Below are 115,481 nucleotides of genomic sequence, written 5' to 3' on the forward strand. Positions count from 1 at the left end.
ATTTGAAAAAATAACTTTTTTAATACAACCAAATACAAAAATATATTCCAAATGAAGTGACTAATCTTCTCTATGCTAGTCACAACTCACAAGGTGAAAGAAATGAATTTTCAACATTCTAAGAAAACTCTCTATAAAAGTTAAGATATGTTGTTTCTATTAATTAGCATTTCAATTTTTTTCATCATGTAGCAAAAATTTTAAAATAGTAGCGATAACACAAGAACCAACTACAACTAAACATAACGAAATACGCGTGTGTTTATATATATATATATATATATATAAGAAAAGAAAATAAAAAATAAGAGAATGTCTCATTATCAAGTTTCTCTTTCCCAGCCTTCTGATTTGCCTTTCCTGTCCTCTAATCCCATTACGTTTTCAAAATACAACTTTAAGAAAAAGAGGAAGCAGGTAGGTGTAATTAAAAAAATTTAAAAAAGCATTTTTTAAGTTCTTCAATAGAGTACGTAAATAGAGAAACTAAGGAAGAGGGACGGGAAGCCAAAGAGAAAAAATTACTGTAATAATAATTTAATCATAGACTCTACACCATCTTCTTTTGAATTTGCTCAATTTTCTCTACCTTTCTATCTTCCTCTATCTTAGCTTTCTTCTTCATCCCTACAAGTACAATCAGGAATATACTTATAAGAAGTTGTTGCTTACTTTTGAAAGCTTAAATGGATTTTTCACCTTAAACACTTAATATCAGATTTTGTAACTTTAAAGTGACCCAAGAAAATGAGAAAATATTTTTACAGTTTAAGTAATCATATCTCGGCATTGTGACTTTTTTGGTCGTGATAGGTTGCAAAAGCACAAACAACTCTTCATAAATTGAAAACAAATAAATTTTGCTGAGTATATCAGATCAAGGACATCTACTTTTTCAGTCTCAATTTATGTGACACTTTTCCCTTTTCGAGTTTCAATCTATGTATTTCGATCAACATTTTAAAATGTACTTTTTCATTGTATTGACATGAGAAGAAATGCAACTTGTAGTACTTCTTGTATAGTTTTTGAATATATAAATTTTAATTTTTAAAATATTGAATTAATCTAGTACAAGTTAGCTTCAAAGTCAAATTGACTTTCGGAAGACCAAAAAATGCCACACAAACATTTTAAACTATGTAAACTTCTATCAACATTTTAATATTAATATGTATTTTTTCATCGTATTAACATGAAAAGAAATGCAACTTGTAGTACTTTCCGTATAATTTTTTAGTTAGAACAATACAATTTAGCTACAAAGATTACTAAAATAATTGACTCTCGAAAAAAATTAAAAAAACCACATAAATTAAAACGAAAGGAGTATAATTTAGAAAATTAAAAGAAACATTCCTACCCTTAGATTCTTTGCAGCTTTGCCAACCATGATTCTTATCCGTGAAAGCAACCATATGATGCGTTGATTAACCTTTTCTTCATTTTCTTTCTCACCCTTCGTACGCTAAAATGACAAAAGCTTCAAATGATAGGGATTAGTATAAGTAAATGGAAGATGTTTAGGGACCATTAATTATTGGGGAATAGGGAGAGAATCAGTTATATGAAACATTAGAATGGAATAATAAATAGGAAATGAAATCCGTTCAAGAAATGAAATAATAATGGAATAAAACTTATGCATCAGTGTGTCTGTTGGGTGTGCGAACAAAGTATCACATTTGTAGCTGGAAAAAAAAAGGATCTAACATAAGGAGTTGGATACTCTTAATGATGTAAGGCCTTTTGGGAAAAATCGTTCGGGTTTGGCCCAAAGCGGACAATATCACATCATGTTAAGAGTATCTTTGGGCCGTTTTAGCCCAACAACTGGTATTAGAGCCAATGGTTTGGCGGGACGAGTCTAAAGATGGCGGAGTGTGGCGTGGGGCCCTACTTAGTGCCTTTTCCCGTCTATGGGCCGGTTTCCGACCTTTACCCGTAGCTTAGAAGATGCATTCACAGCCTTTGGGATTTGGTGACCGTAAATACTCTGACGATGTGTGTGGCACACAGACATGTTGAATCTCTAACCCGTGGTATGAAAATGAGCCACGTGAAACTTAATTCGAGGGGGAGATTGTTGGGTGTGCGAACAAAGTGCGCATTGGTAGCTCGAAAAAAAAATGAAATACTTATAAAGAGTTGGATCTGCTTAATGATGTGAGCGCCTTTGGAAAAACGAGTACGGGCTTGCCCCAAAGGACAATATCACATCACAAGTAAGAGATCTTTGGTAGGTTTTAATACAACACTGTCGTGATCACATATTAGCTCGATTTTATTAATGGCTTGAAGGCGAAATCGTCTATTTCTTAAGGCAAAGGACTCTCCATCCCCTTAACTCCTTCCACTTCTCCTAGGAAAAGGCATTGCGTACGAATTGACTTTAGCAAAAAAAATTGTGGGACCCCTCCTTCCAGGACGGCTAGATAGTGAAGGTTATTCCTTTGCAGCGTTGAAAGCGCAAATTCAAAAGCTGGCTGAATAAGAAAAACTACATAAAATGATCTCTGAAATTATCCTAAAATGTCTTTTATAAACTTATAAAGTTGCAGTCTACCCTTTACCCTCTTATTCTTGTTTGAGGTGGAACTAACAACTCTTTAGCGATGATTTAATTAAAAACGCATGAAAGATTGGAAAATCGTAAAAACTAATTGAATTGTCCAAGTAATTTTCAATTGCTTGTTAACAACTAATTATAAGACTTAACTTAATTTCAAGAGAACATATTTCAAGAGAACATAAGACTAACTTTAAACTAGAAGATCACTAATATAAATATTTTTTTGGGGACAAATTTGAGATGTAAAATATGTATTTTTAATTTCCCTTGATATAATTTTGGGGAAAGAACACGAGTATTCCTGAAAGCAAATTATTTACACACTCATACCCTCGATACTTTGGTGTCTCAATATATTTACCCTTGTGCCCCCCATTTCCCATTTTCTTCTTCGCACTGACAACATCGTGATGTCATCGTTGCAGTGTACCATGTTGGTCTCTCCTTACGCAGTACTTTGTTTGCTTTTTGTCCTTTTCATCCCAGTTCTTCCAAAGAAATAGGATACATATTTTTTAGAGTAATTTACTCAATTATTAAAAGAGTGAATATTTGATACAGTTCACGCGTAGAAAATAATGTTATCAGGTGTGGTACAGTGGTAGACAAACAAATTGCTGAATTTATAGTTATTTATTTCGCTGCCTTCCATGACTTTTTCCAAAAATTGTTCTTTCTTTTTTGTTACTTTAAATTTTTGTTAATTTTACCTTTCTTTTTGGTCTTTTTGTTTTACTTTTTAAAAATTAAAATTAAAGATAAAAATAAATATAGTATCTTAATATTTTTAGATTAATAAAAATATTTAAAAAATTTAATAATTAGACTACAACAAGAAGTAATTAAGAAAAATACTAAAACCGCTAGATTATTTATTAAAACCTAAATTAATAGAAAATATATTTTTATAGATCAAAATTTTCTTTTTTCTCCTTTTCTCATTTCATTTGTTTTCCAAATTTTTTATGTTTTTTTTTTTCATAATTTAATTCTACATACCTTTTGGCTTTTTTATTTTCGTTCTTTTTTCTCTTTTTTTTCTATTTAAAAAGATAATTGATCTAGTACTTTTTTTTTTCTATATCTCAAAAAAAAAAAAAACTTATTCTAGCATATAGTATACCAAATCAATAGCAGTTGAAGTATACTGTTGCAGTATATTATGATACTCACATGATATATATCATATAAGGAATGAATTGTTAGTCCTTTATGATACCTTATATACTATATGAGTAGCATAGAGGATTGAGTAGTCTATGATGCCTACACGGTATACCATATACTGGCAAGGTATCATAGAGGACTGGTTCATTTCTTCAACAAAAACACTCTTCAATCCTCTTTCATTCCCACATGGCATATATCATATATTATATACTTATAGAGTGTCATAGCGAACTGGTCCATTCCTTCAAGAGAAACATAACTCAATCATTTATGATATCCACATGGTATATATCATATAAGGAATGAACTGCTAGTCTTTCATGATACCCTATATACTATATGAGTATCATAGAGGATTGAGTAGTCTATGATGCCTACATGGTATACCATATACTGACAAGCTATCATAGAGGACTGGTTCATTTTTTTCAACAAAAACACTCTTATTCCTCTTTGATACCCACATGGTATATATCATATACTATATGCTGATAGAGTGTCATAGCGGACTGGTTCATTCCTTTAAGAAAAACATAACTCAATCCTCTATGATGCCCACATGATATATATCGTATATACTGACAGGGATCATGAATGATTGACCCATGATATATCATATACTCAACATATATCATAGAGGATTGAGTATTATTCTCGAAGAAATGAACTGTTAGTCCTTTATGTAACTTAAATACCATATGAGTACCATGGAAGATTGAGTAATCTATGATATCCACGTGGTATATATCGTATACTAACATAGGATCATAGAAGATTAGATCATTCATTCAAAAAAATCTACTCGGTCCTCTATGATACCCACATGGTATATCATATACTGAAAGGGTATCATAGAGGACTGATAGTTCATTCCTTCAAGAAAAGCACTCAGTTCTCTATGATACCAACTTGGTATGTACCATATACTGAAAGGGTATCATAGATAGCAAATTCATTCTAACATTACTTAGCCCTCTATGATGCCCGCATGGTATATGCTTCAAATTTTTAAGAAAAATACAACTCAATCCTCTATGATGCCCACATGTTTATCATATACTAACAGGGTATCATAGAAGACTGATTTGTTCCTTCAAAAGAACTGGAGTCTTCTATGATACCCACATAGTATATAAAAGATTAATTCATCCCTTAAGAAAACACTCAGTCTTTTATGATACCAACCTGGTATACCATATACCGACAGGGTATCATGGAGGACTAGTAGTTCATTCCTTCAAGAAAAGCACTCAGTTCTATATGATACCAATCTGGTATATATCATATATTAACAGGGTACCATAGAGATTGGTTCATTACTTCAAAAAAAAAAAAAACACTCCTCGATCCTCTATGATACTCACATGGTATATTCATATGCTGACTGGGTTTCATAAAAGACTTGCTCATTCGTTCTAAAAGAAAGCTCAGTCCTCTATGATACCAAGTCGGGTATATGTTATATACTTATAAGGATCATAGGATTGATTCATTCCTTGGGAAAAAAAGTTCAGTGCTCTATGATACCAACTTGGTATATGTTATATACTTATAAGGTATCATAGATGATTGGTTTATTCCTTCAAAAAAAGCTCAGTCCTCTAGATACCAACGTGGTATATGTTATATACTTATAAGGTATCATAGATCATTGGTTCATTCCGCAAAAAAAGTTCGTCCTCTAGATACCAACCTGGTATATGCTATATACTTACAAGGTATCTGATGTGCCGCGGATTTGTGGCACATTCGACGCCTTTTTACTATGAATTTTGATTGTTTTCAAGTAAGTCTGGTTCATGTTAATATGTTTTTGTTGTGTTTTAGAAAGACGATGGCCCAAAAGCAAAAACAAAGAACAAAGGAAAAAGTGGCCAGGAATGAAGAATCGACGGTCTCCTTTGAAGCGTCGATAAGCTCGATTTTCCAGTGATGGCTTTAGTTGAAGACAATAAAAGACGGAGCTATCGACGAAGCGTCGAACTGATCGACGCTTCGTCGTTTGTGTCGTCGACCAAGATTTGTCAACAAGAAGAGAGAAAGAAGGAATATTCAACGGAGCGTCGAACTGATCGACGTCACCGTCGAATGGATCACATCGCTGAAGAAATAAAGGACGGAGGAATCGATGGATCGTCGAACGATTGACGGATCGTCGAACAATCGACGGTTCGTCGATCTCGCTACCAGGGGCAATTTTGTCAGTCGTTGTTGTGCGTTTTTGGAGCCTATTTAAAGAACATTTTAGGTTATTTTTTGCATCCAGATTTTATTGTGCACGTGAACAAAGTTCCATTGGTGGGTGAGCATTGATTACTCCACTTTTGGAGCTTAGTGAAGACAATCCATTTTCCATCATCTTTATCACACTTTGTAAGCTTTATGTCTCATTTATTGCTTACTACTTTTGAGACCATTATGTGTGAGTAGTTTATTTAATCAAAGTTGTGGACCCAAATGATAGGTGTTATGTAATGGGTGTCTAACATTATATATATATATATATATATATAATGGGTTGTGATGTGTTTTATTATTTCTCATATCCATTGTTAGTTAGTAGTTGCAAACATTTGCTTATGGAGAAACCCTAGTTTGTTTGGAAAGATGAACTAGGGTATGAGTTGAAATAATATAACAAGGACTCGGGGCGCTAACCCTCATTTAATGAACTCACTTAGGGATAAGATGAGTTCTACTTAGCAATAGCATATTTAATCTATCTTACTTGCAACTTTTCTACATTTGGGAAAATCATGAAAAGAAATGCTTTCTAACTATTGGAAAATATTAGGAAGTGCATTAGAGATTAAGTGCATACAAAACCCCGACCCATTAGAAATATATCATATTGATACCCATAGCATAACATCTAATCACAGCGGGGACGCAACTTTGGTTCTTTCAATCCAAACAAATTTCAAATACTTCAAAATAGCAAATACAAACCAAACCTCTCCTCTATACTATTCGGAATAAAATTAAAGTTTCTAGAGATTAGTTACATATATAATTAGTATATTTTTCTCTCCATATTTCCTGTAGGATTCGACCCCAACCTTGTTTGGGTTACTATATTTGACAACGTCCGCTTTACGCCAATAATATGTGTAATTTGAGTATATCACTATCATAGATGATTGGTTCATTCCTTCAAAGAAAGCTCAGTCCTCTAGATACCAACCTGATATTATCATATACTAACAGGGTATCATAGGAAACAAGTTCATTTGATATTTAACTTTTATATTATTTTTAGCAAGTTTTAATTGTGAAAAAAAAGAGTCATATTTTAGATATACGTTTTATTTGCATTTTTAAAATAAAATAAAATTATAAAAATATGTTTCTATCAACTTAGATTTTAATGAATTAGCTAGTGACATTAGTCTAATTATTTTTCTTAATTACTTCTTGTTGTGAATTAATTATTTAATTTTTAAATATTTTCTTAGTCTATAAATAATTATCTTTTCACTGGGTGTGTTTTTGTTGTATAAATAATAAGTTAATAGTTATATTATTATATTTTTTTTCAACCTCGAAAAGAAAGACAAAAAATAAAAGGAAAAAGATCAAATGGAAACAGCCAAAAACATCTAAAAAAATATTAGTAGGCATTTGGCCATAAGAATTATTCACTTTATTTCGGAATTTTTTTTTCACTTTTTTCAATTTTCAGCGTTTGGCCATAAGAATTCCGAATACAACTTGAAGTTGTATTCCGGAATACCAAAAACTTGTTTTTCAAAAAAATTCACTTTTTTCACTTTTTTACAACTACATTTCACCAAAAACTATAATTTCAAAAACTATGACCAAACACAACTCCAACTCCAACTCCAAAATTCAAAAAAAAGTGATTTTTTTTAATTTCTATGGACAAAAGGGGCCTTAGAAAGAGACAAAAAACATATAAAAAAGGAAGGGAAATCTACCTGGTGTGACAAACACTAGTACTAATTATATTTAGTAGCTATATTTTACTTTAATTACATCTCATAGCTAAATTTTGTATATCAATTGCACAATATAACTATTCTCCTCTTATTTTATTGTATCAATATTTTTCCCTCAAACCCCCCCCCCCCCCCCCCCCCCTCTCTCTTTCTCTCTCTTCCCTCAACTCTCTCTCTCTTTCACTCTCTCTTCTCGCCGCCGGAATCGCCATCTCTTCTCCGGCGAAACCCGATGCTTTTCTCTTCACCTTGCTGTTGTTGTTGCTGTTGGTTGTGGTTCTCTCTCTCTGATGTTGTTGGCTGCTGTTGTTTTTATTCCTAAAAATCTATATTTTAAGCTTTTCTAGGAAGAAATTGCTGTTTGCATTTTACTATTTTTTAACGCTACATTTTGGTTTTGGTTTAATAGGACTATGAAAAAAGAGCAGTTACCAAGCTCTGAAAACTCAACAATGGCAGCTAGGTATGTGCGATAATCTCAGCCGTTAGTTTTTGGTTCCAAAAGGATTCATTAAGTATCAGCCGTTGGATTTCCTTAATAGAGTGACTGTTCCGATCCAAGTATCTGGTAGAAAAATCAATCTCAGTCGTTGAGATCCTTTATTCCCATGATTTGAACCGTTTAATCTGTTAGTTTAACTTTCATTCCTATTGGATTCCTCTACTCTGCAGATCTGACCAGAGCTAGCAGATCTGATCGGAGCTAGTGGTTGGTGTTGTTGTATTCATGAATACGACGATTGTATTTATTTTTTTGAGCTTTTTTTTTGGTTAAATGTTTAGATTGTATTCATTTTTTAGGGTGTATTTGTTAATTTTTGGTGTATCTATGTTTTTATGTATTCAGTTTTTACTCATTGTATTCATCAATACAGCGAGCCCATTTATGAATACAGATAGTTATTTCATGAATACAGCGAAAAAGTAGCTACAAATGAATACAGTTGAGTTGAATATATTTGATTTGAATACAACTTTATTACAAACAAAAAAAAAATTTGAATACAACTTAGTTAAATACATCTGACTTGAATACATCGAAATCTGACTTGAATACAACGAAATTTGAACTTGAATACAGTGAAATCTGATTCAACCGAATTTTGAATACAATTTACTGTAGCACGTATTTACTGTAGCTACAAAATGTAATTAGCTAAAGTGTAGCTATGCTAAATTTTTAACCCTCAAAATATAATCACTTTTGTAAGTTTCCCAAAAAAAAACATACAGAGACCATATGGGTATTTTCTCCACGTGTTAGTATAAGGAAGGAAAGGCCTCATCAGTCAGTTGGGTAGCGTAAGGCTGGGTAATAATGAGGGAAAATGGTCAAATTTACCCTCCAACTATTATTTATAATATTTACCTCTTTCGTTAAGAAACTTATTACATTTGCCTTTATAACTAATAAATTGTTGACTAGGAGACCTTATTTATCCACATAGACACCATATGTGTATATAATTTTTATTTTTATTTTATATCATACAAATTAAATTTTACCATGTAATTTTTTTTAATAAAAAAATACAATATCTAATCTTCTTCTCTATTAAACCACCACTTCCCCTTCTTCCTTTCCGCTACTATCCCGCTGTCCACCACCCTCCACCGCCGCTGGTTAATTTATTAAAAATTAACCGACTACTTCTTCACTTTGTTACCCAAACCCAATCTAGGTTTATCAAGTAATCTTCCTTTTCCCATCGTTCATTTTCACTGAAATACACACACAACACATACAGATACACACACCACTGCTACATAAAAGAAAAACACCATTAACCGTCCGACCCATCATAAGGAATTCAATACCCGACTTACCGTCAAGTCCAATTCTAATTCCAAGAGAAGTCATAGCTGGAAGAAAAATTGATGAACTTGGAATAGAGAAAAGATGAAATGACTATCTTAGGAATCTGAGTTAGGAAAATGAGAAATTGTATTTAAATAGCTATTTGATTGGAGTTTTCTAGTTGTAATTTAAGAGGAGATCAAGAGGGAGAGAGACAAGGGAAAGGAGAAACGTTTTTTTATTATATATACACACACCATTAACCAGCGGCGGTGGAGGGTGGTGGACGCCGGTGACAGTAGCGGAGGGGAAGTGGTGTTTTGATGGAGAAGACGATTAGGTATTGTATTTATTTTATATAAAAAAAGAAAAGAAAATTACATGACAAAATTCAATTTGTATGATATAAAATAATGCAAAAGTCGTACGGAGATGGACCGAAAATCTCCATATAAATCAAGATACTGTAACATTTTCTATCTAGACCCCCAATTGAAACGTTGACCATCCGAACCCCCGAACATAAGATAAAGCATGCCATTTGAACCCCCTCGTGCCTCATAAGGCGGCACACGCGTGAAAAAAAAAACTCACCGCTTATAAATAGAGCGTGAGAGACCAATTTTTTTCTTTTTTTTTGAATTTTTAATCATTAAAAATTAATTTTAACAAAAACTCTATTTTAAAATCTATATATAAATAATTAAAAAAAAATTGAAAAACCCAACCCATCCTCTCCGATAGCCCACTTCAAGGTGAGATCAGCCGCCATCGCCGCCACCCATCGCATTCCGCCGCCGCCGCGCATGTCGCTTTGTTTCTTTTTTAAAATTTTTAATCATTAAAAATTAATTTTAACAAAAACGCTATTTAAATAGATTTTGAAGAGGCGGTGGCGCTATTAGATTCGCATGCGCGGTGGAAGGATGGGCTCATAATCTACGGAGAGGATGGGTTGGGTTTTTAAGTCAATTTTTTTTTAATTATTTAAATAGATTTTAAAATAGAGTTTTTGTTAAAATTAATTTTTAATGATTAAAAATTTTTAAAAAGAAATGATACCAAAGCATACACTTAAGTATCTGGCGATATCTCCAATCTTGCGTCCCAGGCGACACAATATTATAATCGTAACTATGGCGGCGGCGGAGGTGGGCTATCGGAGAGGATGGGTTGGGTTTTTCAATTTTTTTTAATTATTTAAATAGATTTTAAAATAGAGTTTTTGTTAAAATTAATTATTTCGCTTTGTTGACATGGCTTTATTTGCATTATTTTAAAAAAAAAAAAAAAACTCAGGAGTAACGTGACATGGCTCCATGTCACTTGTCCTTTGAGCTTATGTGACTATTTTTCCATGTCATATAAAAAAAGAAAATTAAGGCAAAATGATGATATAAAATAAAAATAAAAATTATATACACGCGTGTCTTGGATAAATAAAGACTCCTAGGGTTCAAATGACACATTTTATCTTATGTTCGGGGGTTCGGATGGTCAACATTTCGGTTGGGCATTTTATGTTGTTTTCCCTATAATTTTGGCAAAAATCGGGATAAGTTATAGGAGTAGGTCTAAAATGATCATAACCATCTAACTATTCACTTATCAAATTTGGCCTATAAAATAAAAATAAAAATTATATACACACATGATGTTTTCGTGGATATATAAGGACTCTTAGTCAGCAATTCGTTAATAGTGAGGGCAAATATAACAAGTTTTTTAACGGAAGGATTAATATGAACTAAAGCTCTAACGGAGTGCAAGTCTAAACTATAAACAATAGTTCGAGGTTAAATTTGACACTTTCCGTAATGATTAGCCGAAGGAGCAGGTAACGTAATTAGTTTACTCGAGGGCAAATACGGGTAATTTTTTTGATATCTATGGGTATTTTATGTTGTTTTCCCTATAATTTTGGCATAACAAATGCCCAAAGTAGCACAGTTTTCTTTTGTTCCTTTTTCATCCGAAGAGTAAAGTGGATTTACCCAATTTTTTCACCTCGACTCAGCTTAACTCTTGTCGCCATCGACTAGGAAACATGTTCCATCTCCGGCAATTCATTTGCTCCATCTTACTTGCTTTCGTACTCTACTCTTCTCTTCAGGTAAAACTTGAACAATAAAGTCTTGCTTATTCTTGTAGTGGTAATGTTAAACCCTAACTTATACTCATTTGATAACTTTCATTGCAGGCACAGGCAAATTCCTCTATCTCTTCAAGACCCACTTCCCGTTTCTCAATCGCTCTCCAAACCCTTCAAAGTCGAATCCAGTAAATTTCTCTCACTGTATTAATATCTATTACTCTCTCTATTTCAATTTATCTGTCTTATTACTTGCCTTTTTAGTATTTTTTTCAAAAAAAAAAAAAAAAAATGTCACTTTCTATATCCAGTACTTCCTCTGTTCTAATTTATGTGGCACGATTCGAATTTCATGAGTCAAAACAGTTTAATTTTGATCGTGAATTCGAGCATGACATCTTTTAAGTTTCTTAAAAATAAAATTTACATATTTAGAAACTACTGTAGAAAGTATTATAAGTCACGATAATTGACAATTCAAATGTTTAAAAGATATATGAAAAAATTATGGTCAAAAGAAAGACTTGTTTGAATCTTGAAATCTGAAAGGTGCCACGTAAATTGGGACAGAGGGAGTAACTCCTTAGCTTATTCTTAGTTTTCTATTACTACTTGCTGTCTCTATTGCTACAGTTTTCTTACTATCCCATTGTGTTACTGCATATGTTTTATAATTGTTGTGTTTCTGCTTTACTTGAGCCAAGGGTCTATCAGAAACAACCTCTCTTTCTACCAAGATAGGGGTAAGGTCTGCATACACTCTACCCTCTCCAGGCCCCCACTTGTGGGATTACACCGAGTATGTTGTTGTTAGGGAGTAACCAGGCCCCACTTGTGGGATTACACCGAGTATGTTGTTGTTAGGGAGTAACTCCTTACACCTATCGTACATGACATATTCAAGACCACAAGATTCAAAAGTGTTTTTTATTTTCTTAAACTCCATGACGAGTCAAACTAAGACAACAAATTGAAAAGGAGGGAATCGTAATTTTAATTTTTTTTAATTGCTCTGTTCAGTTAGCCATACCCTGGTTGAAAACTGAGTTCCTGTGTATGAATACTTTTGCATTAAGGTACACATTTCAGGATGTGGAGTTACTGCGACGTGCGATGACGCACGCATCATACTCTGGAGAGAACAATAGAGCTTTGAGCATTTTGGGAGAGAAGGTAATTGAGGGTTCAGTTTCTCTGCAATTGCTCAGCAAGAACATCGATATGTCACCCAAGGATCTCAACCGGGCTATTGTGGATCTATCTTCCAATGTGGTAACATCGTGTGTTGCTGACGGAGAGCGCCTAGATTTGCAGAAGATAATCAGGGTATCACGGAAGACCAATTCGTCGGCTCCTGCAGTGGTTTGTGGTGCTTTCCGGGCAATGTTTGGAGCAATTGCGATTGACAAGAGTAGCTTGGATAGTGCTGGAAAGGTATTCTTGAGCGTTCATGGGAAAGGCATGGAGAAAGCTGTGGCGATGTAAGTAAAGTGATGGTGATGTAGATGTTGATGTTGGCTGATATATTTCTAGTCAGAGGGAACTTTGTTTATTAGAATGTCTTAATGAGTTGCACTCTGTGTTTAGCTTAGTATGTGCTATGTAACTAGTTGACTTGGTAATAATTAAACTTATGCTGTGTATCTAAATTGTTTGTGTGCACTGCAAGTGGAGACCTTTTTTTATATAACGGAGAGATCGCTGCGCATCGTTCAAAACACTGGTTAGAAGTTAATATCTTTTGAGGCGTAAAACTAGTATACATATTGACATGAGCCATCTGTGATAATTGCATGCCCACTGTCTAGCAATCTTTTATTCAAACAAAATGTTATTTTTCACAGAGATCATCCGGGTTTTATAATTAAGATATTGAAGCAGGTATGCTTTTTTGAAGTGGAAAAGATTACATTCTTCTCTTTGGTAATAGTTAGAACATATTGGGGGCAAATTCCATTATTCCATATAATGGTAATGCCAGTAGCAGTTTGACATGATTTTTACTTGTGATCACAAGATTAGTCTGAGTAAATTTATCATCAAAAAGATTAGTCTGAGTAAACGAATACTGTCTTTCCTTGTAATTTTTTAATTTATCAGATTTTCTTGTGCATTTTCCCAACTAATCTGGTCAATCAATACGTGTATTTTGATCATTTCGTAGATCAGGCTTTTATTACTAGTTGAATCACTGAACATGACTGGAGGCGATAAGCAAGGGCTGAAATGCCCTACTCTATACATACATGAGTTGCCACTTTTCTATTATATTGCTTTTCAATATTTCCTAGCACTACTCTAGTACTCTGTACCAACCGGAGTTGTCTTGCCTTCTAATTAACAAAATCTACTAAGAAGGTCGTATTTTGAAAATAACATTTAAAAACATTCTAATTGTTATTATATATAGCAACATGTACAAAATGTATATGATGGAATTAAGTCTATGAGATGGAAAGCACTAATTTGTTCAAGCAGATTGTTCAGTTTATGGTTAGTCAATGGACAATCATTTTTCTGAGTAAGAATATGAGGGAAAATTAATATTTTGATTCTAGATTTTTTCTTTTAAATTATTTAATATCTTATATGTATACCTTATGTTGATATCCATCTCAATTAACTAAGCTCCTTTAGTATCCAAACATAAGAACCATTGTTGTATATATTGATTTTTTAAAAGCAAAACTAATAAAATATTTTTATTAAATTAATTAAAAAATATATTATAATTTTTTATATTAACAATTATAGATAAAAAAAATTGTTACAAAGAAATCGAAATTAGAAAGATATATGTTATATCGAAAATTACCAAATTTTAATTCCGAAATGAAATATAAAGTAATACATTTTATAAATGTAAAGAAACAATAATTAGAGATTGCAAAAGAGAATAAAATAAGTAAAGTATTGACAAAGAAGCCGTAACGGGCCATAAAAGTCACTCCCTCCCTTCACTTTTATTGTGGCTACACTTTAATATATCAAGAAAAAGAAACTTTTCTTTTTCTTATTTTATCTTTCCCATTAATTACTCATTTTCAAATCATTTTCTGAGGCTATTGAGACTATACACCAATAAATATGGATATTATGATAAAATATATACTTCATTTATTAATTCTTAAAGAACATGAAAAGTCAAAAGTGGACAAGTTATGTGTAGGAGAATTAAAATTGAAGTGCATACGCGTATACCGAGAAGAGAATAAATACTCGTGATCAATGACATATGTCCAAGTGGATAAAAAAGTAGCTGGTTAAAGTGTATAATTTATATAATTTTTGGTACAAATTTTCATTGCTATTGTTCGTTCTCTCTTCATGTTTAAAGTATTGACAAAGAAGAAAAATGGGGATAAAAGTCACTCCCTCCATTTAATTTTACTTGTCCACGTTAACATATCAAGAGAAGGAAATTTTGTTCTTATTATTAATTTTACCCTTCACATTAATTACCCATTTTCAAATTATTTTCGAAGGCTATTGAGACTCACACCAATAAATATGAATATTATGGTAAAATATCTATTCCCTCCGTTTCATATTACTTGTCACTTTCCCTTTTGCACGCCCCTTAAGAAATCACAAATAAAAGATGTATTTTACTATCTTACCCTATCTCTCTTCAATAAATACATTCTAATCAAAATTTACTATTTTCACGAACATTTATTAGTAAGGGTAAGATGGGAAAGAATTAATTAACTTCATCTTGATTTTGTAAATGAACAAGTAATTTGGACATATATTTTTAGTAATATGGCCAAGTAATATGGGACAAAGAGGGTAAGATGGGAAAGATTTAATTCATTTTATCTTGGTTTTGTAAATGAACAAGTAATTTGGACATATATTTTTAGAAATGTTGAGTACTTCATTTATGAACAATTAAAAGTGCATGGAGAAAATAAATATGTTCCAAATTTTTGTCAAGATAACCTATACGTCTAGGAGAGATTTTTCCCCTTTGACATTTGTGAAGGATAAAAAAGTAGTTTAGTAATGGTGCACGGCGGGAACAACGGAGGAGTATGGTCATTTATTCTCACATCCCAAGAACTCAAAAGTCAAAAGTCAACAAGTCCATAAATGTACGGAGGAAATAAATGTGTCGGATAATTAAATTTGAAGTGCATTTATACATTTAAATAAATATTCGCTATGACATTTCATGTGCAAAAAATTTTGGTTAAAATGTACAATTTATATAATAAAGGTACAAATTTGTATCCGTGTTAGTTCTCTCTTCACACTTATATATATTAGAAATATAAGCGTGGGGAGGGATGAACACCATCCCTCCAAATTTTATCTCTTGACAAAAAATTGTACACGTAATGATTTCTTGTACCATAAGCTATATAACAAATACACTTTATCCAACTTATTTTTGTATCTCAATAAAAGTGAAGTTAAAGAACTTTTCAATATTTATTCCATCCTCATATATAGACGTATGCATTTCAATTTTAATTCTCCGACATATTTATTTCCTCCGTGCATTTTAAATTGTTCACTTTTGACTTTTCGTGTTCTTACCGAATATTTATTCTTTTCGCATGTATAGACATATGCAGTTCAATTTTAATTCTCCTACACAAATTTATTTTCTTACGTGCACTTTTATTTGTTCACTTTTGACTTTTCACATTGTTTAAGTCAATTAATAAATCCTATGTGGATCTATGCCAGATGCCATATTTATTCTCTTAGATAATCGATCCCCGTTCAATTTTAATTCTCCGACACATATTTATTTCCTCCATGCACTTTTACTTGTCCACTTTTGACTTTTCACGTTTTTTAATATTTATTTTCTTCTCATGTATACATGTATGCACTTCAATTTTAATTATCCGATTCTCATATTTATTTTTTCCGTGCACTTTTGATCTTATTCAAGGTTTATTTATCCGTTATTTAAGGTTTGTTGAGAATAATTTTCCTTTTAAAATTTTTTGACCACATTATTACTTTTCACATTCTTCTAACTTAATAAATGATACTACAATTACTAATTCTTGCAAAATCCCCATTACCATACTTGACTTATTCCGTTCTTTAAAAATTAATAAAAATGAAGTACCCTTTCGTCCAAATATTGTGTCCATTACTAAAAATATATATTATTTTTCTATTCTATATATTTTTCTTCTTTTCTATTTCTAATATATGTAAGTGTGAAGAAAGAACTAACACAAGAATAGAAATTTGTATCACAAGCTATATAAATTGTATACTCTCTCTCTCTCTTTATCCTACAATTCCTAATTCCCCGAACCTAAATATTTATCTCTTCTCATGTATACACATATGCACTTCAAATTTAATTCTCCGACACATTTATCTCTTCCGTGCACTTATACTTGTTGACTTTTTGACTTTTCAAGTTCTTAAATATCGCGTAGAAATCCTCCATCCATATTACTTGGCCACATTACTAAACTACCTTTTTACTAAATATTTATTCTCTACTAATATATACAAGTCCTGCACTCATTTTTAATTCTCCGACACATATTTATTTTTTTCGTCCACTTTTACATCAGTTCAACCTAAACAAATCTTTGATTACGAAAAATATATGTCCAAATTACTTGTTCATTTACAGAACCAAGATAAAATTAATTAAAACTTTCACATCTTATCCTCTCTGTCCTGTATTACTTAGCCACATTACTAAAAGGATATGTCCAAATTACTTGTTCATTTACAAAACTAAGATAAAATTAATTAAATCTTTCCCATCTTACCCTTAGTAATAAATGTTCTTGAAAATAGTCAATTTTGATTAGAATGTATTTATTTGAGAGAGATAGAGAGAATAGTAAAATACATTCGTATTACTTTCGGCCTTGTTGTCAAACCTAAAAGTGACAAGTAATATGGCGTCATCGAGAGAAAGTATATATTTTACCATAATATTCATATTTATTGGTGTAAGTCTCATAATGCCTTCGAAAATAATTTGAAAATGAGAATTAAAGGAAAATTAATAATAAACACACACAAATATTCGGACGATTAATTCCATGGAAATTAATGGCCACCGCTTCGTACGATTCTCCCTCGAGCTTCTTGCGTTGCACAGCTTTAATTGGTCCCTACGATAAATAAAGGAATACTTCGTCGAAGGATGACATGTATACAAATATGTACGCTTATAATATATTCGACGTGGTCTCTTTATACACAATCAACATAATTGAAGTTTCATACTAATTAATAATTACTATATTGGTTTCTTTCTCTCTTCTATGTTAACGGTTTTCAATAAAAGACCTTGGGAATCTCGACTTTTTCCCCGTGTTTCCTTCTTTGTCAATTCTTTAAACGGACGAACTTTGTGCTCTCAATTTGTACCAAAAGTTATTTTAATTCTACTACACGAACTCGTTCACTTTTGACTTTTCACGTGCCAAAATTAATAAATAAAGTATATATATTATCATAATATCCATATTTATTGGTGTATAGTTTCAATAAGACGGAAAATGATTTCGCTATGTCGAATTAATGTGAAGCTCCAATAAGAAGATTTTTTTCTTGATATGTTAACGTTAATAAGTAAAAGTGAAGGGATGCAGCACTTTTATCCCCGTTTTCCTTCTTTGTCAATATTTTACTTATTTACTCTCCTAAACGATTATTATCATTTATAAAATGTACGACTTTATATTTTTATTTCGTAATTAAAATTTGGTGATTTATGATATAACATATATCTTTCTAATTTTTATTTCTTTGTAACAATTTGTTTTATCTATAATTGTTAATATAAAAAATTATAATATATTTTTTAATTAATTTAATAAAAATATTTTATTAGTTTTGCTTTCAAAAAATCTAATATATACAACAATGGTTCTTATGTTTGGATCCAATGGGCTACTTCTTAATATAAATGGATATCAACACTGCGGGTGCATACATATAAAATATTAAAGAAAAAAAAGAAAAATTTAGTCAAAATATTAATTTTCCCTCATATTCTTACTAATTTTCTTTTACATATGAACACATTAATGAGGTGGATTTCCAAAAAGTTCGACTTTTCCATCTCAAAGTTAATTCCATCAACTCCATCTTTTAATTATAACTAAAGTCATGGTACATAAAATACATTTTGTATATGTTGCTATATATAATAACAATTTGAATGTTTTTAAAAGTTATTGTTCAAAATACAAACCTTAAAACGCCTCGCTAATTAAAGGGGCAATAAACCACATTGGAGCATCATTATCTAGATGTATCGCTTTATCAATATTTCCTAGCACTTTCTATATTTATCCTTATGTCGTTTATGCTTATCTCTTCTAATTTATCCATTAAGATAGATTAGTCTCAGAAGAAAATCTTTTAGTTAGACATAGTATTCTCAATAGATGTTCTGCAAAGCACTGTATTTAAGCAGATCGTTCAGTTTAACATTCAATAATACACATCATTTTTCCATAGCAATTCAAGCTCTTATAACAAGGTGTAACATGTTACAACTAGCCTATTTGAGTTTGATAACACTTCCCATCTTTATGGGCAAAGTATGTCCAGATGATGAGACTTGATAGGTGCTTTTGCTAGCTCGGGAAGTAAGTTTGAGTCTATAGAAATATCTTGCTTCAAGACTTATCACCGGCAGCTTAAACATGTCTTTATGTATGAGAGAGATTAATCAAAATTCAGATTTAGGTCGCTTTCTTGACAAACAACCTACGTCGGATCTTTAGTAATCCTTATGAAACATTCTTGCGTTTATTTCAGATGTAGTTATATGTTTCTTTTCTCTCTGTTGACAATGATTAGACCTTTTTTGCTCGCTATGAATAGGCTGGATGCCATCTTACTCATTGCTTATTAGGTACATTAGAAATGTAATACAATTTGAGTATTTTCACTTGCAGCAGTCTTGTTATCATTTACCGTAAGCTTTTGCTAACTTTTCAAAAGCTTTCAAGTACTATCAAAATAAGCAAGAATCTGTGACTACTCTAAGCCTACTTGCCTTTGAAGTTTCAAGTTGATGATTGGTCTTTCAAGTACTGTATGGTTAATTTTATGCACCCCCAAAGTTGATAGTATTTGATGCTTAGGTGGCCGGCGCCATCCTTTAGCATCAATATGAGTTGGAAACTAAATCACATTTACAAGCTGATAAAGTAAAAAAGATTGATATCTTTGTCCTTGCTTTCTATGCCATTGGGAAAAAAGATTGATATCTTTGTCCTTGTTCTTTATGCCATTGGAATTTGACATCACCTGATACTTAGGTGGATGTCCATTTCACATTTCTCAACATGGTGTGCTTTTCTGTGTTGTTTTAGGCTTGTACTGACTCCAATAATGTCTCTGTTAAGGATGAAAAGCCACATTAGAAAATCATCTGAACGTCTTTATGGTTTAAAGCAGGCCCTTCTGTTGTTCGATCTTATCTGTTTGTCATCTGAACCTTAAGCAAACCTTGACTTCATTTGGTCGGGAATCTGACGAGTGGTTTCTTCTTTTCATTTTAGATTTTTTTTTTAATAAGGGTGGGGTCACCTTGTTCTTTTGATTTTACATTCTAATCAAAATCCAGTGAGGAGGATCCACAAAAAATAAATTAAAAAGCAGAGCAAAAAAAAGAGGCCCCTTCATCAGTTTGAAAAAGACGATTATCCATTGAAAAGTTTCTACAAAAACCCTTGATTCCTTTTGCATAATGCATAATTATGTGCTGGAGAAGCGTAGCAGAATATTATGTGGTGCTCAACCCATCTTCAATAACAAGGCTGGATATTTGTACAAAAGCCAGGATTGATATTTTAATAATGGAACAGCACTCCATCAATTTTTTTTTTTTAGGAGAAAAGAAAAAAAAAAGCGTTCCTAATCTTACACGTAGCCAGGGGCTGATGCCACCATTTGGCATAATAATGAGTTCCGTATTTTTTTATGCAAACATAAATTTATATGTGAAAATTTATTAATATATAATTTACTTATATCTATTAATGTTTAAAAAATTATATATTAACAAATATTAGATTTAAGCTTATAATTTATGAGTATAATAATATAATATTAAAGACTTTAAAGATAGAATTATCAAATTTAAAGTTTAGATTCGTATCTTTTCGAAACACTGGAGATTACATTATCGTTGTCGTGGTCTTTTGGCAACACGAAATACAATTTGAGGGAATAATGTGTGTTTGTCCCTAATTTTGCAAATAAAGCCACTGACAGATGGTGACAGCCGATTAGAGTAGCTGTACATACGTCTACTTGAGTGAAGTCCCCTTAAAAAAATCCACAGAGCCGGTCATATCTCCAAGAATATACTCAAAATAAGCAGTAAACCTGTATTATTTTAAACTGGCAATTCCCAGTGCCAGTCACCCCTTGACAGTTACAGCTTTACATAGGACTCCAGATAGGACAACCCTCCCACTATAAAACCCTGAATCCTATGCCGCTTTATATAATAAAAAATAAAATATTCCTACATTGAAAAAAATATTTAGCTATGGAGGGACGTGAATTTACACACGCATATGCAGAGCCAAGGGATGAGACAACATCAGAACAGCTATTCCAAAAACGGCGTTGCTGTTTTTTCTTCCCGTCAGTAAAAGAAGGTACTGTTTGGCTTAAAAGAATTAACGTTATAAAGAAGTTACGTGAGTGGTCGGAGATTGTAGCTGGTCCAAGATGGAAGACTTTTATACGGCGTTTTAATCGGAATAAAAATGGGACGCATGGGAAATATCAGTATGATCCTTTAAGTTATGCATTGAATTTTGATGAAGGGAATAATGGAGAGGAAGATGATGAGTATGGGCTTAGGGATTTTTCGACCAGGTATGCTTCTATTCCGGCGTCGGCTAGAGGGTCCATGGATTTGGGCAGAGATGGGCCTAATTTTGTCTGATTGGACCAATAGTTTCAGTGGTGGAGAATGTGTGGTGGTGAAACATCAGAGTCCACAGGTCATTATAGCTGGTCTTTTTTCGTAATTGAATTGTATAATCAATTGATATACTAGTATATTTTATTATTAGTTTTATACATTGTTAATGAGTTGGGTTATTTTGTGCATAAATAAAGATATTGAATGATACATGAGGGATTGGAGGAACATGCAAGTTTTGTACTTTATTATTGCGGTATTATTTATTTTTGGGAAATGGTTAGATTTGTCCCTGCACTATTTTAGATTAAGCAACTGTGTTCTTGGATATAGGTTAAACTTTTAGTCTAATATTACCCTCGACATTAGGAAATAATTTCATTTTTTTCGTTGACCCTTAATGCCTAATGGAATTCCATTTTGAAAGAATTTGTATATCATACTAGTAAGAAATTGAGGGGTAAAGTTTGGACCTCTTTCTTTTTAAGAATTTAATTAGACATGATCGTTCATGTTTGAGCTTCATTATGGTAAGGGGAAATATAAGATGATCTGATGACGGTAAGAGTATGAGGACAGCCCGGTGTACAAAGCATCTTGTGTTAGCGAGGTTGGACGAAGGATCACACCCCAAGGGTTTTGATCCAGACAACCTATCCTAAATGCAAGTATTAGTGGCTGCTCCCATGGTTCGAACTTATGACCTACAGGTCACGTGGATATAACTTTACGTTGTTCTTAGGCTCTCCTTCGACAATGAGGGTATGAATGAACAAAACATAAAACAAGGGTGAAACTGAATAATTTCGAATAGCACGACAAATTTGGATCTTTCAGCTTTATCATTCCTTTTTCGTTTGGAGATAAAGATTTAATGGATGAAAATGTAGTGTTGTTCATGGAGTTGTCAATTTTACATCAGTATGAATGGACAAAAGTGTAATAAAATCAAGTAATATTGACTGATTTCGACTAGACAACGATAAATTTGGATCTTTTCGTTTTATTGTTCCTTTTTGTTGGGAGATAAAGGTTTAATGGATGAAAAAAGAGTGCCATTCATGGAATTGTCAATTTTACAAAGTGGAGATAATCCACCTTATCCAAAAGAAAAAGAACACAAAGTGGAGATAAACCTTTGCCTTTCTACCCCTTCTAATTTCTATAATTTCATTTTGTGGTTTTTTCTCTACTCCACCAACTTGTCAAGCACTAGTATTGCGCAGTGTTTCCAGTTTTTTATTTCTAAAAAATTAAGTTCATTCGAAGAAGATAAGGAGTTCTTGGTAAGATAATTTAATTTAGAAACCTGGATAAATAGTGGTCCCTCAACAATAACATGAGACTTCCATTTGCTAATGAAAAAGGCACGCAATAGCTTAAACTATTGTTCTCTTGGAATAGTTTAAATGTGCTCAAGTTGATTCGAACATTACTGCTATTAGAAACATAAGAAAAAGAAGGCGAGCACGAGCTTCCTTATTGTTTAATTGGAACCTACACTTGAATTCAGAAACATTTCTGACATGTTTGACAAAAGAAGTAGCACGAATTTCCCTTCGAATGGATGGGTCTTTAATTGTGCCTGTCAATACTAGGCATGAGTTCTTTACGAGCAAAAGTCATGCGGGCATAATTTGTAGGATATTATGATGCGAAAATATAAAATTATGCGAAAAAGTTATTTGTTATGAGCGGAAAAAATTAAACATCAGCACAAAATAGGGGCATAAGTGCCACTGAACCCGTTTGACATCTATGAGCACAGAAATGTTGCATCTCGCTATCATGCTCGTGTTTGTTCCATTTCGAGGGTCTCCAGGAAATTAAGACCAATTTTGTATGAAGACTGCCGTGATTCCAAAGCAATTACACATCTAATTGTTAGGTACAGGTGCATGATTGCTTTTATAGTGATCAACAGCAGATTTGAGTTGATGGCACTTCTGTCAAGAGAGTCAAAAGTCTACATTAGGATTACACATTTTTCTTGATAAGGCAGGATACACAAAAGTTGGCCATCATGGTTGAAAACTAGAGGTTCATTTTGCGGGTATTACGCGACTTTATATCCAGCAAAATGTCACCAACTACCCAGGGAAAGCCCAGACAATTAGCACTTCCTTGGCAGTAATTAGGATGATAAGTAACATGATACCATGCTGATGCCAATTTCTGATGATCATCCTCCTTGCAGCAACCAGTGAACCATCCTTTGACCTCCTTCCGTAGGCTTTTGGCAGAAACCAAGATGCGATCTTTTAGCTCAAAATACCTCCTGTTGTCCCGCTTCAAATACTCAGACTTCTGGCGCAAGTTGCCTGTCAGTATCTCAACCTCCTTCTCTGCTCCATAGTAGTTGAGTAAGCTGCTCATTTTATCCAAGTACAGCTCTTTGTGATTTTTAGCATTTTCAAGGAAATCCTCATAACCTTCCACTAAAAGGTCATGATCATAAGCATCCTGGATAGTGCAAAGGTCATCTGCGTTCCTACGAACAAAAGACTTGACAATACCACGATAAAGCTTTCCTAGTACCCCTTCAGAAATATACATGGGTTTGTCCCACCTCTCCATGAAATCAGGAAACTCTCTTGGTTTTAAATACCTCGGCATCTCAGCTGCAGCTCCAGTTTTTGCAAAGTCCACAGCCATAGAGTGAAGGGTTGCTAATTGAAGGCATTTTGGATTCAGAGCTTTATCTGGTTCACGATCTGCATGAACCAAATGTGCGGTAGAGATCGCACCTAGAGTATCGCTAATCATGTAATCAACGAAAAATCTCTGAATTTCCTGCAAAAATCAGAGAGGTATTCAGAAATAAGGTTTCTTGACTATTTGAAGAAATAATGTTCAAGCTACCTCTAGAGTGACTTCGTGATCCATTATACGAGGTCTTCGCCCAGTGTAGTCCATGGGTGTCACAGTTTGTTTAGGAATGAGATTTTCATCCCAGCTTATGAAATAAAGATCCCCATCAAGATCACCACCAGAGCATTCATTTGGATGAGGCCTGTACATGACAATTCACTACTCTAAGTACTCTAAAAGAAAAAATGTCGAAAGCAGACCTCTGCTCCAAGACTAGCCAACTCTCTATTCATGCCTCTTTTCAACTCTTCACACATGCTAAAATTTCACAATGAAATATTTTATGACGAAAAAACATGAAAGACAGTCTTTGTGAAAGGGCAACGAAAACAAATGTTTCAGTGTTCAAGCAAGCCAGTTATCCCCCTAAAGGTATTAACAAAAATCTATCACGGAAGTGTGGCAGCTGCATATACACAATACGGTAAAGTTTGTGATATAGCTTCATGATACCTGAACACCTCCAAAAAAAACATTGTAAGTAATATCATAGAATACATGAACCTCTAGCAAAAAAAAAAAAAAAAAAAAAAAAAGATATTATATTCAGTGCAAATTTTTGAGGAAGATGTATTCAGTGCAATTACTAGAACCTATTAGTACTTACAACAAGTACTACACCTCAATCCCAAGGTAGTCAGGGTAGGCTACTAGAACTTATTTAAAAAGAATAATAGAACCTATTAGCACTAGCCACTTACTTTCTGTCCTAGTTTTAAAATTCCAAAACTTTGCAAAGAGACTGTGGAAAAGGGCAGGGTATGGTAGACGAATCAAATTATGTAAAATAGTTGGGATATGAAAGTTCCACTAAATATCGTGTACTGAACATTTTCTGCTCAAATATCATACATTGAGCATTTAAACCCTACCTTTCTCCTTTCTGAGGAAAAATAATGCAATCCGCCCAGGCCTTTTCCTCTAATGCCACCTCATACACAGCATCCAGTACTCTTATATCTCCTGGATGAAGACAAGGGTTTTTTGTTACTACAACCTTGCCTCTTACTACTGCAGTTTTTTCATCCACCTTCTCAAAGAAATTCTGGGGACCATTTTGTAGCTCGGCCTTATTCATGGTTATTCGTACATAAACCTGGCCATAATCCAATATACCTGTTTCATCTAGGCATCCTACTAGAACTCGCCCTTTTGGGATGAATATACGACACCTACTTCTTAGGTCAGAAAGCTGATTCTCAAAATGTGATTGAAGCATCATCGAAAGATAAGGCTCCAAATTGGGTGCGTATCCTTGAAGCAACATCCTCATTAAGATTTTTTTTACGTCTCCACCACCTATGCTCTCCAAAACATCTAAAGCTGCCTCGTTAGTGGTCAACATCTTGCCCAGAAGACGGAGATGATTATCTAGCAGGTCTTCTAAAGCTTTATCCTCAACTCCCAAAGTAGATAAAAGGATAACAATCTCCCGGTTCAGATAGCAAGGCATGGCGTCACTCCACTTGGTAATATTAAGCATCCTGTTCTTTGATTCAAATTTGAGCATACTGCCACGAAGTGACAGCTTGCGGAAGGAATTACGGTCAACAGCTATCACACCTTTATAACCACCATATCGTATTTGAAATGCTGATGGGATATCATCCAATCCACATTTTTCAGCAACTTGTCTGGCAAAAGCTTGGGAAATCTTTCCAATACCATCTGAGAAGCAATAAGTAACACCATCAGAGGTTACTTCAATATCTGGAAGAATCTCAACATGCTGCGGTTGGACCTCCATTGTTTGAAAAGAGGTGCTAAACAACTGACCCATCCTTGCAGCACATTTCGAGACACTACGAATCTTGTTGAAGCACCCCATCCACTCTCTGATATCTTCTGCCTTGACATATTCATTAGAAGCAAACATCCAAACTGAATTTGAGCGTAGCTGACTGGCCGAGAATGCCAGGAAAAAGAATCTTTTAGTTCCAATAACAATTCCTTCTCGAAGGATAGACAAAATCCGATGATAGATTTTTGTTCTGTAAGGTTTTGCAAAGATACCTTGTTCAACACTCATAGAAATGGCATTAGGAGAAAGTTTACTCCAATCCTCTTCTACAAAAGTTACTCTCAAGAAATCAGAAGCATGTGATGCAAAGTTCTTCACGATGTAATTGGAGGTTTCAAGCTCTGGACCCAAGCAGTAAATCTTTGATGGTGTTACCAAGACTCTGTGAACACTCATCATGTTATGATTCACTAACCTGCGGTAAGATGATGAAGGTTGGTTCTTACTGCTTTTACCCGAAACATGCAATCGTGTCTTGATGAATGTCACAGGCTCGAAGCAGGTTGACTGCAACTTCTGCATTTTTTGAAGGAACATCACTGCAGTATCCAATTCTAATTTGCTAAGAACTTCAATGAGATCAGTATCAACAGCACCAAGACTAATTTTTTGAGTGTGTACGAGGGAGTTAAGCTGGAAAAGGATCTCGTATGGTAGCTTCAGATCTGATCGGAAACTCACAAGGGGAACGAATTCAGAAGCAGAATAAATATCTCCAACTTTAACCAGAAATAGATGTATCACATTGTTGTTGCAATATGGCAAACTAGAAAGCAAATCTGAACTTAATAATCTGTCTTCAATTTCCCAACAAAGAGAAGATGAACATCCGATAGACTTTATGCCGGAAAAATCAGTTGTCCGAACCCAAAGGAACTCACAATCTTCCTTGCAGATATGATACCGGTCAGCACTGAATTTGGAAGCAACAGCGGTTCCAGAAACTCTTTGGTATAGCTTGGGTGCATGTTTTAGCTGAAAGCAAAACTACTGAAATGAAAATGACAAACTTGATTTGTTTCTTTTTTCTAATAGATTTTTATAGAAGATCGTAAGTCAATTCTAACCCATCAAGATACAATACATACTGGAAGGAAATAAGTGGTCCAATTTTTCAAAAAAAAAAAGGAAAAAAAAAAAAAGGGAAGGTACATATCGCCCAAAGAAATAGCTTTTGCCTCAGAAATAAAGGTTAAACGATCGAAAAATTCAGCAATGCCAAGATTTCATTTCAGCAAAATGTTACTCCATTTCCCGTCAGAGGATTTTCACTTTATCTTTTTGGTTTTCTTACGAAATTCTGTTTCTCTTTTCAAGGTTATGTCAGGGGTATTTTTACACAAAGTTCACTCAGGATAGGATATCATCTATCGTTGTATTTTATTGCATGTATCACATACATAAATTAAAAAAAAAAAAAAAGGGTTATCCCTTTGTTTTAATTGTTTATTGGAAAAAATTAAACTCAGACTTCTTTAGAAGTCGGAGACTAGTCAATACATAATAAAAATGTTCTTAGACCAAATAGTGACAGAAGCATCCATGACACATGCACAATCCCAGCTAATATAACATGCCATGACTATAGCCTTATTAGCCCGAGTTATTGTTAATACTTTTACTGATCCTTCCCTACCTTTTCAATTTAAAAAATGGCTTTTAGTGATCTAGCATCCAAGTACTTCAGAATCCTCCTGTTCATTAGTCAAAGCTGCCGCAGACTTTTGGTAGGATCATTTCGAAAACTATTCAGAAACCATGCAAATTGTGCAAACTGTGTAATCTATATACAAGTTTCATTTAAAAAAATCAAAAGGTAACAGGTTCCCTCAATTCAAAAGAGCAGAAGAATGCTCTGAACAGTATTGATTCCTCTTTCTAAGTTTTACCTCTGACTTTCTATATAATATAACTTTTCCTTCTCTTCACTATGTAATATCCTTGACATTGCAATGTAACTAAAGGTCTAAAAATGTCGTAACATCTAATTTTAGAGTGAAAGTGAAACACACTACAACATAATATGTTTTCCCGGAAAACACTTAAGTCACATCTTCCCCAAAGCATGTGCAGCTCACAATCTGCACAGATTTTGCAGCTTATTTTAACTTATGAATGACTATTAGAGGTCATTTGGTAGGATGCATTAGAGAAAATAATACATGCATTAGCTTTGTGTATTACTAATCCCTTGTTTGCAGGGCCAAATCTAGGATTTCTGGAACATGGGTTCACCACTTAAAAAGGAAAGGAGGAGAAAATGTATTAAGAGGGACTTGATCCGTAGTCCTTAGGTAAATAACCATTTAGCCTTTTAATAGTATGGGTTCCAGCAGATAGTATTATACTAATTTTAGAAAATATATACATAAAATATCTAGTTTTATGGAGAGACCATGTGTTCACGTGGCCCAAATATAGTACCTAAAATCGCCTCTGCTTGTTTGGTATACTTTTTCAACATATGTATAACTAAAGTATTAGTTACTTTAGTTATACACTCTATTTGGTACTATCCTATGTATAACTAATACATAGCAAACCATGATTTTAGCAGTACAAGGGTTTTTAATACATGCATAAACATGATTAAAGATGCAATTGCCCCTGAAGTCCCTCAAAACCTTTTCCAAATCCTTTCCACCGTATGATTGCAGCCGAATCATCTTCTTCTTCAGTTTCTACTTGGGCTTCCTCTTCAGAAATCAAATTCAGAAGGTCCGATTTACAAATTTAAAATAAAATTAAATGCAGAAGGAAATAGGGAAACTTATGAGGCAAATCTATACACCCACATAGTAAATCTAGTGTCTTACAAAACATAAATGAAGGCTCAAAAGAGAGAGAGGAGGGGGCGGGGGACAGAAGAGGTCACGGTCAAGGTGCGTGGAAAACGAATGCATTTTTTTAAAGCGTAGTTCATGCGAATTTGCACTTTGATAAGTTAAGAAATCAAGCAACTGTTTTGGAAACCTACTAGTTCAATTAATTAATTTACGGTCGTTCTAATATAACTGTTACAACAAAAATAGTAGTGGAAGAGAGAGTAAAACTGCTGCAATAAAAATAGTGTACAAAGCTAAAGAATGTGGAGGGTATTTTTGTAAACAAACATTTTTTTAAGAAACTATGCAAGTCTTTAATACACCAAACTAAACAGTAGATAAGAAATAATGCCGGCATAACTAACGCCACCATAACTAATCCCAACATTACTGATACACCCTATTCAACAGCTCTTCTACACCCTACCAAACGACCCCTTAATTGCATAGATAACCAATACTGTCCTTCTCCTTCAAGTTGGAGATTCTCCCAAAAGAAAATGTGCAACTGCAAGTGAGGAAGAAGAAAAACATTTTTTATGAGATATAACTTTATAGGCCACTCCATAAAGGTTATCCTTGCATCCTTACTAAATCATACAATGTGCTTTTGGGCTACTTGATACAAATAAAAAATGGAACTGGAAGTAGGAGGTTTGACTAGCGTGCAAGGGTGGTACGTTCATGTAGTTGTTGGGTTCATTAAGAAAACTCAGTTGGTTATACGTTTGGGGATTTAACCTAAGTTGCTCGGACTCGGGTGCGGGTGTCCGATACGGGTGAGGATCTAGAGGTCGGATCCTTCATGATCTAAATTTTAAGATTCCGGGATACGGAATCTTATGAGGCAAACCTACACACCCACATAGTAAATCTAGTGTCTTACAAAACATAAATGAAGGCTCAAAAGAGAGAGAGGCGGGGGGCAGCAGAGAGAACAGAAGAGGTCACGGTCAAGGTGCGTGGAAAATGAATGCATTTTTTTAAAGCGTAGTTCATGCGAATTTGCACTTTGATAAGTTAAGAAATCACGCAACTGTTTTGGAAACCTACTAGTTCAATTAATTAATTTACGGTCGTTCTAATATAACTGTTACAACAAAAATAGTAGTGGAAGAGAGAGTAAAACTGCTGCAATAAAAATAGTGTACAAAGCTAAAGAATGTGGAGGGTATTTTTGTAAACAAACATTTTTTTTTTAAGAAACTATGCAGGTCGTTAATACACCAAACTAAACAGTAGATAAGAAATAATGCCGGCATAACTAACGCCACCATAACTAATCCCAACATTACTGATACACCCTATTCAACGCTATTCTTCTACACCCTACCAAACGACCCCTTAATTGCATAGACAACCAATACTGTCCTTCTCCTTCAAGTTGGAGATTCTCCCAAAAGAAAATGTGCAACTACAAGTGAGGAAGAAGAAAAACATTTTTTATGAGATATAACTTTATAGGCCACTCCATAAAGGTTATCCTTGCATCCTTACTAAATCATACAATGTGCTTTTGGGCTACTTGATACAAATAAAAAATGGAACTGGAAGTAGGAGGTTTTGACTAGCGTGCAAGGGTGGTACGTTCATGTAGTTGTTGGGTTCATTAAGAAAACTCAGTTGGTTATACATTTGGGGATTTAACCTAAGTTGCTCGGACGCGGGTGCGGGTGTCCGATACGGGTGAGGATCTAGAGGTCAGATCCTTCATGATCTAAATTTTAAGATTCCGGGATACGGAATCTTATGAGGCAAACCTACACACCCACATAGTAAATCTAGTGTCTTACAAAACATAAATGAAGGCTCAAAAGAGAGAGAGGCGGGGGGCAGCAGAGAGAACAGAAGAGGTCACGGTCAAGGTGCGTGGAAAACGAATGCATTTTTTTAAAGCGTAGTTCATGCCAATTTGCACTTTGATAAGTTAAGAAATCACGCAACTGTTTTGGAAACCTACTAGTTCAATTAATTAATTTACGGTCGTTCTAATATAACCGTTACAACAAAAATAGTAGTGGAAGAGAGAGTAAAACTGCTGCAATAAAAATAGTGTACAAAGCTAAAGAAGTGGAGGGTATTTTTGTAAACAAACATTTTTTTTTAAGAATCTATGCAAGTCGTTAATACACCAAACTAAACAGTAGATAAGAAATAATGCCGGCATAACTAACGCCACCATAACTAATCCCAACATTACCGATACACCCTATTCAACGCTATTCTTCTACACCCTACCAAACGACCCCTTAATTGCATAGACAACCAATACATCGTCCTTCTCCTTCAAGTTGAGAGATTCTCCCAAAAGAAAATGTGCAACTACAAGTGAGGAAGAAGAAAAACATTTTTTATGAGATATAACTTTATAGGCCACTCCATAAAGGTTATCCTTGCATCCTTACTAAATCATACAATGTACTTTTGGGCTACTTGATACAAATAAAAAATGGAACTGGAAGTAGGAGGTTTTGACTAGCGTGCAAGGGTGGTACGTTCATGTAGTTGTTGGGATCATTAAGAAAACTCAGTTGGTTATACATTTGGGGATTTAAACCTAAGTTGCTCGGACTCAAAAAGGTGTGTCCGATACGGGTGAGGATCTAGAGGTCGGATCCTTCATGATCTAAATTTTAAGATTCGGGGATACGGATCCGGTTATGGATACAAAAAAAGCGGGAATCGGCTAAAACAAATTCAACCATCTAAAAATAGAGTTATAAAACCTAAATTATGAGATATTATGTCGAAACTTGAGGAAAAAAGGGGAGAATCCAGGAAGGAGATAAAAGGAAAAGGAGTGACATAGAAATTTCTAGATACAAGGTATCCATTTTCTTCAATTTCACCTTAGCTTTTGTTTTGATTAAAGAAATCATTGAATCTGTCCCCAATTTCGCCGAAGATTTTGGTCAAAGTATCCAAAATCGGTTGACCAGATCGGGTACGGATCCCACACCCATGTCGGCGGCACGGAAAGCGAAGAGTCCGAGTAACATAGGATTTAACACCTTAATCCCGGATACTTTCACATTAGTAGTTTCCATTAACCACTAATCTCAGTTGATTTTCTTTTATTGAGACTCCGTCCCTGTGATTTAGTGATTGTGTGTGTTCAGCTGAGCATGCTTTGAGCTCGTGCTACTCATCTATTTCTTCTTATTTAAAGCATTGTAAGTCAATTTGTAGAGCTATAAACAGCTCTTACCAATAGTTTCTACAGCTGATCTTATACTCTTCAATTTTTATTTTCTTCTTCAACCCTTGAGATTGTATCACTATTAATAGACAGATACACACACAAACAATCATACTATAAACAAAAATCACAATACTAAGAAAGCACTGAACTCCTAGCACTTGCCACATTAACTCTTGCCAAACCCTAAATGTGAAAAATAACTAAAAAATTCCAAAAATGGGTAACAGAAAAATCAAACCTTCAAAAGAAGTGCAGGTTTTTCATCTTCCAAAGAACACTCAGACGCCTCAGCAATGTCACTAAACTGTACTTCCAACCTATAACACTCCCCAGCATCACTAACCCAAAACTCAAGACTCTTTCTTTCAGGCATAATCAATGTCTTAACATCTCCCCACGTCTCCAAAACCTCCATTAAGTCCTTCTTCACCATTACCCCACTATGCAAGATTCCATTTTGAAACCTGTATTTAGGTTCAACAGGCCTGGAAATAATATCATCAAAAGAGGAAACAAGAACGAGTTTGTAACCTTTAAATACAAGCTTCCCTTGTTCTGATAGTAATAAAGATTGTAACTTTGCTTCCAATGTTTCAAATTGGACTCTACCATGACCTCTTGATTTCCAATTCTTGTGTTCTGAGAATATATCGCAAGCAAAGACTGATCCTTTACCAATTGAAGCATCGAAAAAATCGAAAAGATCTTTGGCTATGGCAGATTGAGGTATGTTTGTGACCTTTACAGTTGTTGTAGCTCTCTTCTCTATACCCATGGTTTGGGAATGGCGAGTTGGAAAGCTCAATGGGGTTTTTAAAGGGTTTCTCCTTTTTCTTTTCGTCCTTTTTCTTTTTGTTTCTGTCCAAACAAACATGTGTCAAAAAAGTAAGAAAGAAATATTACTCCCCATACTTTAATTTATCGATGTAATGTCACTTGTAGAATTTGTTTTCTTACTTTCAGAGTCATTTTTCTCATTTTTAGGGACTTATTTTCTTATAAAAAATGGTTTTCAAAATACTTTGATCAACCAAACATGAAAAAATTGAAATTAAATGTTTTCCTCCCAAACACACACTGTATGACTAAATTCACGATCAAAATACAAAAGTTTAACTCTCGAAATCTGAACTATATACTTAATCGTTATTTGCTAATATTTTTTTTGGTAAGTAAAGATTTTATTACCAAAAGTAAGGCACTTACAGCTCAAGGAAAAAACAAAATTGTAGAGGGAAATTGAAATGCACTGAGACTGGACATTGCACCCCAGCACTAAGCCTTCACTAGCTTTCACTGTTACTAACTCCTACCTCCTGCCATCTTAACTACAAAATTTTACGACATACTACTCTCAACTTGCTATTATAGGACAGTACCGTAGGGAAAGAAATTCAAATTGTGGAGTGTCTTCACTAGCTTCAAATTCTTCCTTCCTTTAGCACAGATCTCTTGGATTACCATTCTCACAATTTGATCACCTTGTTTCTGCTTTGCTGGGAATATCCTGAGATTTCTTTCTTGCCACACGTAGTAGACACACCCAACTAATGCCATTTTGTATATCTCCTCCCTTGTCCTTCTTCCTTTCACTTGGCAAGTAGCCCAAGCTAGCTCATAATTCCATTCATTGCTCTTCTTTGGATACCTTGCCATTGCAACAATTTTTCCCATACTCCAGCTGAATAGACACATTTAAAAAATAGGTGGTGAACAAATTCTTCCTTGTCATCACATAATGGGCATACCACCTCATTTGTTATCCGCCATCTCACTAATCTATCTCTCGTAGGTAGCCTTCCATGAACAGCAAGATAGAAGATAAACACCCATCTAGGCAAGCCTAGATTATGGCAAAACAGTGTCCACCAGTAGATTTTCTGAAATTTCCCTCTCATGTTCAAATATGTGCACTTGATAGAGTATGAAGGGATACTCAGGAACTGTTCAGTGCTAATTCCAGCATCCTGCAAGTACTTCTTTGCATGAAGGATTGTCCTAATCACCCATGATGCTTGTTTGACTTCATCCTCCCACAATTAAGTCCCTATTCTTCCCATAATAAGTGTGAACCCACAGCCACTGCACCCATAATTTGTCATTTTTCTGGTGCAAGTTCCATAGTAGTTTGGTTATTTGCTAATATTAAAACTGGCAATTACCTACTTCATCGAGATTTTTGCTCATTAGAAATATTGATAAACAGTGAGGTGAGGTCCGTGGTGGGGGGAGGGGGGTGTTGTTTTATTTTGCTTTTCTTATATTTGCGATACTTTGGACTATGCAAGCAAATCGACTTAAAAGTAAATCACCGAATAAAAGGAGAAACTATACTCAACGCAAATCTAAATTAATAAATTTTAAATATCGAATTGTTAATAAAATGTTGCAATTAGCTTTGTCCACAATCTAACTCCATTTGGTAGTTGTTGAAATTTGTGATATATCGTATCTTCACCACTGGTGATAGCATATTTAGCATGGACATCTCATGACATCATGTTGCACTTCATATGGCAGTGATTAATGTAGCAATTAGCTTTTGTCCACAATTTATATAGTGCTATGATATCCCTTAATTCCATGTTATTGGCATGACCACTCCTAAGCATGTTGGCATATGTAATTCATGATCTGTTGTTGGTTAGAGTTAAGTTAATTTCAAGAAAAGGGTGTCTCCATAAGTATATACTTATATATATATAGCTAGCGATGACAAAACTCACGTTTTCTTTTTGTTATTTTTTCTTAAAATAATTACTACAAGATAACACAACATTTTGCACCTAAGTAGTCATATTTTCAGTTTATATTCGCATAGCTAAAAAAATTCATAACAATGTTTATTTGTCCATATACATTTACATTAATATTTATATATTTCTTTAAACAATGAATTTACCTCGTACAAAAGTGTATATAATAGTGGGTTACCTTTCTAATATGATTTTATCACCAAGATCTTATAATATTGGTACTCCAACCACGACTTGAGCTCTTTTAAACACAATAACAAATTGAGTTTGTCAATAAGAGGCTGATGGTTTCGGTTAAAAATTAAAAGAGTAATAGAGAAAGTGACTTACCTTTCAAATTATATACAATCAGGGTCGGCTTAATATTTTTGGTGGCATAAAGTCAAACTTTAACGTAAAGCCTAATTTTTTTCGGCAAAATACATCAAATCAACCCTAAATTATACTCAAAATGTCGATGTCACACTTAAACAATACCGATGACCTAATACACACTCGAACATCTTAAAAGTGAATTATTTTACTCCCTGAACTGCTGATGTGGCACAAAATATCAAAATAAAAATAAAAAGGCGCGTTTTGTTTAGAATTTTTCATTTTTTTAATTTAAAGATTTAATTTTTTTTTAACCCCACCCCACCCCACCCCACGCTCACCCGCCCCTTTCTTCTTCATTTCCTCCCATCCCACACTTCTTCTTCTTCATCACGCCCCACCCCCCCCCCCCCCGTCCCTTTCTTCTTCCCCCTCCCCCGGGCCTTTTCTTCTTCACGCCCCATTTTCCATGTCTTCTACTTCATTTTTTTCTCATCACACTTCTCTACAAACTAATTTCTTCATCAATTCATTTTTTCTCATCAAACCCATCATAAATTTCACCACCCCTCTTCATCTTCAAACCCAATTTTTGTTCTCCATCTTGAACCACGCCCCCCACCCACCGCTTTCCTCTTCTTCTTCTTTTTTTGAAAACCCCTCATTTTAACTAACCTATAGGTAATATATTTTCAAAGAGGCGAGCTGCGATTTTGATGGCGGGTTTGGTGATGGGTGTAAAATTTTATAGTGGTTCTTGCAATTTTGGATGGTTTCAATGGTGGTGATTTGATTCCAGTGGTGAATTTTGAATTTATGGTGGTAAAATTATTTTCCTACGTATTAACTTTTAAATTAATGGTTAGGCACGGAATGCTTATGTCTTTTTCTCTTCGGTGCCTTGAGAATACAAAATGGCACGTGTCACAATTTTGTTCACTGTATTTGGATCAGGTCTCTGATGGTCCAATGGACTATCGCACTTCTTGGACAGTGGCCAAAGTTCACTGTATTTGGATCAGGTCTCCGATGGTTGATTTGGATCTATGGTGGTTTTGGTTACTGGGTGTTGGTCGGCAAGTTTGTTCACCGGCCACCATTTCTCCCGGCGAGGTTGGCTAGTTTTTTTTTTTTTTTTTGGCGGAGAAGATAAGTATGATACTTGGCATCGCGTGGAACGCAAAGAGTGACAAATTCATGAGAAATTTAGACTTTCGGAGAGCTACGATTGATTAAGCTGTGAATCTAGTAGTGGTGGTGGGATGAATTTGGTGGTGGGTGATTATACCCATGGTGGTTGAGTGGTTGCATTTTTTATGAATGTGAAGGAGAAGCAATTAAATGACATGGATTTAAAAAAAAACAAAAAACAAATTTGGCAGTTTATTGATGTGGCATTGACGTGGCACTGACATGGCGGGCGAGTGTATTACACCTCCCCATGTGCAGCTGTTTATAACTGTATGAGGGTTAAAATAATTCACTTTTAAGATGTTCGAGTGTATATTAGGTCACCGGTATAGTTTAAGTGTGACATCGACATTTTGGGTATAGTTTAGGGTTGATTTGATGTATTTTGCCAATTTTTTTCTAAAAGAAAAAAGGGAACTTCCATACATAGGATGGAGAGGAAACAAATGTTCAATATCACTTATGGAACTTATTTTTCTACTTCCACTTGGAAGTTATTTTCCTCATTTTAAGGAATTTATTTTCCTATAGAAAGCTATTTTCCAAAATTTGACCATCAAAATACGAGATTCAAAAAACATCTATGAGAAATGTTTTTCTCTATACAAAACACACCCTTAATCCTTTATTATTTGTTAAAATTATCAAGAGTTCATTTTTGAAATTGTATTGAAGATTCATTTTTTCTATTTGTTTGTTATTTTTAAATAACCGAATTCATATTTCTAGTTTTTAAACTGTAACAAATAATCCGTACCTATGTAATAAAAATATCAAGAAAAGCAAATTTTAGATGTAAAAAATATGATTTACACACCCTTAATCTTTTATTATTTGTTAAAATTATCAAGAGTTCATTTTTGAAATTGCATTGAAGATTCATTTTTTCTATTTGTTTGTTATTTTTAAATAACTGAATTCATATTTCTAGTTGAAATATTTAAACTGTAACAAATAATCCGTACCAACGTAATAAAAATATCAAGAAAAACAAATTTTAGATGTAAAAAATATGATTTACACTTGAAAGTATTTTATATTTTTCAAAAAAAATAAAAATCTTATGTTGGTAAAAAGTGTGGGTGCTGGAAATCTTAATAGTTCAGTTGGTTGACTATCTGAACTTTTATCTTGTTGACGAATGTTCGATTCTCTATCCGGTAATTCCTTCCTTTGTTTCCCCTTCCCCCACCCCCAATATTTTTTTTTTTTTTTTTTCGAAAAGGGCGGGGCCCCAAAAATTGGGGCCTAAAGCATGGACTCAGGTGGCTTTATCCGATAGCCGGCCCCGTATACAGTATTGGTCAATTCAAATAAGAACCGAAAAGTATGGGTCGTTTTTGTTATAAGCTTCAGCTGGGTGATTGAGTGTGTGTTAATCTCTTCTTCTTTTTTCTTGGTGGCATAAACTATTTTTCCATTTCTTGTGAAAAAAAAAACTGTTAATATAGAAATTTCCCATCCGACACATTAATTGAATTTAGTTAAAATATAAAGGCTTGAAAATGAAAAAGCGGGACGTGTAAAAATAACCTTTCCCTTTTGTTGATAAAAGGTGTGAAACGCAAAAAAATAAAAGTAAATACCTATCAAAAAGAAAAAGGAAAGTTAATTAACTTAGAGCCCAAGTGTAGCCGAACCGCCAAAATCAAGAATTCCCCTGTTTTTCCTAATTACCGAGTTTAATTGTAACCAACAATTTCCATACTTTCCATAAATGTTTCCTAAAATTAGTACTCCGCGTGAGTTGTTTTATGGAAACTTCACATCTTTATAAAGAACCTCAACAAACATTACTTGTTGTGCTTGTTCTTGATTAATTCTCTCTTCTTTGTAGCGTACTACTGTTCTTCATATTGCTTACTACTCTCTTTCTTTCTTCTCTGTTCTTTAACAGTGAGTCAATTTCTAATTCATTGATTAGAGAGTACTAGCGGATCATCGATTATTAAAGGATTTTCTCTTGTGATTCTTGACTCGTTCTTGTTTTACTTTTTTCAATGCGTAACATAAAATCAAAGACCATGTCACGGCTTCGTAAGGGTGTTCGATTTCACCCAACTGAAGTGGAGTTACTCAATTATCTCAAAAGGTTCTTGAGGGGTCAATCTTTACCGAGTCAATGCCCTATTCGGCTTGCGGATATCTATGGAGATCAACCTCCATCGATGATTCTTGGAGAAGAGAAAGTAGGCTACTTTATTTCACGGTTGAAGAAGCTGAAGAATTCAGATGAAAGGTTCCGTCGAACTTGCGCCAACGGGACTTGGACAGGCCAAACTAGTGGTATACCTATCGACAATCCCAAGGGAACTGTTATGGGCTTTAGAAGAAATTTAAAATATACTAGTAAGGAAAAAAAGCTAGACCGTACTACTAGTTGGTTGATGAGAGAGTACTTCGTGGGGGATGATTTCTTCAGGAAAAATGATATTCCTAAGCAAGATTTTGTAGTGTGCCGAATCAAGAAAATTATAAAAGAGAAAAAGGTAAAGGATGTTGCAGAATCAACAAGATGTTGCAGTTTTAATTATCGTTACGCCGCCTTATACTCGTAAGACCAAAGAAAAAGAACATAGTAGCAACCTAAGTGACTGCTTCGAGGAGATTGATTGGGCTGATGATCTGCTCATCAACATTGACGATTTTGGTGATATAATTTGTTGTTAATTCACAATTTTGAATTGTAAATCTGGGAAAGTAAAGATTGTTTTACAATTATTGTCTTATTGAATGAGAAAGATAGCTTTACAACTTTATTGTTTTGTTTTGCGTGTGTGTCTTGTAGAAATTATTCTTCTATATATTCTAATAGATTGATTAGTCTACTTCACTTAAGGTTTCTAGTCTTCAGAATTTTTGCAGATTAAGTATTCATTTTTTTTAACATTCACGTTGTCTTATTACCTACTGGGAGTGAATTAAGATATACAACGAAAAATCGTATCTTTACGCGACCACTAACTAACTTGCATCGACTAAAGTTTTTGAATAAGTCGAGCCAGTCCCTTGTCTTACCTAAGGCGTTATTAGTCTGTGTTACATTGCCTTGCATTAACTGCCTTGAAATACGATTGTTTATATATGCATCAGTGGATTGTTTCCTTTACTAACTAGCCTACTTCCAACAACTAGAAAGTGACTGTTGCTCTGCATCTGAAGCAGGACTAAACCAAGAATTCAGCTGAGATGATAGAATATAATATAGAAATTTTGAAATTGTCAACTAAGACTCAGATTAAAAGGTTTGAAAAAATAAAGGCATTAATAACCCACAACCAAAAGAAGGCATAGAGGTAGCAGCAGAAGGATGATTAACAAAATCCTAGCCCTCAATAGAAAGTGCATAATCTTAGCAGGTAATGAATAAGTGTAGCAGATCTTAAAAGCATGATGTTAGTTAGTATCAAATGTTTACTATCATGCCAAAAGCTATAGCTGATAGTAAGGGTATAACTCTATTTCTTAACCAAGCGCACCAAGCAAACACCATGTTCAATCATGACCACTCCGACCCAGGCTATCACCTTGCCATATCAGCAGGTATATAAGCTCAAAATGTGTCAAAAATGACATGATAGACGGTTAATTTTTAAAGGGTATAAATGGTCCATTTTTAAACTGGTAGGATATATTTCGTCCCATTTGCAAACAAAGGGTATAATTGCCCCCATTTTCAATAGTTGAGAGGCAAATTTAACCCTTTTCACTAAAATGTATGTGAATGGCGAAATAGTTTTAGACAAATGTAGGCACAAAGTATTTTTTATTTTATGTGAAATACATATTAGTTTCATTAATCTACTACAGAGGTAAAGAAATAGGTTAAAGTCTAACCCTCCCATATTTAAGTTGGTAAGTATACAGTTGGGGCTTTATTATTTTGGCCAAAAAATTATTTGGGTAAAAGATAATGGAGCTTTAATTAGTTATTTTTGAAAAATTTAGCCTGAAAAGGAAAAAAAATACACAATTGAAATAGATCGTTATATATTGTATCTAAAGAAGAAAAAAGTGCAAAGTTTCAACTTCATTAATTTGGCTATACCTTTTTCGGTATCTAAAAATAATGAAGCTATAGCCAAATATTTTTTACTAATTTGAACCGAAATAAAGATACAAAATCAAAATAAATAATCATTACATTTAAAGAGGAAATAACAAAAAGCACAGAGTTGGTACTCCATTATTTGAGCTAAAACGGTTTTCATTTTGCTAAAAGGATGGAGTTCCAACCATTTTTTCCAAGAAAAAAGAAAAATACATAGTTAAAGTAAATTGTCATTGCATCTAAAAAGAATCTGAATAAATGTGCATTGTATATTAAGATAAAAACAAAAATACGACACAATTAAAAAAGATAAACTACTGAATATGACAGTGTGACAATAAATGATAGGAAAATAACTACATGAGAGCTGGTTTTTCAATTTTTCTTCGTTCATATGCGCTTAAAATTGTGTTCATTCACTCTTTTCCCACATCAACATCAAGGAAATTAAAGACTATCAACAAATTCAGAAGAACAATTAAAATTGCACATAATTCAACGATGCAACTAATAATTCATATAAAGCACTGTTTTAAATGCACTTTTGGAGCGAGTTCCGTACAGGATATAGTAAAAACGCACTGCGGCAATTTAAGAGGGCGAGTCATTATTCTCGAGGTAAACTTAACTGTTGCAAGAGTTTTTATTTTGGGACGTAGAGGCCCAAAAATTCTCTCCTAATTAGAATCAAAATTGTTAAACAAGTCCATAATTTAATACCAAAAATACAAAAATCAGCTTATTATTAGATTCTAAGAAGTTAAAAAATAATTCAAAGGTATTTTTTACATAACAGTATCTTTATTTTTCCTCTTCGTCTTCTAGGGGTAGAGAGGAAAATGATCAATTTGCAAAGCACAAAGAAAAACGTGTCATTCTTCATCACTTGCTCCGGTTCGAGGCTTCTGATTGTAAGTTCCTTCTTGACTTATCTTTATTTTTCAGTTAGTCTATATTTATTTTTTTTCAAAGTATAATTAACCTTTTAGATGAAGCAGTTCTAATTATTATTTTTAGTTGATTGTTGATTTTGTTTTAGAGTTGTAAGATTAAATAGTATTATATACATTTTCACTTATTCAATATTTTCATAGAATTTCTACAACTTTACTCTTTGAATATTTATTTTCATTAGCGGTTCAAATTCAAGATATAAAAATAATAATTTTAAATAAAGAAAATAATTTGTATGGCACGTTAAATAAGTCTTGTTAATAAGACTTCATAATTATTGAAATTCTTAATTACAATTGGATAATTTTAAATTAAGAAATTATTTATGATGAAGGAATTTTGGTCAAGAATTTAAAAAATACCAAAAGACCGCAAGTAATTCTATATTTTATAAAATAATATGATTTAAATTTAACATTGGCATTTTTATGAATTTGTGAGCATGTAATAATTTTAGATAGAAATAAATCTATTTTGATATTTATTAAGTTTTAATTTCACTCATAATTTCATTGGCAAGAGCTATTGCAAAACTCATTTTTTCATCCGATACAACAACAGATTTAAATTTTTTATACGACAATATTTATAACCTTTGTTTAGGGACTTTGCTCAAATTTACCTATTAATGATATTATAAGGATATGAATTAATAATAATTAAAGTATATTAATAAAGTACCGCTTTCAATTCATTTTACTTTTATGCTTATTTTACAAAGAAAATTTCTCCATTCCATTTTAATTATTATTTGGTTTTTTCATGTGCATTAAAAAAAAATACAAAGTATTATTTATTGAGTTATGCTATTTATTAGATTCTTTTTAATTAAGCAATATTACCTCCTTATAGAGGTTGATTCATCCCGAGCGAGATGCCATTCACTTATACGCCCAATGCGGCATTTATACACCGTAAAAACCCATAAAAAAAACATTTATATTTCTTCATTGAACTTTTGTCAATAATCAGACACAGATAGTCATGATCTCGAGTATTAGATTAGCTTTAGTTAAACCATAATAATGGTAGTAATAGTAATTAGACTTTTAGCAAGCGATTACCAAAAGAACATATTAAAAATAAATAATCTTACCAAAATTGAATTAGATGAATAGAAAAAGTTTACATGCGTAAATGTGAAAATTGACAACTTAAGATAAGATATGATAGTGGGACCCATATATTTTACTTTTCCAAAACCAGCAAAATCCTTGGCAAAGCTGAGCTACAACAGGTGTCCAACTTCAGAGCATCCAAAAACAAAATTACCAAGTTGACCCTCTGAGGACGACAACACTTTGTGGTTCTCGTTTATATATAATAATAATATTAATTGATAGGATATTAAAAATTAATGATTCATCGAGCTTATGCCATCACCCAAGGTTTTGATTTAAATTATCCCGCATTATAATCCAAGTTAAGGTGAAATATCCTGTAATTAAGTTTTGGAAGCCTAAACTTAATTATGGTTCCATGTACCAAACGATCCCTAAGGCTTACTCATGCACCCTCAACTCAATAAGAAGCCTCACCTCGCGCTCTACTTTTAAAAAAACTGATATGAAGTGCAGTATAAAATGTATTTAGATATTATGCCAAAAAGACATGTAACCAAATGTGAAAAGACATCAAATGACATGAAGCTTGTCCGAGAAGCCATTCTCCTAATTGTCGTTTGATCAAGGCCATTGTTGCTCTTCTCTCTCTTTGTGCTCGACAACCGCTTTACAAGTATATATGTGATGGTAATTCCCATGTATCTTCAAATTTAATATCGCATCCATAATTTATATTAATCCGATAAGTACATCTATTATTAGTAATTAAATTATGTAGTTAGTTAACAATTTAATATACAGTTGATCTGACAGCGGGTAAAGGTTTTTAAGCAAAACCCTGATAAAATTCAGAATTCCTAGGTCCAACCATTGGTCAACTTAAGTAAAGGTTGTACTTAAGTTGAAGTAATGTACTATTTTGATTCAAGATGTAATTTCTTGGTGAACTTCACATTGAATAAATTGTGCTTACATGAAAATTGTTTTTTCGTTTGTAAATGTTATCACCTTTTGTAGTTCAATGGCTCTCTCATTATAGCATAGATTGTCAAGTGCCTTCGTATATAGATGTATTCTGGCTGTTTTCTCCTTTTCGAACTCCCAAGGGTTTGGCCTAGAGTTACAACAACAACATACCCACCAGTAGCTTCCACAAGCTGAGCTCCCCATAGGTAGAGCGTATGTAGACTTTACCCCTACCTTGGCAGGTAATTAAGAGGTTGTTTCCGATAGACCCTGCTCAAGTAAAGCAAAGGGTCTGGCCTAGGGAAAAAAAAAAGAACTAGGTGCCTCAAAGGTGCAGAGTCACATGTATTTATGTTGGTCGGAGGTCGAAGGTGTGCCCAAACTGGCCAGAGACACCACTTTTATCAGGGAAAAATTAAAGGAAGGGAAGGAAAGGGAAGGAAAAGCTGAATGGTAAATTTAGTTATTCTTTGTTTGGTTTGACAAAACAAATAAATGATGGTTCTGAAAATGGAACAATTAATTTTTTTATGAGAAGAGAATCTGGTGAGATTGTTGAACTATGGTAATTTTGTGTAGTTATCACTGCAAACTTCTATGAAATTATTTTTTTTGAGGTTTAAACAAGACAGAAGGAATTATTTTCGAAATTTTTTCCTTTGTTTTGTTTCTTACTTACCCTATTTTGAGATGGAAACATATCTTGTATTTTGTGATACTGATGGATTCTGGCAAATTAGGATCTCCAAGTTTTTTTTTTTTTTTTTTGGGGGGGGGGGGGGGGGGGGGGGTGGGGGGTCATTTGATTTATATATAAAGGTTTTCATTTTGAGTAAAATTAAGGTTAATGGTGCTTTGCCCATGAGGAGTTGTCAACATTAATATTCAACCCCCGATACTTTTATTTTAATAACTAGTAATATTACCCGCGCTTTGCGCGGCGTGAAAAACATCAATAAACTTTAAAATAACATTTTTATAAACTTTTGGTCTAGATAAAATTTTCAAACATAAAATATAAAATTTTGTAATATATTAATGAAATCACCAATATAAACAACTACATTTTTTGCTATCAAATTTTGTAGAAGAATTAATTTTTGAAGAAAATTTTCAATTTTATATATGTGTCTGATGGGGTTTAGCACATATTTATATTAATTAAATTATATAAATAAGTAATTTTTCTTGATATTTATTTTGATTCTTAGTAGATGTGTTTTTAAAAAGCTTTTACTATTCAAAGTAGCATTAATTTTGATGTGATGACAGGCTAAAAAATGTACATAGCTACCCCCTGGATCTTTACAGTTTGTTTTTGTGCTGAAGTTTTTTTTATTTTTTATAACACTGGTGTCTAAGCACTATTATCAACTACTTTAGCAGGCCCCTATTACTTCCTACTAACACAAATATTATACTTTGTTTTCAAGGCTTTTGCAGATGATCAGAATACATATGAGTTTGTAAAACTTTGCTTACCAAAGGTTTCGACATCCTCAAAGATGATTACTGAACCACTCGCATGGAAAAATTCTTACACTTACCATAACCCAAAGGAATGGATAAACGGTGTTGTTATAGAGAAGTTTGACTGTACTTTATAACTTTTGGACAATTTTATTAAAACTAAACAAATACGACCACGTGGAATTACTTATAATTTCAACACAAGGGAGTATTATTTATACACACAAAAGTAACTCCGACCACCCCCCCACCCCCCAAAACACCCGCCGCAAACCCAATTCCCAAATTAGACTTGTTCACTAGCTAACTTCACTAACTTTAACTAATTCCTAATTCCAGCTCATTGATCCATATGACTAGAATTAAATTGCATCAATTTCCCTTCTGGAAAAGATCATATAACTAAAGAGATGGTAAAAAGAGAACAACTGATAGTTGAGGTGTGTTTTAATACATAGATGTTGATAATTTAGGTAGGATTAGGGACCAACTGATAGTTGGGATGTGAAACTCTCGAAAAAGCGATAATGATCATGTGTGTTTTTGACCTTATGTTAACTCATAATTAAAAGAACATTTGTAACATACTACTACAAAACCAAATCTCCATCAAAAGATGAAATCAAGTCTTCAGGATTTATAAAACTCCCAAATAAAATCTATGGTGTGTTCGATATGGAGAAAATGTTGTCCAATTTTCTCATGTTCACCGGTCATAATTTTTGAAAAACATTTTCTCTAGGAAAATAAGTTTCTCAATTAGGGTATAATACCACTTTTAACAGAAGAATCTAAAAGACAGTTTTTTTTTTTTTTTTTTATTTTTTAACTTTTTTCATTTCAGAAGTTTTATTCATTACTATTGTTATTGGTTTTACCTTTTTAACTCTGGGATGAAAACACAATAGAAGAAGAGTGTCTAGTGAGTAGTAATGTTTTACCGAAAGAGGAATGTTACAACATTTGCTACCACAGTATTAAAAGTAAAGAACACAATTTTACTTTCATATTTTGTTCTCCGCTATTTATATATGCTGTTGTTTCAATTCTAGATTATGTACATTCACAAGAAGTGTTAGTTACTGTGAACAGTTATGCAACAATATTACTGTTTATTTTTACAATAAACATAATCAAAAAGTCTATAATAAGGATTTCATGAATCATTATTATTGGTGTATTCATAATGTTAGTAGAATCATTCGTAACACGATTTTACTCTCATAGCTTCGTTGTCCGAAATTTTTGTTATTCTTTTTTGGGAAAAGGTTTAAATTGCCCTTCTGGTTTGTGAATGGTCTTATTTTGGCTCTCTGTTTAAAGTTGGGGCCAGATTTGCCCTCACGAAGTTATTGCACATTTGATTTGCCAACTCAACTAACAGAATCATTATAAAATAATAATAAAAATTAAAAACTAGGAAAAAGTCCAACATTGCACTTGTGGTTTGCGAAATTGTCCAAAATTGCCCATTTACTTGTTTGGTTCACTAGTTGTTTTATGTTACTTGTAGTTATGAAAATTTGTTTAACGTGAGATATACACTCGCTTTGTAGTTAATTCAGTTTGGAAGATTGTAAATATATATTCCTCTATAGTGTAGATAAAAATGTCCGTATGTTGTTTAATTTTGATTAATAGGGTACTTATATATGTTTCTTAATAATGAATCGGGGACTCTTATGGAGGTTAATTAAATAAATATTTTTACGGCTCACGCGTGCTGAATTAGAAATTTCCTATTCGATGCATTAATTGAATTTAGTTAAAGTAGAGAATTTAAAATGAAAGAGAGGGAAGTAAAAAATTACCTCTTCCTTTTATTCTGTTATTTGAAAATACTGTAAACTAGAAATTTCCTATTAGATGAATAAAGTTAGTAAAATAAATACTAATAAAATGAAGTTTTTTTTTTTTTTTTTTAAAAAAAGAGATAAGGAAACGATCTTTTCAGAAGTAATACTTCAGTTAAAACGGTGGGGTACTATTAAGTTAGTTCAAGAGTATAAATATAGGGAATTGTAAAAGTATTCGGAAAGAAATAGTAACTTGAGTCCCAAGCTGAAGCTTCCTTAAAGATCTAAGTAACACTTATGTACCCTAGTACTAGTAAAATTTGTTGCATGTATTTTCTTCTGGAATTCCTTATCACATCTCTCTATATATAGTCCATAAAGCATCCACATTACTTATTAACTTCTACCATTCGTTTAGGTTTTCGTCTGATCATACTTAATTCACTTCCCATCTTTGTGTCTGAAGGGTTTTGTTTGTTTGCGGCAATTACTTTCTTGTCTCCTTCTTGTGTTTCTCTATACGCAAGAAAAAGAGACGATCATGTCGACGGTAATTGCTGCACGCCGGCATGTCAAGGGTGTACGTTTTCACCCTACTGACACGGAGCTAATCACCTATCTTAAAAAGTTCTTCAAGAGTGAACGTTTTTCGAGTCAGTGCCCTATCCAGTTTGCAGATATTTATGGAGATCAGCCGCCATGGGAGATATTTGGAACTTCTGAAGAGAAAGTCCGCTACTATATTACTCCGTTGAAGAAGCGGAAGAGTGAACATATAAGGTATTGTCGAACTTGCGCCAATGGGACATGGAAAGGCCAAACCAGTGAATATCCTATAAGGGACCGTAAGAGAACTGTGGTAGGGTTTGGAAGAAATTTCACGTTTCAAACTAAGGAACGGGAGCAAAACAAAACTTGGCTGATGAAAGAATATTTCGTCGCGGATGATTTCTTCAGCGAGAACAATATTCCTAAAGAAGATTATGTCATCAGCCGAATCAAGAAGAACATAAAAGATAAAAAGGTGAAGGATAATGAGGCAACTTATAACATGGAAGAACAATATGTTGCAGGAATTATCGAAGTTATGTTGCATGAACCAGCTGATGATCACTACTGCACAGCAAAACCAACGGAAGATCAAGTTATGGAGGAGACTGATCAATGGGACTCCATCATCGACGAGGTTTGTGATCAACAAGCTGATGAAGTTGAGAATACAACGTTCAACACTATCATGGAGAACCAAAATACAACATGGAGCAGTACCACCTTGGAACAAGAAGCATACGCACAACCTCTGATTAGGAATGAGCAAGTGCAAGGCGACAGAGCTAATCATGAGACTGACATTGGAAGCGGTGGATTCTGGGAAACGATAAGTGGAATATTGGAAGATGCTACTATTGATATTTCTGATTATTTGTAGCGGCTTGATGATGATCAGTTATCACTTCTAGATATGAATGGGACTATTGGAACATGAAAATCAGGATGCAATAGTATTATGCTTATACGCATTAATTCTAGTGTATGTTTATCAGCTGAAAAGCTCGCATAAATGTAAAGTTACAAGTATTTCATTCATCAGTTTTTTTTAATAGAATATTTAGTTTTGAGCTTGTATGGATTTATTAACTATAAATACTGAAAGTGAAAGGGAATAAATGGTTCATAGTATTGCCCAAAGAAATCAATGTCGAGGTTATTATTATCAGACAATAATGTTTCTTCGTTTCACTTCGTCACAGGATTTCGAATTCTTTTTTTTTTCTTTTCCGGACACATTGCAATGTTGTTTCATTCTTAGACCAAATGGTGGCCAACTCTTTCACGGATAGGATGTTGTCTAGTATGGCATGCAACATATTCATCACTAGAACTTTTTTATCCCTTTGTTCTGTTATCTTCTTTAGAAATAATGCGTACTAGTGGAAGAGAGTAAACTCAGCCTTTTTTAGTAGTAGTCAAACAATCAATATAGTTATTTCGTTCTTAGACCAAATGGTGGCAAAATCATCCCAGAAATACCATACAAAACCAATCTTAGAACCCGCTATGTCAACCGCCATAGGTATTTTCTAGAGAACAAATTCCAAATACTTCTTTTAAATTTTAACTTCAAATATATTTTTAAATTTTTTAACCAAATCATGTCCAAACATCTGCTAAATGTCACACCATCTTCTGATTTGGCAAAACACACCAGGCATATAGCTTGCCACAAAAGGGGCGGAAATTAATGCATCATCCACAATTCCTGAGAAATCTGTAGCTATATAGTTGAGCCAAAAAAAAAAGGGGAACAGAAGAGGATCATGTGGGAATTGACGTTGATCTCATAACTATGTTAAAGCAATTCAAATTTTGCACTACATGTTTACACAAATTGTGTTCTGTTAGTCATTGGAATATCAAGATTAAGAGATGGTCCCCCAATATATCTTTCTGAATAAGTTGAGAATTTGAGTTTCTTGGACCAAAGCCAAATCTTTGAAAGAGAGAAACTCTCTCCTTGGGTCCTAGCATTGATTCTTCTGTAGTATCCCCAAGAATTGTGTACTTCTCACACTTAGCTTTGAAAATCTTCACATTAGGCAAAGCTGTCTACAACTCTGGATCAGCAACCACATATTGAAATGAACCCATTGCGAAACATCTCCTTCCATCAAAATTGCAACTGTTGATTTCCCCTTGACTTTTGTGTTCATTATTTTCATTTCCTTCATTTAGGCTTTTGAACTTACCTAATCTAACTGAGAAAACTCTCATTGATCTCCAACATTGTCTGGCTTTTGTCTGTTTGCATTTCCATCTTCCAAATGGAAACTCCATTGTTCTCTTGTTTCAATAGGGCTAAATAAGGGATTTTTCATAGAAATACCAGTAGGTAATTATACCTCTACATAAAGGGCAAGTGAGTTTGATAGGAGCCATGTGTCTATACAATGGATGTGAAAAGCATGGTTACACAATGAAGCAATCTGAGCCTGTCATGTTCCGAAAATTCAACAGCACAATCAAATGGCTCCTTCAGACCCCTAATAAAAAAAAAAAAAAAAAAAAAAAAGGGCAGCCCGGTGCACTAAGCTCATATGCGCGGGAGATCCGATTGCATTGTAAATGACATTTATGAAGGGAATCAATGTATTGATATTAAATTACGATAGTGCCATGCTATGATTATGAGACTATTAATAATGACCACAAGAGTCTGTCACCGCTTGTACATGTCATATGGAGGCCTTAAACAAGGCCGGACGCTGAAATGCCGCCTTGCATTTTACCGGACGCGGGTTAACGACATGATGATATATGATTGGTATGATGATGCAAGTATAGTATGATGATGTATATGTGATATGATAAGCTCGCTAGATAATGCGCAAGAGGCTAGTCTTTACTTTCTTTCATACCTCGGTACAATATTCGAATCTTTTCTTTGGACGTTGTGTTCATGCTCGAACCCGTGACCTCCTAATATCCTTGTAAATAAACACAGGCAGAATATCAATAATAGTTTGGTTTAAACCAGAATCATGCTAGCGAAAGAGCTGCTGAATCTGCCTTCGGAGTGCTTAGGGACTAGCTAGATGATTCTGCGAATCTATTGCATTGACAAAGAGATGATAAAGGAGGCATCTTTATACAACACCTAATCAGAAGACACGAAGTAGAAGGCCACTGACATAGAACGCAATAGCCATAATCACTATTGCCAACAGCAGAATTGGACTGATTCTGCTCATGGATGGATGGTGATAAAGTTTGCTACTTTTCAGAATCCTGATATATATATATACAAGGCAACACAGAAGGTCACATAACTATGGGTAATGATCTCCTAAAGTCATGTTTCTTTATTTTGTAACAACAAAGTCACCCAAGTTTCCCTATATCACATCAAATGTTACCCAATAAATATTTAGCCAATAAAATATGATATGTCATTTAATTTACTCCACGTAGACTCTTTTTTCCCCTCAGTTGACATGACAAAAAGACCCGACGCGACCCAAACCCAAACCCAAAATAACCCTTATTAACCCTATTCTCTCTTAATTAAGATAGAGTTTCACTCTCTTAATTAGTTTTTGCAATCATCCGCACCGTAGCATTAATGTTCCCTGTAGGCTTTGTTGTAGTGAACTTAGAAGAAGTCGTATGGTTCACTCTCATACTAGTTCTAATGTAAATGTCATACTGATAGGGGCCTCTGGTTTTAAGTAAGTTTGCTTTAATATAAGTCCTTTTATTATCAAAAAAAAATAAAAAAAAATTGACAGTTGCTATGTAGAGAACAGTTGCAAACTGCGTGTTATTTTGTTATGGAAGGTATATTGAAAACCTTGTTTTGTTATTGGCATCTTTGTTTATATATTAATATATATATTTCCTAAATAGTTGTAGTCTGAAGCTAATATGGAAGTACAAACATATTACAAGGGACTTGAGTGAAGATTGAAAAAGGCCTAAATTTACTTAATGTCGTTAAAAAAATCCTTATGGACTTCGCCTGAGAGAAGGAAAAAGAAAACAATACGATTTTAGGAAAATGACGGGCCAATTTTTCTCAAGGAGCGTGAAACTCTATTTTAATTAAGAGAGAATAGAGTTAATAAGGGTGAATTTTAGTTTAGGTTGGGTCTTTTTGCCACGAGGACCGAGCAAAAAAAAAAAGTCCATGTGTAGTAAATTAAATGTCATTTCATATTGTATTGGTCAAATACCTGTTGGGTGACTTTTGATGTGATATAGAGAAAGTTGGGTGACCTTATTGTTACAAAACAAAAAAACATGATTTTGAGAGATCATTACCCATAGTTGGTGTTACACCCCGCACTTCAGTGTTACACCCCGTAACTCGAAGAAGCACTGGTTACATTTGAATGTAAGTATGTCGAGCTATGGCTAGGTAAAACAACTTTGGAGTGTGAGGAACGAAGCATTATTAAGTATATTGTTTAAGTAAAGGATGAATTATGATCTTGTAAGTCGTAATCGGGAAGCACAACCTTGGAACCAAAAGACATGACCATTATCAAGTATGATTAGTGATAAATATCATGTATGGAGAGTTTCGAAAGATTTAGGGATCAAGCAAATCGAAGAAAATAAGTTTGACAAAAAATTTGGGAAAAGTTAGCAGGATTTTGGGCAGATTTTTAGTCAACTTTGGAGGGGTATATCTCCTAGTATATTAGGAGTTTTAGGTGCCGTTTGGCCATAAATACCAAAAAATATTTCACTTTTTTGGGAATTTTGGAGTTGGAGTTGTGTTTGGCCATAGTTTTTGGTGAAATGTAGTGTAAAAAAGTGAAAAATTTTGAAAAACAAGTTTTTCTTGTTTTTGGTATTCCGGAATACAACTCCGGAAAAAAGTGAATAATTTTTATGGCCAAACGCTAAAAGTAAAAAAAGTGAAAAAAAATTCCGGAAAAAAGTGAATAATTTTTATGGCCGAACGCCCACTTAAGGTGTTTCAAAAGCCTAGAATAAAGTTCGTCGAGTCTAGTTTCCAACGCAATAAACCGCTCATCGATACGATATCAAAGTAGAGAATTATAGACGTTACAAGTTAGGCTGACAGAGCGAAAACGTGCGCTACAGTAACTGCTACAGTGCCACCGACTTACCCACCTATAAAAGGGTTAAATTACCTCTTTTTGGTCATAATAATCTCCCAAATATTCCAGAAAAATCAGCAAGGAAAAGAGAGCATATTTACCTCATAAAAGTGAGGATTTTGAGTAATTTCAAGTGACGGAATATTAATCGAAGTCCAGGTAATGTGTAGTCGCGATTATAGTTTTATCTTGCGTTGGAATTGGCTTGGATTCAAAGTAGATATTGAAGATATTTCTGCTCTAGCAAGAATAAGGTATGAATCTCTCCTTATTAATATTAATTTCAGTTTATTTACGGAGATAAAGTTATTAAATAGTCGTACAACAAGTTGGATAGTTGAGAAACTTGGAAAACATCGTGTGGGATGTTTTATGGAGCCTATGGGTGTTGATAATGTTGTTGTGATGTTGGTATTGCTGTTGTTGTTGTTGGTCATTAGATTGTGATTTCGGGCTAGGCATATAAACAGGGGAGATGCTGCCCGAATTTCGGCAGATTCTAAATGGATTTAAATTGAAGGCTTGAGATAAGCATGTGACAATGAGCCTAACAATAGTATGAATGGTTTACATGTAGATTCACGAGCTTGGAAGGATAAACGTTGAATAGTTAAGGAGACCAAAAGGTATGTTAAGGTTGTTCCTCTCTCTTTTAAAGGCATGATTCTTTTCCTACCAACCATACATGAATTCTATAAAAATCCTCATTTCCAAGAATGTTAGAGATTCATGACTCTTAAAGTTTTTATGGTGATAAAGATGAATAATTTTTTTTATGATAACCATGACGATGATTATGAGGGATTTATTTACTAAAGCTCCAAGGCATACGGATTTCATGTTATTATGAGATGATTTTATTCATAGAGATTTTCAAGTACATGAGCTTTATATTATTATGAGGTGATTGAGCTTACTTTGCAATTTCTTAATTTCCTTCATTGTTGGTAATCTCACCTTATGACCCTTGTTCCTTCAAGGTGGGATAAACGATGATGATTGATCCCTAATATAATCGGAGGCTACCGACCTTACGTCACTCCGATATAGTTTTGGCTTTTGATTGGGCTCTTATGCATGCTTTATATATATATATATGTATTTTCTCACACCGCGCCGCGTTATAGTCGGCCGGGCATGGCACGTAGATGTGCACACCACTGCAGTGGGCATGTTATGATATTGCCCCGGACGCGGGCTAATGATGATAACACCGAGCCTTAATGGCCGGACATGATACTATATATATATGACACCGAGCCTTAATGGCCGGGCATGGTACTATATATATGTATAAAAATATTTTTTTTAAAAGGCTAAGCATGCATGACACCGCCTTATGAGGCATCCAGATGTACAGGTTATCTCTCATATTCCATGTTACCTTTCATATCTATATTATGTTGTTATTCATGCCTTACATACTCAGTACATTATTCGTACCGACGTCCCTTCTGGACGCCGCGCTCGTGCCCGCGGGTAGGCGGGGAGACGGATCGACCCGTAGGTGTTCTATCACGACGAATTCTCGGGAGCGCTCCACTTACTTCGAAGCTGCGATCTATTTGGTATTGTTCTTATGATCATTTGTATTCTATGTGAGGCTCGTAGACACGTGTGTACGGTTAGATGTTTTATAGCTCCACCGGTTCATATAGTTGTATAATATATCGGTGGTCTTGTCGACCTTATTTTAAGCTTTTGATACTTTCTTGTGTTTAGCCTTGCTTTCGCTTTATGATATACGTTATGTTGTGGCGACCTTGTCGGTCTGCAAATGTACATATGTGCTGAATGAGCGGATATTCCTATGTTGGGCCTTTTCTACGTACAGGTGTTCTTTGAGTTATGGTTTATAATGTGCAAAGTAACGGATAAGTCAGGTGGTTCCCGGCCTACGGGTCGGAGCCCGTCATACTCCTCGTAGGGGTGTGACAGTTGGGTGACCTTCTGTGTTACTATCTCCTTCGAACACTGGTAAGTGAAAAATGGAGAGGAAGGATAACCGGGAATATGCGAGATTGACGAGTTAAAAAATGACAATTTTCACACTATTTGCGGTAAACTTGGATTTAAATGGATAAATCTGCAATCACAAAACAAATAAATAATAGAAATGATTTTATCAATCGGTTTGTGAGTACAACTCCATTGTTATCCCCTGATTCTAATATCTAAGTAGTTCTCCGTGATTCGAGGGCCTTAGTAGCATTTCTCTCGAACTAAAAGATGTTTGACCTCCTTGAGATGTGTTGATCTCCAAGAACGTCGAGTAGCCGTTGGATTGATCTCCGGGAAGGAACTCCGTTGACCGCTCCGAGTAGTAGAAGCCTTTGGAGAAGATGTTGTAGATGCTTTGTTGCTCTCCTCTTCCAATAGCCAAAAATGTCTTGAAATGGGATGTGTGACCTCCTTATATAGTTGTGAGCTAGAGCTTGGGGGTATTTTGGTCCCTAAGTAAATCTAGCGAACTTTGGGCTTGAAGAATCGTGGGTTGGGCTCATCTTCTCAATTTAATGCACTGACCCAAAATGCAGTTGGACTTCATTTAAGTCATATAATTTTAACGTAAATATTAATCCAAATTTATTAACCAAAATTTGATTTGGTTAACTTAGAATTTAATCCAAATTTCGTATGGATTAATTCAATTAAAATTTCGACGTCTGCACACACTTGAAAGTGTATAAGACTAAGTGGACATAAAGCTTAAAAAAGTGTCAAAAGAACATCATTATACTACTAATAATGTTTGCTGTTTTTTTTTTTTTTTTTTTTTTTTTTTAATTCCTTTATAAATCTTCCTTTTGTTTAATTTGCCTGTTACATGGAGAAATTTAATCGTCTATGCTAATAATAGATTGATTAGTCTACTAGACTTAAGGTTTCTAGTCTTCAATGTTGATTTTTGCGGAGATTCTTTTACATTCAGTTGATTAATATCTTCTTGCCTGCAGCTGAGAGTGAGTGAGTGACATACAATGACTCCGATAAGCATTACATTTAAAAGCATTCTCCTAGCCGACATGTTAGTATTTGATATTTATATGAATCCGAAACCTACCTTGAGGAATGAAAGAAAAGAAATAGATATACTTCACGCAGCTTGGTGCATCACAAGCCCATTCAGCAGTCTTTTAGGTTCATTAATTTGTTAATTACGGTCATTGCTGCTCTGGCTACATGAATTTAGTATGGCAATACTATTGCTGCTCTAATTATAGGTATGGCGTACTATTGCTGCTATAAATTTGGTCCCAACTACCATCAGTTATGAAAGAGAAGAGACTACAGAGTTACTGACCCATCACGTGGACCCTACGATATAATGCTTGTCCTAGTAGTCCTATTAATTAAATGTTCAATTGAAAGAGGATGAAAGGAAACAGAGATTGAAAGAACGATTCTCTTATTGCATATCACATCACAGAAAAAAGAAGCACTGTTAATACGTACAGAAATATAGTAGTAGTAAATTTATACAGCTTGCAAACCCAGCTAAATACAGGGACAAGGAGAAGAGAATCATCATACTACACTTCAATATGGGACTGGGCACGGGAGCAATTGTGGTGGTTCTGATGGTAGTGGCCATTGCATTTCCAGTTATAAATGCGTGTCATCCCGGGGACAGAGCAGCGTTACTCGACTTGAAGGCAGCTCTTAACGAGCCATACTTAGGCATCTTCAACACATGGACTGGCAACAACTGCTCTCAATCCTGGTACGGCATTAGTTCTGACCCAACTACTCAACGGGTCAATGACATAATCCTCCGAGGTGAGTCTGAGGACGCTATCATCGAGAATGCTGGTCGGTCTGGTTACATGACCGGTTCACTCTCTCCTTCCATCTGCAAACTCGACAAGCTAACCACCCTCGTCGTTGCTGACTGGAAAGCAATTGCTGGTGACATTCCAGCTTGTCTCACCTCCTTACCCAATCTCCGTATCCTTGACCTCATTGGAAACAAACTCACTGGCCCGATTCCAGCTAACATTGGTCAACTGAGCAAACTCACTGTCCTAAACCTTGCTGACAATCAGATATCCGGTTCGATTCCTCCGTCCCTTGTCAACCTTGGAAAGTTAATGCATCTTGACCTCAGCAACAACAAACTTACAGGCCAACTTCCGTCTGATCTTGGAAAACTTAGTATGATGAGTCGAGCATTATTGAACAGGAACCAACTGACAGGTTCAATCCCATGTTCGATAGCCAAAATAAACAGGTTAGCCGATCTAGATTTATCAATGAACCAAATAACCGGTTCAATCCCTGCTGAGCTTGGGTATATGCCTGTTCTTTCCACTCTTAATTTAGACAGTAACCAGATTTCAGGTTCAATCCCTAACAGTCTGCTTAGCAGCTCGGGTTTAAACATTCTCAACTTGAGTCGAAATTCATTAGAAGGATTAATACCGGATGTTTTTGGCCCAAAAACATATTTTACCCATCTTGATTTATCGTACAACAACCTTAGAGGTTCCATTCCAAAATCATTATCTTCAACTAAGTATATTGGCCATTTGGATTTGAGCAATAATCATCTTTGCGGTCCAATTCCAACAGGTTCTCCATTAGACCACCTCGGAGCTTCATCTTTCTCAAACAACGATTGTTTGTGTGGATTGCCACTACGTACTTGTTAATTTCTTTGTTTTTTCTGTCTAGATTTTATGGTTTGTAATTAACCGATAAGTAATAGGTTGATTACACATTATTATTTCGTGTATTATTAATGTAACGTTTAACCAGCCATACTTGGGCATCTTCTTTTTTTAATTTAGGCTTGTCGGTCGGTTTTTCTAATTTTTAGATTTTTACGCCAAATTTCTATTTCAGTACGTGCAAAATATGAATTGATGAAGCCTAAGCGGTCACTGACATCTTGTTGATATTAATTGAGTTGGAGAGACTTTCACTACAATTTCAAGTTAACATATGCACCTTTGTCTTTTTATAATTTCGACAAGCTGATAAGTTGTTAATATGAATATATGTGAATTTAGGGCTCAATTACACAAGGTAATCAAACTTACTGTATTATTGCAGAAAAGTTAGCAACCTATTTTTTCTAAGAGATAATTATACCATTAAAAAAAGACTTAAACTATCACCATTTTGCTAGTTTATATGTATCTAAATCCCCTAAATTATATTTTTTCTTGTATTATTATACTCCTGGAGGAAAATGATATGTTGCGTGAGTTTCACTCTCCAAAAGTGCCTTTTAAATCTGTCATGTGGCAGTACGCATGGAATTTCTTTTTCCTAGCACTTGGAATTAATTTTCACTACCCTAATTTTAGCTCCAAGATTTTAAAAAGAAAAAAAAAATCATAATTACACAAAACAAAATATTGTAAAATCAACGATCAAATCTAAATTTTATCTTTTGCCCTGATTTCAACTCAGAGTAAAAATCAAGAGTGATTCTTTTTCACATGTGTCCTACCAAAGATGCTTGATTTCACTGGTTCACTCACTTTAATTTCATTGTGAGGGATTGATTTCGACATATTCTTTTTCTCTCTTTATTGTTTTTTTTCCCTCAAAATTATGACTTAATTTCTCAATGATTGCCGGATTTGTGAAGAGAACTAAATGAACTTGAAGAAGCAAGTTAGTACTAAGCTAACGATGAAAAAAATGAAGAACAACGATGAATTCATCGAAATAAAAAAAAAATGAAAAAAGAAATAAAAAGAGAAGAGATTTATAAGAAATAAGAAATTTATAAGAAAAATACAATTAATAATAATGAATTATCAGAAAAATAATTTTTTAGACTATACAGGTTGGAAATATTAGAAAAATAATTTCTTAGTCTTCACACGTTTTTTAGATATTAAAATCACTTTATGCCCACATGACACTTGGGAAGTATTTTAATATGAGAACAATACAATTCAGAGGGTTTTGTGAATACCCAATATTTTAGGCAGGAAACTCGCAAATCGACAATAGTTTAGGGGGATTTTGGTATATTATCTCTTTTTCTAATCATAACATCACTTAATTTTCATAAAAAAGTCTTTTCGCCATTTTCCAGTGAAAACTGGCCAAAAATTCCCATTCTAATGTCAAAAATCATTTAAAACTTAAATAGACCTCACCCAAGTAAACTTATAAAAAATATTTTTTTCTAATGTGTCTAAACATTGTACTAATTTTGTGACCAAAACTAATAAAAATTCCAGTGCTTTGGCGCCCAAACAACCTTTTCTATTTTTCCTCAATAGAATAGAATACTTCAATATGGAAAGAGAAATGATCCCTAACGTAGCTCATTTAAAATATTACTGTACTCAAAATAAACCACCGCCAAAAAAGCAAATCTAACAACGTGATTATGCATGTGGTTGGTTATCATCAGATTCCTCATTTCCCTGTTCCCAGCGAATTTCCAAATATAACCTCCTATGAGCACGCAGACAACAGAAACAATAGCAAGGCCAAAACCGTCAATTCATATATTACAAGCGCGCCTCTCTAGAAAATAAGAAATCAAATTCCCGCTGTAGAATCTGAAATTCAAACTTTCAAAAACCCTCCAATGCCTTATTTCCACCCCGCCAAAGTCAACAACACCCCCTTTCTTAACGGCTCCTTCTTCTCTATTAGCCTCCAATTTCTCCCTTAAAACACACACACAACTTGGCTATACACGAAGACACACAAATTTGAATTTGCTTCGTCGAAGAAAAATAAATATGGCCTTAGCTTCAGATCCTTCTAAAGATTCTAGATCTACTTATTGTCGTAAACAGAAGTCTCTCGGTCTCCTATGCTCTAAGTATGTAATTTCTCTCCTTTTATGCATCTAAATTTGATGTTTGTGAATTTGATTTTGAGTATGAATTTGAAGATTGTCTATTGGAAACAACCTCTCTACCCCACTAAGGTAGGGTAAGGTCTGCGTACATCTTACTCTCCCCAGACTGCACTTGTGGGGTTATACTGGATATGTTGTTGTTGTATAAATCTGAAGATTTGCTAATTCTTTTCTTGTTTTTGTGAACTGGGTGCAGTTTTTTGAGCTTGTACAATCGGGATGATGTGGAAACTATAGGGCTTGATGATGCTGCTCGTAGATTGGGTGTGGATATGATCCTTATCTTTGTTTTTGAGTTATGAATTGTTTGATATTTTTCTTGATATTTACTTTATGGTTTTGTTTTGTATAGGGGTTGAAAGACGGCGGATCTATGATATTGTCAATGTACTGGAAAGCATTGGTGTAAGATCTATTAATTAGAACTTGTAATAATTTTCGATTCTTGAATTGAACATTCAATTTGTTTTTAATTTAAAATCTTATAGTTCTGTGTTTTTGTTAATTCAGGTTCTTGCTAGGAAGGCTAAGAATAGGTATTCATGGAAAGGGTTTGGAGCAATTCCAAGGACTTTGCAACAGCTGAAGGTAAACACACTAGTTTAAAGTTTAAACTTTTATCTTGTTTCTTTAATGCAGTGCCATTTTTCTTGGCTTGCTAATTTTTTCTCGTACCGATTAATAATTGGATAGGAAGAGGGTCTAAAGGAGAATGGCAGTGGGTTTGATGGATCTAGCTCTATCAAGGTAAGTTATTGACAGTTCTCATTTTTTGAATATTGTGCGTTTTAGCTCTATGTCTAGAGAGATGATATATTTTCCTTTCTTTTTGCTCCATGTAACCTCAGGGTTCAGATGATGATGAGGATGATAGAGACTCCAACCCAATTGCTTCATGTGAGACCGATAAACTAAACCCCAATTCTGGTTTCAACTCTGCAGCGCCTTGCAAATCTGGTATGTTTTTTTAAACATCTTTTAAGTGGTAATTGTAAATGCCATTCAATTATTTTGAATTGAATGGCATTTAAGAGCTTGACAACTTTTTTGGGATTATTTTCTGAGAGATTGGGCTACGTTTTAGCAGAAAATAGGAGAGAAAAATCATTGGGACTACTTACACAGAATTTTGTCAAGCTCTTCCTCTGCACCACTGTAAGCAAAAAGTTTCAACTATCGATTACCTGTTTCTGAATTTGCTTTCTACAGATCCTAATTCTTTTTGGTGATTCAATTCAGGTTGATATGATTTGCCTTGATGAGGCAGCAAAGATATTGTTAGGAGATGGAAGGCCTCCTGCAATGACAAGAAGTAAAAAGTCCTCACCTTTTTTTCTTGCTTAGTAGTAATCTGAACTACATAGGTGCACAAACTGTTAGTTTCTTTTTAACACCACTGTTTTGGCTACCTATGATCCTTCAATTAATGTTTTTTTCTTATCTGTGCAGCTAAAGTTAGGAGGTTGTATGATATTGCAAATGTTTTGTCTTCGATGAAATTTATCGAAAAGGTAATTAATTATCCTCGAGTGTTTATTCATCAGGAAGAAAAAAAAATATCTAAGCAGAAAAAATTCAAGTCTTATCCAGGTTAAGTTTTGTAAAAGAAACTCTAGTTACTAATATTGCTGCCCACATGACTTGTAGACCCATCACCCAGAGACAAGAAAACCTGCTTTTAGATGGTTGGGGCTGAGAGAAAGATCAGAAGATAAATCAGTTGATGGTCTTTGTGCTAATGAGTCCAAGAAGAGGGTCTTTGGGACTGAGCTTACTAATACAACTATTAAGAGGAGCAGAGTGGCTCTAACTATGGATGGTATTTCAGATGAAGCAACTAGGAAACAATTGCTAACTGAAGTGAAATGTGAGAACCTGGACAATGATATTCAAGTTCCTAAACAGGAACCTAGTTTAACAGCAAGCAAAAAGAGTTACCACTTTGGTCCATTTGCTCCTCCAACCGTATCTCAGTCTGAAGTTTCTGAGACTGACAGACTGAAACGGGTTCATGACTGGGAAAGTCTAGCCTCCACTTACCGTCCTCAATATCACAACCAAGGTATATGATCAGTTCCATTTTGCTTTAAATTTGACCCTCTCCATTTTATGATTTTAATTGATTATCATTTAGAAGATTTCAAATGTCGGAAGACAGACCAAATTAGAAATGAGAAGTCGTGTCTACTGATGGTCTACCCTCGTTAAGAAGTGTTTATAATTTACCTTGACTAAACCCTGTAGTGCCATTCTTATTTTGGGTGCTGAATGACCTTCCCTTTTCTTAGGAATGCCACATTAATAGTTTCTGAAGTTACTATGAGAAACAGTGTGTATAGGCCCTTGCTTGTGTGATCTACCAGGGTACTTGGATTATTATGCTTAATCGTTTTTTTTCTAGTGCACCGAAACAGCCAATTCAGTTATACTAATATATCTGGTTAGTCTCAAATCTGCTTATTGGTTACTTGCGCTGATGTAGACGCGTTTACTATATTCTTTAATCATCAGCTTTTGATATGACGTGAAACTAATTTTTTTAGTATGCAGTCAATATCTTGGCTCAGACAAATTATGATTTCCAGTTTATAACATTCTTATCCGTGCGGGCATATTATCAAATAGTAGAGACAAATTATTCTTGTTATCTCTGCTTATTTGATGTTCTTGAGCTTACTAGCAAGTTGGTTCGTTTGTTATGTTTCAGCACTGAAGGATCTCTTTGCACATTATGTGGAAGCATGGAAATCATGGTACTTGGAAGTTGCTGGGAAGAACCCAATTCAGCTGATGTCCTGATGTGCTCTTTCTTGATAAGAACAGAATATTTAAGATAACAGCCTTCATAAACTAGACATGGTTGAATGCAACGTTCTTGTTGCACCAACGCTACTTGATTGTACATTTTTCGTTATCATTTCGGTTAATAGTGATTCTTGAAAGGATTCAAATGCTACAATAACATTGGACACTACAATAACATGTTCTATGATAAAGAATCCATGTTGACGCAAATTGATTTTGGGTGATGTTGAAATGCGATTTCATGGAATGGTTACAGACCGCTATTTACGGAACAAACTGTAATTTATGAAGGATGCAAGGAAAGAATGGCAATGTTTTGACTTTGTCATTTGAAGATGAGTAAATAACATGTTCTATGATAAAGAAAGAGTTGAAGTGATGTTGAGCGTTCTGGAATGGTTACACTGCGGAGAATTTATGAAGGATGCAAGGAAAGAATGGCAAGATCATTTGAAGATGAGTAAAGGGTCAAAAATGTCACTCTACTTTGGGAAAAAGCTACACAATTACGGTAAAAAATATCCCATAATTAAAGTTTTCAAATATACCCTTGTCTTAACGGATATCCCCGAATCCTCAAAATAATCCAATTTCAATTTTTAACCCGATTCAACTACATAAAAAACTCATATGTGATTAACTTGTTCTTGAGTCCTACATTTGAAACCACTAGGCATAGAAGTGGGTAGCCCCCATATGCTCTTTTTATTTAATTAGATTGGGTTTAAATGAAGCGAGTTTTAAAATGAAATCGGGTTATTTTGGAAATTTCCGTTAAGACAAGTATATATATTTGAAAACTTTAATAATGGAAGGATTATTTTTTACTCAAATTATAATGAAAGATATTTTTAGCATTTTCCCAAAGTAGAAGCGTATTTTTGACCCTTTCCCTTTGAAGATTGCTATAATGCACAAATGAGGATAACGAACATTTTCGATTTTCACTCGAAGTGTACATCTTACCCTCCCAGACCACACTCTGAAGTGTGCATCATCAATCATGTCAGGAGGAACAGACCTAGAGAGCCATTTTTAACACCAATCTTAATGACCTGAACAGGAAAAGGAAACAAAAGACAATCTTCATCCGTAATAGAAGTAGAAGGAACAACTATGCAAATCAGCACAAAGATATTTACAAAGAGATCTAATCAGAAGGGGAAACAGGAAAAGAAAAGATCTAATTAGCTAGCTTCCTGTCGTGCACTGATGCATTTTTGCTAAGTTCAAAGAGATGGCAAGTCATGATGAAGATGCTGATTCTGCTAATTGTGGGACCAATCTATGAATTCTCCACACTCTTCTTTCATCAATCACCTCCGCATAGTACCGCAATCTGTTAATAACAGCACGCTTAAATGCATAAGTGAACAGCACTTAATATCAGGAATCGTTCCAGCTCCAATTATCAAGGTAAATCTGCTGAAAAATAACTTATAGTTCTCCTCCGTCGAGTTGGTAGGAAATATTATAGGGAATATTTTACTGGTAAAGGACTGTTCCATTTACACTCGTATGATTCTGTTCTCTTTTCATACTACTGATGCTGGAAATCTGTTCTTTTAATTCTCTGGACAGAGGTTTCAAACTAGCTTTAAAAACACTACAAATACCCATATATGAAACACTTAAAAGAGGTATGTCAAAGTGTTTTCCCATTCATGACCCAAATTTGACCCAAATCAATATTAGTCCAGGTTCCAGATTAATTGAATTTAACAGAGATCAATTTGATAGGTCCCGTGGAATCCATCATGATGGAATAAAAGAAAGATGGGTTTGGATATACTTGAGGTGCACTTGAGATTCCTCTCCCTGCCAAAACTCAAAAAACTCTGGAATAAGCCTGTAGCCACCCCAGTGCTTGGGTCTTGGTATTGAAGTCCTGCACGTAAGGGAAAAAGGATTGCTTTGAGGTTCACTTGAATCAAGACAACCGCAAATTACCTTTTTTTTTTTTTTTTGGAGAAAGGAAAAGGAAATATGATTAGGTTGTAATCAACAGGTCTTGCTCAGACATTTTTCCAAGAATGTACATGTTAACAAATGGATCATGGCCTAACTCAACCCAAAAGCTAGCTTACGAGGGGAGGATTGCCAAGTCCATACAATGAGTCCAAATGGTCCTCATCCCACCGATGTGGGACTTAACACCCTGTCTCACGCCTAGGGCTGGACATCTGGAGCATGGACAATTTAATATGAGAGACCAACATCGGTAAAATCATGAATTGGGATGGGCCTGGCTCTGATATCATGTTAAGAAATGGATAATGGACCTAACTCAACCCAAAAGCTAGCTTTTGAGGGGAGGATTGTCCAAGTCCATATAATGAGTCCAAATGGTCCTCATTCCACTGATGTGGGACTCAACAGTACACACAAAAGGTATGTCTTTTACATGTTCGGACACGGAGAATATTGCAACTTTTGAAGAATTTTATCTAAATACTGGAAATTCTGAAAAAATATCCACTAATTCTAGGCGTGGGATTGCAATCAGACAACTGATGCATTTTTAACAGTATCCCAATCAATAGAATATTTCCACTAGGCATAGATGGAACATTGAAACCAAAGCGACGTTACAGATTAGGGCAAGCAAAGAAAGAATGTCAGAAATATGTGAATTTACTGACCTGTCATGGTACTTCTCCTCTAATTCTTTATACTGTTGATGGAGACCCTCTCGTCCATGAATCAATGTGCTCTGAACTTGCAGAAGATATTGAAGACTAGCTATTGATGCACGTATACAGAAACACAAAAATATTGAAATCTAGAAAATCTGTTGCTGAAAATGCTAGACGAACCTGCTTGCTAACTATTGGTCTAATCTGCGTATCTCGAGGAAGACTAGAGAAGTATTGATCAGATTCCTCATCAGAAACTTGCTCCACAAATCCCTCCACTCTTACCTACAAATGAATTAGTACTGAAGCCAGTAAGAACAATTATCTAAACGTAAGTGCATTATGCAGTCAATTATTTAATTATATCTCAGAGTGAATGCAATTATGATTAAGAAACTGACTATTTGAGGTTTTAAGGGAGTACGCACAGTAATCATGATACTTCCTCTTTCTGTCTCTTCTTTACATTTTAGTTTTTATCACAGGGAAACTGAACCTTGGATTCTAACAAGGGACCTGTAAGTAGCAAATTTCTAGCAAAGAAATATTATCCAGCATCAATAGTAGTTCACAAAAGCTAAATGCATCTCTTCAGCAACTCATCTATCCTAACACAATCCTGCAGGTCACCCTCAAGTAATTGACTGCATATCCAGGACAGGATTGCTACAGCTGTCACTTGACATTTTCATCTACGCTAAATTGTTAATAGTCACACCAGTATAACACAATGTCACTAGATATAAGTGCTCTCTCAAAATGCAGGAATGTTCTAAAGGTGGAATCGTTTTTAACCTGGCACTTCAAAGGACCCCAGTAAAAGAGAAGTGACGCATGAGGATTTTCAGAAATTTCACGAGCCTTTCGACTCCCATAGTTGGTGTGCCTGCAGAAACATGAAGGATGTCATCAAATAGACTATATACACTGCAGAAATAGTTAAGGAGCTCACCAGAAAAAACCATCTTCCTTTACTCCTTCCAATGATATCATTCGCGATGAACTGGGAAGAAGAAATACCACATAGTCAACATCAGGCAAAAAATCACTGTTTATACTAACTTGCAGACCATTTAAAGATGAGAAAATTGAAGCTAGAAAGACTTACGGTTTTGCATCTTTACCAGATGTTGATAGGACCATATAATGGGGTTCTTTGACGCCAGCTGCCAATGCATCACCAAGCCACTTTTGAAACTACAATCACAATGGGGCTTTATTGACACAAATATAAATATACTGCATTGCTTTAAGAAAGGAAGTGTGCATACATTTCTGGATTATGTGATAAATTTGCGACAAAATCACCACAAGAGAGTCAAAGATCCAGATATAATAGATATTAAGCTTCTACTTTTCATACAAACTCAACCTGATCAATAGGATCTTCCTCCACCTCAAGAGATGCAGAAGCTGCAAATATTCCTTTCTGTGCTGATAAATTGGGAAGGTTTCCAATTCTAACACACATTGAAGTGCCGGGATATGATGGAAGTTTTAGCTTGAATTTGTCTATGATGGATTGTGGAACAAATCTTCCACCTAAAAAATGATGTGGGCCACAAAACATTTTGGCACACACTTTTGGAGCTGTCAAAGAGACCTACACAGTGAATGTCCAACATTTTCTTTAGGTATTTCACTTGATTCTCAAAGGAAAAGCAGAGGTGTCAATGAGACAGAGGTATCAATGAGACAAACGCATGATAACAATAGAATGTGAGTACTTAACAACTGCATACCAGCATATCAGGTTCAATGCCTTCACCACGGACGTCTCCCTCTTCCACATGCCAACCGGAAGGTATGTCTACAGATATAATAACAGCTGGTTTCTCATGTGTCTGTTGCTGGTTTCTTATGGAGACCAGCCTTCTAATGAGACTATCAAACGGTGGCCGTGGGTTGCCTGTACTGAGTACTCTATCTATGAAACAATCCTAAATAATTAAAGGAAAAGGAAAAAGAGAGGAAGCATACAAGGTTCCTAAGTATAGAAGAATCACACTATTAAGTGAGGATAATGGTCAAAGTCCTCAATAACAGCAAATTACATCCAATGCTGCATACACACACTTATGGTGGATAAAGAGTGATTAAAACCAACTTAAGCAAAGAATAAGACTAACAAGTTTGGCATACAACAATAGTTTATATAGCTTCCAATAGAAGTATTGGCCTTCAAATTCACCCCAGATTCAAATTCAACTTGTGTTTAGCTGCTCATCAAAGACTGACTACAGTAGATAGATTAAAGAATTTGGTATTGATGTTCCTATGGATTTGTGTTTTCTGTACAAGGGGTGTGGAAACTTTTGAACACCTGTTCTTATACCAACAACATATGGTCTAGACTGTTAATCTGACTTGGTTTTGGTAGAGCTGTTGGCACCTGGCAGAAGGAACTGGAATGGATATGCAAGATGACTAAAAGGAAAAATGGACTGGCCTCTATTACCAGCTGCACATTTGCTATGATGATATATTCTATTTGTCAGGAGAGGAACTCCATCGATTTCAGAATGGAAGATGTGATGCTGTGAAGATTTGTAGGGAGATTGCATTGCACATCCACATCAGAAGCAGGAATATAGCTTCTTGGCAGACTACTTTGCATAATTTCAATTGTTTTCCATAGATGTATTTACTGTTTTGTTGCTGTAGGAGTTGGTGTATAGATGATGTTTATAGGAACTAGCCCTCTTATATGTTATTAGTATAGGTTCCTAAATGTAGTTTTGAATTTGAGAGGCAACTGGTCTGCAGATGCCTGGTTTTGTAATGATTCACTTTGTGATTAATGGAAATGCTGTTCAATCAAAAACAAAAAAACTGATGTGAAGGTCTAATAGAAACTGAGGGAGGAAGTATTACCATGGAATGAGAATCCAAAAATTGCATCCACTATAATATCAAAGTCATTTGAAAGCTGCAAGGATAAATCTTCCACCGGCAAGAATGGAACTGAAAGTGATTCAAGCTACAAAAATTCTCACATCCATTAACATCTCAAATAAACTAGAAGTATTGAGGTTCAAGAATCTCATGTCATATCCTTTACCTGGGTAACCAAACTAACAAAAAGAAATTCATTGGACCGTTTTGGATAACAAATGGAGGGATTATAACCAAAGTGATGCAAGTGTCGAGCAGCTACAAGACCATCCCCGCCATTGTTTCCAGGACCACATATAACAAGCACGCGAGTATATTCACTTGAACTATAGACCTGGAGAGATGACATGCATTTAACCTTGTCAATGAAATAAAGAAGCTTAACATATTTGTTTATACACTCAACATATTTCTGCCTTTCTTGTCAAGGCTTCACTTATCGCCGATTCCAATTTCTCTCTAGATTACTCGCTTTGATGTCAATTTCTTCTTCAACTAACCCTCTCACAAACAAATAATCTTTAACCATGGCTTCTACAAGACTAGGCACCAGGGCAGTGGCGGAGCCAGAATTTCACAGGGGGGTTCAAAATATGAAAAAGTAAACACACAAAGAAGTCAAAGGGGGTTCAACATCTACTAATATACACAAAAAATAATTTTAATCATATATAAGCAATGTAATTTTTTGCCGGAGGGCGTTCGGAACCCCCTCGGTAGGGGCGGATTTATGTTGGCCCGAGAGATTTCACGTGACACTGCTTGTCGAATTTTTTTTAGTAGATATACATATACAAAATATAAATAGAACGAAATTAGAAGGTAAAAATAATAAAGTGACACTGCATCTACACAAAGTTGCACGCTGGCCTGTTGGTTAGACGCTCCCATTGCGCGGGCAAGTTCGTGATGTCAAACCCATGCAGCCTCACTTATTTTGTTACCTTTAAATCCTAAATAACTGGTAAAACCAGTAAAACACAACTGGCATGCATAATAACTTAAACAAAGGGCAGTGACTAGTGAGCATAATTCATTAGAAAGTTTTTGGCCTTAAATGTTAAAACCCTAAAAGAACTCATAAATCATACCCTTAAAAGTTCTTTTATCAATTAAAATTTTTATATGTTGGCTGCCTACTTTTCAAATTAGAATATAAGTTCTTCTCGTTCCTTATCCCGATTGTCGCATCAGGTTAGCTTCACTATAATATTTTACTACGTGCTTGCAATTTGTTTGTGACAATATTATTTCTTTCTACTTTCTACAATGAAATTATTTAGGGTTCATTATATTAATATTTAAATTTACCTATGTTTTATTGTTTCATTACTGTTTTTAATCCTCGTAAGAGCTATGGACATGGATTTTTTATTTTACATCTTGCTAATATCGAGATGGTTAAGGGACTTGGTAATTTTTTTGTTTTACGTCTTAAATTTTTTTGTCAATTAAAATTTTTCGATCTTAAGGGACTTGGTGATTTTTCCAACTAACTAATAGAGACAAAGAAGCATGTAATTTATCCTTTTGTGTTCCGACTACTGAAATTTGCTTTACTTCTTTCAGTTGTTACTGCTACAGTTGAAAGAGCTTTCTTTGCGATGAAGTTGATTAAGACTGACTTACGAAATAGAATGGATGATGAGCTTTTGAGTGGTTGTTTTGTGCCTTATATAGAAAAAGAAGTATTTAGTAATGTTTCTAATGAGGCTATTATGGACTATGTTGCTCGGACTCTCCAAAAATGATGCCGCACCCGTGTCGGATCCTTCAAAAATGCACTACTTTTAGAGGATCCGACACGCACCCGTGTCCATTTTTGAAGAGTCCGAGTAACATAGATTATGGATACCTTTCAAAAGATGAAATCTCGTCGAGAAGAATTGTAATAATGTACTTGAAATGAGTTTTATTAATATGATTTTAGTTGTCTTTTATAATAAGATATCATTATACTGATTTATTCAGTTGTTCACACTTTTATATTGTGAAATTGCTTATGAAAAATCCTGCGTACGCCACTGCCCTCGCTAGCTCCACCCCTGCACCACGGGCGGAGCTAGGTAGGGTTGAGGGATTCATCCGAAACCCTCGGTGAAAAATTACATTATATATACAAGGTCAAAATTATTTTTTATGTAAATAATAGATGTTGAACTCCCTTGGCTTCTTTGTATATTTACTTCTTCATTGAACCCCTTAATGAAAATCCTGGCTCCGCTATTGCTAGGCACACATATGATTTTCATTCAATTAGGTGATAAATGGATTAACATTTTAAAACGGTTAGGGTCATCTAGTTTTATTAAAAAGGTTGTAGAGTCAATGACTACATGAACTCTAGATGACAAATTATATTCACTATCCAACAAAGTCAATTTATCACAGGTAATAGCACGAGCAGAGGGTTTCCTATATCGATCAACCATGTAAAGAATGTTTCAATACTAAAATATTATCCCACTAGTGCCAGAGTTGAAAATTGATGGAGAGTTGGCATGGGGTCTAGTGATACAAGTGGAAGAATACGTTATACTCAGTATGCTACGAGAGCACTTACCTCTCCAATTGCAGAGGCAACACTCAAGCCTGCCAATTCCTGAACTCATAAACAAATAAACCCAATTTAGGGATAAGTAGTACAGAAATTTAACAAGTAATAAACCAAATTTTCAGAAGACAAACCATGAGCTGGTCCAGAGTAAAACCAAGAGGACCCATCAATACTTGATCAATTTCTATAGCTTCTTGCCGGCTCACATATGATATCTCCTCCATGCTTTTGGCTTCAGTGCGTTAAGAGACAAAGGGTCTTTTAAGCTCAAGAAAGCTGGTTTTGTTCCTTTAAACTCTCTGGAGGGTACCGAAATAATTGCCATGAAGCTCAGAAATTTAAAAAAGACACTTCCTCTTTATTACGTACTACTAGTGGGGTAGCCTGGCCTTCCCCAAAACCCAACATGAATAATGTTATTTTGTTTTATTATACATCAGATGATAAATTTGCAGTGACAAGATGTATATAAACCTCGGAAATTTTTATTAACAAAATATTTTACAACTGCATCCTATTTCTAACTCTTTTTAGTTACGCATTTTCATCCCATTTAGATGTTGGCACATCAAGCAAATATTTGAGGAACCCACCTTATCATGATGAACATGGGCTCTTCATTGAAATTTGTGATTTTAAAATAAGTTGGCAAAATACATCAAATGCATCCCAAATTATGTCTGAAAAGATGAGTTCACATTCCAACTATTCGAGCGACTTATTACCCCTTTAATTATATAAAAAGTGAATTTAATATCACCTTGATACACATATAACCACTTGCATAAAGGGAGGTGTGACACATTTGCTGCCATATCAGTGACACATCAACGACACGTTGGATATCTTTTAAATTTTAATTTTATGTTATTTTCCTTTTATTTATTTATTTAATTTTTTTATTAATTATATTTACATTAATTAATTCCTAATTAACCATAAAACCCTCCCATAATTACATCTTCTCCACCATTAAACCATCTCACCACCCCATTTCACTAGAACCACCATATTCGCCGCCACCAAATTTGCCACTACCCATTTCACCACTGCCACCATATCCGCCACTACCACCACAATCAATTTCTCCACCACCATATCCATCACCATGGTCAAACCTACCATCAAACCCACCACCACAAAATAAAAAAATCGGAAAAGGGCCAAATATACCCCTATGCTATTGAAAAAGGGTTAAATATACCCTTCGTTATACTTTAGGTTCAAATATACCCTTTGTTATACTTTCGATTAAATATACTACTTTCTCATTAAAATTATATAAAAATTATACAAAACGGACACCAAATGTGATGTGGCATGCCACCTCAACAGCCAACTCATTTACCCATCTCTTCTACTTCTTCACCCACCACTATCATCTTTTACCCCTTTACAACCACTGCCACCACCATGCCATCATCTCCACCTTCACTCCCTCTGCCTACGTCAACCTTAATTAATTTTCCGGCCGTGTTGAATCTACTTCCGCCTCCATTCTTCTCGAACTTGTTTCAGCCTACTTTTCAACTTTTTCCCCATAAATTCAAAATCTCATTTCCTGCACTTCTCAAAGTCATATTCTTAGCTATTTTTAATGTCAATTCCTACGGAACTAGTTATGTCATATTTACAGTTATCCCTCTGCCATTCTTTTCAGCCATAGCTCAAATCCATTTGATGAATAGGTCCACCCAACTCCGAAGAAGTAATTTGCTTTTTAGAATTTTATACGAAGAAATGTTTATGATGGTATAACGTTAACGTAGACTTGTTTTAAAGGCTTTGAACAATTTGTGTGATGAAGTATGATGGTATATATATGCTGCTTTTCTTTTTTGGTTGTTGAGGAGAGAGAAGTTGATTTCGTCGGAAACGATTTGCCGCCGATGAAATCGGATGTGGCGTTGTTGAAAACAGTTCAACAACAACCCACTTTCTTTTCAAAGTAAATTGTTCACATGGTGGAACCACTGGAACTAATTTAACAACATATATAGAATTTAAAAAATGTTCAAAAACATTTTTCCTTGTCTGGTCTCTGAAACTCTTCGCTGGAATCATTTTCCAGTTGAGATAGTGGTGTGGTGGTGCTAGTGGTGGAGTGGTTGTGTAAAGGGGTAGAAGATGGTATTGGTGGGTGAAGAAGTAGAAGAGGGGTAAATGAGTTGGCCGGTGAGGTGGCATGCCACGTCACATTTAGTGTCCACCTTGTATAATTTTAACGGAGTAAGGGTATATTTAGACCCAAAGTATAACGGTAGAGGTATATTTGAACCCAAAGTATAATAAAGGGTATATTTGACCATTTTCCAATAGTACAAGGGTATATTTGGCCCTTTTTCGTAAAAAAATTAACCACAAATTTCACCACCCACAACCAAATCAACCATTAAATCGCTTCACAACTACTGCCACTATAATAAATTGCAAACAATCACCATAAATTCAAGATCCGCAACTAAATTCACCACCAAAATCACATCACTACCATCCAAGATTCAATTTTGTTCCCCTTTTTTGCAATAAAATTCAGTTTTATTCACCACCGATTGTGCTTGTGGGTGGATTAGGTTCTAATGTGCATTGAAAATTGGCGTTTGGATAATTATTCCCCATTCCTCGGCGGCGCTCGACAGCTGATTCGATGGCAAGCTCTTTTTATTTCTTTATTTTTATGAACACTGCAAGCTCCATTATTCACCGTTATAAATACTACACCGATTATCTCTTAACTATAAATCTTCACTCTTTTAATCTTCCACATCGAGAAAAAGAATCTTCCTTGTATTTTCTCTGCCTCTTGTCTCATTTTAGGTAGGTAGACGAAGGTTTGATGGTGGGTTGAAGGTGGAGCGAGAGAGAGAGGGGGGTATAGTGGTGGGTAAATGATGAAGAAGAGGGGTTTGGGGCTGGGGGTTGGGTGTGGCGTGAAGGTGGATGAGAAGAGGGTTGGTGGTGATGAAATGGAGAAGGAGGACATGAAAATAAAATCAGTTTTTATTAAAAAAAATTTTAACTACTTCACTCTCCTATTATTTAAATATAATTTGTTTTTGTGTCACATCAGCTTCTAAGGTGGTTTGAAATTCATTTCTATGATGTTGGGGTGTGTAATAAGTCGCTTATATAATTTAAGTGTGATATCGACATTTTGGATATAATTTAAGGGTCATTTGATATATTTTGCCAAATAAGTTAGTATAAATTTATGTGATAGTAAAATAATTTTTATTGAGAGTAAAATGAATAATCGATAACTATTATTAATCCTAAATATCATATCTGCATAGTCACATAATCTGAAAAATTCCTGATTCCAATCACCCATATTTTCCATCATAACCCTATGTTTAGCCTTGTAACAAACAATCTGACCAACATAAAGACCCAACTTGTCTCTTACCAAATTTTGAATTTCCCAGATCCTTACGTAAGGTTGTGAAATAATTATATCCTTCAACTTTCTAGCTATTAACTTAGAATTACACATCTTGTTCTTGTTTAAGGGAATACACTTGTGAACAAGTTGGTAGTCCCTCCTCATAAAATCACTTGAATCTCTATCAAGTTTAGCATATAACAACCATTTACACTTGTTATTTTTACACTTAACCCTCACCCTATGGCTTTCATTAGGTCTAGCCTTCAAATGTCTCCTATACTCTACATCATAATCTCCTACAGCCTTCATAAACAGTTTTACACTCTCAAACACTATTCCAAGCTCAAATACAGACATCTCACAGTATTCATCATACCAAACGTTTTTGCTTTTTTCTTCTGGAAGGTATATCTACTCCCCTAACAACATCTACATCAAGCTCTTCATCACTGTTCTCAGTCCAACAATCACAGCTATCAATATATTCTTCATCTCCACCCAATTTCCCAACATATTTGTTAGCTTTGTTTCTCTGATATCCTCGAAACCTCCACATCATACCACCACCGTCCCCGGTATTTCTTCCCAAGTTGTAGGCTTCTTCATTTTTTTTTTTTTTTTTGTTCTTTCATTTTCTAAAAGCTCTCATAATCATGACATCCGACCCATTTTACGGTGGTATTTCTCTAGATCGAATCATTACTCATATAATCAGATATATTACCATCTACATCTATCTATTGGGTTAGATGTCTCACCATCTTCACCTAGGTTAACACCCTCTTCAGCTAGGTTTGCAGGATCATCATTCCCACCAATACTCTCTTTAGCTAGGTTAGCATCCTCATTGCCAGGCAAGGCAACCTTCGGTAGGTTAGTAGCCTCATCAACCACTACCCGACACCTGCTTTAGCTAAGTTAAGAGACTACCAAAGACAACACCCCCGTTTAAGGACCCGAGTTTGACTATCACTAACCACGGACCGATAAAAAACGAAGACCCTCATCACACTAAAAAGCTTCCAAATGAATAAAGGACAAATACTTCAAAGGTGTCCTCATGTTTTAAATCTTTTATTAGGTCCAGTAGATGTAGGTCAGTCTTAATCACATGGAATTGTTTAGTTTTTGCATCTTGGTAATAAAATCCATCGACTTGTAAACACTCAATTCTCTAGTATAATAAAGTAGCTCTATTAGTGAAAATAGTCCTTTTCGATATACCTGCGGGCTGGTACACACTCTCTAACATAAGTGGGGACAGGAATGCAGGAAAAGGTCCCCCCATGGTCAATGTTGATAATTATGGTCTCCTCCATGGTCAATTGTTAGTGTAACCCTGAAAATATAAAACAAAACATTATTATTTTACGGAATATACTTACACCACCCACCCACCAGCTCCAAAAAACTAAAAAGCAATACTTTAATGCTTAATCACCGAAATGGTAAGGAACTATTAGGAAAGGAACGGAATATTCTCGAACACACAACCCTAAATATAGAAATAAAAAAGCCCTAACCTTGTAAACACACTTTATGAAACGATTATGAAATGATTAAGCAATAATTAGACGGATAATCGAGTTTAAGAAACTTACACGAAGAAGATTCTTCAAAGTACACACAAACCAGTCGTTGCTTAGCCGTGAAATGAATTGTCGTCAGAGAGATTGGGTCGGGAAGAGATAAATGATTTGGGATTATGTTGAACGATTAGGATTTAGGATTTTAAATTGACCTTTTTATTAATTTACCACATGGATTGGCCTTTATTTTTTTTTACAAAAAAAAAAAAATCAATATACCATGTGGATTTAATATTTACACGTGGGAAGTAATAAATGGAAGTCTATTCCACATCAGTGGCACTTATATACACGCGCCTAGGTCTTAATACAAAATGGGAAAAAATTAGCTTAATTGGTACAAATCCATAGTCGTTAGGTGTTCAATTGGAAAAGATCTTAATTGAGGTGTCTAAATGGAATCTGCGAATAAGTTTAGGTTGCTGTCGATGACTTTGGCCTATTAAGAACAACAACAACATTACTTAAGTAGTGCAAATTTACTCACTAAATTAGAAAAAAGATAATATATCTAATCTTCTCCACTCGAAAAGCAGTATAATAAATACATATAAAAACACCGTAAATTCATTTTGTATTTCTTTTAATGGTGCCGCAATTAAAACCTCTTTCTAAGCTAGAAGAGATAATATTGGAATTGTTATCACCAAATGCAATGGCAACAGATAAGAAAATAGCACTATCCTTAATAAGCCTTAATAAGTAAAAGTGGAGTGCACTTTTACTTATTCACTTTTGACTTTTCACGTTCCTTAAGAAACTAAATATATTTTTTCCTATACGCACATGCACTTCAATTTTGATTCTCCGATACATTTATTTTCTTCCTACACTTTTACTTGTTCACTTTTGACTTTTCACGTTCTTTAAGAATTAATAAATAAAGTACTCCCCCCGTCCCATATTACTTGACCACATTATTAAAAATATATGTCCAAATTACTTGTCATTTACAAAATTAAGATAAAATTAATTAAATCTTCCCTATCTTACCCTCGCCGTCCCATATTACATGGCTACTGAATATATACTCTCTTCTCATGTATACACGTATCCACTTCAATTTTAATTTTCTGACACATTTATTTTCTCCGTACACTTTTACTTGTTCACTTTTGACTTTTCATATTTTTTAAGAATTAATAAATGAAGTACTCGCTCCGTCTCATATTACTTGGACATATTACTAAACTATTTTTTATCCCACATGGACATATGACATAGTACTAAATATTTATTCTCTTCTCATGTATACACGTATGCACTTCAATTTTAATTTTCCAACACATATTTATTTTCTCCCTGCACTTTTAATTGTTTACTTTTGACTTTTCACGTTTTAAGAATTAATATTAATAAATGAAGTACTCCCTCCATCCCATATTACTTGGCCACATTACTGAAAATATATGTCCAAATTACTTATTCATTTACAAAATCAAGATAAAATTAATTAAATCTTTCCCATCTTATCCTCTCCCTCCCATATTACTTGGACATATTACTAAAAATATATGTCCAAATTACTTGTTCATTTACAAAACCAAGATAAAATTAATTAAATCTTTCCCATCTTACCGTTAGTAATAAATGTTCTTGAAAATAGTCAATTTTGATTAGAATGTATTTATTGGAGAGAGATAGAGGTAAGATAGTAAAATAAATATTTTATTTATGATTTCTTAAGGGGGTGCAAAAAGGAAAGTAGCAAGTAATATGGGACGGAGGGAGCATATATTTTACAATAATATTCATATGTATTAGTGTAAGTCTCAACAGCCTTGGAAAATGATTTGAAAATGAGTAATTAATGTGAAGGGTAAAATTAAATAAGAAGAAAAATTTCTTTCTCTTTATATGTTAACGTGGACAAGTAAAAGTAAATAGAGGGAGTGACTTTTATCCCCGTTTTCCTTCTTTGTCAATAGTTTACTTATTTTACTCTCCTTTGCATTCTCTGAGTATTGTTTCTTTACATTTATAAAATGTATTACTTTATATTTTCATTTCGGAATTAAAATTTGGTGATTTACAATTGTCATGACCCAACCGGAGGGCCATGACGGGTACCCGGAGCTAACCTACTGAACACCTCTTAATCATACTTCTCATAATCACATCTAGGTGGACCACATGGCTGACTCATCAATATCATAATCTATAAGAGCATGAATTCAAAAACATATCTATATACATTACCAACTATGCCATATGTACGAGCCGATAAGGCTGCCAAAATAAAATACAAAAATATGAACCGATAAGGATACTGAACATCTAACTGTGTACATCTGTCTACGAGCCTCTACAAAGAGTACAAAACATCATAAGGACGGGACAGGACCCCGCCATGCCCATATGTACACAAAAGAATAGTACCAACTAAACTGTCCCGGATCAAATGGAACACCTCTATGCAATCACTGATGAAGCAGCCTAGGGGTCTGGTCGGTCTCCTTGTCTACCTGCGGGGATGAACGCAGCGTCCTCGAACAAAAGAACGTCAGTACAAACAATGTACTGAGTATGTAAGACATGAATAGCAACATGATGAAAGCATGAAGATAACATAAGATAAAGAGAACAAGTTATACCTCATAATACCTCTTAAGACGACTGTCATACATACTTAATCTTTCTCTAACGGAAATATTTCATACATATACATACAATGGTACTATACCTCACTATATAGGCTCGGTGTCTCCCGTGCCCGATCATAATAGGGCTCGGTGGTGTCCACACCCAGCCGTAACAAGGCTCGGTGTTGTCCATACCCAGCCGTAACAGGGCTTGGTGTTGTCCATACCCAACTGCAGTGGTGTGCATAATAGATATCATACCCGGCCATCTAAGCTCGATGTAAGAAATAGCTATATATATATATATATATATATATATATACACATATACATACACATATATGGCATACATGGTAATCAACTACTTAATGTTCTCCTCCCAAGCTCGTAAATCTACATTGAAGAGGATTCATGCTAAGGTTAGGTCTTGAAAACACTCTTAAGTTCAAACTAGTGTAACTAACGAGCTAGCGGAATTTGGGCAACATTTCCCCTATTTTATCTACTTCCACCAAATTACAAAACAACTCCCAATAACAAAAACAACATCAATAGTTTCCATATTTAGGATAATATATGCAATTTGCACCTAAAACAATCCAAAACTTCCTCCCAATTTTCATTCACAACCAACAACTCCAACACCACGTCCCATAACTTTTTCTACCACAATTTCCTTCACCTTAATGACTTATTAATCTCCAAATCAACTCAACAGAAGAAAGAAAGAGAGAACATACCTTAATCTTGAAGAACCCTAACTCCCCCAACCTTGTTTTGAACCAAGACCACCATAAAATTTAATTAAGAACAAATATCATCATCACTCAGGAGCTATATTAGGGTTAAGTTTGATTTTCACTTGAATTTGGCTTAGGAAGTGTATGGATGACTGGAGAGTGTAGATAGAACTTGAAGGATCTAGAAAGGTCTGATTTTTGGTAAAAATAAATGATCCAAATTGTGGGCCTTGTATTTATAGGTGGGAGAAAACTTTCCACCGCCTGCGGTTCGATGGCCGGGTTGACGAACCGTCGACCAATTGACGATTTATCGACTTGCGCCGTGGAACTGCGGCAGCCTCAGAATTTGGCAGAGTTTTTCGACGGTTTGTCGACCAGTCGACGATCCATCAACCTGACCGTCGCGTTGCTCTGCTGCACGGCTCAGATTTTTTCTGGTTTATTTCACCTCCAATCTTCTGATATTTGTTGTTCACAGCTTAAACTCCCGCATATGTGGAATAATCGTGTAGAATCTATTAAAACCTTGACAACAACCTCATTTGCTAACTTCACGTCAGCTATCTTACGGCGAAACTCAGTATGAGAAAATACAGGGTATAACAACGATATAACATATATCTTTCTAATTTTGATTTCTTTGTAACAATTCTTTTTATCTGTAATTGTTAATATAAAAAATTACAATGTAACTAATTTACCCCTTATTAACATATTTTTTTAATTAATTTAATAAAAATATGTTATTAGTTTTGCTTTTAAAAAAATCAATATATACAACAATGGTTCTTATGTTTGGATCTGAACAGGTAGTTAATTGAGATGAATATCAACCTGTCGGTATACATATAAGATATTAAGAATTTAAAAGAAAAAATCTAGAATCAAAATATTAATTTTTCCTCGTATTCTTACTAATTTTCTTTTTCACATCGATGAACAACTTTCATTGTCATGACAATGAGAAAAAAGGCCGACTCTTTCCATCTCAAAGACTTAATTCCATCATATGCTTTTAATTTTTAAACTCCATTTTTTAATTATAACTAAAGTGATGGTACATAAAATGCATTTTGTATATATAATAACAATTAAAATGTTTTTAAAGTTATTTACAAAATACAAAATCTTAAAGAGTGGCTAATTAAAGTGAATAAATATGCACGGGCATATTTTTCTAGTTATGTGTAAAGTTAAAAAATTAGTGGGCCCTTGTTTAGAGAACTGATGCTTTCATAATTGGTGCAAATGTAGCGCATGAATGTATTTTAAAGTGAGAGCTCGAACAAAGCATTTATGGAGGCTTTGGATCAATCCTATGGTGTCCGTCATTTATTCCTACACGATTGAAATCGTGGCTCAGCACATTTTTTATTTAATCCAGTTCCAAATTGAAGGAATCAACAAGCTTTGAGAAAGTGAAACAACCAGAGTTCTTGCCTCAATTAAAGGTAACTGAAAAAAAAAATTATGGTTTAATTAATTTATATAATTAATATTTGTATGCACATATATGAATATTTTGTCTAGATATCTACTAAATTTTGTCTCAGTTATTTTGTAAATTTATAGACAAGATGATGTGACATCTCTTTATGGCCAGCATTATTGTTTAGTTTTCTTTTTGCATTTTTCATTCATTCTTTCAATTAATTTTTTTGTTAAAAAAATTCATTATTAATAAAGAGACCATCGGTTACAGAATCCAAAAGTCATTATCAAAAGTTACAATTGTTACCTTTTAGGAATTGATTAACAATAAATCAAGTATCAACTTCTCCAAATTAAAGAGCATCCAATTTCTGTTCTGCAATGTTTCATTATTGAGCTTCTACGTGATAAGAGGACCTCTTACATCATATATGTTTCTCTCAGATTACTAAATGAAAATAACGGACAAACTCCTAAAATAAAATTAAGCCAAAAATAAGGAACTCTGACTTGAAACGAGTACAAGCAACCTCTAACATCTCATCATTGCTCCCTGCACGTTATTGTGCATCAAATTGATTGCAAGGAATGCCAATATTTCAAGGGCCTGACCTTTATACTTCTCATATAATTGGTTGAGTTTCGTGTGGTTAGAGAAAATGGAAAGTGGAACTATTGGTGGTGGTCCTTATATGAGTGCCCCTTGAGAGGATGTGTGTGAAATTAATCGTTTTATGAAAAAATAGCATATGTCTTGATGCATTTTTATTCTAATAGATCTCCAATATTTCTTCAATTTGTTTTAGGAGAAACATACATTTCCGCCGATATAAGTTAGTTTCATTTTGCCATTGTAATTCTTGTGGAATATTGATTTTCTTTGTTTTTTTACCCCCGATCTTTTCGGAGAAAGGTTTGTGGCTAACGAATATATGTTATGTTCTTATTCCACCCCCCCCCCCCCCCCCCTCTTTCTCTTTCTCTCAGTATTTATCTCTTACTTTTCAGTATTTCTACAATTTTTATGCTTTATAGCACGATAGTTTTATATTTTTGTGCATTTTTATATATCGTAAAGGTTCATTTTCTTGGTAGAAATATTACTCCACCTTTCTCAATACATGTGAATGGGTTAGGGGATAAAACATTTAATTTTGACTATGCACATAGATATATATTCTTAAAATAATTTAAAATAAAATTTACATGTTTAAAAAATACAAAAAAAAAAGAAGAAGAAGTCAACATAGCTAATGATTTATAATATTTAAAAATAATTGAGAAAATTATAGTTAAAAAACTATTTGACTTCCCAAACAATAATATCTTCACACAATGAAAAGAGGGAGTATTTTAGCTAATGATTTTTTATTTTATTTTTAATTTCCATTTTCTTCCTCAAATCTATGACTTTATATTGGTAAGAAAAATATTTTTTAGACAGTACACTAGTATTTATAATCAATCCAAATTTATGATGTCTAAGCTGATCTCCAAGAAAATGAATTGTACCATGCTGATGAGTTTTTAAAACAAAATAAATAAAGGTCAAAGGAATACTCAGTGGGGCCCATATTCAGAAAACTGGTACAATTGCAGAAGCAGCGCGTGGTACAAGATATTTAAGTGGGGCCTATCTTTTGTGAAGAGAAATAATACTGTGTCAGCGTGTTTCCTAATTGAGCACGTGAATTATTTTTCAAGTAGGGAATCAGAAGCTCCTCGATGAGCAATAAAGTAAAGAAAAGTAATAATAAGGGGTTAATATTACTTCACTCCCACTTTTGAAATAAAAAAATAATTGTTACGTTGCATTTTTCTTTTAAGAGAAGCAAAAAACGCTCATAAGATTAACATTTTTTTATTTAATTTACAACTCCCTCACTCTTATTATGGAAAACTGGATGGCGTATGCCCGTGCGTCTTTGAATTATATAGTATATATATATATATATATATATATATATATATATATATATATATATAGTTGTGCATAATTATAAAGATTTATGTATTGAGTAGTGATAGTATATATATTTTATATTGCTAATAAACATACCTAAATTTGCACTGTCGATGCATATATATAGATGAATATTAATACATATACACAAATGTTATTTGTTTATTAAGTGAAATTATGTGAGCATGATAATATAGTGAAAAGTAAAAGGAGTGTAAAAATGATACGTGACCAAATACGTTTCTTGACCGTTTATATTTCACCTTCTTGATGTTATTCCTCATTATTTGTGTGAGACATATGGGTCTAAACTTATACCCAAAGGTATAAGTTGTAAATCTGTTGGTTTTATGACTTCTTTAGCGGTTTTTGTGTTCAATTTAAATCGTTATTTCTTTTTTTTTTCTGAATTTCTCTTCTTTAAATTTTTCTAAGCGTACGTTTACCGTTTTCTGAACTTATTATCCTTATTTAAATGTCCTTTTTTTTTTCTTCTTCACGTGAACTCCACCTTAATTTTTTTTTTTTTTTTTTTTTTTTGCCTCCTAATTCTTTACGTGGATCCCACCTTAATTTTTTTTATCTCTACTATTATGGAAGAGCGATCCCCACCTTAATTTTTTTTTATTTGTACTATTACAAAAAAGTGAGCCCCAACTTAATTTATTTTAAAAAAATTTCTACTATTATAGAAGAGTGGGCCCCACCTTTTTAAAAAAAAAAAAATTACTATTATAGAAGATCGTTTATATTTCGTCTTCTTGATGTTATTCCTCATTATTGGTGTGAGACGTATGTGACTAAACTTATACCTAAAGGTATAAGTTTTAAATCTTTTGATTTTATGACTTCTTTAGCAGTTTTTGTATTCAATTTAAATCGCTATTGCTTTTTTCCCAAACTTTTCTTCTTTACATTTTCTCTAAGCGTACCTTTACCATTTTCTGAACTTATTATCATTATTTAATCCTATTTTTTTCTGTTGCAATTGTCTCCTACTTCTTCACGTGAACCCCACCTTAATTTTTTTTTTTGTTGCAATTATCTCCTAATTCTCCACGCGGACCCCACCTTAATTTTTTTTAATCTCCACTATTATAGAAGAGTGAGCCCCACCTTAAATTTGTTTTTTTTTCATTGCTACTATTATAGAAGATTGGGCCCCATCTTAATTTTTTTTCTACAATTTTTATAATATTAAAAAAGATTGAGGCCCACCTTTTTAAAAAAAAATAAAAAATTTAGTGACTGAAGACGAAATATATGGAAACTCATGTTTCTATATAGTACTAGATGGTATATGCCCGTGCTGTGCACGGGCCCAACACTTTGGATTATAGGGTATCTATGTGTATGTAGTTGTATTTGGGTAGTGATAATATATATATATATATACACACACTATGTTCAAAACACGATTAGTATAACATTATAATTTGTGCTCCGTATTCAAAACTTTATTATATTAGTGTTGATTTATTAATACTTTTTGCAAGAGAAGACTTGTTTAAAAGGAAACTATTTTCCTCTTTTTGAGACAAAATAATAGTAATATTTAAGCATCAGTTGATACTTTGGATTTTAATTCGATTAATTTAAAGGTGTAAAATATTCTATTGTTAATGTATGTAGATTCAATACTTATTATTTTTTATCAAATTTTGATTTGGATAATTCTAATTCAAATTATTAAATTAATTTCACATGTTTAAAACGAAACAAAGTAGAAATTTGATTTTCTATTTAAATGAAGAGCTACTATTTTTTTTATTTTGGTGAATATTCTTGGTTTAACTCATTTTACTTGTCATGTTGTCTTTTGCACATTTTTTTTAAGGAAACGTCAATTAGAATTATAATTTGACTAATTTACCTTATTTATTATTTGATCTCCATTTAATATTATTTTTTCTTTTACGACATTAATCTCTTTTCACATTTATTAGAGTAAGAATAAAAATAAAAAAGTAATTAAATTCTGCCTTATTTTAAAATATAAATATTTTAAGTATATTTATTTTAGTAAACATAACAAATAAATGACATGGCGAATAAAATCAATGCTTAAATATCTAGATTAGATCTCAGGCTAATATAAGAAAAGAAAGGAAATTGTATGGTTTAGCTACTTAAACTTTTGAAGAAAAGCAATAATATGGGGTCCACATTTTTTGCTGTACAATAATTTCATTTGCTCCCACTAATGGGTTGATATACATGTGACAATGAATCCACCATTATTGACTTAATGAGGATACTTTGGGAATTACATGAATATTATTTGATTTTTTTAATATGAGGTGCACTTTTTTTTTTTTTTTTTTTAATATGGGGTCTAATTCTATTTTTTTTTTATATTGTTTAATTTTTTTAATATGGGATCCACTTTTTTATTTTTTGGAGGTGGTGGAGCCCACTCTTTTTTTTTTTTTTTTACATGAGTTGGAGGTGGACGACGAAATCACCCCCAACTCATTCTTGTAATATAGTAAAAAGAAAAACCGTTTATATTTCGTCTTCTTAATGTTATTCCTCATTATTGGTGTGAGACGTATATGTCTAAATTTTTACCCAAAGGTATAAGTTTTAAATCTTTTGATTTTATGACTTCTTTAGCAATTTTTATGTTCAATTTAAATCGTTATTTTTTTTTCCCGAACTTCTCTTCTTTACATTTTCTCTTAGCTTACCTTTATCATTTTCTGAACTTATTATCATTATTTAAATATCTTTTTTTTTTCTAGCAATTGTCTCCTTCTTCTTCACGTGGATCCTATTTTAATTTTTTTTGTCTTCTAATTCTTTACGCGGACCCCGCCTTAATTTTTTTAATCTCTACTATTAAAGAAGAGTGGGCCCCACCTTAAATTTGGTTTTTTTTTTTTCATTGCTACTATTATAGAAGATTAGGCCCCACCTTAAGTTTTTTTTTTTTAAAAAAAATTTCTTCTACTATTATAGAAGAGTGGAACACACCTTAATTTTTTTTTTTTCAAATGAGTGACTGACGACCAAACTATATAGAAACTCAAGTTTCTATATAGTAGAAAAAAATAAAAAATGATCTGCAATACTTGACGTCACTCCAAATATTGACTTTCGTTCTCGACGCGAATTTTCTGGAAAAATCATTGTCGCCATTTAGAATCTAGTCCATTAAATTGAAGCAACTCTAAAAGAAAATATGCTTTTGAAAATTCTACGTAAGTCTTATTTAATCAGCTAAACAACTACAGTACTTTAAATGTTAAGTTTACCTGACGAAAAATGGCTTGATTCATAGTTCTCGTAAGGAAAGAGATTACTTATGCAATTATCATTTAAGACTCAATTACATCGGGCAATGTAATCAAATCAGGAAATTACATCACACAGCATTAACAGCTTGCACGACGATTCTATACCTTACTCTTGTTATATGCTACGGATTTTTTTCTTGTATGCAACTTAGAAGCTCAGTGGAACGAAGACATGCTCGTTCTTAATTTGACAAGTACAATAGTGGTTAATAGCATAAATACAGAATATAATGTCGTAAAATCGACAGTATTGGCCAGACTTGTGAGTTGTGACTGCACTACTCATAAATTGACGTTGCATAGCTTTTAGATCTTCCAATAAGTTGCAAAAAAGAAAAATAGAGAGGAGACCATACAGTAAGTTCTATGACTAACAGTAAAAAGATCTATCGAATCATGTCACTTAAAATGTAACTACATGTAGCTCTCTATTATAAACATTAAATAGTAACTAATCTGTTTTCATGGGTTAAGCCACACTGACCATATAAAATATCTTTAAACTTCCGTGCATGAAACTTAAATCTATCCCTAAAATTTTGCCATGATGAGAAGAATTTTATTGGTTTATGCAGTTGCCTCAACTCTCTGTAATATACACGCCCATGATCAAATACGCGGAAAGAAGAGAATATGAAAGGAAAGAACAACAATTGGCATCCTCATAATGAAGATGCCCTCAACACAAGTCATGGAGCCAATCGCTCAATCCTCCACGCCGTCTTTCCATCAACTGTTTCCGGGATATAACGCAACCTGTATTAGTATAAACCGAACTTAGCCATAAATTATATGGGAAGAAGAGCAACTTAAAGTTTTAAAGAGGCAGATATGCTGAGTTTAATCGGGAAATCTCACCAAAGTGCAGTTCACATATAGAAACAGAGTCTTGGATACTTGGTAGTTTTAAAACTCTAGACAGTATTCACACACCTAACATATTGAGAATTTTGAGAAACCATTTGCCTATGTCGGGTGATAAGTTGGAAAGTCGTTCACTACGGAGTGTTCAGTATATGAACTGCTAAAGTTCCCCAGGTCCTGGATAATTAAATTCTCCCAAGTCTATGCTATGGTATTCATTCAGATTTATCTAAATTGTTTTAGTGTATTGCTAAACATTACATATCTCGTTTCCACTCCATTCTTATAGTTCTATATCACATTCCTCTTCTGAATGATGAGCTACCTAGTGAATTGCATCCCTAACATTTCCGTTACAAATAACAAAGGAAATCCGCCAAAACTGTATTTCTTCTGAGTTGGATATATTCCTAGCACAATAATGGAAGTCTTCGGAACAGACATCCAGGAGTCAATACCTGTCATGCAAGCGAGATTTCTGTCCTTGCCAAAATTCAAACATTTCAGGTTTAAGCCGGTAGCCTCCCCAGTGCTTTGGTTTGGGAATCACACTTCTGCAGATGAGACAAAATAGATTCTCAAGTCTTTACAAGGATATGGGAGTCAAATTTACGAGCATAAATTGCGAGGAAGGGAAATAACAAATTACTAAAATGGTCACATTACAGGAGACAGATTTTTTTTAATCATTTAGGAGACCTAATTAGTTGGTTTTAATTATATAAGAACATGAAAATACTGAACTACATAATAGCACATACACCACAATAGGAACTGAACAATTGAACTAAGCTCATTAAGCACCATTTCTGAAGCCGAGCCTAAATTGAATCTGAGAGGGCTAAGTTTAAATTTGATGTCAGACCTCAGTAAAAGACAAGTCTGAGCTTTGTTAGGCTGGGACCCAAGTTGTTCCTACAGCTAAATACCAAAATGAAAAAAAAAAAAAATTGTTTTTTCTTTTAAACTGTTAAAGTTAAAAGGGGAAAAAAATATATATCGGTATTGCTCTTTAGTTCTTTTCCCCTCCCTTCACAATCAATCTATTGATTTACGATTTTCAAATTAAATGTGGCTTACAATTTCAGAATAAATGTCATTAATCTTTAACAATTTAGCGATATAAATTTTCATTCTCAAGGCTGAGTTTTGGTTGGACCTACTGATGAAATCTAATTCGAGCTGTGTCTGAGCTGAGGCAGGCATAGATAAAAGAATCAATTGACAACCTAACTGTTCACATGCATTTCTACTTCCCACTGCCAAACAAAAAAGATTTATCTGCAGTTGAGATGAAGACATTGTAAGGGTAAAACCTTACACCGTGACTGGGAAGTTTAGAACGGAACATTTGGGATTCAACTTCCGTTAATTTCCTGATGCAGAATAAGGAAACTTATAAATCTATAAAAGGGTATGAGAACTCAACTTATGGATTTTATTTTTTCTTAGTTCTCATTCCCACTTCTGAATTTCCATTCCCTCTTTATGAATACTTTTTTATGGGGGTATTATTTGTAACTCATTTCCTATTTAGGCAGTTTGACGAAAATTATTCCTCAATTTTCCTTTCAAAGGGATTGTGAATTTGAAGAGGAAATTTAATATATATCACATATTTCCTGAAGTACGGGAATGGATTACAAGAGGTAAATTTGAGCGGAAGTATGAGAACAGGATAAACCATGCAGATACAGAAACATCATAGCAATTAGCATTTGGATTCTTAACAATGGCATTCCGAGGCAGTTAATTAGTTAGACTAGAACTAACCCATCAGAGTATTTTGCCTCCAACTGTTTGTATTCGTCAAGGAGCACTTGCCTTCCCGGAATAACTGTGCTCTGAAGAAAAGAAGCAAGAGACAGATGCTTGCAAATTATATGGAAAAAAAGAAAGAAAGAAAGTTACATAAAAAACAAAGTTAAAGAAACAATTTCAAGAATTAGATTAAGAAACTGGCGGACCTGCTGGCTAACTATGGCACCAATCTGACTTCCTCGAGGACGACTGTGAAAATATTGGTCAGATTCTTCATCTGGAACTTTTTGCACAGGCCCTTCGATTCTTACCTAGAGACCACACTGTTGTTTTAAGATTCATTCAGAAAAAGAAAAAATGCCTTTTTTTATAATCCGTGCCAGTAATTCATTAGCAGCAGGAGATACAACCAACAACAACAATAACATACCCAGTGAAATCCCACAATGTGGGGTCTGGGGATGGTAAAGTGTATCAGACCTTACCCCTACCTTGGAAGGTAGGGAGGCTATTTCTGAAAGACCCTCGGCTCAAGAGAAAGCATGGCCAAAAAAAAAATGATTAGATAAGGACAAGCAATTCAAAGCAATATGAGAATGAAAATAACGAAAGCGAAAAAGCCATGATAAAGCAGAGTGAGTGCTTAATATAAACTCTAGAAATTACAAAAAACACTTTCTTTTAGTCAGGCAGCCAACTAAAAGTCCAGAAAAGAAGGAATATCATATACATTGCCATGTTCCCCCAAAATGCTGAGAGATATAAACACTTGAAATTTAGTCTATGCTAACAATAGTAAACACGGGACTGATAGCCTCCTCCTAGTTGACTGCTTAAATCTTTCTCCTTGAAGGATAAGATCAAGATCACTGACAGATCATCAATTAAGATAGCTTAAGTCAGGCTATACCTGGCGATTCAAATCATCCCAGTAAAACAGGAGTGCGGCATGAGGATTTTCAGCTATTTGTTTAGCCTTGCCACCTTCATAATTGGTGTACCTGCACAGGGAAGACTCGATCTAAGAACGAAAAAACAAAGTACTATCTTCTGAATGACATTTAGTATGCACTACCATAGGAGAGAGCAGAACTAACCAGACAAAACCATCCTTGTCAAAACCTTTCAGCAATACAATCCTTGATGAACTTCAGTTAAAAAACAGTCATAAAATGCCATAAGTTTATGGTCCAAGTAAGAGATAAAAGAACTTATCTAAGCATTTAAACGAGAACCAACATATAAACAATTTGAAATGCTAATCAGAGATTCAGAATGAACCAATAATCTTACCAAATATCCCAATGATCTAGCTTTTTATTATGGTTGCAACTTACAAGTATCACAAAGCTGGTTTATATAGTTAAGAAATGAGAAAATTAGAGTCACTTGCCATTCAATGCAAATGGACAATATTCTATTTCCTTGGCAAGCAAAGGGCATTGGAAGGACAAGTAAGCAGAACCATTGTACACAGAGACAACAATTTTCCTACCTTCCAAATTAAAAAAAACAGCGAGAGAGAGAGAGCGACAACAGTTTTCCTTAAACACCCTGCTAATTCTCATATCAAAACTGTTGCTAGTTTCACAATTGAGTGTGAACCAAAACTGTCATATGAAAGTTCTCTTGAAGATATAGCTCTTATAGCAATTTCTTAATGATTAGATAATGCAAAAGAGGGGCGAGGGAAGAGGTAAAGTCTTAGAGTCGCATATTATTCAGCAGGCGTTTAGAAAAAAAAAAAAATGAAATAATTTTGGCAAAAACTACATGAGACACTCACGGCTTGCCATCTTTGCCAGTAGTTGACAAGGCCATGGCATTTGGTTCCTTCAAGCCTGCTGCTATTGCATCATCAAACCACTTCTGGAACTGTGCAAAGACAAAATTGATCTAAGTATAAAGCAACAAGGGAATTTAGCAGTTAAACATAAAATCGCAGAGAAAATTCTAGAAACATGGGTTAGAATTAGTGACACCTGGAATATGGCAAACTATATATTAAGGTTACAAAGAAAAGAAAGAAAAAAAAAAAAGAAAAAAAAAAAGAAACAGAAAGAAGTTCTCAGTCATCATCCACTCTGCTTAACATCAATTCATACCTGATCAAAGGGGTCAGCGGTGACCTCCTCCTCAAGCAGCGCAGGAGAAATATAGTTCTCCCTCAGAGATGATATGTCAATTTTTGGAGGCTTTCCAATTCGGACACACATGGAAGTGCCGGGATATGCTGGTAATTGGAGATTAAATTTGTTTCTAATGGATGGTGGAACAAATCTGCCACCTAAAAAGTGGTGCGGGCCAGAAAACCTTTTGGCACACAACTTAGGGGCAGTTAGAGAAACCTAAATTCGAGAAAATTAACTTATTAGGTGGCTCAAAATTAAAGGAAAGTCAAAACAGCAAGGCTTTCCAGATATTAAATACAAACAAAAAACAGATACATACCAGCATGTCAGGTTTAATACCTTCACCACTTAGATCTCCTTCTTCGACGTGCCATCCAGACGGAATATCAATAGAGACGACGACAGGTGATTTCTGATGCGTATCGTTATTAATCTTTAGTGCCACCAGTCTCTGAATTAATTCGTCAAAAGGTGGCCTTGGACTACCTGGAAAAGATTTTAGTTTTTTTATGGATCAATAGAAAGGATTATTATATGGCTAATGATATAAGCAGTTTCACCAGAATTCTTTAGTGAAAAACCCCACTGCTCACATTCTTTTCCATGCTCAAAGGAATATAAAGTAAAGCAAGAGATACTTATCCATAAAACAAAGTAAATGACATGAACAAAAGAAATAGAAAGAAGATAAATGCAAGGCTTCCCAACCAAAAGATTCTAAAATTTGAGTAGTTACATGTTGAAGCTCAATGACAAAAAGATCTAAAGAAAAAACATACCATGGAACGAGAATCCAAACATTGCATCTACTAGAATGTCAAAGTCGTCAGACAAGTCCTTTGGCAAATCTTCCAATGACAAGAAAGGAACTGAGAGCGACTCGAGCTAGAAAAAAACATGTTGATGCATCAGATAGATGAATAAGTGAAACTTTTAATGGATATATGGACGATACATTGGCCATTCATAAAGTTGAACAAAAAATGATACCTGAGTTACCAAGCCACTATAAAGAGGCTTAGCAGTACGCTTAGGGTAACATATGAATGGCCTATAGCCAAAGTGATATAGATGACGAGCAGCTACAAGACCATCACCGCCATTGTTTCCAGGACCGCAAATAGTAAGAACACGACTGTACTCACTTGGTCGATAGACCTGTCAGAAGAATTAGAATCACTGGTGTAAAGCCTCAACGAGCTACCCCCAAAGGACCAAGATGGAAAAAGAGCAAAAGGCTGATAGTATTGGTCTATCAACCTATATTCCACTCAAAAATTGCTAAAATGGAAGAGAAATAAAGACAAAAGTTTTAATGTCTAATATGCAGGGGAAGAACAAATTATGAAAAATTCAAAAATACGACAAGCCAGTTAGGCAGATGCTACACAATTGCATTGTTTCCTTGCATCAAGATCTAACATAACCAAGATACTCAATCCAATACAACTGAAACAAACTGCTAGTCTATGAATCAAAATGCATCTTCAACCATATCAAAGTGTAATAATAGAAATAAAGGAGGTGATCAAATAAAGAATCTTTCTAGAAAAAATCTACAAAGCAATTCCAATTACTGACCTCTGCAATTGCAGTGGCAACACTCAAGCCAGCCAATTCCTGCAATCAAAACCACAGAATCAAACACCATACCAGAAAATATCCCCTAATGGAAGTTAAAAAAAATATTACTCCCTCTGTCCCAATTTATGTGATGCTTTTCGCTTCCCAAGATTCACGAGCGACAACATTTTAAGATATATTTTTTCACCAAAATCGATGTGAGAAAAGTTGAACTTATACTTTTCACGTAGTTTTCAAATATACAAATTTTAATCTGAAAATATTAAATTAATCTAATCCAGTTTAGCTTCAAATTTTAGTAAATTGACCGTCGAAAAGCGAAAAAGTATCATATAAATTGTGACAGAGGGAGTACTGCAATTCTAGGGAAAGAATTGAAAGAAAATGGAAAAAATTAAGAGGCTAACCATAAGTTGATCAACAGTAAAACCAAGAGGGCCCATGAGTATCTCATCAATTTCAGCAGCTTCTTGCTGGTTTAGGTACGAAATGGAGTCTGGGTTTTGCTGAATGCTATCCATTTTTGTTGCCATTCCTCTCACTAAACCCCAATATCTCCCACTGAATCCAATATTGGGTCTTAAGCCCAATAACCTCTATCATTCACAAGATTAAGCAAACTAAGTAATTCAATAGCTGACAGTATTACACGTAGCGAAATCAAGATCAGACACGTATAAATAAAGAAAGAAAGAAAGAAAGAGAATTTACCGGAAGAAGAAGATGATGTGAAGTGTTGATATTCTTGAAATTATGGACGGAAAGAGCAGCAGGTGAAGAAGGAAGGAATGTTGCGGTGACAAGACATGACATTCTTTTGCCTTTGCGCAACAACGCAAGCATGGTATAAACCTCCCAATTGTCAACTGACAATTATGACATCGTGGCCTCTCTCGGTTTATTCTACTTCTTTCCAAATCTTGGCCACTTCTTTCCAAATGGAATTGTGATGCTTTAATTATTTATATGGTGAATAACCATGCAAAAATTATTATAGTAATAAATAATATTACAGGAGTTATTTTGCGGTAACAATAGCACAAAAAATGTTATGTAGGGATGCGTAATTGAGGACATTTTTTACTTGGATATTCGCTTGTCTAATCTCTCGTAATCTCAAGATGGATTTTTTATGTAAATATAAAATTCATTTACCATCCATGTGTTATGTATATCCCCTACCATACACTATTATTATAATTACGAACGTTTATGTTTTACTTAACTATCAACTACGAAAGTTTGTCAAACGTATTCCACTTGAAAAGAAAAAAACTATAAAGAAAAGGTAAGCAACCTTGTTGACAACTCATTATTGTGAAGTACACAATGCTGATCCAAGGTACTAATCGTCAATTTCTTCTTGGAATCGGGTTAAGAAGTATATCTGAAATATGGTAGAGTGAAATCTTCACCACCAGACGTCCTAATATTGTAATAAATTGGGATGAATTGCCATTATGAAAAGACTGAGATTACATGGGGGTTGGGGTGGGGGGAGAGACCAAAAAAATAAATAAAACTAAGAAAAAAGGAAAGAAACTAATGGTTTATTGCAGTATCTTACAAGGGGAAATTACAAATAAACAGTAAACTAGCTAATTGTTCTGTACTCAAATGTACCAACAATACTTACATAAACTAAATGGTAATACAAGCCTACGGGGAAGGAATCGGCTCAATAGCAGAAGCAAAAGGGCACTGCCAAATTCATCTCATTGAGTTTAAAGTAAGATATCTTCATGGACACTCACATTAAGAGTCTTGTTGGGCAGGAAAATGCTGTTGATCACCACTACTTCATCCTCAACTGATACAGATTCACCTGATTCCAATATATTGATTTAGTTAAAAACCACTACAAAAGTTTAATGTTAACAATTTGTAAGCATAAGAACTGTAACAACTAGGAATCTGGGTATAAAAAAAAATACACTACCAAGAATGGTGACCCCGAGCTTTGCGTTGTAGTCTCCTGCTCCCTGAAATCAGTTTGATTTAAGCTTAGACACCTAATGTGAAGACTAGGACTGGAGAAAGCAAATGAAATACTGGAGGTGCTATTCAGCTAGCATGGAAATAGAACCAAAGAAAAAGGATTAGTACAGCCAATCTTAGGAATTCTCATTGAAGAGACCTGACTCCTTTAAAATTGATTTTGTTCACAGAATCTAGTGATCGACATGAGTTCTTACTGTCAAGCACAACATTTACTTCATCTCAATGAAGAAAAGAACTCTCTTCATTTAATACCTAGATTACACTCTTGGAACTAATTTAACATCATCATTAATGAATAGCAAGTATATTGTCCAATTTTGATCTGAAAAAGTACTTTCTCCAAAATATTTAACTCTACAGTTCTGAGGAAAGTGGTGTAGTATGACAGCTCTTCCCTCTTCCTAAACTTCAAAGGAGAAACCAGCAGCCATTATGTATTGACAGGACAGACCAGCAGCCATTATGTATTGACAGGACAGACCAGCAGCCATTATGTATTGACAAGACAGACAACCTTACAAATCAAGAACGACTTATCTCCTGGGATATTTTGGGGGTGTCAAGGCCAATACATCTTTTTTTTAGCAATGTATTTGATATATTAAACAAGAATATAGCCACCTTCATCACTTACCTGGACTCTTGACCATCTGCCGATTGAAGATTTCCAGCCAATAATTGCATGAATGACAACCGCATTTTCATGGAAAATGAACCCCATGTTAAATTCAAGCAAATGTCACTGAAGTATCTCATGAGCTGTGAGTTTTAAAAAAAAAAGTTTCTCATGAGCTGTGATGTAGTAAAAGTGGTACCTTGACTTCAACATCATCAAGGATAACACAACTGATGAGCCTGGCACCAGCTCCAATACAAGCATTAGCAGAAATTGAAACATTTGGACCAATCTGTTCACATTTTAACAGACAGGTCAATTCTATAGGTGAAGGAAGAAGGTCATAAGAGAGTACAAAATTAGTGCAACTGCAGTCAGAAATGTCTGGAGATTAATGATGTGAAAGAGAAAACAATATGATAAAATTTTACGAGGCGTAGGATGGAAGTAAGCAAGAGCAATCAGAGCTAGCTCTTTCGATTAATAGACGCCAAACAGAAATCAGATTGATCTAATTAACTTTTAACTGAAACAAAGTAATAAGTTGCAGCTTTGTCAATGAAGAAAATGCTGCAATACATGACATAATTCATAACAAGAATCAGACTCATTACAAAACAGATGACCTCAAGCTACTGCGTTGCAAACATGTACTAGTCAATACAGACTTGGCTATGAGCCTAGATGTGTACGAGTTACGACATACGGACACAGAGGGTGTTAATAGTAGCAACTAGCAAATACAATTTTCGTCAATAAACGAGTAAACATATCATGCTGTTTTTCATATCATAAAAGTTATTGCAGTAAAATAAGGGGCGCTGAGGTGGAATGCCATCAATGCCACGTTGAATTGGGTGTCCACCTCATCAATATATCAAATGCTTTTTGGCATAACAGAGTTATACGAGTAATAAATTTAGGGCTATCATTGTCTCATTGATGTGCATACCCCGAAAAGTTCCCAATTCCTACAGCTGCATGTTTTGTCATACAAGTCGATAGCCCAAGTCTCTCCATTTTGATGCAACCTGGTTAATTTTGGGCTACCTGCTTCTGCAGTATCAGGTCAACTTATTAGAAACGCTAATCGGTTCATTCAGTTAGACAGAAGCTTCGTCTGGAGACCCCTAATTACCTTCTTTTTTACCTAAGAACAAACTGTTATTCTATTCCTTTGCCAAATGCCATCAAATCAGCTTATTGCTCAGCTCAATTTGGAACTTATCTAAGTCAAATCCTTTTCAATTTGTCAATGTTTGACTTTATCTGTTTATTATGACCTAACCCGTCCATTGGACACTACAATAACATGTTCTATGATAAGAAATAGTTGAAGTGATGTTGAGCGTTCTGGAATGGTTACACTGGGGAGAATTTATGAAGGATGCAAGGAAAGAATGGCAAGATCATTTGAAGATTGCCTCGGTGGGAGTTTCTTACTATTGTTATAATGCAGAAATGAGGTATAATTAATGACCCGAACATTTTCCATTTTCACTCGAAGTGTAAATGCTACCCTCCCAGACGCCACTCTGAAGTGTGCATCATCAAGCATGTCAGGAGGAACAGACCTAGAGAGCCATTTTTAACACCAATCTTAATGACCCGAACAGGAAAAGGAAACAAAAGACAATCTTCATCTGTAATAGAAGTAGAAGGAACATACTATGCAAATCACCACGGAGATATTTACAAAGAGATCTAATCAGAAGGAAAACAGGAAAAGAAAAGATCTAATTAGCTAGCTTCCTGTCCTACACTGATGCATTTTTGCTAAGTTCAAAGAGATGGCAAGTCATAATGAAGATGCTGATTCTGCTAATTGTGGGACCAATCTATGAATTCTCCATACTCTTCTTCCATCAATCTCCTCCGCATAGTACTGCAATCTGTTAATGACAGCACGCTTAAATGCATAAGTCAACAGCAACTAATATCAGGTAGAATTTTACCTCAAATCATCAAGGTAGAGTTGTTGAAAAATAACTTTAGTTCTACTCCATCAAGTTGGTAGGAAATACTATAGGGAATCTTTTACTGGTAAAGGATTGTCCCATTTACACTTGTATGATTTTGTTCTCATTTTATACTACTGATGCTGGAGATCTGTTCTTTCAACTCTGGACCGAGGTTTCTAACTAGCTTTCAAAATACTACAAATACGCATATATCATATATGAAACACTTAAAAGAGGTATGTCAAAGTGTTTTCCCATTCATGACCCTTTTTTTTTCTTTTTTCTTTTTTTCCCCTTGTGATCTCTCTGTTGAACCCAAATCAATTTTAGTGCAGGTCCCAGATTAATTGAATTTAAAAAGAGATCAATTTGATAGGCCCAATGGAATCCATCATGATGAAATAAAAGAAAGATGGGTTTGGATATACTTGAGGTGCACTTGAGATTCCTCTCCCTGCCAAAACTCTGAGGTTCACTTGAATCTAGATAACCAGAGACTTTTCTTTTTCTTTTTTTTTCAAGAAAGGAAAAGGAAGTATGATTAGGTTGTAATCAACAGGTCTTGCTCAGACATTTTTTCCAAGAATGTATACACAAAAGGTACGTCTTTTACTTGTTCGAACAAGGAGAAGATTGCAACTTCTGAAGAATTTTATCTAAATATTGTAAATGCTGAAAAGATATCCACTAATTCTAGGGATGGGATAGCAATCACATCAGTATCAAGGAGAAGATTTCATCTTATGAAGAATTTTATCTAAATATTGTAAATGCTGAAAAGAAATCCACTAATTCTAGGCATGGGATAGCAATCACATAACTGATGCATTTTTTACAGTATCCCAGTCAATAGAATACTTCCACTAGGCATAGATAGAATATTGAAACCAGAGCGAGCTAGTTACAGATAAGGACAAGCAGAGAAAGAATGCTAGAAATATGTGAAATTACTAACCTGTCATGGTACTTCTCCTCTAATTCTTTGTATTGTTGATAGAGACCCTCTCGTCCATGAATCGGGGTGCTCTGAACTTGCAGAAGAAATTGAAAACTAGCTATTGATGCACGTATACAGAAACACAAAAATATTGCAATCTAGAAAATCTATTGCTGAAAATACTAGACGAACCTGCTTGCTAACTATTGGTCTAATCTGCGTATCTCGAGGAAGACTAGAGAAGTATTGATCAGATTCCTCATCTGAAACTTGCTCCACAAATCCCTCCACTCTTACCTACAAATGAATTAGTAATGAAGCCAGCAAGAACAATTATCTAAACGTAAGTGCATTATGTAGTCAATTATTTAATTATATCTCCGAGAGAACGCAATTATGATAAAGAAAATGACTATTTGAGGTTTTAACGGAGTCCGCACAGTAATCATGATACTTCCTCTTCCTGTCTCTTCTTTACATTTCATTTTTATCATACGGAAACTGAACCTTGGATTCTAACAAGGGAACCGTAAGCAGCAAATTTCTAGCAAAGAAATATCGTCCAGCATTAATGATAGTTGTTCACAAAGGCTAAATGCATCTCTTCAGCAACTCGTCTACCCTAACACAATCCTGCAGGTCACCCTCAAGTAATTGACTGCATACCCAGGACAGGATCTCTAAAGCTATCGCTTGACATTTTCATCTACGTTAAATTGTTAATAATCACACCAATATAACACAATGTCACTAGATATAAGTGCTCTCCCAAAATGCAGGAAGTGGTAAAGGTGGAATCGTTTTTAACCTGGCACTTCGGAGGACCCCAGTAAAAGAGAAGTGATGCATGTGGATTTTCAGAAATTTCACGAGCCTTTCGACTCCCATAGTTGGTGTGCCTGCAGAAACAACACAGATGTCATTAAATAGACTAACTATACTTCAGCATAAGTTATGTAGCTCACCAGACAAAACCATCTTTATTTACTCCTTCCAATAATATCATTCGCGATGAACTGGGAAGAAGAAATACCACACAGTTAACATCAGGCGAAAAATCACTTGATTGCAAAACAGAATTGAGGTGTCCACCCTGTTATATTAACTTGCAGACCATGTAAAGACAAGAAAATAGAAGCTAGAAAGACTTACGGTTTTGCATCTTTCCCAGCTGTTGATAGGACCATATAACGGGGTTCTTTTGTGCCAGCAGCCAATGCATCCCCAAGCCACTTTTGAAACTGCAATCAAACTGGGGCTTTATTGCAAAAAATATAAAGATACTGCAGTGCTTTTAAGAAAAGACGTGTGCATACAATCTGGATTATGTGACAAATTTGCGACAAAATTACCACAAGAGAGTCAAAGATCCAAATATAATAGACGTCAGGTCTCTGCTTTTTATACAATCTCAACCTGAGCAATAGGATCTTCCTCCACCTCGAGATACAGAAGCTGCAAATGTTCCTTTCTGTGCTGATAAGTTGGATGGTGGAAGATTTCCAATCCGAACACACATGGAAGTGCCGGGATATGATGGAAGTTTTAGCTTGAATTTGTCTATGATGGATTGTGGAACAAATCTTCCACCTAAAAAATGATGTGGGCCACAAAACATTTTGGCACACAATTTTGGAGCAGTCAAAGAGACCTACACAGTGAATGTCCAACGTTTTCTTTAGGCATTTCACTTGATTCTCAAAGGAAAAGCAGAGTTACCAATGAGACAAACGCATGATAACAATACAATGTGAGTACTTAACAACTGCATACCAGCATATCAGGTTCAATGCCTTCACCACAAACGTCTCCATCTTCCACATGCCATCCGGAAGGGACATCTACAGATATAATGACAGCTGCTTTCTCATGTGTACGCTGCTGGTTTCTTATGGAGACCAGCTTTCTGATGAGACTATCAAACGGTGGCCTTGGGTTGCCTGAAAAGAGTTAATATGCTCAAAAAGACATTCTAGCTAGCTCCAGGGCAAAATTATACTGACTATTCCATCTATGGACAGCCCTAAATAAGTAGAAGGAAAAGGTAAAAAAAGAGGAAGGATACAAGGTCCCTAAGGAAACAAGAACCACAATATTAAGTGACGATAATGATCAAAGTCCTCAATAACAGCAAATTACTTCCAAAGCTGCATTCACGCGTTTATGGTGGATAATCACTGATAAAACCAACTAATGCAAAGAATTAGACTAAAAAGTTTGGTATACAGCTATGCAGTTAAATAGCTTTCGATAGCAGTTTTTAGCCTCCACAGCGAAGAGACAAACTAATGGGAAGGTCAAATAGAAACTGAGAAAGGAAGTATTACCATGGAATGAGAATCCAAAAATTGCATCCACTATAATATCAAAGTCACTTGAAAGCTGCACAGATAGATGTTCCATCGGCAAGAATGGAACTGATAGTGATTCAAGCTACAAAAATTCTCACATCCATTAACATCTCAAATAAACTAGAAATATTGAGGTTCAAGAATTTCATGTCATATCCTTTACCTGAGTGACCAAACCAGCAAAAGGAGGTCTATTGGACTGTTTTGGATAACAAATGGAGGGCTTATAACCAAAGTGATGCAAGTGTCGAGCAGCGACAAGACCATCCCCGCCATTGTTTCCAGGACCACATATAACAAGCACACGAGTATATTCACTTGAACTATAGACCTGGAGAGATGACATGCATTTAGTCTTGTCAATCCCAAGGAGGAAATAAATAAAGAAGTGGTACTTTCGCAGACCAAGAGATTGCTTGTTTATACCCTACATATGTTCTGTCTTTCCTATGAAGGCTTCACCTATTGTTGGTTCCAAATTCTCCCTAGGTTACTTTCTTTGATTATATCTTCGTCAACTAACCCTCTCACAAACAAATGATCTTTAACCGTGGCTTCTTTGAGACTGCACACATATGTTTTTATTCAATTAGGTGATAAATGGATTGCCACATGAAAACAGTTACGATTATCTAGTTTTATCGATAAGGAAAAATTGTTTGCACACAATGATAATTTATCACAGGCAATAGCACGAGCAGAGGATTTCCAATATTGAACAACCACGATGTTTCACTACTAAAATCCACCCTCTGTCAAAAATACTGTTTTCCCACTGGTGCCATAGTTATAAATAGATGGAGAGTTGGCATGGGGTCTAGTGCCACAAGTGGAACAATATATTATACTCAAGTATGCTATGAGAGCACTTACATTGCAGAGGCAACACTCAAGCCTGCCAATTCCTGAACTCAAAAACAAATAAACCCAACTTAGGGATAAGTAGAGAAATTTAACAAGTAAGAAATCAAAATTGAGAAGACAAACCATGAGCTGATCCAGAGTAAAACCAAGAGGACCCATCAACAATTGATCAACTTCTATAGCTTCTTGCTGGCTCATAAATGAAATCTCCTCCCTGCTCTTGGCTTGCTGTTGTGACTGCATTAAGACAAAGTGGATCTTTTGAGCTCAAGAACACAAGAAAGAACTGCTTTGTTCCTTTTACACTCTCTGGAGTGTACTGGAATGATCCATCACAAAGTACAATTGCCATGAAGCTCAAACACCTGGAGACATTTCCTCTTTATTACACTCCCTCCCTTCAACTCTTCTTAAGAAAGTAGTATATTATTAGGAGTTTATTTGACTAAATTAACCTTATTAATTATAGTATACCTTAAAATTTTAATTTTGACTACTAGTACCTTATGCAGTTATTTAATAATAAGACTAGTTTTAGCGTACGTGCATTGCAAGTATGTATTGGCGTCAATTAAAAAAATTATTTACAAAAAAGTGAATCATGTAAAATAGAAAACAACATTAAATAGATGCAACTTCATTTAAATGAGAAAAAATGTTAACCAAATTTAGCTAAATCAATAAAGAAAAAGAAATCATGCCATACCGAAATCCTTAGACATATAATGCAAAAATTTGAATGGATAAAATTCTAAAATAAAATATTGATAAAAAAACATAAGTTCGAACATCACATACATTTAATCCCAATATTGATCAACCCATACATAGCTCATACCTTCTTCCTACGCGGCTCACAAGTCACAAGAATATTATAATCAATTTGAATACCAAAATATATAGTCCATTGCTAATTTATGCCTATGTTTGACAAATGCCTATTTCGTTTGTCCTTTCTTTGCACTTTTAAAGTTTTGTTTAATCTACTCCAGCATAAGTGTATTAACAATGAATGTCCACTCCTTTAAGTATGTTTCTTAAAAAAAAAAAAAAAAAAATTATGGGACTTGTCTTATTTTATTTTTATTTTCTTTTATGTTATTTTTATTTTACTGTATTTGATTATTGATATATATGCCTATGCTAATTTGTATAATTTGATCATATCTCCAAGCGAGTGATTTAAAAGTTGATGAGTTAAAAAAGAATCAGAGGGAGCATATATAAATTTTATGATAAGTAACAACCTTCCATATTTCTTTTGACATTAAGGGGATTGTCTTTTCTGGCATCATTGATTTTTCAAATAACATTGATTTAAATCTTTTGAGGCATGATTCGAGAATATCATCCATGCACTTTTCATTAAAGTCGGTTTTACAATACCGAGATATGACACTTGGTCACCATTTAGAGGTCCGCGTTTTAATTAAACCGAAATAAAATCCTAAAATAAACTAATAGCCTTTGGCCAAGCACTAAAACATTTTTAAAAAGTACTTTTCAAAAAAGTACTTTTGGCGAAAACGCCAATTAATTTAAAAAGCACTTTTGCAAATAATGAGTGTTTGGCCAAAAAGTGCTTCTATGTGTATTTTTCTCAAAAGTACTTTTCAAAAAAGTGCTTTTGGGCAAAAAGCTATTTTTTAGCTTCGAAAAAGCTTATACTTCTAAAGGAAAAACCTATTTTCTCCAAAAGTAAAACAACTTTCACTTTTTTTCAAATAAGCACTTATTGAAAAAATAGATTTTTGTAAGCTTGGCCAAACGTTATAAAACCCGACCCTCAAATATGTCTTTGGTTTAATTAAACGACATGGACCTCTCTCGGTATTGTAAAACCTGCGTTAATGAAAAATGGCATGGATGAGCCATTTCTGATAGTTCGATGGCATAAATGAGCCAAACTATTGACGAATGACATAAATGAGCCATTTCCGATAGTTCGATGGCATATTTGAGCCTTTTCGTTGATTTTTTATGTTAACATTGATTTAAATAGTGTACATAAATTCTACAACCAGAAAAGCATTTTTGAGAAAAATAATTAACCAAATATAAAACTTTAGTCAAACACTAAATTGCTGCTCAAAAGTGTTTTTTAAATTAATTGACCGAATAATTTTACGCAAAAGTACTTTTGTGAAATAGCACTTAAAAAAACAAAAACATTTTTTAAAATAAGTTGATTTTAGAAACTTGGCAAAACAGGGTATTAGAAAAATGCAATTTTGCATTAGCATTACCCCATCGGCCGATGTAGCTGCAGCAGTGGCGGATGGTGGTCCGAAATTGTTCATCAATGCCTGCCTCTTAGTTTTGCTCACCATCTTCTTCCAATTGGCCACAAAGCGATCAAGCTCCCATAGAGTCTCCGTGTCAATGTCGAGCTCACCATCTTGGGCTAAATGTTCATTCCTCTTCCTTATAATATGCACTAACTGCGGCATCTTCTCTTGCGGTAAACTTTGCAATCCAACGCCTAATTTATGCTTCTCCTCCATACTCATCTCTCTTTTATTCCGATCCTTGGCCCTCGGCTTACGTTCCTTTCCCATTGCAACAGCTGATTGACGCTTCGTTGACATAGGTAAAGAGCGTGTTGATGCACTCCAACCAAACTAGAAACAAATTATGGTGTGTGAGGTATGCCGTGCCATACTTGTGAGTTGTGTGAGGGTCTCCATTAATTAATTGACAAGTGCTTGCAGGTCCCACTTCATTTTAACTTTTTCCTCTCGCTTCTCCCACCACCATTTCGTCAATTCACCCTCCTGATACCCCTCCGGCCATAACTTACTCCAAAGTCCAACCCTCTTAACTAATCTCTATTTTGCTAAGCTTAGACAAAAATAATTTATAATTTTAGTTTGTTTACGCGAAGCGGATCAATCAGTTTTGCAATGGGCTTAACCGGTAAAGAACGTAAGTTGTTTAAGGCTTAACTCAAATTTCTTATATATTTGAAGGTTTTAGCATTATAAATATAAAGTTCGGATAAAAGTTGTGAGTTCGCGAAATAATTTATGTGCGGATCCGCCCCTGTTTACACGAGCCATTTGATAGCACAAGACGACATGTACATTGAAAAGAATTACTAGTAATGTTCTGTAATTTGTATTTCCATAACTAATTAATTAAATAAGTAAAGTCATTCACAATGAATAAGATAATGATAAAAAGAAAAAAGTTGAATTTTAATTTTTAAGTTACATTTGAGCAATAATAAATATCCATTGAAGTAACTTTTCCGTCATTCCGCCAACACGGTGCACAAAAGTACCATTATACCAAGTAGGGTATATAAAAAAAATCGATAAACGGGAAACAAATCAACAAATTGAGAAACAAATCGATTTGAGTTAATTGAAAATATAATAATTTAATGATTTGATAATGAAGAAAAATTGATCATACTTAATTTGATTTGATTTTAACTAAAAAAAAAAGTCACACTTAGATAAACCAACCCAATATTATATATATTCATTTAATTTAAGTGAATCAATTACACTTCTAATGTTTTTGTTGTCCCTCACAACAATCCATCCATTTTTAATCAAGTTTTTTCGATATATACAATTTATAAAGTTAAAAGAGCCCACCTTTTAGAAGTTGAAGCTCCCGTGCATGATATGAATTTTTTCCTCCATTTATGGTGTTGTAATTGATAGTTTCATGTGTAATTGATTAAAATGAACTGCATTAGGGTATGATTGTATGAAATAGCATGGCATCTGCATCATATTTCATAAAAAAACTATTTAGTTTTGTTATAAATGTTTCTCATCAAACCAAGAAAAAATCAAAAAAATAAAAAAAACCCCGATAAAAGCTTTATTTTTTTAATTTGATTTTGTTTATAAATATAAAAAACTGACACAATTTGTTTGATTTAATACATAAAACCCTCATCAATCAAACCTATCTACACGTTCCAAGCATCAAATGAAGAATATAAATATATGCATGAATATACAATGAATTGGGTGGAAAAAATATTATGACCAGAAAACTGATCGAGAAAATCATACGATAGAAAAATGAGAGTAAAAGAAATGGAAAAGAGGAGGCTGAAGAATGAAGGTTGCGGTTGGAGACAGAAATAGTACTAAGGAGCTGTTTGGACATGGTTTCAAATCATATTTGGACATGCAATTTGGATGTCTTAAGTTGTATTTTTTCTTATGAACATAAAATTCCCATAAGTTGTGAAAGAAAAATCACCCTCACATGCCAAGTAATACTTGTGCCTCACCCACCATAAAATTTTACACGTGAAACCACTAGATAAATAAATTGTATAGAAGCTCCGTTTAATTTATTAGTTAGTACTATGTATTTTCTTTCTGTCAAGTGGCCATGGAGTGGCTTATAGTTTTTATAAAAAGTAATAAAAGAGAAAAGATAGGAGAGGAGGACTCGAGGGTGGATGGAATTGTGATGCTTTAATTATTTATATGGTGAATAACCATGCAAAAATTATTATAGTAATAAATAATATTATAGGAGTTATTTTTGCGGTAATAATAGCACAAAAAATGCTATGTAGGGATGCGTAATTAAGGACATTTTTTACTCGGATATTCATATGTCTAATCTCTCGTAATCTCAAGATGGATTTTTTATTTAAAAATAAAATGCATTTACCATCTATTTGTTATGTATATCCCCTACCATTCACTATTATTATAGCTACGAACGTTTATATTTTACTTAACTATCAACTACGAAAGTTTGTCAAACGTATTCCACGTGAAAAGAAGAAAAAAAAAAAAAAACTAAAAAGAAAAGTTAAGCAACCTTCTTGACAACTCCATTATTATGAAGTCCACAATGTTGATCCCAGGTACTAATCTTTTTTTCTTCTTCTCGGAATCGGGTTAAGAAGTATCTGAAATATGGTAGAGTGAAATCTTCACCACCAGACGTCCTATATTCCTTTTAAGAAACTTAATAAATTGGGATGAATTGCCATTAAGAGAAAACTGAGATTACACGGGGTGAGCGACCAAAAAATAAAACTAAGAAAAAGGAACGAAACTTGCGATTTATTGCAATATCTTACAAGGGAAAATTACAAATAAACAGTAAACTAGCGAATTGTTCTGTACTCAAATGTACCAACAATACTTACATAAACTAAATGGTAATACAAGCCTACGGGGAAGGAATTGGCTCAGTAGCAGACGCAAAAGGGCACTCCCAAATTCATCTCATTGAGTTTAAAGTAAGATATCTTCATGGACACTCACATTAAGAGTCTTGTTGGGCAGGACAATACTGTTGATAACCACTACTTCGTCCTCAGCCGATACAGATTCACCTGATTCCAATATATTGATTTTGTTAAAACAGCACGACAAAGTTTAATATTAACAATTTGTAAACATAAGAAATGTAACAACTAGGAATCTGGGAATAAAAAAATACACTACCAAGAATTGTGACCCCGAGCTTTGCGTTGTAGTCTCCTGCTCCCTGAAATCAGTTTGATGTAAGCTTACACACCTAATGAGACTAGGACTGGAGAAAGCAAATGAAATACTGGAGGTGCTATTCAGCTAGCATGGAATAGACCCCAAGAAAAAGGATTAGTACAGCCAATCTTAGGAATTCTCATTGAAGAGACCTGACTCCTTTGAAATTGATTTTGTTCACAGAATCTAGTGATCAACATGAGTTCTTACTTTTTTTTTTTTTTTTTGTGACAATGATAACACACAACGTGAGTTCTTACTGTCAAGCACAAAATTTACTTCATCTCAATGAAGAAAAGAACTCTCTTCATTTAATACCTAGATTACACTCTTGGAACTAATTTAACATCATCATTACTGAATAGCAAGTGTATTGTCCAATTTTGATCTGAAAAGGTACTTTCTCCAAAATATTTAAATCTACAGTTCTGATGAAAGTGGTGTAGTATGATAGCTCTTCCCTCTTCCTAAATTTCAAAGGAGAAACCAGCTGCCATTATGTATGGACAGGACAAACAAACTGACAAATTAAGAACGACTTTATCTCCTGGTATAGTTTTGGGGTGACAAGGCCAAAACATCTTTTTTTAGCAATGTATTTGATATATTAAACAAGAATATAGCCATCTCCATCACTTACCTGGACTCTTGACCATCTGCCGATTGAAGACTTCCAGCCAATAATTGCATGAATAACAACCGCATTTTCCTAGAAAATGAACCCCATGATAAATTCAAGCAAATGTCATTGAAGTATCTCATGAGCTGTTAGTTTTTTTTTTTTTTTTTTTTTTTAAAAAAAGAAAAAGTATCTCATGAGCTGTGATGTAGTAAAGTGGTACCTTGACTTCAACATCATCAAGGATAATACAACTGATGAGCCTGGCACCAGCTCCAATACGAGCATTAGCAGAAATTGAAACATTTGGACCAATCTGTTCAACATTTTAACAGACGAGTCAATTCTAGGTGAAGGAAGGAGGTCATAAGAGCGTACAAAATCAGTGCAACTGCAATCAGAAGTGTCTGTGGCAATGAATGATGTGAGAGAGAAAACAATATGATAAATTTTTATGAGGCGTAGGATGGAAGTAAGCCAAAGCAATCAGAGCTAGCTCTTTTGATTAATAGACGCCAAGCAGAAATCAGATTGATCTAATTACTTTAAACTGAAACAAAATTATAAGTTGCAGCTTTGTCAATGTAGAAAATGCTGCAATACATGACATAATTTATACCAAAGAATCAGATTCATTTAAAAAAAAGATGACCTCAAGCTACCGTGTAGCAAACATGTACTAGTCAATACAGACTTGGCTATGAGCCTAGATGTGTACGAGTTACGACATACGGACACAGAGGCTGTTAATACTTGCAAACATAATTTTCGTCAATAAACAAGTAAACATATCCTTGCTGTTTTTCATATCATAAAAGTTATTGCAGTAAAATAAAGGGAAAAGTGTCAAATTTGCACCTCTACTATGTGAAAAGGATCGATTTCACCCTCCGTTATACTTTTTGGCAATGGTGGTGGAAGGGAAAGAAATGCTAGTGGTGGAAGAACAAGTGGGGGGGAGGGGTAAAATGGGTTGGGGCGCTGAGGTGGCATGCCACGTGGCCTCCACCTCATCAAAATATCAATGCCACGTTAGATTGGTTGTCCACCTTGGACACCCGTAATGGAAGAGGGATGTATTTGAACCATATAGTTAACAGTGGGGGTATATTTGAACCGATTGTATAACGGATGGTAAAATCGATCCTTTTCACATAGTAAAGGGGCAATTTGACCCTTCTCTCTAAAATAAATAACCATTAATCTCAATTAACCAACCAGAGATCTACAGCATAATATAATAATCAGAATACATTAGTTGTACGTGTATCTGAATATATCTACCTTTGCAGTTGGATGAACTTTAGCAGATGGATGGATATAAACGTCACCATTGATGGTTGCAGTCTTTGAGCCATCCCCACTTGCCAAAAGATGTGGTGAGGTGGAACTATATTGAGCCAGGTAGAGACCAGAGCATTTCAAAGACATTCTGCAAAAGAAATAAACCCACCTGTCACCTCAAATCTTGACATTTGAAATGGAAAATGGTATGATGAGCACTTTATGTGATTGGCATACCCTGGTGTTTTAATTTGTTCCCAGAAATCCATGGTTTCATAGGTATATAGCTGCTTCTTCCCTGCAAGAGGTGTCAAAATATCCTGATCCAACCGTACAAAGTCTATTGGAAGACTCCTGTCAAATAAGCTCGTATCAGGAAAGGAAAAGAAGGAAACAGACATCCTTTTCAGGTTCACCGGTAGCTTTAAACTTTGTTTTCCAATTCTAAGTATTACTCAATAGAAAGATTAACTTACTGCTCCTATTAAGAAACATAAACCTCATTCATGAATTCTACTAGAGCTGTGACTCAGAGACCCATAATCCAGCTCTAGTAACTGCACTATGGAGACCCCTACTTGACTATCTTTTGCCGAGAGTGCATCACTAGAGCGGGTGATTTATTCGTATGATCCTTGTGCAGAAAGAGCTTCTTTCAGGAGGTATATTATAAGACCAGGTAACAGGATTCAAGCTAGAGGTGTACAACCACACAGTTCAATTTTCATATGTTAGTGGCATTGTCTTGTTCAAACTAACTGCTAGCAGACCACGCTTCACCCAAAAAAAAAAAAAAAAAAAAAAATGTGCTAGCAGACCACAGGAACATGCCATAATCAAATGGCTTAAGCTCTGGGTAAGTGTGGGCTTCAAAGATTTAAGACTGGTTTCAGTTTTGGTGGACTCCTCGCTGACGGTGAAGACAACAAGATATACACTTTGCCCTTTGAATAGCATTTACCAGTCAAGCAGTGAGCAGTAACCTCTTCCATTCCGTTACAGCTCAAAATAACAGGTGACCTTGAGGGAACGTATGATAGTGTAGTAACATCATCCAAATGAAATGAATTAACCTCAAACAAACTACAATCATTATCATTCAGAAGATTTAGCAACTCTAAATCTGCTTATTATTCATTCTCCTCAACAACTTAAAGAAGATAAGTGTTTGACATTGCCCTAAGAAACTAAAGGTAAAAATTATGCCAGCACCTAGAACCTCTGTCCTGAAAAGTGATTATCAGCTACTATAATTAAAAGCTTCACCCATTTCACCATCCACCAAACAAAATGCTGAGATAAATCAGTAAAATAAATGTTGAATCGGGATTGGACTTTCTGCCCTTAGAGATTCCTGATAGTGCCAACTAAGTGCGTGGAACTTGACAATAAAGAGAAAGAAGCAACCATGTTTTTTAAGCAATTGATTAGAAAAATGAAAATCACACACTAAGAACCTCGATACCATTATTTAGCTGCAAGAGTGATATCATAATAGAGGGCAATTGCAAATGAGATAACTATTCTCTTAAGGTAGCAGCAAAATGTCAATCATATGTAGTTGGACAGGGAAATTATACCTATTTACTGGCTGAAGAGCTTCAAAGCTGGATACACGCCTTAGGTTAGCTGCAAAAGAAGAGAAAATACTTCATAAAATCCCCCATATAGTACTATTGCTTGAGACCAATCAATTTCAGCAATGCACTGCTTCAGTGTTCAAATCAGCCATTATGCTTTTAAGGTGAACATGGCACTAGAACAATGAGATCAAAGGAAGAGATGGACCAAAAATCTCAGTTCTTTTAATGCATAATCAAGGGAACCTCTAGTTATGATGCATACACTAACCTCTGTCTTTCCTTTGAGTGGATACTCCTTGAATAGCATTGAAGATATCCGGTGTAAATACGTACACACCACAGTTAATGCGGTCACTCACCTGCATTGCAGTCATATTAGGCAAGAAACCATGGGTATAAACCTACACATTTCATAGTTTATGCAAGTAAAACTCCAAGAGTAAGTAAATGTTGGATCTGAACGTACAAAAGTTTCAGGTTTCTCTGTGTAATGCAACAGTTCGTTGGTAACGGGGTCAGCGACCAGTTCTCCAAATTCACTAGCTGTTTCAGCAGACACCTGCACTTGCCATATGGAAACTCAAATAAGACTTTCAACATGCAGTAATCAGAATTATAGATGCTAATAAGCTATGAAATAGCCAATAGCAAGTGACTAGACAAACAATTCGAGAGTACTCTCATCTACCTTGCTGACAAGAATAGTTCCAATTCCACCATATCTTCTATGAGCCTCTGCAAATTTGGAGCAAAGCAGAAGGTAAAACTTGGGAAAATCAAACTCTAAATCACTGCAGTGCTCTTTATTGATGAGAAGTTGAACAAAAGGCGAGACGAGAGGGAAAAAAAAAGTGAGAACGAAGTATAAAGAGGGAAAGAAAGAGTCATATACCAAGCATCTCAGGCAGTGGAAAACTACAGCAAACGTCACAGTTCAGCAAAAATATATGTGACTGCCAGGTAAAATAAAATAACCACGTTAACAGTTATAACTATAGCTAAGTATGATGAGGCAGTAGCCCCACTTAATTCTGTAGTTAGTTAGTCACAGAAATTTATACATGATCATCACAAGAATACAATCAAGAAGAGTGAAGATTCAAACCGGGCTGTCTTCCATAATTAGATCCCTGAAGTTGTAAAGGCCTCCAGCTGAACCATGTGGTTTGTCCTCCTTCAGGTATCTATTAACAATAAGTTCAATAGAAACATCACATCAATGAGCTCCCATATTGAGAAGTTCAGCAATTCAATGCACGGATGAGCAGGAAAGTAATGTAACCTGACAGGAATTCTTAGTTCATTCGAGATTGAGGAAACATATATCGCAAATTCACGCTCCTCATAGAAGCCAACAAGGTAGATCTGCGCTAGGTTTGGAATCTGAAAAACCCATGGTACATAAGTTATTAGTTTAATGCATAAAAGTTTGGACTTTGCCCACCCCATTCATCAATGAATGCAAGAATACTGAATACAGCTTGTGTTACAACTTAGAACACCAAATGTCTATAACAATCTTTTGGCATTAATACAAATAAAGCATTACCTTTTTACACGCAGAGATCGGATGATGAACCATTGGTTGTCCAGCTAATGGAAAAAGTGGCTTTGGGATATTCAATGACAATGGACGAAATCGTGTACCTGTTAATACACATTGCTAAGGAATCAATTGAAAATTGATAGGAAACAAGAACAGGGCTGCTATCTGAATTCACAAGATTTGAACTTTATTAAAAAAAAAATTGAAATGAAACGAATCAAGAATTCCCTTTATTCCCAGATTCCAAACAGTGATATGGAAGAGCTAAACTGGAATCAAAATGCATACCTTTGGTTTTATCCGAAAACTAATACTACTAAGTATTTTCGAATAATTGAAACGAAATGAATCAAGGAATTGAAAAGAAATTGAATGGTAGTGCTAAACTTGAATGAAAATGCATACCTTTGGTTGGTCCACCGACCATGATCACAGCCACAACTTTCTCCTCAGAACTTCCCATTTCTATTGAAATCAGATCTCAAAACACGGAATTAAAGCTTAGCCCAAATCAACAACTCCAATTCTTTACTTTACAATGAACACAATTTCCCCTATGCGCACATTCACGTGATCTCAAAAGGTAAACTCAATTATTACAAGACAGAAACCTGAAAGTGACACTGCCGACAAAAGATGAAGCAGACCAAGAAAATTGTAAGAGTAGATGTGTGTGGGGATTTGAATACTGTAAAAATGGAGAGGAGTACAAAAGATATGAAGAGATGCAGTGAAAAAGAAAGGACATAAGAAATGGGTGGATTATATGTGACAAATACAATTAATTGGGTAGGAAGTTTCGACCTCTGTGTTTTCACATGCCTCCATTACTCTCTCAACAGGTGAAGTATAGAATTATTTGTATTTGTTTATTTGTGTCTTCATCATAAAGTTTAATTTTAGGTATAGTACTATCTTTTATTTTTTTAACAGATGAAGTTCACCTAGTATAGACAAAATTGTGATAAATGGATCTTGAAAGCATATTCTTACTTACCCAAGAGAAAAACCATTTTTTTTATAAAAAAAAGGAAGAAGATATTCTTTATTTAGTTAGAAATTTCAACCACCAAGATTTTCTGGTATTTATAAAGACTTCCACACAATGAGGGTGAGTTGAATTTTATATAGTTTTTGTTTTTCCTCTTCTCAACTCAAATAGAATTTTCTTAACAAAAAAAAAAAAAAGGATTTCAACATCAGACGAGCGAGCAGCCTTAGAAGCGAAGACAAAAGGCTAGGCTAAGACAAAAGGCTGATATATTTCTTCTTTTTTCTAGTATATATGAGTGTCCGAGAGGGGCGAACACAACAACAATAAATTTTACAAAAAGCTATCTGAGTTGTATATTAAATTTAGACTTATTTCAATCAAGATTTATATTTCTTTCCATTTTTAATATTGTGAGTGTCGAACACAACATCTAAATTTTACAAAAGTTGTCTAAGTTGTACACTAAATTTAGACTTATTTCAATTGATTTTTCTTTCCTTTTTTTTTCGGTATTCTCCTACACGGTTTGTATTCTCACACGTGTATTTCACTTTTACGTTATCATATTTCTTTACTTCTACACTTCATTTATTACTCTATTACAGAAAGCACATGAAATTGTACTCTAAGCAGGACTAACATGTGTACATTTCAGAAGTTTAACATTAATTCCACCTCTTGTGTGTTTACGTTTTTAAGTCCTCACGTGTCTGCAGTGTCTCAATTGTCCTTTCATTTCCTTCATTTGGCATATACTCCCTCAGTCTCAATTTAAATGTATATGTTTGACTAGACACAGAGTTTAAGAAATAAACATTGCGAGAAATAAATTCTTACTAAACATATAGATGTAGTTAGAGGCAAACACAAAAGTTATCAGATTTTCTAATGTCTATTCTACGTATTTCTGTGGCTTTGGCCCTTGTGTTAATCAATTGCAAGAAAAAAAGTAAATTTGCATCTTGAACAACTATTTTCCTCTTCCTCTTACCCTTGTTATGCGTTTGTTTTCTTTTGGCCTTGAATTCTGAATTCATTTTAAAGTTTTTACATTTTAATTTCGGTCTTATGCGGAAATTTGAATTTCTTTTTTATTTAGTTATTGAACTGCACTTAATGCAATTATAAATACATTGATGTTACATCAAACACCTCTGTTAGTATAATGCAACAATAGTAAGCACATGCAATTGTACTCTAAGCATGGATTAACATGTGTATATTTCAGAAGGTTAACATTAATTCTACCTCTTATGTGTTTACTTTTTAAGTCTCCACGTGTCCATGATATCTCGGTTGTCCTTTCATTTCATTTATTTGACATATACTCCCTTTGTCTCAATTTAAGTGTCTAAGTTTGCCTAGACACGAAGTTTAAGAAATAAGATAGACTTTTGAATCTTGTGATTTTAAATTAAAAAATGTGTATAATATAATAAAATATCATTGGAATATTGTGATTATAAACTTGACATGTAGGATATTTGAATTGTCAACTTACTAAATATAAAAAGAGGCGAACATAACCAAAATAAGATAAATTTTAACAACAATTGAGAAATTAAAGGGGAAAATAAGAGGAAAAGAAACAAAATATGGAGACTCACTAAGGAGAATCGCGGTATTCTTTGCAAAATATACAAACCATAAAAACTAACTAAAGTGAGTAACCAAATTAATAATGTTAGGTCCCGTGCATCGCACGGGCATAGTTTGCTAGTTTTCTTTAGAATAGGTAGAGAGTGAATTGAATTCTATAGTCATCAGGTCCACGTGCTGAAAGTTCCTCTACCTACCTTAGTTATTAAGGGTGTGTTCGGTATGAATGAAAACGTTTTTAAATTTTCTCATGTTCGTTTGATCAAAAATTTTGAAAAATATTTTCTTTAGGAAAATAAGTTCCTCAAAAATGAGGAAAATGACTTTCCTAATCAAAGTAGGGAAAACAAGTCCACAATTGACATTTCACCAACCACCATACCACCAAACGCCAACAAGTCCCACACACCCTTCCCCACCCACCCCAAATTTTTTAAATTTATTTTTTTTGGATTTTCTACACCAAACCATCCCTCCCCCCCCCCCCCACACACACACCCCAAAAAAAAATTCTTAAAAAAAAAGTTAAAAAAAAAATTGTTTAGTTTTTACACCACCCACCCCTACCACCGCCTCGAAAAAAATTATTTTTTATCAAAATAAAAGTTTTGGAATTTTTTTTCCAACAACCCCCACCCCCCCCCCCCCCCAAACACCCCCTCCAAAAAAATTAATTATTTTTCAAATAAAAAGTTTTGAAAAGTTTTTTATTTTTATAATTTGATTTTCTACGACACCCCCCACCACTCCTAAAAAAAATAACTTTTTTTTTTTTTTTAAAGGTTTTGAGAAAATTTTCTTTTTTGATTTTCTACATCCCCCCCCTCCCCCCCCCGGCCTGCACCCCCTTATCCCCTCCCAAATTTTTTACTTCATATTTAATTTTACCCTTATAAAAAATTTATAAAAATGAAAAGTTTGCTAATTTGGTGTGGGGTGGGTGGTGAGGGTGGTGGGGGTGGATAAGAAAAAAAAATTCATTTTTTATAAAAGTCAAATAAAATATACGAAATAGAAAATTTGGGAGAGGGTAGGTGGGTGGGAGGGTTGGATAGAGAGGTGGTGCAGGGTAGGGTGGGGTTGGGGTGGGTGAAGATGAAGTGGTTGGAGAGTAGTGGTTGGGTGTGTGTGGGGTGGGGATTCCGGTAGGGGTGGGTGGTAGGTGTGGGGGTGGGATTTGGTTGGGTGGTGGGTGTGGGCGTGGGATTTGGTTGGGGGGTGGAGGGTGGGTGAGGGGGTTGGTGTGGTATGAGGTGGTGGGGTTAGTGGGGGCATGAGTGGCATTTTTCGAAAAAAAATTCTACCAACCAACCGAACATGAGAAAATAAGTAAGAAATTCACTTATTTTCCACTACCCAACCTAAAATGAGAAAATAAATAAGAAATTAACTTATTTTTTACTACCCAACCGAACATGAGAAAATAAGTAGAAATTTATTTATTTTTCAAGAACAAATTTTCTTGAAAGATATTTTCCTCCATACCAGACACACCCTAAATTTCTTTGGGAAAGAAAGAGATATTTGTACTGCTCTAGTAATTTATCTGAAAGAATGATGGGAAAAAACGTAGTTATGATATTGACACTAAATAGCAAATTAAAAATTAGAAAACAAACAGCTAAAAGAAAAAGAAAAAAAGTGTGAGATGTGACTCCAATTTTCTCTTTTTATTTTATAATAATTTATGAATTTAAGTAAGCAACTTCTTTTATCTCCTCTTTTTCTTATTAACTAGATGAAGGAATGGTGGTGCGCAGCACGGGCCCAATAATTTTAATTTCAATATAATTCATTTACGTTTCGATTATTACTGCAGTTCCTAATATTTATTTTTATTGTTATATCTATTAAAGATAATTTTAAATTTTCTTATTTTAATTCTATCTTTATGTTGCATGCACTTGATAGGAGTTCATATACTTCTGACCAATAAAAATAACATTGGAAGCATCTCTATTTCCACATATATTAATTTTCTAAATTTTCAATTTCAGATTATTTTTTTTTTTATATATTTTAAACTCCAAATCGAATTGTGAAAGCAACTAACTCCCTCTTCTAATATAGTACTAAAAATAGGCCAAAGTCATAGATAGACCCTCAAACTTGTCCATATTTTCCACTTGGACCCCTCAATGCCAGAGCCGCGTACCATATGAACCCTTCAAGACGACCTTTATTGTGCCACTTTGACCGTCGGT

The 115,481-nt window shown here is 34.4% G+C and overlaps 10 protein-coding genes and 2 pseudogenes across 12 annotated transcripts; 6 read left to right on the forward strand and 6 right to left on the reverse strand.

Annotated features, from left to right (window-relative positions):
• The first annotated feature begins 11,371 nt into the window (after positions 1 to 11,371).
• LOC132055841 (protein NUCLEAR FUSION DEFECTIVE 2) lies at positions 11,372 to 13,287 on the forward strand. Its single transcript, XM_059447839.1, has 3 exons — positions 11,372 to 11,612; positions 11,700 to 11,779; positions 12,668 to 13,287. The coding sequence occupies exons 1-3, from the start codon at positions 11,547 to 11,549 to the stop codon at positions 13,074 to 13,076; spliced, it is 555 nt and encodes a 184-aa protein (XP_059303822.1). The 5' UTR covers positions 11,372 to 11,546; the 3' UTR covers positions 13,077 to 13,287.
• A 7,762-nt stretch (positions 13,288 to 21,049) lies between these two features.
• On the forward strand, positions 21,050 to 21,737 carry LOC132058166 (uncharacterized). The gene has a single exon (XM_059450717.1). The coding sequence runs from the start codon at positions 21,106 to 21,108 to the stop codon at positions 21,508 to 21,510; it is 405 nt and encodes a 134-aa protein (XP_059306700.1). The 5' UTR covers positions 21,050 to 21,105; the 3' UTR covers positions 21,511 to 21,737.
• Positions 21,738 to 23,250: 1,513 nt separating this feature from the next.
• LOC132055842 (RNA-dependent RNA polymerase 2) lies at positions 23,251 to 33,047 on the reverse strand. The gene is made up of 4 exons (XM_059447840.1): positions 32,427 to 33,047; positions 25,233 to 27,136; positions 24,352 to 24,502; positions 23,251 to 24,282 (listed from the first exon to the last, which is right to left on the reverse strand). The coding sequence occupies exons 1-4, from the start codon at positions 32,961 to 32,963 to the stop codon at positions 23,524 to 23,526; spliced, it is 3,351 nt and encodes a 1,116-aa protein (XP_059303823.1). The 5' UTR covers positions 32,964 to 33,047; the 3' UTR covers positions 23,251 to 23,523.
• A 5,427-nt stretch (positions 33,048 to 38,474) lies between these two features.
• On the forward strand, positions 38,475 to 39,008 carry LOC132057533 (NAC domain-containing protein 78-like). The gene has a single exon (XM_059450173.1). The coding sequence runs from the start codon at positions 38,475 to 38,477 to the stop codon at positions 39,006 to 39,008; it is 534 nt and encodes a 177-aa protein (XP_059306156.1).
• Positions 39,009 to 47,198: 8,190 nt separating this feature from the next.
• Positions 47,199 to 48,180, forward strand: LOC132057534 (NAC domain-containing protein 78-like). Its single transcript, XM_059450174.1, has one exon. The coding sequence runs from the start codon at positions 47,293 to 47,295 to the stop codon at positions 48,178 to 48,180; it is 888 nt and encodes a 295-aa protein (XP_059306157.1). The 5' UTR covers positions 47,199 to 47,292.
• Positions 48,181 to 49,092: 912 nt separating this feature from the next.
• LOC132057535 (RING-H2 finger protein ATL46-like) lies at positions 49,093 to 49,927 on the reverse strand (annotated as a pseudogene).
• A 5,825-nt stretch (positions 49,928 to 55,752) lies between these two features.
• On the forward strand, positions 55,753 to 57,163 carry LOC132055846 (DNA damage-repair/toleration protein DRT100-like). The gene has a single exon (XM_059447847.1). It carries the CDS (start codon positions 55,924 to 55,926, stop codon positions 57,028 to 57,030), a length of 1,107 nt encoding a protein of 368 aa, XP_059303830.1. The 5' UTR covers positions 55,753 to 55,923; the 3' UTR covers positions 57,031 to 57,163.
• A 1,855-nt stretch (positions 57,164 to 59,018) lies between these two features.
• LOC132055845 (E2F transcription factor-like E2FE) lies at positions 59,019 to 62,167 on the forward strand. Of its 2 annotated transcripts, none has more exons than XM_059447845.1 (11): positions 59,019 to 59,177; positions 59,413 to 59,480; positions 59,569 to 59,621; positions 59,727 to 59,804; positions 59,910 to 59,963; positions 60,065 to 60,173; positions 60,301 to 60,371; positions 60,456 to 60,528; positions 60,666 to 60,727; positions 60,864 to 61,278; positions 61,924 to 62,167. In XM_059447845.1, the coding sequence occupies exons 1-11, from the start codon at positions 59,095 to 59,097 to the stop codon at positions 62,013 to 62,015; spliced, it is 1,158 nt and encodes a 385-aa protein (XP_059303828.1). In that variant the 5' UTR covers positions 59,019 to 59,094; the 3' UTR covers positions 62,016 to 62,167. The 2 variants fall into 2 exon arrangements, with proteins under 2 accessions (XP_059303828.1, XP_059303829.1); XM_059447846.1 differs by having other exon boundaries at positions 60,304 to 60,371.
• A 915-nt stretch (positions 62,168 to 63,082) lies between these two features.
• LOC132055844 (pyridoxine/pyridoxamine 5'-phosphate oxidase 1, chloroplastic-like) lies at positions 63,083 to 70,600 on the reverse strand. 2 transcript variants are annotated; one of them, XM_059447843.1, is made up of 13 exons: positions 70,241 to 70,600; positions 70,116 to 70,154; positions 67,719 to 67,886; positions 67,532 to 67,637; positions 66,400 to 66,566; positions 66,030 to 66,260; positions 65,766 to 65,854; positions 65,610 to 65,660; positions 65,453 to 65,543; positions 64,838 to 64,942; positions 64,664 to 64,734; positions 63,814 to 63,909; positions 63,083 to 63,360 (listed from the first exon to the last, which is right to left on the reverse strand). In XM_059447843.1, exons 1-13 carry the CDS (start codon positions 70,331 to 70,333, stop codon positions 63,267 to 63,269), a joined length of 1,401 nt encoding a protein of 466 aa, XP_059303826.1. In that variant the 5' UTR covers positions 70,334 to 70,600; the 3' UTR covers positions 63,083 to 63,266. The 2 variants fall into 2 exon arrangements, with proteins under 2 accessions (XP_059303826.1, XP_059303825.1); XM_059447842.1 differs by having other exon boundaries at positions 66,400 to 66,584; positions 70,241 to 70,598.
• A 14,854-nt stretch (positions 70,601 to 85,454) lies between these two features.
• LOC132055843 (pyridoxine/pyridoxamine 5'-phosphate oxidase 1, chloroplastic-like) lies at positions 85,455 to 92,372 on the reverse strand. Its single transcript, XM_059447841.1, has 14 exons — positions 92,154 to 92,372; positions 91,850 to 92,038; positions 91,440 to 91,478; positions 90,849 to 91,016; positions 90,638 to 90,743; positions 90,178 to 90,344; positions 89,832 to 90,074; positions 89,513 to 89,601; positions 88,824 to 88,874; positions 88,637 to 88,727; positions 87,933 to 88,037; positions 87,739 to 87,809; positions 86,424 to 86,519; positions 85,455 to 85,857 (listed from the first exon to the last, which is right to left on the reverse strand). Exons 1-14 carry the CDS (start codon positions 92,283 to 92,285, stop codon positions 85,791 to 85,793), a joined length of 1,614 nt encoding a protein of 537 aa, XP_059303824.1. The 5' UTR covers positions 92,286 to 92,372; the 3' UTR covers positions 85,455 to 85,790.
• A 602-nt stretch (positions 92,373 to 92,974) lies between these two features.
• Positions 92,975 to 102,736, reverse strand: LOC132055847 (pyridoxine/pyridoxamine 5'-phosphate oxidase 1, chloroplastic-like; annotated as a pseudogene).
• Positions 102,737 to 105,197: 2,461 nt separating this feature from the next.
• LOC132055848 (uncharacterized) lies at positions 105,198 to 111,359 on the reverse strand. Its single transcript, XM_059447848.1, has 16 exons — positions 111,249 to 111,359; positions 111,090 to 111,193; positions 110,688 to 110,785; positions 110,421 to 110,521; positions 110,244 to 110,322; positions 110,031 to 110,091; positions 109,827 to 109,873; positions 109,605 to 109,697; positions 109,407 to 109,497; positions 109,136 to 109,184; positions 107,793 to 107,909; positions 107,556 to 107,703; positions 106,495 to 106,587; positions 106,293 to 106,361; positions 105,611 to 105,653; positions 105,198 to 105,498 (listed from the first exon to the last, which is right to left on the reverse strand). Exons 2-16 carry the CDS (start codon positions 111,145 to 111,147, stop codon positions 105,398 to 105,400), a joined length of 1,248 nt encoding a protein of 415 aa, XP_059303831.1. The 5' UTR covers positions 111,148 to 111,193; positions 111,249 to 111,359; the 3' UTR covers positions 105,198 to 105,397.
• Between the last annotated feature and the right edge of the window lie 4,122 nt (positions 111,360 to 115,481).

Source organism: Lycium ferocissimum, chromosome 5 (assembly GCF_029784015.1).
Source record: "Lycium ferocissimum isolate CSIRO_LF1 chromosome 5, AGI_CSIRO_Lferr_CH_V1, whole genome shotgun sequence".
Taxonomy (NCBI): Eukaryota; Viridiplantae; Streptophyta; class Magnoliopsida; order Solanales; family Solanaceae; genus Lycium; species Lycium ferocissimum.

Bases quoted from the DNA above. Each gene is read 5' to 3' on its own strand.
- LOC132055848 (XM_059447848.1), bottom strand. From the start codon at position 111,147: ATGGGAAGTTCTGAGGAGAAAGTTGTGGCTGTGATCATGGTCGGTGGA. The intron at 110,786-111,089 runs GTATGCATTTTC...GTGTATTAACAG, and splicing joins GGTCGGTGGACCAACCAAAG to GTACACGATTTCGTCCATTG. The intron at 107,704-107,792 runs GTATGCCAATCA...TTTCTTTTGCAG, and splicing joins GAACAAATTAAAACACCAGG to AATGTCTTTGAAATGCTCTG.
- LOC132055844 (XM_059447842.1), bottom strand. From the start codon at position 70,333: ATGGAGGAGATATCATATGTGAGCCGGCAAGAAGCTATAGAAATTGAT. The intron at 67,887-70,115 runs GTAAGTGCTCTC...TCATCTCTCCAG, and splicing joins TTGCCTCTGCAATTGGAGAG to GTCTATAGTTCAAGTGAATA. The intron at 64,943-65,452 runs GTTAAAAACGAT...ATTCATTTGTAG, and splicing joins GGGGTCCTTTGAAGTGCCAG to GTAAGAGTGGAGGGATTTGT.
- LOC132055846 (XM_059447847.1), top strand. From the start codon at position 55,924: ATGGGACTGGGCACGGGAGCAATTGTGGTGGTTCTGATGGTAGTGGCC.
- LOC132055845 (XM_059447845.1), top strand. From the start codon at position 59,095: ATGGCCTTAGCTTCAGATCCTTCTAAAGATTCTAGATCTACTTATTGT. The intron at 59,805-59,909 runs GTAAACACACTA...ATAATTGGATAG, and splicing joins GGACTTTGCAACAGCTGAAG to GAAGAGGGTCTAAAGGAGAA. The intron at 60,372-60,455 runs GTAAGCAAAAAG...GATTCAATTCAG, and splicing joins AGCTCTTCCTCTGCACCACT to GTTGATATGATTTGCCTTGA.
- LOC132057533 (XM_059450173.1), top strand. From the start codon at position 38,475: ATGTCACGGCTTCGTAAGGGTGTTCGATTTCACCCAACTGAAGTGGAG.
- LOC132055841 (XM_059447839.1), top strand. From the start codon at position 11,547: ATGTTCCATCTCCGGCAATTCATTTGCTCCATCTTACTTGCTTTCGTA. The intron at 11,613-11,699 runs GTAAAACTTGAA...CTTTCATTGCAG, and splicing joins TACTCTACTCTTCTCTTCAG to GCACAGGCAAATTCCTCTAT. The intron at 11,780-12,667 runs GTAAATTTCTCT...TTTTGCATTAAG, and splicing joins ACCCTTCAAAGTCGAATCCA to GTACACATTTCAGGATGTGG.
- LOC132055842 (XM_059447840.1), bottom strand. From the start codon at position 32,963: ATGGGTATAGAGAAGAGAGCTACAACAACTGTAAAGGTCACAAACATA. The intron at 24,503-25,232 runs GTAGGGTTTAAA...TGTCATGTACAG, and splicing joins TTTCCTCAGAAAGGAGAAAG to GCCTCATCCAAATGAATGCT. The intron at 24,283-24,351 runs GTAGCTTGAACA...TGATTTTTGCAG, and splicing joins ATCACGAAGTCACTCTAGAG to GAAATTCAGAGATTTTTCGT.
- LOC132055843 (XM_059447841.1), bottom strand. From the start codon at position 92,285: ATGCTTGCGTTGTTGCGCAAAGGCAAAAGAATGTCATGTCTTGTCACC. The intron at 91,479-91,849 runs GTTAGCCTCTTA...TTTTGATTGCAG, and splicing joins TTACTGTTGATCAACTTATG to GAATTGGCTGGCTTGAGTGT. The intron at 88,875-89,512 runs GTGAGTGTCTCA...TTTTAACTGAAG, and splicing joins ACTGGCAAAGATGGCAAGCC to TTCATCAAGGATTGTATTGC.
- LOC132057534 (XM_059450174.1), top strand. From the start codon at position 47,293: ATGTCGACGGTAATTGCTGCACGCCGGCATGTCAAGGGTGTACGTTTT.
- LOC132058166 (XM_059450717.1), top strand. From the start codon at position 21,106: ATGGAGGGACGTGAATTTACACACGCATATGCAGAGCCAAGGGATGAG.